General features: G+C 57.9%; 1 protein-coding gene across 1 annotated transcript; it reads left to right on the top strand.

Moving 5' to 3' along the window:
* The first annotated feature begins 23660 nt into the window (after positions 1-23660).
* VWA5B1 (von Willebrand factor A domain containing 5B1) lies at positions 23661-86461 on the top strand. The gene is made up of 22 exons (XM_089299228.1): positions 23661-23789; positions 41335-41499; positions 43487-43639; positions 44756-45026; positions 48045-48190; positions 49015-49146; positions 49708-49832; positions 53866-54042; positions 58461-58571; positions 60718-60920; positions 61170-61284; positions 62512-62697; positions 65399-65585; positions 66942-67111; positions 70541-70742; positions 71169-71480; positions 72632-72769; positions 75290-75421; positions 76789-76863; positions 77359-77428; positions 77826-77943; positions 79293-86461. Exons 2-22 carry the CDS (start codon positions 41361-41363, stop codon positions 79764-79766), a joined length of 3636 nt encoding a protein of 1211 aa, XP_089155354.1. The 5' UTR covers positions 23661-23789; positions 41335-41360; the 3' UTR covers positions 79767-86461.
* Positions 86462-140021: the final 53560 nt, after the last annotated feature.

Here is a 140021-nt window from a genome sequence, read left to right as displayed (position 1 = left end):
ACCCCAGCAGAGAGAGCCCTGGAGTCCTCACCTGTTAAGGACCCTGAAGATGCCGGAGAATCTTTAACCCAAAACAAGCGTCCTCAGGGTTGCATCCCAGCTGTGCACTCCTGACAGTGGTGGCCAAGCGGCCTGAGCCGAGTGGGGACAGATCTGGCCACTCCGTTGGGTCATGGAAACTCTCTAAGCCCCAGGCAGGTGCAGGGTTGTGGCACCGGAGATGCCATTTAGCCATGTGGATAACCAAATCGAGGGCGGCTGTTACAGCTCATGACGAGCCCAGAGAAGGGATGTCCATGGCTGTCACAGCAGTTCAGGAAGGTCCCTGGGGGCTCCGGCTCTGGCTCCGGCTCCTTCCAAGTGTCGGTTCCCTCCCGCCCGGCGTGAGTCTTCCATCATCGTGGCGATGCTTGCTCTGCCTCCAACGTGTGCAGTCCAAGGCCGGAGGTGGGACGATGAGGTGGGAGTAGGAGATAGTGCAGGGCCAATGGGAAGAGCTTCCTGGTTCTGGTCCTTTGTCAGGAAAGCGAGGACTCCGCGGAGCCACACCCTGCAGGACTCTGCTGACGTCTCATTGGTCTGATCTGGATCCCGCGGCATCTGAGTTTCGAGGAAGCCTGCGGGTGTGGACTCTAAACTGAAGCCTGTTGCCGATCGATCGGGGCTCTGTCCGAAAGGAAGGCAGGGAGGGTGGATAAGCGGCAGGATAATGGCGACGTCTGTTCTGGGCTGGGCAGGCAGAGTGTAGGGCCCCCTCCTACTGTGGGGCAGACGGCTGGGAGAGGAGCGAGACAGAAAAAAGACCTCCCTCAGTGCAACGAGCGCGGTGGCCCCGGCGTCTAGGGTCAAACCGTGGGTCAAAGCTGCTCAGGGGAAGGTCGCACTGTACTGAGCACACGGAGGTTTTCTCCCCCAGACGTCGGTCCCTAAACCACGCAGTGATGCAGCACACCAGCCGTGCCCTGAGCGGCTCATGTGACGTCGTACGAGCTGCTTACGCCATCTGGAGATGCGTTCGCAGACACAGGAGGCCGGCATTGGGCACAGCGGTTAGGCTGCCGTGGGGGATGCCTGGGCCTGCGCTCTCACTCCGTTTTCGATTCCAGCTTCCTGCTAGCGCACACCCTGGGAGGCAGCTGCCGCCCGCTCGAGTACTCGGGTCCCTGCCATCCGTGTGGGAGACCCGGACTGAGTTCCAGGCTCCTGGCTTTGGGCTGGCCCAGCTCCGGCTCGCTCACTCGCGCGCTCTCTGGCTCTGCCTTTCAAATAAATAAATAAATATTAAAAAAAAAAAAAACTTGAAGGGACTCTGCATCAGGGCCTGGACTCCGCCGCTTCTCCCCACCTGGCCAGGTCTCCGCTCTCAGCCACAACAGCCCAGAGGACCCAGGAGCAGGCGGGCCCTGGCGTCCAAGGCGCTCCAAGGGCCAGGAAGGGAGCTGATGCCCAGAGACAACCAATTCCCTGGGGTGTTACAGCCACACTGCCCGGCACCAGCAGGCATCCGTGGGGAGCTACAGGAAAGAATCTTAGACCTTACCTAGTTCTGACTTCTCCTTTCAGCGTGGGAGACTCTGAGGCCCAGAGAGGTGAAGCCATTCACCCAAGGTCACACAGCCTTGTGCCAAGCCAGGCCTTGAATCTAGTTTATTTTCTCTTTAATTTTTTTTTTTTTATTTTTAGACTTCAATCTACTCCCCCTGTGCAGGCTCTTTGGAGAGGACGAATCTCCATCGACATCCATCAGTCGCCTTGGCTTTGGCAGGGACGCCTCAACCTTTTTCCTAAGCAGACGCCGTGCCTGCAGCCGAAAGTGCAATCATGATAATTAATAATAATATTTTGCACTTGGAATTTTCCTCTGGCAGCAGCCGCTCTGAGAGCGTCCACTCATTCAGCCACGAGCATCAGCCAATCGATCAGACCACAAGCGCTCTGTGCTTCTCCCGCCAGCTCCCCGCCCCCACTCAGGCCTGGGAGGGACCCAGCAGCCTGGGAAATGGGCCCAGCACTCAAAGAGCTCGGGGAGGCAGAAACGAAGGTTGGCGAGAGGCCGTCACCGGGCGAGGCCCCGGGTCTTGCTGCGTCACTTTCCTCCGTGTGCGTGTGAGGGGCAGGTGCCAGCGCAGGAGCGTCCATCTGGTCGACCGTCTGTTTCCTTCTCTGGACCCAGGCCTGAAGTTCACTGGCCAAGGGCAGCGGCCTTCATTCAAGAAGAACGCCAGGTCGCACCCACTGCCTGGGCAAGGCTTCAATGAGCTGTCCTGCAGGAAGTGGTAGAACACAGATATGCGGGCGCCAAAAAATGCCAGCCAGTGTTGCTGTGGTTAACCCGGCCGCCTCGGTGCCCGGGCCAGCGAGTGCCCCTCGGAAGCAGACAGCTTAGCAGGAAGACAATGCCAAACAGAGGCTGCTTAGGAGGGGCGGGCGGGGTCGAGAGAAGCCACCAGGATGGCGGCAAGAGCAGAAAGCAGCCATTGTTAAGGAACAAGCCCTTAAAGCCAAGGCGAGGGGGCTCTAAGCAGGGCCTCCAAAGGGGCTGCAGCCCAGAAAGCAGCAGCTGCTGGGAGACCCCTGCCGGCGGGGTTGGGGGAGGGGCAGTGAGCAGGGTCTCAAGCACCTGTGTCTCTCTTCCTGCCTCGCAGTCTCCACTTGGTACCTGCAGTAGGAAACTTGAGGCCACTGGTGGCCACCTGATGGCCTCTGGAGACACAGAGCAAGCCAGTGATGGCCGAGGGAGGGAGGGGGCACGCAGAGATTGGCACACAGCCGATAATTCTAGGCGGCGGCCGCAGGAGAACGCTCTCCTGCCATCGGCCCGGGAGGGTGCAGCTGCGTTCTCAGATGTTCTCCGCAATCAGATCTTTCTGGAACACTCTAATTTTTCTGAGGAGTGTAGAATTCTGGCAATGACCTTGAGCCCAAAGCTTTAAGGCTGTGGAAAGGGAGAGCCTCGTGCTATGGTTCAGATGTGGCTGGACTGTGTCCCCGAGGGTTCCTGTGTTGGAAACTTGGTTCCCGTTGTGGCCAAGCTTGGGGGGGGGGGGCGGTGAGAGCCGTTGAGGGTACTGCCCTCAGAAGAGGTGAGGTCATCCTCTGGGGCTGTTACAGAGAGAGCGATGCTGGCCCGCTCTCTCCTTGGCTTCCTGTCTCACCACGTGACTGCTCTCACTCTGGGGTGCTTCTGCCATCGTGAGGCCACCTGCCGTGAAGTCCTCACCAGGGGACAAACTAAGAGCCAGCACTGTGCTCTTCAGCCTTGACCCTTGGGGGATGAGCCAGCAGGTGGGAGCGCGCGCTCTCTCTTTCTCTCTGCGCGTCTCAAAAATAAAAGTTCATGGGAAAATGGAATTAAAAGAGAAGTTTCATTTGGGTGCAAACATTTTAAGTTTTTTTCATAACATGGATTTTTTTCATGGACTTTTGGAGGACCCACATCCGTCTTGAAAAGAAGCCACAGGGACCCAGTCGTGGAACGCGCCAGCCTCACTTGAGCAGCCCGGGCATCCTCCCTCCCCCACAACGAGCCCCGCTCGCGGGAGCCGCAGCCCAGCCCAGCTGTGCTTCCCACGGCTCAGCACACACACAGCTTCTCTCCGGGGTCACACACCTGTGTCCAGCTCCCTCGGCCGTCCACACGCAGGGGCCAGGTGCGTTTTTCTTTTTGATTTGTAAATTATTTATTTATTTTTATTTTATTTTTTTTTTTTGACAGGCAGAGTGGACAGTGAGAGAGACAGAGAGAAAGGTCTTCCTTTTGCCGTTGGTTCACCCTCCAATGGCCACCGCGGCCAGCGCACCCCACCTATCCGAAGGCAGGAGCCAGGAGCCAGGTGCTTATCCTGGTCTCCCATGGGGTGCAGGGCCCAAGGACTTGGGCCATCCTCCACTGCACTCCCGGGCCACAGCAGAGAGCTGGCCTGGAAGAGGGGCAACCGGGACAGAATCCGGCGCCCCGACCGGTACTAGAACCCGGTGTGCCGGCGCCGCAAGGCAGAGGATTAGCCTAGTGAGCCGCGGCGCCGGCCTTGATTTGTAAATTATTTATTTTCATTTTGTTTGTAAGGCTGAGGCAGAGAGAGAGAAAGAGAAGAGAGAGAAAGAGATCTTCTATTAGTTGATTCATTCACCAAGTACCCACAATCGCCAAGGCCGGGCTAGGCCAAAACCAGAAGCCCAGAACTCAATCCAGGTCCCCAACGTGGGCGGCAGGGACCCACGTGCTTGAGCCAACACCTGCTGCCCCCCAGGGTGTGTGTTAGAGGGAGCTGGCTCAGAAGTGGAGCCGGACTCAAACCCTGGCACCGCGATAAAGGACACAGGCCTCCACGTGGTGACAACCCGTGCTGGATGCCTGCCCCAGCCGTGTGCATTTCAGCCTCACTGGGCCTCCTCTGAAAACAGGATAAAACCTGCTCTGACATGACGAGGGGTGTTGTGAGAACCAAATGAGATAATGCATTTAAAGCACTCAGTATGCCTGGCACTTAGCAGGTGCTTAATAAACTGACTTCACTACAGTCTGTGCACTGCTGGCTCCTTGGGATCAGGGGTCATGACTTTTCAATGCTGGGCCTTGGTATCAAGAATGGTGCCGGGCACGTACCTGGTCCTAATCACCATAATATAAGATCAGACACCCATCGCCACTGTCCCAATAGAGGTTCTGCGAGCCCCCAAAGAGCCCGAGACTCAGCACATTCCTTGACTTGCTCAGGGCCACCGAGTTATTAGAGCAAGGACTGAAGCCCAGGTGGATGTGACCCCAAGGCCACCTTTTCTGCCACAGTAGCTCTCGAATTGTAGCCAGCCAGCGTCAGGACTTCCTTAAGCCGGCGCTGTGGCTCAATAGGCTAATCCTCCGCCTAGCGGCGCCGGCACACCGGGTTCTAGTCCCGGTCAGGGTGCCGGATTCTGTCCCGGTTGCCCCTCTTCCAGGCCAGCTCTCTGCTGTGGCCAGGGAGTGCAGTAGAGGATGGCCCAGGGCCCTGCACCCCATGGGAGACCAGGAGAAGCACCTGGCTCCTGGCTTCGGATCAGCGCGATGTGCTGGCCACAGCGCGCCAGCCACAGCGGCCATTGGAGGGTGAACCAACGGCAAAGGAAGACCTTTCTCTCTGTCTCTCTCTCACTGTCCACTCTGCCTGTCAAAAAAAAAAAAACTTCCTTAAAGGGCTCCATCAAGCCTCCCCAAGTATGTGGCTCAGCCCAGCTGGGGTGTGGCCCTAGGGTTTGATTCCTCACAAGTTTCCAGGTGACGTGGTTGCTGCTAGCATGGGGATCCCCACTGGAGCGCCCCCGGTCTACACTCGCGGCCTCCCAGTCGGCGCCATCTTCTCCAGTGACCTCCCCCCACCTCTGTCTCCCAGCTCCAACCCAGCCCAAACCTGCAGCCCCATCTCATTCCCTACGCGGGATCCTGGAGGGCAGCTGAACTTCCCCACAGACCCCACAGCTCCTGGACCGCAAGGACCATGCACGCTGCGCCCGGCACCTCCTTAAACTCACTGCCCCCAACTCCCCGCACCCCTCCCCAGGGAGGTGCAGCTGGGGCTCCTCCAGGCCTGTCTGGGCTCACTCTCACATACGCACGCGTAGCTTTCCTATCCATTGCCTGAGCCAGGATGAGTTCAGACAAAGGATCACCATCCCTCCCTCCCGCATCCCCTCCCTTCCCCCACCCCAGCCCTTTCTTCCCGTTCAGCCTCCTGGAAGAAAATGTCTCCCCCTCCCAGTGAGTCCTCCAGGCGTGGTGACGCCATCGTCACTCTGCTGACCGCTCCCCACCCCCACATGCCCTCCCCGTGGAGGGACCCAGCTCATCGGTGACCCTGGGTGGGGCAGTAGCCCAGTGCCTTCCTGCCCACTCCGTCCCGGGAGTGAGCTGCCCACGGGAGCCCAGTTCCGCTCGGCTCTTCCAGGCCCTGCGGTGGCCAGCGCTGGCGGGCGAGCCTGCCTATTCTGAGTGTGCAGCGCGTGGCACCTGCTTCCCTGCAGTCACAGCCTCGCGGTGCAGTGGCGGCTTCGACTTCAGCAGCGGTGACGTCGGGGCTCCACCTGCCTTCCTCGGACTCCTGTTTCACACGTGCAGGGTAAGGAAGGAGGACAGGGATCTCCTAGCTCCCCGGGACACACAGCCCTTGCACTGTGCCTCCTCCCCAAACACCCGGCGCATCCACGACCGCTGACTCAGGAGGGAAGCTTCCGGCTGCCAATCACAGATGGGGGCCAACTCAAAGCAGCTTGAACTCTGGGGTGCTGGGCCAATCCGTGGGCAGATTCTGAAGGCAGGGCTCCCTGCCTGCCTCCGGGTCTGGGGCTCTTCCTGTCCTCAAATCGTGGCCCGCGGGGTCAGCGAGGGGGGTCACCTGCCCATCATTAGGGACTGGGAAGTGGCAGAAGAGATGGGGGCAGCCAGGCCATTGGTTCTGAAGTCTGCCGTGCCTCTTCCTTGATGGAAACTCGCTGGCCCTCAGGCTCACCCTCTGTGACATGGGGACAGCAAGATCTTCCTTCAAAGAGCGTGCTGGGGGAAACCGAGTCAGACTCTGTCCAGTCCCCGCCACATAGCCAGGCTCAGTACCCGGTGGCCCAACTCCCTCTTCCCCTTCCTGGGACCTCAGTTAAGGACAGAAACGTAAATCACTGGCTGTGGGTTCCGCCTTCAGTGCTGCGCATGCGCTGCCGACTCTAACTGGGGCTCTACCTTCATCTACGAGAGGTAGAGGGGGGAGGGGGAGGGGAAGAGGAGAAGCAGAGGGAGTGGGGGGAGAGGGTGAGGGAGGAGATGGGGCGGGAGAGGGAGAGAGGGAGAGGTAGAGGGAGATTTTCCACCTGCTCTCTCATAAACGACCACAATGGCCAGGGTGGGTCAAGCCGAAGCCAGGAACCAGGGGCTCCGCCCAGGCCCTCATGTCGCTGTGTTAGGCCGTCTCAGAGCTGTTGGAGCCGAGGAATCCAGAGTTCAGGGACGTCACCGGCTCTTTGATATCCACATTCTAGAGGGAGAAGCCCTGATCCAGCACAAGCAAGGTCCCTGAGCCTCAGCTCGCTGACCCGCGCAGCGGGGGTGGTGATGGACTTGCCCCTTAGGGTTGCTGGGGACATCATTGAGAGTGAGCAGAGAGGGCGTGGTACAGTGCCCACAGCAGAACACCCAGGAAGAATGCTGCAGTCATTAGGAATGCGAGCTCAGACTCAGAGAGCCAAGGTCAAGATTGAGGGAAGTGTTCGCATAGAGCGCCCAGAAGACCCTTGCAGGTGACAGCTGCTGCGGGTGACCCTCAGGGCCCGCCCCGCTTTCCCACCCTGCCTCGGGCCAGGGCCCCGCTGAAGGGCTCATTACTGGCCACAGGCCCAGTGCAGAGGGAGCCCTGGGCCTCATGGGCAGTGGTTTTGTTCACCGACCCACACCAAGGCCCTCCTCCCCGACAGCGGCTCTTTGCTCTGTTCAACTCCCAGCCAAGAGCCCTGGACTCTCAAAAGCTGTCGCCTCCTGCAGGATCCGCAGCAGGGGAGAGAGGTCTGTCGCTGAGGGTGCAGTGCGGTTGGGGAACACAACTTTGGAAGGTGAGACACGAGGTGCCTGCCTGGAAGGGGAGGAGCCAGCTCTCAGGGCCGCCTGGACATCCTGGGAACGCTCCCGGGCCCTCCACGCGTCCTGTCCCCTTCCCTCCCACGCCCACCCAGGAAAAGTCTTTGTCTGCATCTCACTTGGTAGATGAGGCACAGGGGTACTTCGGGACTGAAGAGTTTAAGTCAGGTCAGCGGGCTGGGGCGTGACAGAGTGGGGACCTCTCTGACCCTAAACCCACTGCCCTGAGACAGACGGGAGCGGGGGGGCCAGGGGAAGACCCCTACCACCACGGCTGCCCAGTTTTGTTCTGAGCAAGAAAAAGACTAACACAGAGAAGAGGAGAAACCCCACAGGTGAGGCCCCCAGAGGGGCCCTCCGGAGCCTTCTAGAAGGAGGGTGGGTCTGAGCTGGGAGGAGTTTTGCAGAGAGTCCCACCCAGCCTTGCTGTGGCCGCTCCCACCCCAGGATGGATGAGCCGAGGCTGGGCCTCCGAGCAGGGCCTGGTGTTTGCATTGTAGGGAGACGCGCAGCTACGGCAGGTGCGGCCATGGGTGGGCCCCTCGTCTTCTCCACTCCCCTGGTGCTGCCAGCCCACACCTTTGGGGCAATTACGCAAGGAACACAATGTCTAAAATCTCTGACTGCCCCATTATACAGATGAGAAAACTGAGGCTCAGAGGCAGGGACTTAGCCAAGGCCTCAGAGCCAGGATCAAACCCAGTCTCAGGGGCAGTGGTTATGGCGCTGCTTGGGCTGCCTGCATCCCATATCAGAGGGTCTGGGTTCAAGTCCACTCTCAGTCCCAGCTTCCTGCTAATGTACACCCTGGGAGGCAGCAGTGACAGGAGAAGTCACTGGGCCCCTGCCACTGGCGTGGGAGACCAGGATAGAGTTCTTGGCTCCAGCCTTAGATGTGCAGGCATTTGAGAAGTGACCCAGCAGATGGGAGTCTCTCTCTCTCTCTCTCTCTCTCTCTCTTTTACTCTCTCTGCCTCTGCTTTTCTTTTTTTTTTAAAGATTTATTTTTTATTTATTTGAAAGACAGAGTTACAGAGAGAGGTAGAGCCAGAAACAGAGAGAGAGAACAGTCTTGCATCTGCTGGTTCACTCCCCAGATGAGCAAAATGGCCAGAGCTGAGCAGATCAAAAGCCAGGAGCCAGGAGCCTCTTCCAGGTCTCCCATATGGGTGCAAGGGCCTAAGAATTTGGGCCATCTTCCACTGTTTTCTCAGCCCCCAGCAGAGAGCTGGATGGGTAGTGGAGCAGCCGGGACTCGAACCAGCACCATATGGGATGCTGGCACTGCAGGCTGCAGCTTTAACCCACTGCACCACAGTGCCAGCCCCTGATTTTCAAACAAACAAATAAATAAATCCCAGCCCTGCCTGATCCCAATGCCCATGGCTCCTGCCATTGCCCTACTTGAGAAAGCCCAGAGGCAGCGCCCACTCACTCATCCCCAAGACTTGGGGACACAGGCCCCTCCCATCCCACAAGCCCTTCTACTAACGGGGCTCTGCCATGCCTCCCCCCAAGAGATGGAGCCTCCTTCTCCCTGTGCCTGGAGCCCGGGCAGCCCTAGGACTCGCTCTGACTCCCGAAAGGCAGCAGACAAGGTGCCGCCTGGCTTCCCCACCTAAGGCTGCCGCGGTGTGGAAAGACTGGTGTCCTGATCAGACAGGACAAGGTGGCAGGACCATGTACAAATGAGGAAAGCCCAAGCAGGGGCTAAGGGAGAAGGTGGCCGTCAGCCCAGCCGGAGAGGAGGCTCCGCCAGCCCTGCCGGCACCCTGGTCTCAGAGAATAGTGTCTGTCCTTCAAGCTGCCTGACTTTAACTCAAGGACCAACCCGGACCCCTTTCCTCGCCCCACACTCTACACCCGGTGCACCTGGCCCCGCCGTGGAGACCACCTGCGTACCGGCAGCCGCCAGAGAGAGCAGCCCCTCGCTGACCTCCAGCCTCAGCCTCATGCCGTCACCTTAACTCCAGCTCCATCGCTGGCTCAGCCCCGGAGGCAGCCATGGCTACCATCCTGCTGGGAACAGCCAGCGGGCACCCAGGGCCCTGCCACAGCCGGGTTTGTGGGTCGGGGCCGGGTCGGCTCTCCAGGCTACGGGGCAGGTCCTGCTCTCCTCTGCAGGTCTCCCCGCCCTCCCCAGATGTGCAGCTGCGCAGGGCCCATGCTCACAGATGTGCAAGACCATCAGCCAGGTCGGGCAGGTGCTTCCCAGCCTCTGCTCCTCTCTCATTCCAGAACATTCTGTCAGTAAGCACTTCACAGGATTAAATCTGCAGAGGGAAAGAACAGAGAGCCAATAACACGCCTGCCACTCGGGGCTGCAGTGGTGGCCTCTGTCATGGGCATCCCGCTCCAAACCCCTGGAAGAGCCAGCTTTCAAAATACAAGGCTCATCAACCTCTCTCCAGGTTAAACCTCTTTAGAGGGGTGGCATTTGGCCGGTGGTTGGGACTCTTATTGTAATACTCACATCCCATATCAGAGCCCCTGGGTGCAATGCCCGGTGTCAGCTCCTGACCCCAACTTCCTGCTAACCAGACCCTGGGAAGCAGTGGTGATGGCTCAAGTGATCGGGCCCCTGCCACCCACGTGGGAGACACAGATGGAGCTCCTGGCTCCCAGCTTCAGCCCGAACCAGCCCCTGCTACTGCGGCCATCTGGGGAGTGAGCCAGCAGGTGGGAGCTCTCTGCCTGCCCGTCTCTCGCTATCACTCTGCCTTTCAAAATAAGTAAGTAAATCCTAAAAGAGAGATATGGACAGGCACACGCGGAGGGAAGCCCGTGCAAAGGCCCAGGGAGAGGCAGCCGCCTGCAGACAGGCCACAGAAGCCACTGTCCCTGTCCCTGCTTTCTCCCAGGGCTTCCGTCCTCCCGAACTGGCAGCATATACTCCTGCTTCTCCAGCGACCAGGCTGTGCCACTGTTGTAACAGCAGCAGCGGATGAAGGCACTTCCGGTAATTTCCTCTGTAGCCCGACTCACAGTGGGAATCACACGTGTCGAGTGCGATTCCTGCTGCGGGAATCACACGTGTCGAGTGCGATTCCTGCTGCGTGCCTGTCTCTTCGCTGGACGGTTAACTCCATGCAGCCATCGGGGACCACATCTACTTTACCCAGCGCAGTGCTGGGCACACAGATATTACTCTGAATGATGTGCAGATGAGCGCCATCACGGTGACAAAGCAAGGACGGGCACGGTGCCGGCGACCCCACGCCGCCCCTCGCTGCCCTCATTCCCAGGAACCCAGCTGGAGCCGAGCTGTGCAGCTGTGTGCGATTTGCTCCCGAGTGACATCATAGCCGTTACCATGGCAACGCCCAGCGATGCCTGTCCACCAGACAACATCTCCTCCGTCAGGAAAGGGCAAACGGACACCCGGGAAGGAAGGGAACCTTTTGCCTTCAGCTCCCAGGAGCCAGGGCCTGGGGGGGGGGGGGGGGGGCTGCTGCTGGTGTACCAGCGATGCCCTGTGGGGGCAGCCAACACGGCTCCCATTGAAGAGCTGTTTACCTCTGAGCCAGGCCGGCAAAGGAACCGGCACGTCCGGCTGGCTTACCTGCAGACTCGGCCCTTCAACCCCCAAAACACCTGAGCGGTCAACAAAGCTCTCGCTTCCCGCCTGGCCACCTCGGTCTCTCCCGCCTCCTGATTTCTGTTCTCCCTAACATTTATTTGTTTATTTATTTTTAAGATTTTATTTATTTATTTGAGAGGTAGAGTTACAGACAGTGAGAGGGAGAGACAGAGAGAGAGGTCTTCCTTCCGTTGGTTCACTCCCCAGATGGCCGCAACGGCCAGAGCTGCACCCATCCAAAGCCAGGAGCCAGGAGCTTCTTCCAGGTCTCCCACATGAGTGCAGGGGACCAAGGACTTGGGCCATCTCCCACTGCTTTCCCAGGCCATAGCAGAGAGCTGGATTGAAAGTGGAGGAGCCGGGTCTCGAACTGGTGCCCACATGGGATGCTGGCACTGCAGGCTTTACCCCCTACACCACAGTGCTGGCCATTCATTCGTTCATTAATTTATGGAACCGAGAAAGGAAAAGCAGGAAGAGAGCGCCCATCCGTTGGCTGTTTCCATCCATTGGTTTACTCCTCACATTGCCACAATGGCCAGGGTTGGGCAGAGGCCAAGGTTAGGAGCCAAGAACTCAATCCAGGTCTCCCATGTGGGGGCAGGAGCCCAATCACTCAGATCATCACCACTGCCTCCCAGGCTGTGCATCAGCAAGAAGCTGGCGTCAGGCGCCAAAGCCAGGAATTGAGCTCCCGCGCTCCAGTGTGGGAGGCAGGCATCTTCACCACGAGGCCAAACACCCGCCCCCCTCCCCCCCACACACACACATCTGCGGGAACAAAGGCACGGGAAGCTTAGCAGGTGCGCAGGCTTCCAAGGGTGCTGACGCTGGCCGTGAAGCAGTGCGATACAAAACAGAAACAAGACGGGCGCGTGTCACATGGAGCCAGGCTCCACCCCTGCTCTGCCACTGCCTGGCTGTGTGACCTCCCTCCGAGAGCCTCAGTGTTTCTTCTGTAAAATAGGGACATTGCTGCCTCCACTCCAGGACCATCGTGAGCGGTGCATGTGAAGAAACGGGTCCCCAGAAGGCGCAGAATAAATGCCAGCTGTTCCAGCAGCTTCCGTAGGAAGGCAGGGCCTCCTGGCAGCCTCCCCACCGCAGAAGCATCAGCAGGAAGAGCGAGATGTTGCGAGACGCCGCCGAGCTGATGCTGAGGGAGGGACCGGGACAATCTGCTTCTAGAAAAATCTCAGCGAGCCGCCTGGCCCAGGGGAACCCAAGCATGACGACGTTGCCCCGACTGCAAGATGTTTCCTAATTGCAGGTGCTCATGAGCGCCCAGCAGCCGCTGAGCTCATTCCTCTTCGCATCAGTTTGCAACATCTGCACCAGCTCTTACCGGCAGTGAAAATAAAACGGAAGGACTTTCTGGGCATGCTCTGGCCATGAATCTTTGACAAGTCACTCGGCCCTTCCAGAAAGCAGGGTTTTCTAACTGCTTTCTGCACTGGCACTGGGAGCTCTGGGAGACAGGGAGCAGTACTGGCCTGTGGACTCCTTGGGGGCCCTGCCTCTTTGTTCTGTGTTGCCCCTGCACATAGTAGGACATGGGACAAGGTAGGCACTAGTGTTTGCTTGTTGGATGGATGGGTGTGTGGGTGGATGGATGGATGGATGAACAGACTGACGACAGATGGACGGACGGATGGATGGATGAGTAGGTGGATGGGTGGATGGATGGATGGATGGATGAGTAGGTGGATGGATGGATGGACGGATGGATGGATGAGTAGGTGGATGGGAGGATGGACGGATGGATGGATGAGTAGGTGGATGGGTGGATGGATGGATGAGTAGGTGGATGGATGAATGGACGGATGGGTGGATGAGTAGGTGGATGGGTGGATGGATGGATGGATGAGTAGGTGGACGGATGAATGGACGGATGGATGGATGAGTAGGTGGATGGGTGGAAGGAAGAAGGAAGGAGAGCAAACTGAAAGGACAGTCACCTTCTTCCTGCTGGAGAATCCAGGAGCACGTGCAGACCCTGGGCTGGGGCTCCAGCTGCAGGTAAAGCTGTACAGACCACAAAAGCGGTTGAGTGCCAATGACATTGAGATGCGGGGCTCATAATATACATGTTCAAGGTAGAATTCACAGAGGCAGGAACTGCGGGCTCCGGGAACCCAGTCCAAGTGTCTGGACTTCTGTGACTCTCCGCAGTGAGGGCATAATTACAGCACCTCCCAGGGAAGGTTCTTGTAGGCTTTCTGTTGAGATATAGCCAACCAGGTAGTTCCCATGGAGTCTGACATGCACTGTGCCCAGTAAACATGACACGAGTTTCTCACCCACACGTCCAGGACTGACATTGCTGTCCGTGGCAGAGACCTCTAGAAAGAGCAGGTGCAGAGGGAGTGGGAGCTTTGCCTGTGTTTGGTTGCTTCCTTTCCTGATTCTCCCCCCACCTACAGGAAACTCCAGGAGGCCAAGTGATAGCCCCGCCCCCCCCCATCCTAGCCTGGTTCAGGAAGAAGCTGGGGCTGCAGCATAAGGAACATGGATTTGGGTGTCCCTGCCACCAATGTGGGAGACTCGGATGGGGTTCCTGGCTCCTGGCTTCAGCCTGGCCCAGCCCCAGGTGTTGTGGGCATTTTGGGGAGTGAACCAGCAGATGGAAGATCTCTCTCTCTCTCTCTCTCTCTCTCTCTGCTTTTGTCTCTCTATAACTCTGCCTTTCAAATAAATAAATATATCTTTTTTTAAAAAGTGCAAACGACAACTGGTACTGCGCTGAAAAGAATGTATGCACTTTTAGGAACCTGGTCTGGGTGGATGCTCCAATCTCCTCTCCCTCACCTCGAGAGGCAGCGTGGAAATCATTCAGGATCCAGGGAGCGAGCGTCCAGCCCAGGGGCCACAGAAATCCTTTGGTCTGGCCTGGCCAAGGCAACCGCAGGCAGGACTTGAAGTTCAGTAGATCTGCAGAAGGCTGGTTTTGAGGCCAGTAATCTTGTGTGGCCCGCGGAAGACGCTATAAACATCCAAATGTCCCCTGGCTGGAAACAGAAGCAGCCTGGTCCCCCAGGACGGGCAGTCAGAGGGGACCGTCTTCCGAGAAGGCTCCGGCTAGACGAGGCTGAGTGTTCCAGGCAGAGGGCGGCGACTGGGAACAACAGGCACCCCGTGTTCCGGAAACGGGAGGGGAGCAGGACTGGGGCGGGGGTAACTACAGGGAGCTCCCTGCAGTGGGGAAGGCCCAGAATGGCGTACAGGCCACGGACAATGTGATCCGAGCTGCAGGTTCGAACGGAGCCACTGCCAGCCGCGTGCAAGGTAAACAACGTCTGGGAACTGCAGAGCCATGGGGCCATTTAGGGGCCACTTAGAGCTGCGTGTGAAAGAGCGGAGGGCGTCGCAGGCGAAGCTGTGGCGATGGGGGAGCCAACGATACTGATTAAAACAAAGCAAAAATAATTTACTGAGCACTTTCCCCACCACCTCCATCCTCCCCGTGCCCACTCCGAGCTCTCCCCTCCAATCTTCCCTCCACAGTCCCGTGAGCATTTCAAAATGGATGGGATCACATCTCACCTGTTTAAATACTTCCTGATGGCTTCCGGTTCTCCTGGAGACAAAAGCCAGAGTCCTCTGTACAGTGGAAGGCCCTGTGCGTGATGCTCTTCCTCTCACTGCTCCAGCGACACCAACAGCCCACGCACTCTCCACCACAGGACCTTTGCACCTGCTGTTCTTGCCCCCCGCCCCAGCTCTGGTTAATACTCAACTATTTCCTGACCTCTTTGAGGAGTTCAAGGTGCCCCTGCAACTTTCTGGGTGGCACTTGTCAGAGCTGAGGTTTTCTTTTCATTAGTGGCTCCCTCTTCCCCTGAAATGTGAGCTCCGTGAGGGTCAGCCCCACGTGGTTTTTAGTCTCCCCCTGTACCCTCAGGGCTCGTCAGGACGGACGGAGTGAGCAAATGCGTGAGCACGCACCGCACACCAAGCACGTGGGACACACCGCAGGAGGGGACTCCTTCGGAGCGGAAGTGGCCTGGGACCCAGCTTCCTCCTGAACCCCGTCTGTGTCTCTCGCTGGCTCCCCTCCCGTGTTCACAGCACCAGAGCGGCTCAGGGTCCGGCTCCCCCTTGGCAATGTTGCCACCAACCAAGCGAGATCTGATGCTTATCCGGACCACGCCGGCTGGGCCCAGTCTCAGAGAGGCCAGGGTGGACGCCATGGCAACGGCCTCACGCCTCAGAGGCCCCAGACGGCTCTTCATGTTCCAAAACAGCCTCCTCCGTTCTCTGGGGCCTGGAGCCAGGCCCAAATGCACAGCCACCAAAGTCTAAGAGAGAGAAAAGCGACCTGCAGACTCACTGGGAATGCGTCATTGCTACCAATGGCCTCTGCGAGCCCAGGGGAGCCGCAGGTCAGTGAGCCCAACCCACGGCCTGTCCACAAGTCCAGGCCACTGTCACCACGGGATCCTCAGGCTCCTTGGTGGGGAGGAGCAGTCACGCAAGCTCATAGGCAGCATGGTGACATGGGCGTGGTCAGGGGCCCTGGGTTCGAATCTTAGCCACTGTGTCCCTGCTCCTCTCTGCACCGATGCCCCTGTTTATGAAGTGGGGAGCATGACCAGGCCTATTTGCAGGGCTGCTCTGAGCACTACTCTGATAATGAGAAACATTCCCTGGGGCACAGGGAGCGAATCTCCGTCGGCATCACTGTGGCCGTGCAGCCCTGGCGGGGCAGAGCTGGGTTGTGTGCTGCCCCCACGTTCCGTGACTGTAACAAAACGCCAGAGGCCGCCCAGCTTTATAAAGAGAGGACTTCCTGTGGCTTGTGGCTCTGAAGGGTCGGGGTCCCTGGTGAGTGGCCTCACTGGGTTGGCTGCTGGGGAGGGCGTGGACGGCCGTGGTGGGAGCGCCTGTCAGAGTGAGCAGTCCCGTCCCAAGGCAGAAAGCACAGAGAGAGGGGGCAGGCAGGTGCACACTCGGGCTTTATCACAGCACAAGAGGCTGCAGGAGCACCCCCTCCCCAGGGGTCCCCCGTGACCTAAGGACCTCCAGCGAGGACCACCCCTAAAGTTCCATTGCCTCCTACTCCCAGCTCTGCCACCCCGGGGACTTTGGGGGACACTTGACACCCAAGCCAGTTTGTTCCTCCCTGTGGATATTTAAGCTGGACTGGCAGCCCCTGGGACATCTGGATGGGGTGTTATATTTCCTTTTTTAAAAAAATAGATTTATTTACTTTTTTTGAAAGATAGAGTTACATGGGGACCAGCGCTGTGGTACAGTGGGTAAAAGCCCCAGCCTGCAGTGCCGGTGTCCCATGTGGCCGCCGGTTCGGGGCCCTGCTGCTCCACTTCCAGTCCAGCTCTCTGCTATGGCCTGGGAGGGCAGTGGAGGATAGCCCGGATCCTTGGGCCCCTGCACCCATGTGGGAGACCCAGAAGAAGCTCCTGGCTCCTGGCTCCTGATTTCGGATCGGCACAGCTCCAGCCGTTGCAGCCATCTGGGGAGTGAACCGGCGGATGGAAGACCTCTCTCTCTGTCTCTACCTCTCTCTGTAACTCTGTCTTTCAAATAAATAAAAAAATAAATTTATAAAAAAAAGAAAAAAGAAAGGTAGAGTTACAGAAAGAGAGAGACAGAGAGAGAGAGAGAGAGATCTTCCAACCACTGGCTCACTCCCCCAATGGCACAAACAGCCAAGCCTGGGCAGGGCTGAAGCCAAGAGCCTGAAACTCCATCTGGATCTCCCACATGGGCAGCAGGAGACCATCTTTTACTGCTGTCCCAGGCCATTAGCAGGGAGCTGGATCTGAAATGGAGCAGCCGGGACAGGAACCAGCCCTCCTGTATCATACGCGCTAACAATGTCGCCAGCAGCAGCTTAACCCACTGTGCCACAACACCGGCCCCTTCGTTCTCTGAGGGTTGGAAAACGAGGCTCTCCTGGCCTGGAACAGGAGGGCTCACTGGACGGGCACCACGTCTCTGAAGTCTTGGCGCAGCAAAGGGGAGATTCCTAAATGGACTGCGAGGGGTGGGCCGGGCACCATGCAGAGCCCTCAACCTGCCCGCCCCCATGCACCTGCGCACGCACCCTGCAGCAGTGGTCAGCGGCCCTGCTTGGCGGAGGAGGAGGGCGAGGTGCAGGGAGCCCAGTGGCTGGCCCAGGTCCATGCGCTCACAAGTTCCTGCAAGGTCACAAGCACTGCTGAGAAGGTGCTGGCCACAGAGACCACCACAGACCAGTTTTCCCGGCCCCAGCCCCTTCCCACCCCAAACAGAAGGGCTCCTTGGTAAGGAGGAGGTTGCCCAATGGCGTTCCCGGGGGAACAGGCCTGGCGGGACCCTGGGCTCCTCTTCCAGATGTGTGGTTCCCTCCGATTCCAGAGAAGGCGTGAGGAACGGGAGCTGGCACGGGCTGGCTGGGCGGGGGGTGGGGGCGTCCGGGGTGTGTGGCGGCCGAGTCAGTGCACGGACTGACGCCTAAGCCCCATCCCCTCCTTCTTCTGCCTGGAAAGAAGGTTCACGCCAGCCAGAAACTTCCAGAAACCAGAGGACTCTGCTCTTTGGCCATGGGACACGGGACACACGCCATTTAATGTCTGCATAAGGAAAGGACAAAGGAGGACTCTGTCTTCCGGGGTGAAGTCCACCTGTTCTGCTTCTCTCGGTGGCATGCTGCGCCAGAACCCCAGCGGCAGGGTGCGAGACAGGCAGGCCTGCACGTGACCTCACTCCACGGAAACACAGCTAAACGGACCACCGGGAACCAAGAGCCAGCATCGGGGAGAGCAGCCATAGGCAGGTGTCACCCCTGGCAGGCGTCGCTGGCCTGGATATGCACAACCCACGGGCTCAGGGAGGCCACCAGCTGGGCAGGACCCTAGATGCCCAACAAGTCCCTTCTTTTAGATGCTTCTGGAAGGCCAGGACCAGGGGGCCTAGGTACATGAGGCACCCTCGGCTGCCTCTCAGGATGCATCAACAGGAAGCTGGATGGGAAAGGGAGTAGCCAGGACTCAAACCAGCACTCCCATATAGGGCACAGGTGTCCCATGCGGTGGCTTAACCCACCGCCCCGCAACGCCTGCCTCTTAGTTTGCTTTCAAAACATCCCTCTGCCTGCTGAGTGGCGCGTGCCCGGGGGGGCCACTCGTGAAGCGACACTGCGAAGAGGCGGCGGCTGGACAGAGAGACGGAGTGGGTTTGAGAGGGGCTTGGAGGAGAATGAGCTGTGCTCGCTGGGGTCGGACCCATCCTGGAAACCTGAAGCTGGCGAGCCCAGCGCTCCAACGCCTTTCTCAGCCGCGCCCAGGACTGGCCAGCGGCTCTGTGCTCAGGAGCAGGCCCTGCACAAGTTTCTCCCGCTCTGGCCCGGGGCTTGGGGCTTCCCCAGCAGAGCCTGGGCCTGCCCCCACCTGCCCGGGAGGGGAACTGCACCACCTGAACCAACAGGTGTGGGAGGCGCGCACTGCAGACCGCGAAAGCAGGCGCTGCTGGCTCTGCTTAGACGCCACCAAGGCCCAGAGGGGTCAGAAGACTTGCCCCCCGCCTCTTGGCTGCCGTGGAGCAGGTTCTGCTGCCTAAACGTGGTTTTATTGCCCTCGGATCCTGTGTAGTAATTCCAAGAGGGCTGACCTAAGAGATGTCCTTAGAGAGTTTGTTGCAATACACTAAGCATTCGGTTATTTAATAAACCCATCAAGTTTTTATTATCCATTTATGGGCATCAGTTGCAAAGCACCCAGGCCAGCTCTGGAGTTGTGAAGAGGAAATGAGATAAAACTGGGGCCAGCGTGGCAGCGCAGCGGGTTGAGCTGCCACGTTTTGAAACCCACTCCTGGATCGGAGCACCGGTTCGAGTCCCGGCTGCTCTGCTTCTGATCCAGCTCTCTGCTGGTGCACCCAGGGAAGGCAGCATAAGATGCCTCAAGTGTGGGGGCCCCTGCATTCATGTGGGAGACCAGGATGGAGTCCTTGGCTCCTGCCTTTGCTTGGCCTAGACGTGGCTGCTGCAGCCAGTTGGGGAGTTAACCAGTGGATGGAAGATATCTCTCTCTCTCTCTCTCTGTCTCTCAAAGTAAACAAATAAATAAACAAACAACGAAGCCCCTGACCTTGAAAAGCTCAAGTTTGGTGATGGGCGGGGAGCGGGTAGAGGAGAGGAAGCAAGATCTCTCTACAAGGCAACAGTTACGGAGACACACACCACATACTAGAGGGAAACCCCACAAATCTAACAGTTAGATTTAGACCAGTAAATCGAACTTTTCTGATCTTTAGTGTCCTCATCTGTAAAATGGGTATAATAACAATTCCAGGTAGGAATCTTTTCTTTCTCATAAAGCCCTTTTCCGTCAATGGTCTCATCTCAGGTCATTTACCCAGCTGTTGAACATATATGAATGCTTACCAAATGCCAGCCCTGCGCCAGGCGCCAAGCCAGGCATGGCAGATGCAGTGGCCAAAGGGAGGAGGTGTTGGCCTTCGCTGAGCTTGCACCGCAGTGGGGGAGGAAGACCTTCAGCAAGGTGTCTCCTAACAAAACGCTGCCTTGCGGTAGCGGTGAGCGCTACACAGAGTCAGGTGCACACGCGGCGTGGGGGCCTGCCGAGAGATCTGACCAGAAAGTCTCCCTGGGGAACTGGTGCTCACCCTGACACCTGAAGAAGTGGAGGTGTTAACCGAAGAGAGGAGGAGAGAATGTTCTGGAGAAAGAGAACCGCCTGGACAAAGCCCTGGATCAGGAGACAGCCCAGAGACCGTGAGGGCCTGGTCAGAACGGGATGAGTCTCCCCCGTCCACCCCGGGGCCCCGTGGGCCCAATGTGGGCGTGTCCCGATCCCAACAGCCAATCAGGCAAGCTCCTTGTAAGCCCCTGATCACTGCACACATGCCGGTGTTCCTTGAGTGATGCCCTGCGGCTCTGCCAAGGTGACGGTGACGGGGCGGGAGCCAGCTCCACCTTTCGGAGCAAGAGTGACCAAGTCCCGGGGACAGGGTGTAGCTTGTGGGAGGGGTGAGGCCCGTGGACGTCTGTGCCACTTCCCACCCCAGCTGGGCAATAGGAGGGGAGGATAAAGGGAGGGAGGGCGTTCGTGAGGATTTTTTGCCCTCGTTCCCATCTGCACCCCACAGCCACGCTCACCTGGGCCCAAGCCCTTTGGGAAGGCAGTGGAGTGGGGGCCTCTTGGGGGCAGTGTCTGTGCAGCCTGGCAGCCCCGCGGTGGTGGGGGGATCTGCAGGCTGCTGCGCCCCCATCCGGAGCCCCCGACGGCTCTGCCAGCCCGGCCCTGGCGCCCCAGCCCGCGTCCCTGGCACCTGGCTTTCCCTTCTGGCTCACTGTGGTTCACACCTCGCTCGGCTTGTTTTCTCTGTGTGGGCAGAAACAGTGGCACCAGGGCCTCCCATCCTGCAGGGGGGGGGGGGAGGAAGTGACTGCTCCATGCTAATCCTCAGAGACCCCCACTCCCCTCTGCCCCCACCGCCTCCCCCCTCCCCCCTCCCACACCATCCACCTTGATTTTGCCACCTGCAGACTAACAGAGAAGGGGATTTAATTTCTCTGGGGGGCAACCCTAGGAAGGAGGAAACAGGAATGGCCTAGACCTTGGCTGGCCTGACGTGGGCGACCAGGGAGAAGTCACTCCACTTTCTGAGTCTTAGTCTCACAGCTATGAAACAGCATCATTGATCCGGGAAATAGTCCATGGGTGTTTTTAAAGATTTATTTTATTTATTTGAAAAGCAGAGTGACAGAGAGAGCGAGGGACAAAGAAAGAGATCTTCCATCCGCTGGTTCATGCCCCCAAATGACTGCAACAGCCAAGGCTGGGCCACACAGAAGCCAGGAGCCAGAACTCCATCTGAGTCTCCCACGTAGGTGGCAGGAGCCCAAGCACCTGGGCCATCATCCACTGCTTTCCCAGTAGCATTAGCAGGAAGCTGGATGGGAAGTGGAGCAGCCAGCACTGGAATCGGTGCCACGGCAACTTAATCCACTGTGCCACAATGGTGGCCTCCTAATGTTGAGTTCACAAGCACTCATATGGTGCTTACTAAGTGCATGGCTCTCTTAAAGACTTATTTCACGTCCATAAAAATGCTTGAGATGAGCACAGATGACAGCCTGAGGCACAGTGAGGTTGAGTCATTTCCCCAGGGGCGCACAGCTAGGGAACAGCGGTGGAGGTTTCAACCCTGCAGTTGGCATCGCAACTTGCTCGCTGTGCTCCCAGGACTGCTGGAAGCCCAGTGCTCTGGCCTGCCGGGGTCGTGCCCGTCCCACTTCCTGCTGTGTTTCCCCTGAATGGTTGTTAGGAGTTGGATTGCATCACCCCGAAGACGTGTTTGAATCCGAATCCCTGGTGCCTGTGAATATCACCTCAGTGGAACCAGGGTCTTTGCAGAGATCGGCTAAGACCAGGGTGCCACTGAGACCTGGGCTGCCACTGTTCTCCCAGGAAGTCTCGGTGCTGAATCCGCAAACCCCAGCCTTGGGACGGCAGGAGAGGGGCTGACCAGGGGGCGTGGAGCCTCAGTGGAGGTTCTCGCTGGGAGCAGAGGTTGTAAACTCCCTGGGGCCTGAGAATAGGGTTCTGGGAGCCTCGGGGTGCGGGGGGCTGCGTTCCTAATTCCCAATTCCCAGCCCTCTACCTGCAGGGCCCCAAGACCCCCTGAGCTGAAAAGCAACCCTTAGCCCCTCTGGGTGGGAAGCGGCCAGGAGCATGGGAGCAAGGGCACCGGGCTGGGGAGTCGGAGGGCGTTGGGTCTGAATCTGCTCCGCCCTTGGCTGTCACTTGGGGAGTGGCCTCTCAGCCTGGGGGCAGGCCGCTTCCACCTGCCATGAGCACGGGGCTGAGACATGCACACGTACAGGGGAGGGACTTAGGGAACCGTTCGGGGAACCCTCCAGCAGAACAAGAGCGGGCTGTAAACCAGGGGCCAGTCCCTGGAGATCTGTTTCTTGCTCCTCCTTACTGTCTCCAAGCTCTGGCTGGTTGAGGGCAGGGTCAACACTGAACTGAAGTGACCTTGGCCTTGTGCCTGCATTAGCCCTCACCATCCCCAGACTGCCTCCTTCTCCTCTGTCGATGACCGTGGCTTTGTTTCTCTTTGAGGCTGGTCCCACACCCAGCAGGTAAAGGAGCTGAACACGAGATTATTCACCCCCATGGTTCCCCTTCCTCACCAACCCCCACACAAACCCCCACCATTCCCCCCACTTCTTGGCTGGGGCTCCCCTTGCGGCTGGCTTCAGGCACCCCATTTAAGGAAGGTGGGGGATTTAACACTCCTCGGGTAAGGGGCGACTCCCTGACATTCAAATCCTTGGTTTGTGCATCTCCCCAGTAGGAAGTCCTCGGACCCTGCCCGACAGCTCTGCTCCCAGAACCCACCACGTCTGTCTCCCACCCTTACTGCAACCCCTGACTCTGCCTTCTGTAGGGAGAAAGCCTGGAAAACAGGCAGATCACCCATCCTGGGTGTAGACTGGAGGGAGGTATAAGAGGCAGATCACCCGTCCTGGGTGTAGACTGGAGGGAGGTATAGGAGACAGAGTTGAGACTTAGACAGACCTGGGTTTTTTGCTCTTGGACTTGCTATGTGGCCTGAGGCACGTCACATCACCCCTCTGAACTCATGTGTGAACTAGACATAGCGTCCAGTGAGCAGGCACTTCCAGGTCTGTGTGCAGCGCCGGGCACACAGTGACAGCTCTGACGCCGAGAGCTGAGGAAGTCCCCAGCGCTGGAATCTGGCGGGTGTGAGTTTGATGCCTGCCCTGTTGCTCCCTGCCCACGTGCGTTGGGCCTGGCATTCCACCTGTATGAAGCTCAATTTCTCTCTAACACTGGGGAGAAGCCCCTCTGCTTACAGTGCTCTTTCAGGGAAAGGATTAAATGAGCCGTGGAGGTGTGTGGTCTCTCTAGGCGTCTGTCTTCAGCTCCAGGCTTCCGGTGTAGGTAGCACAGTCCCACTCGGCTTCCTGACTGTGATAAGCCCCTTCCTGCTCAGATTCCAGGAGCTGTGCCTAAAACCTAGAAATGTGTCTTGGCCATGGCCAGGGGCAGCAGGTGATGGCTTGGGACCCTAAGCCTGGACAGGCACAGGAGCCAAAGGCCTTGGCCAGTACCCTGCCCATGACCACAGGGGGACACAGATTGACAGTGCATAACACTTGGCTCACGAATGGTCTCACTGGGGCACGGGGGGACCTGGAGGGGTCAGCTCCCAGGGACAGGACCCCCAGGCCCGGCACAGGGCTGGAGCTCCTGGAGACAGCCCATTCCTCAGGGAGGAGCTGCCCGCAGGTCCAGCCCTTTCCATCAGCCCAGGCTGGAATTCAGAGGCTGCTAAGTGGCCTCCTGCCTTCTCCGGTGCTCAGGGGAAGGGGAGGGGGGCGGGGAAGGGCGAGAGGTGGGGAAGGCAGCTGTCATGGTTACGCTCTGACAAAACAAATGGCTCTGCTTCCTGCAGGCCACCTAAACAGCCATTGCAATGTGGGCATTGGTCAAGCCGGCTGCCAGGGCAGCGGTGCTGGGCGAGGGCCCTGGAGCTCCGCTCAGAGCGCTGGGAGGCGGCCAGCGGGCTGCGGAGAGAGGGCATGCTTGCCCAGACACCTGTGGCTTCCGGGGCTCGGTAAGGGCTGGGCAAGCTTGGGGAGGGGGAGGGGCTGGCAGCTGGGCCTGGGGAGGGGAGGATGGGGGTGCACATGTGTCTGTAGGGAGTGTGTGTGCCCCTGTGCAGAAGTGTGTGTCACAGCGGGTACAGACACTCTCTCGGGAGGGGCTCAGGGTGCCCTGGCATTAAACGTGAAAGCCAGACCACATGTTGCTCCTCCAGTCGTTCTCTCTCTCTCCCTCCCTCTCTCTCCCGCCTCCCTCTGCTTCCCTGCCTGTTCCCTCCCTTGTCTCTCGGCGGGTCTATTTGTCTGTCTGTCTTCTGTGTGTGGCTCTCTGTACATCTCCTTCTGCCTGCGTCTCTCCACCTCTGCCTCCCTCCTTCTCCCAGCCTCCCATGCTGGCCACCTGGGTGCACCGTCTCCCAGCCCCCGCCACCGTCCCCCAGCTTCCTGGGGCGGCAGGAGCACGCTGCAGGCTGTGCCCACCTCTGGCTGCTGGGCTGCCCTCCAGGTGCTGCCGCTGCCGCTGGCCAGCTGCGTGTGACGGTCCCCAAAGTGCGGGCTGAGCGCACGCCCTTCCCTGATCCCCACCCCCACCCCTGGGCTCCTGCAAGGTAAGGGGGTCCTCAGGGAGGGGGGGAGGGGGCTGGGGGAGAGGGACTCTGCAGCAGCAGTGGGAGCTGCTGACACGTCAGCCCCCGCTGGAAGTCCCGTCATAACATCTCCTGCGGCAGCCCCAACACTTCCACTCTGACGCTCACCGCTCGCGGCAGCCGGAGGCTGGGGGAGGACCTCCCCCTCTCCCCCTTCCCCTCCCCGCTCTAAAGAGCTACAGGCACCTGCCTGCCTCTTCCTGCCCCTGTGCGCTTCTCTCTCTCTCTCTCTCCCCTCCCTCCCTCCCTTCTTTCCTTTCTCCATCCCTCCCCAAGATTTCTGCTCTTGCTCCTCCAGTTCTCGGGTTCGCAGTCTGAACCCACCAGGCTGCTGGGGCCAGGCAGAGGCTGGAGGAGCCCTGGATGAGGTCCAGTCCCCCTGCTCCAGGCAGAGGGCGCGAGACCGCCTGGATGCTGGGGTGGGCGGGGGCTCAGGCTCCTGTGCCATGTGCGTGTGTGTGTTGTGATGAGCTGGGAAGGACACAGTGGCCTGCGTATGGGAAGGGGGCTTTCAAGTTGTGGGTGCTTCTGAGTGATCCCCTGGGCGAGGGGATGCGGGAGCGTAGGGATGTGCACCTGCATGCTGAGGAGTGGGGGTTGAACCTGAGCAGAGAGAATCTCCCTGGCCTCGCCGTGTGGCTGCAGTGTCCTCGTCACCCAGCCGTGGGAGCAGGTGTCTCCAGGGACGGTGCTGGGCCACCTCCAAGGCAGCCTCGGCCCTGGTGAGCATCCAGGGCCCTGGACAGGCCCGGTGGGTGGCCTGCAGTCCCCATGTTTTATTGGCACCAGAAAACACGGGTCAAGGCTCCTGGCATGGGGGTGCTGGACTCTGAGTAGCTCACCCAGCTCTGGTTTTAAGAGTTGGGGGGCTTGGGTGACCATCAGCTTCGTATCTGGGCAGGGTGATGCTCCCAGAAGGACTCCAACCACTGTCACTGGACTGCTGGTGACGGAGCCCTGGTGGGTGGGAGGACAGCAGGAGATGGGGACCCACCGAGATGATGACACAGGAACCCTGTGCAGAGGGGCTGGGACACCCACCGGGAAACTCCCCACCCCCACAACCAACCTGGCCACGCTGGCCCCAGGGAAGGCTCTCTGCCCTCCTCTTCCTCCTCACTGCGCTCCCAGCCAGTGCCTTTGCTGCTGGCCTCTCTCAGCTCCCCAGGAGGCCAGCTCTGCAGTGGGCAGAGACGCCTTCAGGCAGAAAGGGGCGGGAAAGAGGCTTCCAGCGGCCCAGTGCCCTGGCCTTGGGCTCCTGCTCAGGTTCAAGTTGTCGCCTCTGCTGAGGGTTGGGTCTCTCTCAGCACCTGTTGAGAGGCCATCTCCAGTGGCCAACAGCCCAGCCAAGCAGACTTCCGTTTCTCCTGGTCCCACAGGCAACACCCCCCACCCCCCGTGCCAGCCAGACAGGAAGAGGGACTTGAGCAATGCTGGGCAGAGGGTCCCCATAAACAAGAAGTCAATGGACATCCCGGGGGGACGGGGAGCAGCCCAGAGGGGTCCGTGGCCTCCCTGGGCTCCACGTTCCAAGGGCACACGAGCCCTTCCACCACTCACGAGTCTCCCCAGGAAGATCTTCCTGCTGGCGCTCTCCTGGGCCCTTCCTCCAGTGGCACAGCACACACGTGACAGCCCCTGGGTTCCTGGATTCCTTAAGGACGGGATGGGTGCGGGTCACGGGTGTTTAGTGTGCAGCGGGGAAGGCTTTCTGAAAGAGGTGGTGTTGGAGTGGAGACTCAGAGGAAGCAATGGTTGGATGCTGCTTTTTGCAGACCCTGAACAGGTTTCGGGCACGCCGGGGCGGGGGGGAGGGGGGGTGGTGAATCCCGGGCAGTGTTGGGAGGGGCCGGAGGGTGGGGTCAGCTGTTGCCAAGCCTGTGCCTGGAATGGATGGACAAGCTAGGCTGGAGACACGGAAAGGTTGGAAAACCGTGGGTCTCGGGGAGCCACTTTACGCGGGGTGCTGTGCTGGGTGCTGGGTCTCTGTCCTCAAGGAGCTGGCGGCCTCCAGTGGGAATCCGGAGTGACCAAGCAGCCAAGCTCTGGTGGCCTGCTCCGTGAGGGGTGCTGGTCTGAGAGCTCCCAGCGAGACACTTACCTCGCTCCATCCTGACCTGAGAGTGAGCCTGCAAAAGCAACAGTCAGAGCAGGCCGACAGAGGGGTGGGGGGGCCAGCACCTGCTGTCTTCTCTGCCTGGTCGTGCCCTCAGCAGGTCCCAGCCCCCGGGGTTTGATTGAACCCCCGCTGTACAGATGAGGAGCTGTACAGATGGGAATTCAGAGAGCCGAATTTGAGACCGCATAGCAAATGGCTGAGCCGTTCCGTCAGCAACGCAGCTAAGTGGGGATGGATTCACCCAGCACAGCCTGAGTCTGCGCTGCCCGCTGGGCGCTGCACCGCAGCTGGAAGAGACAGACCGCTCCCTGGAGGGCGATCGTCAGAGTGGCACGCAGCTGAGGGTGAATGAATCCCCAGGGTCTCAGAGGGACAACCAGGAGAGGCTTCATGGAGGAGGTGCACGTTGAAATGGCCCAGCAAGCTCAGTGGGTTTGGGAGCAGAGGTGGATTGAGAGAAACGCCAGCAGGGCTGGAGCTGGGACTCACAGGGAACACGCGGGCTTGTCTGGAGCCCAGCGTAGGCCGGAAGGGCGACACGGGGCAGAGTGCGGAAGCGGAAAGGGGGCGGGGGCAGTCGAGCTTCGTTAGGGCTGCTGGGGGTCCTGAAGCAGCCCCCGGGCAGCACGAACCTCAGGGAGGCAAACATGAGCCTGAGAAGTTGCGGTTTCGCCTCTCGAATCCTCACTGGGGCACCGAAGGGTCTGCAGGGATCCTGGGCCCCAGTGTGAAAGTCGTGGCAGTGAGTGCTCCGAAAGTGGGGGTCTCAGAGCAGAGGCGGTTCTTCTGCCCTCCTCTGCTGGCCGGGCTGCTGGGCCCAGGGCAAGGCGGCCCTCGCACGTTCCTCACTCTGGAGGCAGCCGGAGCAGGTGATCCCAGCACAGCCTGGCACAGGGCCTGGGTGGGAGCCGCTGGAGGGCAGGGCTGGGTCTCCCTGGCTTTAGCACGGGGCAGCCCCCACGCAGGAGCCTGCCTCTTCATCCCTGAGCCCCCCCTCCGCCCGCCACACACACAGGAGGCACAGCTCTTATAAAGGTCACCGTAATGGAAGAACATTAAAGGGACTGATGACTCAGAGAAGTGCGTGCTTGCACCTCTGGCCTTGCTCAAGGTCGGTGTCAATCCCGCCCGTCCCCGGGCGTCCCCATTGGCAGCTCCGTGGCAGTTGAGGAGCTCGGGCAGCTGACCCTGCCAAAGCACAGGGTCGCACAGAGCCGAGGAAACCTGGGGAAAATTGTGGGACTGAATGAGGCCAATCAAAGGGGGTGTAGGAGGGTCTTCTTTTTATTTTATTTTATTTTATTATTTTATTTTATTTGACAGGCAGAGTGGACAGTGAGAGAGAGAGACAGAGAGAAAGGTCTTCCTTTACCATTGGTTTACCCTCCAATGGCTGCTGCGGCCGGCGCACCGCACTGATCCAAAGCCGGGAGCCAGGTGCTTCTCCTGGTCTCCCATGCGGGTGCAGGGCCCAAGCACTTGGGCCATCAGGAGGGTCTTCTAATCCCAAAGTCACCAACGAACGAGTTAGGCCGGTGAATGATAGATGGAGAACTGGTGAGTTCAGGACAGGAGGCACTGACTCCTTACGCTGTGCCAGCGGAAAAAAAGTGCAACGATAAAATGTCCGCGCGTTGCCAATCCGTCACTTCATTCAGAAGCACGAGGTGCCCGGGCCTAATCAAGCCTCCCAGCATTCCTTGTTCGTTGAAAAATTCAGCACGTGGTGGCAGGTCTCATCTCATCTGGGCTCCACGTGAGACCCTGATTTCATATTTTTAGTTTCATTTTTACAAAGAATATCCCAGCTGAGAAACTTTCTTGCCTGTGAAAGCCTGGTCCTTGTTTTAAGTGGATCCACTTGGAGGGTCCTTTTGTGGGTCCAAAATGGGGAATTCCCACAGGCTGTGTTTAATGTCGGCAAGGTTTAGGGATGAATGAATGAGTGTAAGACTAGGGAGCCCCTTCCAGAATCACGCACTCTTTAAAAATATATGTGTATGTATTTGAGAGGCAGGGTTACAGCAAGAGAGAGAGAGAGAGAGGAGGGAGGGAGATCTTCCATCTGCTGGCCACTCCCCAAAATGGACACAATGGCTGGAACCAGGTGCCAGGAGCTTCTTCCAGGTCTCCCACATGGGTACCATCCCACTTGGGCCATCCTCTGCTGCTTTCCCAGACTCATTAGGAAGCTGAATGGGAAGTGGAGCAGCCGGGACTCGAACCGGCGTCCATAGGGGATGTCATCTCTGCAGGCGGCGGTTTATCAAGCTGCGCCATGGCACCGCCCTCATCATGCACTTTAACCTCTCAGGTCTCCAGCTTCTGCACGGCTTGCCTCACCTCAGGTCACTCCACTTAGCCGACATTTTTAATGTGCACCTGCTGATTGCCAGGTGCTCCTCCAGGCATGGGGGATACAGCTATCAACCGAATACACAGAATCCTCTGCCTGTGTGGAGCTTGTTCTCTGGGGGACGCTGGCCCACCTCCCCTCCCCCACCTCTTATCCCTTCCCAGTGTTGTGGCTTCTGTCCCTGGAACCACCATCTTGGCTCAGAGACCAAACCGTCAGAACCAATGCTAGGTTAGGTTGCACCTCAGCAAAAAGTGATCGCGTGTTCATTCCTGCACGTGACGCTGCCACTGCTCAGGGCACCTGCCTTTGTGATACTGTGGCAGGGAATGCCACGTGCCCAGGCACGCCCTGGCCCAGACAGGACACACTTTTCTTCCACACGTCACGACTGACTCGGGACATCTGTCTGGGCCTCCAATGGGGCGGGACCCGAAGTCCACCACGTGCCCGGGGAAGAACTGCCAACAGCACAAACACTGCGCGTGCAGATCTCCGAGGAGAGGGCGCCAGAGCCATCAGCAGAATCCCAGCAGGGAGCAGGGCAGGCGGAGGCTGTCCAGGGATCTCAGTCCAGGCTCCGGCCGCGAGCACTCAGCCCTGACCAGCCGAGAGAGACACCCCGAGGCCAGCAGAGTGGCTCTGACCTCCCCGAGCCTCAGCCTCGCAAGCTGCGACTTCGTACTAACAAAGCTCAGCTCTGGGAGCTCCAGTCTCCCCATGTTTTCTCTCCTCTGTGTCTCAGTCTCCTGACCTTTGAAATGGGGATAATAATCTTTTTTTTTTAATTTTTTTATTGTTTGACAGGCAGAGTGGACAGTGAGAGAGAGAGACAGAGAGAAAGGTCTTCCTTTGCCGTTGGTTCACCCTCCAATGGCCGCCGCGGCCGGCGCGCTGTGGCCGGCGCACCGCGCTGATCCGATGGCAGGAGCCAGGAGCCAGGAGCCAGGTGCTTTTCCTGGTCTCCCATGGGGTTCAGGGCCCAAGCACTTGGGCCATCCTCCACTGCACTCCCTGGCCACAGCAGAGAGCTGGCCTGGAAGAGGGGCAACCAGGACAGAATCCAGCGCCCCGACCGGGACTAGAACCCGGTGTGCTGGCGCCGCTAGGCGGAGGATTAGCCTAGTGAGCTGCGGCGCCGGCCCGGGGATAATAATCTTTATCTTGCCCCTACTCCTACAGCTCCAATTCATTCTCGGTGCGCAAGTGCTTTGATAAGCACTGGGGTAAGCACTGGAGGCGCCTGCGTACCACACTGATGACTCAGTGGGGAATTCGAAAGCGCGAGCTGGTCCCCAGGGCTACAAGCTCCCTCCCTAGCTATGATCTGAGGACTTCTCTAAAATGTCTTGCTTCTTGTGATTCCTCACAAGCCAGAACACCACATGCGCAGTGGGTGGAGTCCCAGCAGGTCTGGCCTCCACCAGCTCCACCCCTTCATCTCGCCTCCCCCTACACAGAACGAAGTCACCCGCTCCCTGTGCAAGCCAGCCAGGCCCTGAGCGCGGGGCTTCACACATCCAACGCCTTCACCTGTGGGGAGCAATCCGGACTAGACTAAGTTGCTCGAATTAGGACTTATTCTATGCATCTGCTCTCCCACAATATGGCGCTGGGAGAGAAGTAAACAGCTTCCGCACAGCTGCCTCCAGTTCAACCAATTAACTGTAGGACTTGCTCCTGATTGGAGAGCAGCGTACTCAGCCGAGTTGGGATTGGCGGAGGAGGACTATAAAGGAGGAGAGAGACGGCATGCACCAGGAACATCTATGGGGAACATCTAAGGGAACCCGTGCAGCCCCCAGAGAGCCGGCCGGCGGTGTGCCGCTCCCCTGCGGAAGTGGGGAATGCGGCCAGGGGGAACTGCCCTTCCACGGAGGTGGAAGGGATAGTAGCCAACCCGGGAAGAACCAGCAGCAAACCCGGGGAGGGCCGAGCAGACGAAAGAACAGCGCAGGGTCCTGTGTCGTTCCTCCACGAAGAGGGGGAGCGACATAATGGTGCCGTGACTCGGATAGGAAACCTAGCTCGGATAGGAAACCTAGGACGGATAGAAAACTTAGGAGGGAAGAAACGTGACTCGGATAGGAAACCTAGGACGGATAAAAAACTTAGGAGGGAAGAAACGGGAAGAACTGGGAAAATACCGGAGAGAGAGACTAGCAAACAGCCTAGGGAAAAGCCGGACGAAAAAGGAGCCGGAAGAAGCTATTGAAAGCCTAGGCATAGATTCGGATACGGACTACGGGGGGAAGCTGGGAGAAATCTCTAAGGTCGAAAGCGAAAGTGAAAGCTAGAACAAACAGACTCGGACGCGGACTGTGGGGAGAGGCCAGGAGAAATGAGGGAGGAATATTGTTGGAAGAAAACTTGGGGAAACATACCGGGTAGAGAAAAATGTTAGGGAAATTGAAGCCGCGGGGGGCAGGCCGAGGCGGAAACGAAAGCCACTTTGAGGTTCTCAAGTTAGCCCGGGAATAGGGGGCGAAAAGTTGAAACTAGAAGCTGAGACGCAAGCCAGATTGGGATCCGTCTGATTAGCCCGGGGAGCAAAGGACGGGAAGCCAAACCGTGGGGCGGAGACGTACGCTGGGTTGAATTCGCCAGGCTAGCCCGGGGAACTTAGATTGAATCCTAGTGGCGGAGACGCAAGCTACGCTGTGTTACTCGCGGAAGCCGCCGCGTGCAGAGAGAGCACGGGGCGTGAATAGATAGGGAACGCTGGCGTAGGCCGTGGTTCAGACGCGAAAGGGTTAAGCGTGGAGACCGCGGAGCGCGCAAAGCCAAGCCGCGCAAAGCCGGGAAGCTGCGCAGATGAGAGAGGCGCGCGGGCTGAAGCGGCGCAGAGCCGGGAACCCGCCGGCGGGGCGAGGTGCCGGAAAGCTGCGGGGATAAGAGAAACAGAAGTTTAGAAGTAAAAGAGAAATAGGAATGTTGGCAGACAGAAGTAAAATGGGAGAAATGGAAATGCCCGGAGATAGAGAAATAGAGAAAAATAAGGCCTCCCCTCAACATGCCAATTAGGAGGCTTGGATTCGGTCTGCCTGATTTAAGGCGGTAAGCGCCAGCAAAGCTCGACCAGAGTATGAGCTGCAGGTCACCGAAGATAGGCACAAACCAACACTAATAAGTCTCCCCCACAATACGGCAATGAGAAGGCTTGGATTCGGTTTGCCTGATAGGTTTTGTAAACACCTGCAGGCAGTTCTAGCAGAGCAGAGCATGCGCTGCAGGGCAGCGAACACAGGCACGCATCAGCGCCTAAAAACCTCCACACAATGGCGAAGAGAGGACCCGGATTCGGTTTTCCTGATTGATAGGACTTGTAAGAGCCTGTGGCAACTCTAGCAAGTACAGCAGAGTGTGTGCTGCGGGACACCGAAGACAGGCGCGTATCAACGCCAAAAAATAAAAAGAAAGGGGGATCTGTGGGGAGCAATCCGGACTAGACTAAGTTGCTCGAATTAGGACTTATTCTATGCATCTGCTCTCCCACAATATGGCGCTGGGAGAGAAGTAAACAGCTTCCGCACAGCTGCCTCCAGTTCAACCAATTAACTGTAGGACTTGCTCCTGATTGGAGAGCAGCGTACTCAGCCGAGTTGGGATTGGCGGAGGAGGACTATAAAGGAGGAGAGAGACGGCATGCACCAGGAACATCTATGGGGAACATCTAAGGGAACCCGTGCAGCCCCCAGAGAGCCGGCCGGCGGTGTGCCGCTCCCCTGCGGAAGTGGGGAATGCGGCCAGGGGGAACTGCCCTTCCACGGAGGTGGAAGGGATAGTAGCCAACCCGGGAAGAACCAGCAGCAAACCCGGGGAGGGCCGAGCAGACGAAAGAACAGCGCAGGGTCCTGTGTCGTTCCTCCACGAAGAGGGGGAGCGACATTCACCTTGCATTTCAGCATCGTGGTAATCCGTGGGCGAGGCTCTACTCCTGTGCCCTTTCTACAGTTCAGAAAATCGAGGCTCGGCCAGGCGAGGGAACTCGTCCTTGTCAGAGCCCGACTTCCAGGCTGGGGCTGCAGGTTCACGGAGCGAGGGCTGGGCAGCTGCCGGCTCCCACTCGTCTCTGCTCGCTTTGATCTCTGCTGCAGACAATCCCATGTTGCACCTGCGAGTCCCAAGGATGAGGCTTTCCTGCCGCTTCTGTGCAGGTGGGCTTTGCTGGGGGAACCACAGCGGGACCCCCGCAGGAGAAAGCCAAGTTCAGGTCCCAGAGCTTTCTAGCTGCGACCTTGGGCAGGGTTTTTAGCCTCTCGATGCTCGCTGAGCTCGTCTGTTTTTGTTTTGTTTCTAAAACACACTGGCAGGGTCCTGAGGAGTCTGTGTGACGATTCACATAAACTGCCCGGCCTGGTGCCTCCTCGGTGGCAGGGCCCGTCCTGAGAGTTCGAACCTGAGAATCCTCCAGTCCTACCTCCTGGGACCTGGCTGGCAGCTGGGGGCTCAGCAACCCCGCACGCAGCTTCCCCCAAGCCCTCCCCGTTGCTGTCAGCCGTCAGCGGGCTGCACACAGCTGGCACCCTCCCCAGCAAGGTCCCGGCAGCCTGCACCCAGGAGCCCCGTGAGACCCGTTCTGAGGCCACTCTGGGCATGCACTCTCCATTCACCTCTCTGTTCGGATGACTTCCCATTGTACAGAGGGTAAAACTTGTTGCTCCCCGTCTTCGTGGGGGAACGACACTAAACCCTGCCTAGGCTTCATATCCGAGTCACGGCACCATTATGTCGCTCCCCCTCTTCGTGGAGGAACGACACAGGACCCTGCGCTGTTCTCTCGTCTGCTCGGCCCTCCCCGGGTTTGCTGCTGGTTCTTCCCGGGTTGGCTACTGTCCCTTCCACCTCCGTGGAAGGGCAGTTCCCCCTGGCCGCATTCCCCACTTCCGCAGGGGAGCGGCACACCGCCGGCCGGCTTTCTCGGGGGCTGCACGGGTTCCCTTAGATGTTCCCCATAGATGTTCCTAGTGCATGCCGTCTCTCTCCTCCTTTATAGTCCTCCTCCGCCAATCCTAACTCGGCTGCCCACACGCCGAGTACGCTGCTCTCCTCCAATCAGGAGCAAGTCCTACAGTTTATTAGTTGAACTGGAGGCAGCTGTGCGGAAGCTGTTTACTTCTCTCCCAGCGCCATATTGTGGGAGAGCAGATGCATAGAATAAGTCTTAATTCCAGTAACTCAGTCCAGTCCGGATTGCTCCCCACAAAACTGAGTCTCAGAGATGCTCCCGGAAACAAAGCGTTGGATAAGGAAAAGGAGAAGCAGGCTCCAAGGAAAGAAATTCACTGCCTCGACTGTCATCTCACCGTGGAGAGATGTAGGAGGAGGGGCAGGGGCCGAGTTCCCTGGGAGCCTCAGGGCAAGAGGGCAGCTCCAGGCGGCCCCAGCTGCAGGCTGGAGCCCCGATCACTTGAGCTCTCCTCTGACATCGCCTGGGCCCCTCAGCAGCCGGGCAGGAGGACAGGCCGGAGACATGGGCAAAGCTTGAAGCTGCAGAGAGAACACACTCAGTGCCTTCCCAGGGGGCCGCAGGCATGCTCAGGCAGGGGGCAGGGGGCGGTTTCGCCTCCAGTGCACCCCCGGAAGGGTGAGTATAACGGAACCTGCATAAGGAGAGGCCACTTTCCCCAGCTACCTGTGGGCTCGTTTCTGGGGGACCCTCTGTGGGCACAAGCTCAGATGCTAGAAAGTCACTGGGCCCCAGGGAACAGGATCTGTGCACCTGCCGCCAGCCCCAGTGACAAGCGTTTAAATCACCCCGCCTCGGTCTCATACAGCGAGAATCTTTTCCTCCCAGACGGGCGCTTCTACACTTGGCTGCACCTCCTCCTGTCTCCGGCAGGCCTGGACCCGGCCTCTCCGCAGGAAGTCTCGGGCACCTCGGCCTCCGCTCCCGGGGCTGCCTGTCCCAGACATCCGCCTGGCTGGACTCCAGGGCTCCCAGGCAGTGTGAGGACACCGAGCCCTGCCGAGCTGGGCGACTTCCGGCCCAGCCGCTCCCCAAACCCTCCCCCTCCAAGGACACTGCAGCCGTCCCTGGGGGAGTCCCAGGGGCTTTGGCGGCCTGGAGTTCTGTGCTGTCACATTCCTGAAATGAACGCACAGTTGAGGCCTAGCCTGCCCCGATCCATTTCAGCCCATTTGTTTGTTCATTCATTCATTCAACAGAGTCCTCACCACTCATCCACTCAGCTCACTGCTGAGCACGGCCTAGTCGCGGGCTGAGAAAGAGAGTTCTTGCCTTCCGTTCTCAGTGCCAACAGCTCCTGGTTGGGACAGGTGGAAACAGGACACCAGGCCTGAGGGCAGGGCCTCGCCCGCCTTGTTCACTGCTATACCCCAGGTCTGTCTCAGTGTACAGATTCTCCATTTACATTGAACGGACACACGACACGTGGATAATGAGACAGGAAATACGAGAGGTGGTGACCATGCCTGTGAGGGACCCCCCAAGGAGACTTCCTGGAGGTGGTGGCAGCTGAGCTGGGTCTTGATTTCCTTTGGGGGTATAGAGAGGGCGGGGAGGGGCATTCCCAGCACAGCCGGCAGCACCAGGAGAAATAGGGCAGAGGGGAGACACCAGGCCTGTCAGGAGGTCTTGACGGACTGCAGCATGGGGAAGTGGGGTGGGGTGGGCTCAGAAGCAAGGATTTGTTACCCAGTGTGGCCAGAGCAGGAAAGTTGAGAGTAAAGAGACCAGAATGTGGGAACCCCAGAGTTCTGGAAGCTTGGAACAATCGTACGGGATCCTGGGAACGCAACTCTGACCCACGTTGGCGTCAGTGTGGGCGGCTGTGTGCAGGTGAGGCTTCCCGGAGGGGCTGGAGATGAGGAGGAGGAGAAGGACCCCAGCCCAAGGTCAGTGAACAGGCTGGCGAGCCCAGACTCCGGGGGCTGACAGTCTGCACCCAGCCAGGGCCTGGGGGGCATCCGTCTTGGTGGAGCCTGATCTAGGCAGGGGGCCTGGCCCGGGCGTGGGTGAGAGGCCTCTGGACTGACTCCCCAGGCAGAGGGACACAGCTGCCATGTGGTTTCGGGGGCCACTGTGAACTGGGGGTGCTCCAGGCCAATAGAGTCCAGCACAGCACTGAGGTCAGAACCACAGTCAGAGGTGTTATTGAGTGGCCACAGGACGTCTCCGCTCTGCGGGCATGGAGGGAGCCAGGGCACAGGAGGTTAACCAGCTAGCTCAAGGCCATGCCACCTCTAAGAGGCAGAGCCTGGCAGAGCAGCTGGGTCACTTCCATCCGGGTCCTTGGCCCTTGGTTATCCCAGCAAAAGGCTCCAGGGTGGGAAAGCACCGACCTGGCCAGGGTGTGGGGGAGGGAAGTGAGTATGCAGGACGTGGCAGGAGGGGACACTGGCCCGAGACGGGCGTCCAGTGAGGAGAGCCCTGAATGCCAGGCAAGGCCTTGGACTTGCCCGTTTACCAAAGCCGTGGGAAGTCATTAACCCCAGGGGAATGGAGGCTCATGGCCAGAGGGGACCAGAAGGGAGGCAGCTGGCTGGCTCACAGGCTGGTTAGGGATCAGGGCAGCTGTAAGGGGAGAGTGACAAAGCAGTGAGCAGACGTGGGGACTTCCAGTGAACACTGGGGCAGAAGCGGCCAGGCCGGGGAAGAGCGAATGCAGGAGGCTGCACAGCCTCACCGCTGCGAAACACGCAGGCTCTGCACCCCCAGCCCCGCCCCCGCCCGGTGCTGGAATCCAGCCATGTGGCCTTGACCAAGTGACCTCTCCTCTGAGCCCTGGTGCTCTCCTTCACAGAACAGACCAGGAAGAGAATCTGTCTGAGAGATGGTGCCAAACAGCACCAGCAAAGCCCCCCAGCAGGGTGAGATCATTGAGCCTGTGCTCCGTGCCCGGCCTGCGGGGGGCGGGGGGGGGGGCACGGCACAGAGGAGAAGCCACACGCCCACTGTGCCAGAGAATCCGGAAGGCAGGAAGGGAAACACAAGCAAGGGAAGGAGGCAGGGGTGCGTGGGAGGGTAGGTTTTTTTTTGCATTATTTTATTATTTTTTAAATACGTTTTATTTTTTTGGAAGGCAGAATTACAGAGAGAGAGAGAGGAAAAGACAGAGAGAAAGAGGTCTTCCATCTGCTGGTTCTCTCTCCAAATGGCCACAATGGCTGGAGCTGTGCCAATCCAAAGCCAGGAGCCAGGAGCCAGGAGCTTCTTCCAAGTCTCCCACATGGGTGCAGGGGCCCAAGGACTTGGACCATCTTCTACTGCTTTTGGCAGGCACATTAGCAGGGAGCTGGATTGGAAGTGGAGCAGCCGGGGCTTGAACCAGAGCCCATATGGGATGCCGGCACTGCAACGGGGGGCTTAGCCTTTCCTGGTGCAACGCTGGCCCCGAGAGGATGCAATTTTAAGAGCGTTGTTTTGGGGGTGGGCAGTCACGGATGGGGCTGAAGTTCAAGGCCTGAGAGCAGATGTGGAGCCTGAGCCTGGGGAGGAAGCTGTGGTCACCAGCACACCAGGGTCAAGGAATAAACGAGGGGGGAGTCGAGGCAGTGGCCCCACGGATGCACAAGTCACCCAGGACAGTGGCAGCACTTGGGGGACAGAGGACGCCATGAGCCAGGTGCGGAGTGTTTGCCAAGGGGTGGGTATCAGCAGGGCATGGCGATGGCGAAGCCTCTGAGGGCAGGCGGGGTCCCAGGCACCTGCGCCCCAAGAAGCAGGGCTGTGGAGGGCGGGCCTGCCACCTCTGACTCAGGGGTGACCACAGGAAGGGCCCCTCCTGGAGGGGGTGCAGGGGCTACAGAAGGCACCTGGGGAGGTGTACAGAGGCGAGGATGGCCAGAGTGAGCCCAGGGCCTGGAGCCCGAGAGCCCGAGAGTCACCCCTGTGCCGTGAGGGTCTCCTGCAACACTGGCGGGACCTCTGTGCAGGTGGGAAAGAGCAGACCGGGGACCGTGACTGACACACGCGGGCCTCACGCACTTGACCTCCACAGCCTCTGCGAGGAGCTGCCCTGTGGCTGGAGGACCTCTCTCCCTCCTTTGCACTGATGCCAAACCTGCAGTCGGTCAACACACAGTTCCAGGCACTTGGGGTCTATCAGTGAGAAAAACAGGGCTCAGGCCCCATCCTTGTGGGCGGATCCTGGCAGATGACGGGCGGGAGACACAGGAAGTTTCTTCTGTTTTACGTGTAGGTGTTACTGGCTATGGAGAAAGTCATTCATTCATTAACTAAAGGAGGAAGGGGTCGCCAGGAGGCCCCGTGAGCAAAGACAGGGGTGAGAGAGCAGGGCACGGGACTCCCGGGGGAGGAGCATTCTCAGGAGTGAGAACCACCAGTGCGAGAGAGTTGAGGCAGGACAAGGCCTGGAGTGGAGTCATCCAGGCATTGGCAGGGGGAGGCGTGGGAGGCCTGGAGCCAGATTCTTGTCCCCAGAGGGTCACTCCAGCTGTTCCATGGGAAAGACACTGCAGAGTGGGAGTGGCAACCGAGGAGGTGACAAGAAAGGGTCCGATTCTGGAGCTGCAGCTTTGCGATCTGCCTCTCCAGTGACATCTGCCTTGTCCCCACCGTGTCCCCGGTGCCTGGTGTCCTTGGGATGTGCTGACATTCCTCCATTCACTCATTTCGCTCCATAAATATTTATTGAGCCAGGCATCAATACAAATAATGTCCTGCCCAGAAGGACAGCAGTCACTGGGGTTTGTCGCTTCTAGGCCATCGAGAACTGGACTTGCTATCTGACGGCCACTCCAGGCACTTCCTCCCGTCACACAGAGCTCTTAGCGTCCGGGTCAGCCCAAGGTCTCACCCCAGAGCCACAGCCCAGTGCCCAAGTCCTTCCGCTCTCTCTGTGTGCCTCTTTGTGAATGGGACAGGGGACGCAGCTTGTAACTCAGGACACCGCTTCTTAAAAACCCCCTCTCCTGCCCAGCCCAGGCCTCCCCGTGGACTCCCGGCCCCTGGGTCCCACTCCTCGGCCTCAGGTGCCTTCCGTTCCCGAGGTGCGGCATCTCTGGGGTGGGGGGTAGGGACAGGCGTGCAGCAGACCGGGGAAGGAAGGGGAGAAGGAAACCCACAGTCTCGACCTGGACACATGGTCCGGCCCCTCACACGGGCCAAACCCTGGCTCTCGCACGCTGACCTGGAAGAGGCCCTGGTGGCTTCCTCCCTGTCCCTGAGCATTGCCTGTGTCCCCAGACCCCCAGGTTAGGGTGGAGCCGGAAGGAAGGACTGGGCGTGGCTTGCTGCTGTAGGAGTCTGTGGTGGGGACGGTCCTGTGCCCCTCCCAGGAGGACAGCACAGGAGCCACCGTTATCCCCATGTGTCCTCCCCACCCCCAGACTCATACCCACAGCCCAGCCCACCCCTTCTGGGGCCTCGGCACCCTCATGGGCAGAGAACTGTCCTTTCCCTATGAGATTTTGGGGAGACTAAAGGAGCCGCTCCGTGGGTCTGGCCCCGTTTCCTTGTTCGGTCAACGCCATCGGTGGCTCCTGTTACCTCCCCCATCCCAGACTCCCTCCGCTGCCAGATTCTTTGCTCCCTGAGGCTGGGTGGGGCTTATTCTCACAGCGCAGTGCCTGGTCAGGTCTGGGGTACAGCAGGTGCTTCTCGGCACTGGCAGAACTGATGGAAATGTGCACCGAGTAGGTCGCACGGCACCTAAAGGTAACTCTGCAACCACCTCTAACTCTGGCTATCAGCCCTCGCCAGCCCAAGCCCCACCCCTGGGCAGGGCCATGGGGGATCACTGGCTGGGACCGGATGCCCCTGGCAAAACTCCACTCCTCCATGGATGCAAGCTAGGTCCCAGCCCACCACCGTAGCGGGGCTGGCTCCCTAACTGTGTTCTCCAATCAGCTTTCCGGATGGGAATGAGCTGGGATGAGGAGCAAGAGAGCAGGATGGAGGGTCGGAAAAGGAACTCTGCCGTCTCGTTCTGAGCCCACCGAGAGGAGTCAGGCTTCCACTGGCCAAAGAGCCTGAGAACTCCCCAGAGAAGGCGGCTGGGAAGCCGGCCACCTCCTCTTAGCTCTTATCTCAGCTGTCACTCCACCTGATGGGAGATAAACCCGGCCGAGAGCTGTCTGGGCCGGAGCCACCCGGGAGAACATAATTAAAAGGATGCGGCAGTCCTGGCAGGTGCAGGGAGCCCGGAGGATGTCAGGGGACAGGAAGAGGACCCGAGGGGATGAGTCCTCTTTTTTGGAAGGATGGAGTCATGGGCATTCATTGATCAGCCTTGCAAATAAACGGCCCCAGGCTACCAGCAGGTGGAGGCTCCCGCCTGGCGGGGAGAAGCCCATCGAAGACTTGGGTCCCACAGCCCTCATGGGCTTTCCACCCCGACTCCGTCCCTGAAAGGTGCTGGCGTGGGTCTCAGGACCCTGAGAGCATCGTTAACCAGCGCCTGACGAATCACGCATGCGTGGTTCTGGGAAGGGCCGGGGAGGCCTTCGGGCTGGAGGGAGTGAAGCCACCCATTCCTTCATTCAGCACAGGGGCACAATGGGACACGGAGGTAGCCACGGCCCACAGCCACCCGCGTAGGGCATCCCGCCTCGGGATGACAGACAATAGCAGAATGGCCTCTCACAACCCAGCGCACTAGCACAGGTGGACAGCAGTGCGCAGCATAGGTGAACTTGGCCCTGTAGATGGCGCGGGGGGGGGGGGGGCGCACAGGGGTCTGACGCATGCGCAGGACGTCACTACCGGAACAAGGGGGTTGGGGGGCGGGGTGGAGCCACCCAGGGAGAGTGGCAAGTCCCAAGGACGAGAGAGCCGGACACTGCTGAAGAATGGGACCATGGCAGTGATAGTTGTGGAGGCTGGTCTCTGTCCAGGAAGCAACCGGAAGCTGTCGGTGGGTGGAAGGGGCTGGTGGGAGCGGGTGAGGACTGTAGGATCTGTGCATTGTTGCGCTGGTGCAGCCCACGGTGTAGGGAATGGACTCTGCGGGGATTCAAATTAGCAGCCACGGCTCAGGCGGGCATGGCGGCAGAGCAGGGAAGACCTGCACAATCCAAGGGCATCTTTTACCCCAAAAGAAATCTTTAGCAATGGACTGGGTGTGGAGTATGGAGGAAGAGGTGCCAGGAGTGACCCCAGGTTCCTGGCCTGCATGCCGGGAGCGGTGGTGGGGGTGGGAGGAGAATTCCTGGTTGGATGGGAGGCTGCTTGGGCTCTAGCCCCAACCTGTTGAGAGAATCTCAGCAGATCACCTATCCTCCGGCCTCAGTTTCTCTATCTGGGAAATGGGAAGAAAGAGACTGGCCATTTCTCCTGTCCCGTGATTGGGGGTTTTCATGAGGTCATTCACTGGGAAGCCCTTGGGAAAAATGAAGAGAATGATGCTGTGATTCCTCGGGGAATCCCCTGTCGGGTCCAAAATGGGGAGACTGGGCTGGGGAGAGGTGAGGGGGCTCTCCCTACCCCCCACCTTTCCTGTCTCCTGCAGGCTCTGAAGGCTGAGTAGCCGGCGGGATGCCCGGCCTGCTGAACCTCATCACGGGAGCGGCCCTGCCCCTCACGGCATCCGACGTCACCTCCTTCGTCAGTGGCTACGCCCTGGGCCTGACCGCCTCCCTCACCTATGGCAACCTGGAGTCTCAGCCCTTCCAAGGTAAGAACCCCGAGGGGGGGCTCCCTGGGCACCCCCCAGAGTCCCTGTCCTGCCATTTGTTACCTGATTGACATGGCAAGTCAACAACCTCTCAGAGCCTCATCTGTAAATAAGGTTCCACTTCTGCCCAGCAGGCCTCACGGCTAACCACAGGAAGGCTCTGGATGGGAGCTGGAGAGGTTTGGGCTCAGCCCCAGCCAAGTGTCTGATCTGTCCGGCCATCCCACGAGGTACATGTCCCACACTTTGTCCAGGGAGCCTGCGACTCGGGAGAGAATGGGCGTGGCCAGTCCACGAGGAGTGGCTCTTGCTCCTGTGGTCTTGAGGAAGCCACTGTCCCTCTCAGGGTCAGGATGCTCTCTCTGCCAGTCTGGGCTCCGGGGGTGGTGGGGGCAGATGAGGTAATGCAGGGGGGAGGGCGGTGTGGACGGTGAGCAGCTGTGACCGTGAGTCATCAGTGCAGGAAGCAGGCATGTGGATGGATGGACAGGCGGATGGGTGCCTCCAGGAGTTTTTGTGTCAGGCACCCCTCCTTCCACGGGGAGGTGGCCGAGAGGGTGCCGGTGAGGCTGGTTCTGGCCAGGGACCCCTGCTCGTCTGCAGAGATGGGGCCTCCTAACCATCAAATGCCTGTTCTTTGGTTACCAACCTACATCCCCGCCTGGGGATCTGGAAGCTGGGTCCAGGGCTGCTCCGGGGGCCGACCCGGCCAGAAAGCACCTGCCCAGAAACTCATCTCTGAAATCACCCAGGCAGGGCCGACGGCCCCACTGCTCCGAGCAAAGCTAGAGAGGGCAACTGAAAACGGGGCCCGCCGGGGCCCCCGGAGGCCAAGTTACTGCGCAGCCTGGAGACAGCCCTCTCTCGGGCTTTCCACGCAGAAGGAGCAAACTGCCCATTTCGCTGAGGCTCACCCAGGAAGTCAGGGTTTGGGGAGGGCTCACCGTGCCCAGTGTTGTTCTGTTCCTGCCTGGGAGAGCAGATCAGGTAAGATCTCGATACTCCCCATGTGGTTCCTGAGCCATCAGCATCACCCAGAAGCTACTAAGAGATGACGCAGACCCTTGGACCGTGCCCCAGGCACTGACTCCAAATTGGTTTTCTTGAAACAATAAAAAAGAGCTGTGTTTTATTTATTTGAAAGAGAGAGAGACAGAGAGAGAGAGAGATCTTCCATCTGCTGGTTCACTCCCCAAATGGTCACAACAGCCAGGGCTGGGCCAAGCCAAAGTCAGGGGACTAGAACATCATCAGGGTCTCCCACGTGGGTAGCAGGGATCAAAATACTTGGGCCATCTTCCTTGGTCCCAGGCGCATCAGCAGGGAGCCGGGTCAGAAGCAGAGCAGCCGGGACTCGAACCAGTGCTCCATTCTGGGATGCAAGTGTCCCCAGTGGGACGTAACCCACTGCACCACAACTCCGGCCCGCAAGAGATGCACTTGTTCTCCAAGCTGGAGTATGGCTATAGAGAGAGCAGATGTAAAAGCACTGGGCCCTCCCTGGGGGCGCACGGCTTCACACGTGGCGGCCGCTTCTCCCGTTCTCCCAGGGCCTTGGAGTTGGCACTTTCATTCCCATCTGGCAGACAAAGCCTGTGAGGCTCCGAGAAGTGAAACTTCTCCTCCAAGGCCGCCTGGACAGAACAGGAGGCGGGGCTCGGACTTGAACTCTAGTCTACTTCCTCCGCAGCCCCAGCCCTCCGTGCTGCAGGGGGCACACTGGTGCCCATGGGTGGGATGTGCCACACAGGAGCGTTCTGTTAGGCCTGTAAAATAGATCCAGTCTGTCTCTCAGCAAGTCAGCAGGTCCAGCCACTCCAGCCCTGCGCACCTGCCAAGTAAGAGCTGATTGGACAGTCCCAAACGCGCCTACCTGGCCCAGAGGGAGAGCGCTCCACCCTCTCAGAGGCTTTGGGGCCCTCTGTCCAGAAGTGGGGTGTTCAGGGTGGGGCAGGGCACCCCACAACACCAGGCCCTGTTCCCACAGGCCTCTTCGTGTACCCACTGGATGAGCACACGACAGTGATAGGCTTTGAGGCAGCCATTGCCAACCGGGTGGTTACGGTGCAGATCAAGGACAAAGCTAAGCTGGAGAGTGGCCAGCTTGAAACCTCCAGGGTCCGACCAGCCACTGTCACAGGTAAGGAGACCCGAAGGGCCAGGGCAGCACCTGAGCCCGGCTGGGGGCTGCCGGGGCTGTAGCCCGGAGCAGACTGCAAGGGCAGCAAGGCATAGGGGAGAGAGTGCTGGCCTCGAGTCAGGACCCCCTGAGCTGGACTGCTGTGTGGCACTGGGCCAATAAGTAACCTCTCTGAACCTCAGCGTTGTAGTCTGTAAAATGGAGGTAACTCTTCCTGATTTCACCTGGAGAGTGCAGTGGGTCGCAAAGGCAGGGAGGCAACCGCAGGGCGCCTAAGACGGCCTTCGGGGAAGAAGAGCAGCCCAGAGCCGGGCCACCTCTCAGCCTTGTTACTCACAAGGGAGTCTCCTTAAGGAGCTCATCTCGTCTGGAAACAGAATAAGGAATTCTGCCCACCCCGTGCCCAAGCTGGCCAACACGCCCAGAGAGAGCAGTTACGGCACCGTAAGCGCTCAAAGCGCAGGGTCTGCCACCCTGGAAGTCGAGGCTGAGAGAGGGGGAGGGACCGGCTCGAGGCCACACAGCATGCTCATGGCAGAGCCAGGGCCTGGACCCATCAGCGAGGTCGGTTCACCTAATCTCAGCGTGGCCAAGAATCTGATTTCAGTAGCACTCACCTGGGGAGGGAGGGAGCAGGCGGGGGCACGCCCAAGAAGTGCTCCTAGGAGAGGGCGCCAGAGGCTCTGTTGTGTGGGGGGAAGGGGCTGGCAGAGGGCTTGGTGGGGGTTGAGACTGGCAGGATGAGGAGGGCGTGGGCCTGTCCCATGGAAGGATAGGGCATGAGAAAGGTGTGGCTCCCAGAAGTGGGGGTGCTTCCGTTTAGGTCCAGGAGTGCGGGTGGGGTGTGGGGGATGGGAAGGTGACCCTCTATTGGGAATTCCTGCCTGGCTGCCAGCTAGGTGCAGTGGGGAGCACACAGGCCCGGAGTCAGACCTGCGTGGGCTCAGAACCCGGTCCACAAGTTAGATATTCGCTGAGTGACTCGAGCAGGTCGCGCGCCCACGTTGAGCCTCGGCTTTCCCTCCAGAAAAACGGGGCTGCTCATCCCGGCCCCCAGCAAGTTAGAGGGGACCGGAGGTAAAAGTGCACGTCCCCTGACCTTAGCCTGGCACTTAGGGAACATTCTGCAAGAGGGGGTGTCCATCGCCCCTCATTCCTGCACACCGGGAAAGGTGGCCTTGGACGAGGATTTGGAGCGCATGCTGTTTGTGGTCAACCTGGGGACCATCGCCCCCATGGAGAACGTCGTCATCTTCATCAGCACCTCCTCGGAGCTCCCGACGCTGCCCAGCGGGGCCGTCAGGGTCCTCCTGCCCGCGGTCTGTGCCCCCACCGTGCCCCATTTCTGCACCAAGAGCGCCAGCCTCTCCACCCAGCAAGCCCAGGGGTAAGAAGGTCCTGCCCAGGCCAGCGCCCGGGCCGGGGTCTCAGGCGGGCAGGGTCAGCGGGGTGGGGACAGCAGGGCGCGGGGTGGAGGAGGCAGGGGGAGAGGCTGAGGCGGTGCCCTCTGTACCACTTCTCGGCAATATGCCCTTCTCCTGCCCAGTGCTTGGCCACTTAAGAGTCTCCCTGAAGTGCCCCTTGGTTGGTACTGGCCTCTGTGTCTACAGTTTGGATGGCTTGGGATCAGTGTTTCCATGGCTTGCTTATTAATTTGCTCAAGAGAGATTTGCTTTTTAAAAAATATCTGTTTCATTTATTTGAAATGCAGAGTGACAGAGTAGGGGAGAGAGAGCTTCCATCGCTGGTTCAGACCCCAGATGACTCCCGTGGCAGGGCTGGGCCAGGCTGAAGCCAGGAGCCAGGAGCTCCATCTGGGTTTCCCACATGGGTGGCAGGGGCCCAAGTGCTTGGGCCATCATCTTCTGCCGTTTTCCCAGGCATATTAACAGGGAGCTGGATCGCAAGGGGAGCAGCCGGGATTCCAGCCGGTGCTCCTATGGGATGCAGGCATGGCTGGTGGTGGCTTAACTTGCCGCACCGCAATGCTGGCCCCAGGAGATGTTTTCTGAGCACCTACTATGTGCTGCAAACTGGGCTGGGCATTAGGGATAGAGAGAAAACGAAGTTAATGTTGTTCCTGCCCCTTGGGAACTTGGTAAAAGATGATATTATCCAACTGATAACACAGCTAAAACGTACCTCGTTGTTCACATGCTGGAATGCGTAATTAGTGACGGGAAAAGCACAACAAGGCAGAAGCTCATGGAGCTGAGAGTGTAGGGGATCAGGCCAGGAGGAGGACGTAGGCACAGACAGGAGCAGTCCTGCAGGTGAGCAGAGCTGGGCAGAGGTCCTGAGGTAGCAAGGACAGGCCCCCGGGAGGAACGGAAGTGCAGATGACACGCCATGAGCCTGCCCTTGACCTTGGCAAAGCTTGTGGGTTTCTCCCAAAACCATCAAGGAGTCCAGTGCCAGGACAGCGGCTTCTCTGGACGCCCGGGTCAGGTGGAAGGAAAAGGAGACGATCACAGCCTGAGGCGCCTCCAGCTGAGGCCATTTTCTGTGAAAACAAGTGCCCTCGGGACAGGGGGGAGCAGACGGGGATGACTATTGTAGCTGGCACTGCCGAGGCTTGGGCGACAGCTGGGGCCGGCCCTGAATGACAGAGAGCCGTGGGAGTCCTCGGGAGGAAGGGCCGAGAGAAGAGCAGGGAAGCCAGCACGGCGGTGGGGGCGCGCGATGGCTACGGTGACTCTTGCAGGTGGCAGAGGCGAGGAGAGAGGTCAGAGGCACGGGGCGGAGTCAGCTCGAGTAGGGCTCGGAGGACAGGGTGAAGACACGTGACCAGCCTCAGACCAGGGTACTGCGGCTGGGGTGCTGTCATGAGCTCTGCTGCTGGCACGGCCCTTGTGCGTTTGAGAGGCCGGGACGCTCAGGACCTCGGCAGATCCAGGGACAAGTGGCTCCGGAGGCCCTGAGTGCGTCCTGGAGAGCTCATGGCCGCCCACCCCGCCCCACAGTTCTCAGTGACGGACACACAAAGCCTGCCCTGGCTCCTGTGTCCCTCACAGAGGGTGCTGCAAAGCCAAATGAAAACCCAGGGACGTGGAGAGGGAGTGAAGCCGCGGGCGACAGGGCACTGTTGTTTACCCCCAATGGGCGTGGGAGCTGGGGCAGCCACCCTAGCCACACTCCACACATGCCGCCACCCGGGAGACCCCAGAGAAGGTCGTTTGCCATCACAGAGGCTGCCTGCAGTGGTGCGACCTGCAGACGCAGGGGCAAACAAGAGGCTTGTCACAGAAGTGCCAGCAGGTGCACCACATCGGCATTAAGGACTTGGGTCTGCAGCTGCCCGCCCAAACTTAACACGACGCCCTGGGGTGGGGTGGGGAGTGGGGGTAGGGAGAAATTGAATGAGATTCAAAATGTAACGCAATCTCATCCCTTTAAAACACACCCAAGTGCCAGCGTGAATTGCACAAGAAGGTGAAATTACATGTGTGTTGTATTTCCAAGACCTTAGAATGTGGGCCTGTGAGGGGGTGAGGACAGAGCAGATTCAGAGAGGGGGTGGAGGGTGCAGAGAAAGGGGGCCTGGAGGCTTGAGCATTCATCAGCCGGCAGATAATTTCTTTTAAGATTTATTTATTTATCTGAAAAGCAGAGTTACAGAGAGAGAGGGAGCGACAAAGAGAAGAGATCTTCCATCTGCTAGTCTGCTCCCTAAATGGCTGCAACAGCTAGAGCTGGACCAGGCCAAAGCCAGGAGCCAGGAGCTTCTCCTGGGTCTCCCATGTGGGTACAGGTGCCCAAGCACGTGGGGCATCCTATACAGCTTTCCCAGGCACATTAGCAGGGAGCTGGATCAGAAATGGATCAGCCAGGACTCGAACTGGCAGCCAGATGGGATGCCAGCACCACAGGTGGCGGCTTTACCAGCTGAGCATCCTCAAGACAGCCGTGCAGGCGTGGTCCCCACTGAGCAGGGACATTTGAAGAGAGGGGATGTGTGGGAGGGCTCCCAGCTCACAGATAGAGACGTGCCGTGCCGTGACACAGGGCAAGCCATTTCCACAGAGAGCTAGGCACACCTGGGCCGAGAAGCGAGGTCCCCCGGGGCCTGGTTGAGGAGCCTGAGCCGGCCGCAGGCCTTGCTGAGGCTCGGTCGCTCCATGCCAGTGGGGGCCCTGATCCCTTCCTCCCGACGCTGCGGAGAGAACGGTGAGTGGGCGCTCTGGTGCGCAGGGCCTGGGGCCTGGCCCATCGCAGGTGCTTCTCAGAGACAGCTGTGCCTTTGAGTCTAGGCTCTTCCTGGGTTCAAGTTGAGGAGGAGAACAAGGGTCTGGGAGGAAGGCCTCAGACACGGCCCCCACCCTGGTCCTCTCATGCCCCCCGCCCCCCGCCCCTGCCTCTGCCCCGGCTGCCTCTCCTCCTCCTCTTCTCGGCTCTCTCTCTCCAGCAAAGACAAGCATTGCTTCGGCTCCCGGGCCCTGGACTCCTGGAACAAGCTGTGCCTGGCAACCCTGCTGGACACCGACGTGTCCAACCCCATGGAGTACGACTTTAACTTCCAGCTGGAGATCCGTGGGCCTTGTCTGCTGGCCGGTGAGAGGGGGCTACCCACGGTGGGCGGAGCATGGGGGCTCCGAAAGAAGCCCCAGGGAGAGCAGGGCTTTCGACCCAAAGCTCCCGAGATGGAGAGAAAGGGGAGGGCTGGGGAGCCCCCTTGCCCAGAGCGAAGTGAAATGTTCCCACTCTCCCAGCAAGCGGCCAGAAGGTGAGCCCCTCCTCCTACAGCCAGTGGCTTCCAGAGGGACCCGGGCGCCAGGGAACAGGGGTTCTTGGTCACCTTCAGGAGGCTGCAGCTACAAATCTGCTTCCTGCTTCGCGTTTGGGGATCTTTCCAAACAAAGGCAGCCTAGGCTCCACCCAGAGGTTCTGGGATGTGTCCTGAGAAGGACATTTAAAAGCAGACTCCGCCCCCCATGGCGGTTTCTCTGATGGTTCCTCCCCAGCCCGCTCGGGCCTTTGCAAGGGTTCTGTGATGTCGCCTGTCTCTTGTGTGCGTTCTCCTAATGCCATGTTGCCTTCCAACGTGAGACGCACATGTGACGCACCCACACACACACAAAAAAAGGTGGCCCCAGATGGAGCTGAGCTCTCCGTGTCTGTGTGGGGCCAGGCCGGGCACTCTGTGGGCCCTGGGAGGCAGCGGCACCTCCGACTTTACCAGAGCTGAAGTCAGGACCAGAAGGGCCATCAGACACGGTCCTCCTAAGCCCACATTTTACAGCGGGGGAAGCAGAGGCCACGTGCCCGTGCTCACACGGCAGGTTAGGGACCTCTGATGGGGTCTCTGGCCTGGGCTGAGCTCCTGTGCCCTCTGAGCCTATCCTCTCCTCCCTTCCTTTCCTTGCTGGGCCACTCAGGAGTGGAGAGTCCTACACACGAGATCCGGGCCGACGCCGCCCCCTCTGCCCGCTCGGCCAAGAGCATCATCATCACCTTGGCTAACAAACACACCTTCGACAGGCCCGTGGAGATCCTCATCCACCCTAGCGGTACGGTGCCCGTCGCGGGCCCTGGGCTGCCTGTGGGAGGGTGGGGGCCGACCCTGTGGGCTGCAGCGTGTGGCCTCGCCCACAAGGCCACAGGGGAGGAGACCCACCACTTGGTTCCTGGGAAACTGGACTCTCACGGGCAGACCAGAGGCCCCAGGTCTCATCCTCCGTCTGGGGCGTTTTGTCCCAGACCAGCTAAGCAGAGGGTCTTTGAAGGCCAAGTTCAGGAAGTCTCTGGCAGCCCCTGTAACCTCAGAGAGCAACTCTTTGTCTAAGAATCCAGGAGACATCAGCACCCGAAAAGATCAGAGTGCTTAGCTCAGTCCCACGCCCATTTTGCAGACAAAACAACTGAGGCCCAGAACAGGCAGTGGAATCACTGGTGGCCACGGGGCTCTCCTGCCTCCCAGCTAAAGAGTCTGCCCCGCCCCTCCATGGCTGCAGGCAGAGACTCCAGCCCCTCCTTCCAGCTGGGCGTGAAGTTCTCGCCCCCTAAAGCGAGGCCCCTGGCATCTCCCTGCGCCCCTGAACAAGTGCCAGGTGTCGATCTCATGTCTGCAGAGCCCCACATGCCCCATGTCCTGATGGAGAAAGGGGACATGACCCTGGGAGAGTTTGACCAGCACCTGAAGGGGAGGACAGACTTCATCAAAGGGACAAAGAAAGACAGCAGCGCCGAGCGGAAGGTGAGTGATGGTGGCAGGGCGGGGCTGGCACCGGAAACACGCTCTGCCCGGAGCCAGTGGGGAGGCTGAGGGACGTGGCCCATCCCAGGTCACCCGGAAAGTGGTGGCAGAGCCTGGGCAGGAGGCGCTGCCTTCCGAGGCTAGGGCACTGCAGGGCAGTTGGGAAGGGGACTCCCAGGTGTAGCAAGCACCCGCCTCCTGCCAGCTCACCTGCGGCTGACACCTCCGCTGTGGCTGAGCAGGGCAGCAGGTGCAGCAGTGGCAGAAGTAGGCACTACGTCCACAAGAGGCTGCTGAGAGCCTGCAGCTGCGGGTGCCCTCCCAGCTCCGCGCCCCCTTTCCCTCCGGGCCTCCCTTCCCCTCTGCAGGAGGGGCCCCCTGCTCCTCCTCTCGTGGGTCCTCGCTAGCTCTTACATAGAGGATATGGGCAGAGCTGGCCAGGCCTGAGAAAAAGGCTCCTAGCTCACAGAGCTAAAGGATGAGGGGTGGGCATGGGGATGGGAGCGAGCCTGGTGGCCGCTCCAGCATGGTCCCGAGGGCCTGGACAGGTTTCTGAGAGATGGTGTGCTGCTTTCTCTCGGCCCCCTTCTTCGATGAGAAAACTGAGGGTCAGCACCCAAAGATAGCGAAGGGAGGGGAGGGCCACTGTCCTGAGAGTTCTCCTTGGCACAGCCAGGCTGAGCAACTAGAACCCACTTTTCCATTGAGCTGAAATCCCCAGCCCTTGTCGTCAGGAGCTGGCGAGTGGGCAGTGGCAAGGAAAGTATGGTTAGAGACCCCCTGGAAGCACCGGCCCTCCCGGGTGCCCCCTCACCCAGATGAGTGACTTGGGAAAAGAAGCTGGATCCGGGCTCCCGGGACAGGGACTGGCAATGCCGGGGATGGCACCAAGCTCTCAGAACCGCAGCGCGTGCACAGCCGAGGGCAGCGGGTCTCCCCGGCCCCCGGGCTGGCTGCCCCGCCTGCTGAGCCTCAAATCCATTAGCTCGGGGACCGGATTGATTATGCAAATAGATGGCATCCTCCTGAGCTCCGGGCTGACCGCAGCTGCTCGGCACGATAAGTTCATTGTAACTGGGTAATGGCAGCTCGAGGAGACGTGCCAGCATCCCCAGCCAGGCCACCCACCCGTCCCTCTCAGGGGCAGAAACTGGATTCCTGGAGGTGGCTGCTCTCCCTGGCAGGTGCAGCGGTCACCGCCGGCTGGACCGTGGCCCATGGCAAAGGGGTTCAGTGTGGGAGGTGGGAGGGAAGGGCAGATCCCTTGGCAAGGAGAGCGGGTGGGGCGTGCTCTCAGAAGGCGTGATCTAGGGGGCTGCCATTCGGCCAAGTGGTGAAGGTGCCACTTTTGGGGTGCCAGCATCCCCTGTGGTGATGCCTGCGTTTGAGTGCTGGATGAGACGGAACAGGATGCACACCCCACCCCATTCTGTCTCTTTGCTTCTCAAATAAAAAAAATACATACATTTTTAAGACACAAAAAAGCATGATTTAGCAAAAAGAGGACAAATAACACAGCGCGAGATACTATCTACAAGAGACAGCGCTACAGAGAGGGACAAAGACAGAGACTGAAAATAAGAAATGTGCACACACGGGTCAGTGGCAAACAAGGCCCACACTCTGGGCATCTGGCGTAGCGGTGAGCACGCCGCTCGGGACACCCGCTCCCATATCGCGTACCCGGGTTTGAGTCCTGCTCCACTTCCCATTCCCCTTCCTGCTAATGCGCACCCCGGGAGGTAGCAGGTGGTGGCTCAAGCAGTTGGGCCCCTGCCGCCCACAGGGGAGTGTCACACTGAGTTCCTGGCCCCTGGCTTCTGCCCAACCACAGCTCTTACAGGAATTCGGGGAGTGATCAAGTAGATGCAAGAGCTCTCCTCCCCCTTCACATAAATTAAATAAATAATTAATTAATTTAATTAAAGACCCACACGGATTCAGCCTCTCCTCTTCCTGCTGGGCGTGCACAAGTGCTCAGTGCATGTCAGGCTCACGCTCCTTGGCCTCATGGAGCCTTCACTCTAGAGCAGGGAGACAGACCAGACAGCTGAGCAAGGCCAGTGTGGAGACAGAGGGGCACCGTGAAGGCAGAAAACAGGGTGACGCTGGGTGCTGGGTGCCCTCAGCCAGGCATTTAGGGAGACCCTGCCCCAGCAGGAGACCTGAGGGTGGTTAAGCGAGCACCGGGAGACAGCGGAGAGAAGCAGGAGACTGGCGACCCATGTGGGGAACAGATGAAGGCCAGCAAGGCTGGAATGTGGGGAGCAGAGCGGGTAGAGATGGGGGTCGCCGGACGGGGCTCAGGCCACCCAGGGCTCCAGCAGGCCCTGGTACCGAGAGGCCTGTGGGGAAACCATGGCTGAAGCAACAGAAGGACACAAATGATCACCCAGACCACAGGGAGGTGGCAGGGGAAGAAGAGGCTGTGTCTGGCAGGGGATCCTGTCCTGAACTTGGGAGGTGGCAGTGGCAGCAGAGAGGGGAGGACAAGGTGAGGATGTGTTTTCGCTGTAGGACAGGCACCTGTAAGAGAGAAGAGCAGGTACAATGGTTTGATCAACCAGGTGGGAGGTGGTGCCACCTGTTGGGTTGGGGAAGGGACTCAAACCAATAGAAACTGAGAAACAGCCACAAAGAGCCCATATGCACCCAGAGACAGAAAGAGAAAGAGAGAGAGAGAGAGAGAGAGCAAGAGCGAGAGAGCAAGAGAGAGAGCGCGCGCCCCAAGGGAGCGTGGAGGACATGAGATTCTGTGTGGAACCAGAACAGGACCACCCTTGTGTGTGTTGGTGATATAGTGGTGACATAGCTGCCTTCCAAGAAGGACTGTTCTGGGGCAGAACTGACCTTAGGTAGCCACAAGGTCACACAAAGACAAAGAACACAGATGCCTTCCTGCTTACGGATCCAGCTCTGAGCCCAGCTCCACGTTAAGTCACAGAGATGCAAAAGAGATGAAGGTGTGACCTGCCGTCAGGTAGCAGGAAGAGGTAGGAGCCCAAAGGCGCCCTCTTGCGAGAAGTGCCTGGGCCCACGGGACACACAAGAGCAGCAGCTGCGATGGCCATGGGGGCCACTTAGGGAGACCCCCGCCTCCCCCCACCCAGCCCTCCACCTTGACACTTAACGGCATACAACCCGGTGAGGCGTGGACTCGTGTCCTCACTTCATGGGTGAGGAAGCCAAGTGATTGAGTCCACCCAGGAGACTGCGGAAGGCTTTCCAATTGGGTAAAACTGAAAGGAAGAGTAGAGATGTGTCTGTGGAAGGGAATCAGTGAACCAGCAAGATCAAGTTCACAGCCAAGAGAAGCCAGAGCTGCTTCCACCCTGTGCGAAAGTACAAGAGGCTGGCACTCAATGGAAGTGGGCTTCTCCCTGGTGTGCACCCTCACAGCTGCCCTCACACATGGCTGCATGTGCTCCGGTTTATTTATGTATTTGTTAAAGGTTTGTTTATTGATTTGAAAGTCAGAGAGAGAGAGAGAGAGGTCTTCTATCTGCTGATTCACTTCCCAGATGGCCACAATGGCTGGGGCCAGGTCAGGCCAAAGCCAGGTGTCTGGAACTCCATCCAAGTCTCCTATGTGGTTGACAGAGACCCGAGCACTTGGGCCATCTTCCGCTGCTTTCCCAGGCTCATTAGCAGCAGGCTGGATTGGAAGCAGAGCAGCCAGAACTCAAACTGGGGCTCTAATATGGGACGCTGGTGTTGCAGGTGGTGACTTAACCCACTGCACCACAGTGCCAGCCCCAATTTGCCCCCATTTTAATGTGAAAACAGACTTAGAAGAGGGGCTTGCCCAGGGCACACACAGCTGGTGACAGAGCTGGGATTCACAGCCAAGTCTTTCTGCCTGCAAAGTCTGAGCTGGCCATTGAAACCTGGGAAAGTCCAGCTCCCAGACGAGCCAAGGACATTCAGCCAGGACATCTGTCTACAGAGTGGGAGTGGGGCTGCTGACTTGGTAAGGGATGGGGACCAGAGCACCCCTGGACTGCCAAAGTCAGAGGTTACCTTTCTCCTCCAGACAGAAATCATCCGGAAACGCCTGCACAAAGACATTCCCCACCATTCTGTCATCATGCTCAACTTCTGTCCTGACCTCCAGTCCGTCCAGCCAAACCTGAGAAAGAGCCACGGGGAGTTCATCTTCCTGGTCGACCGGAGTGGCAGCATGAGTGGCACCAACATCCACCGTGTCAAGGTGGGCATCTACTCCCAGGGCCTCGCCCCCTGACCCGGGGCTGTGCTGCTCCTGCCGGGCTTCCTCAGCACTTTTTGTTCCAAGAAACAATCTTTAAAAAAATCTTTTTAAATCAAGACACCTACACTGAATTTACTCCCAAAATGAAATGCTGAAGTGGTGTGAGTAGAGGCAGAAGAGGCAGAATGGTCATCCATTGACAAAGGGTAGAGTCGTTGACTCTTGTCCCTCTCACTCTACAAACATCAGCCGTGTGCGTGCTCTGGCTAAGACACCTCACCAGGTACTGGGTGGAGAGGGGCACAGTGAGGAGAGGAGGGAAGCCAGCATTGGGGGGAGGGGGGGCTATGGTTGTCAGCTACTGTGCTGGGCACTTAAAGCACAGCTTGATATCTAATCCAGACTGTATCCCTCTGAAATTAGCCCTACTATCACCTTTTCCAAATGGGAGAGCTCAACCTAGGGGTCCTAGCCACCTACCCAAGGTCACACAGCTAGTGTGGTCCAAGATTAAACCCACATCTGCCTGACAGTTCTCACCACCCCACACCAGAGAGCCACTGAGTGTGGCCCCTGCCACCAAGTATGTGTAAAGTCCAATGAGAAAGAGTGGGCTCCTCTTTTCCCAAATGCCTACTCTGTGCCAAGCCCTGTGCTTGGTCCTCTGGGAAGACAGCCAGATGCAAACACAACTGCTGCCCTCCAGGAGCTCCTGGGCAAGGGAGCCAGCCTGGTCTCCCTGCAAAGGAGAGCTCCACAGGAGGGTGGGAGAGAGGGATGGCTTCCTGCCCCACAACCCACCAGAAGCGGTTCATCCCCCTCCAGAGACTGTCTTGCTTATGGTGCTACCCAATGCTCCCTTCTGGTTTTCACTGTGCAGATAGAATTGTGAACTCAGTAAGGGTAGAATTGTGAACTCAATAAGGGTAGAATTGTGAACTCAATAAGGGAGAGGGCTAGGTCTTTCTCATCCATCTCTCCCCGTGGAGCCTAGCTCTGTGTTCATGCAAACAAAGCCCTGGTCTGTTTGTTGAACTGAGTAAAAGATCATACTTCAGGAGAACAAAGGGTTAAGAGAGAAGGGAGTGGGGCTCTGCTATCTCCTGAAATTCCATCCTGCACCCTGGTTTGTCCCTGGAGCAAGCTCTTGTTTCCAGGGCAACAGGCTCAGCAAGGAGAGGGGCATTACCAGGTGGAACTACCATGCCAGCCATCTCTGCAGTCTCTCCAGGACTGGGTTTTGCCTTAAAGTATGACCAGAGGACTCGTATATGAGACCCAAGTTCTGGTTTGAGTCCTCTTCACTCTGGGATGGGTGTGGGCTGGATGGTGCCTTCTCCCTACCCTAGTCCAGCGTCAAAGGCGAGAAGCGGAGTGTGGAGCTGTCCAGGGTTCTGTAATGCTGCAGCATGCACCAGGCCTGTACGGCCATCATCTGTCTTCTGCTGCACAGCCAGGAACAGTTCCCAGACAGCTCCCCAGTTACGCTAGAGCATCATGGAACCACGAACCTGTGAGGGAACATTCCATGCCTTTCCTCTCCATTATCCAGGTGAAGAAACTGAGTCTCCAGGAGGCTAAATGCTTTTCCCAAGTCCGCAGGGCTGGTGAGAGTCTCAACCTTCTGTCTTGCCTCGGTGCTCATTTTCCTTACATTGCTTATGGGGAGTCATACATACTCTTCCACTTTAGAAGCCTCCTCTCAGATTATGTCGTTTCTGCTGCGAGACAAAGAGCAATGCCTGTGGTCCAGGGCCGGTTCTGCCACTGATTTGCTGTGTGGCTTTGGACCAATGGAATCTCCACTCTGGGCTTCATTTGTCTTGTCTCTAAAACCAAGAGGAAGGGTTAATTCAGGGAGGGCAAATGCGTGTCACAGTCCCTCTGCTTCCCTCTCCTAAGCCCAGCCATCACTAATTGATCATGACCGTTCTTTTTGTTTTGTTTTTTGGTTTTTTTCCCAGCTGAGCCTGGACTCAGCTTCAATATCTTTCTAATCCTGATTTTCAGGCAGTAACAACCATTTAAATGGAGTCAGTTTGTGAGTGTAAATCCACTTCCTGAACTAAAGACCTTTACCTTCTAGAATTCTCTAACAGTTTTATCTAGCTCTCCTGTCAGTCCCCTTTCCCTGGAGTCTCTCTTGTTCTCCAGTTCAGCTCACTGACCTCAAGGTCACCCCATCACAAGTGGCTTTGCATTGGTGTACCCCATGCCACTAAGCATGATCCTTTTAGAGAAAGCCACAAAGATGACCGGGGCCACACACACTTCCTCTCCAAGGTCAGTAAGCCCACTGGGGGAGGGGCGGGTGCTTGGGCCATTCATTGTGGCCCATTGGACTGAAATTTTAGGAAACACTGTGCTTAGGGAGAAGGAAGAGAATAGAAATCCAAACAGCATGTGCCAGAGGGGCAAGTTCAGCCAATTTAATTTTCTGCAGCTGGTCTCATTCTTCAGCTGCCACTCACTGCCAAAAACCATGCCCTTAAAATTCTAATAGGTGTGAGCAGAGATGATCTGTGTGGACTAGCACGGTCTCCTGCTAGCAGAAATATGCATTAGTGACTAATGGAAAAATAAGCAGGTATTGACTTCCTTTGTAAAGACACAGAATGTATTGACACAAGCAACAGAGAGAGAGGGAGAGGATGCCAGTGCTAATGTTTAATGCTGATGTTTGCAGAGGAAGGTGGGGGAAGGGCTGTGGATCTGTGCCCGTCGGAGGCTGTAAGTAGGATGTGAGAGTGGCCAGAATCTGCTGTGAGCGTTTCGTCCTAGAACCTGGAGCACAATGGTTTGTTTCCCCAAAGCCATGCTGAGATCCCTCCCACCAATAAACTACTTGGGAGTTGGGGGGAAGCCTTCGTTCCTGAGCTCTGTACCAGGGCAGGACAGACAGGAACACAGATCTGGGCTATGTACTTTTTTAAAAAGTATTTATTTATTTGAAAGGTAGTGTTACAGAGACAGAGAAAGAGAGAGAGGGAGAGACAGAGAGAGAGAGCACACACTTCCATGTGCTGATTCACTCCCCCAATGGTTCTAACAACCAGGGTGGGGCCAGGAGCTTCTTCTGGGTCTCCTACATGGCTGCAGGGGCCCAAGCACTTGGGCCATCCTCTGCAGCTTTCCCAGGCCATTAGCAAGGAGCTGGATTGAAAATGGAGCAGCCGGGAATTAAACTGGCACCCATATGGGATGCCGGTGTCGCAGGTGGTAGCTTTACCCACTACATCTCAGTGCTGGCCCCGGAAGCTGTGCTTTGAAAGTCTTGGTCCTATTCTTAAGTTCTGTGATCCAGCACAGTTCCTTAACCCTCTTGAGCCTCAGTTTCCTTAGCTGTAAAATAGGGGTACTGCTATGATATGAACTTCATTGGGTTGGCAAGAGTTGCCACATAACGAATGTTTACTGTGTGTCAGGGTGCAGCGCAGAGGGATGACATAATCAGCCAAGGTCAAGTTAGTAATGGTAAAGGTGTTATTTAAACCCAGATGTGTTTAACTGAAAAGGGACTCTCCTTAACCACCGTGCTATATATAGCACATGTTATAAAGATGAAATGCAACAATTACTAGCAAGTGCTTGGCACAATGTGCAGCACACAGTAGACGCTAACATTTGTCATTGTATCATCACCATCACCACCACCCTCCTCATCATCACTTCTGCCAACACCTCCACCTCCCTCTTGGTCATTTTATCTTTCAATATGCCTTTCTCTGGGACTCCTGGGGGTGCATAGCTTTCTCAGCAAAGACGCCAGTGTCCACAGGCTGTGGAGGTAAATGACATGTGTTTGACTCCTGGCTCCATTACTGCTGTCTCACTGGGAAGGAAGTCACTCCACCTCTCTGTGCCTCCGTCCTCTCTTCTATAAAATGAGGACACCGTCGGGGTTATTGTGGAGATTAGTGAAGCAGTGCGTGGAAAAGTACACCCTGTACGCTCAGCAAACGTGAGCTGAGAAACCGTCCCTAGGGGTGGGGCGAATGTCGGCTGAGTCCCAGGCCAAGGTCCTGGATGAGGGCCAGAAGCTGTTCCGTCCTCAGCACGACCTGCCCCGGCCACTTCCCTCCCTTCGACATCAATTTTGCTTTGGCAGAAGGGAGCAGGTGCCCCCTGCTCTCTACCTCTGAGGGTCAGTGAGAGGTGAAATGGAGCTGGCAGCCGGAATCGAATGGCTTCGAGAAGCGGGCCCCGCTGCATGGATGAGAAGCTCTCTGATGATGGCTTTGCTCCGGCCTCTGGGCAGCATCAGCACGTTTCCTGATGTGCGGGAGGAGGAGACACTGGGTGCAGACAGAGGGCACAAGGCCCCTCTGGAGGCTGCTCCTGCGCTGGGGGTGAGGTGCGTGGTGGCAGAGAGGCAGCAACTCCCAGCTGAATCCCCAAACCCCCGTCTTGTCTGCCAGGATGCCATGCTGGTGGCACTGAAGAGCCTCATGCCAACCTGCCTCTTCAATGTCATTGGCTTTGGATCCACATTTAAGACTCTCTTCCCTTCTAGCCAGAACTACAACGAGGTAAGGAGGGGTCAAGCCTGGGGCCGGGAGGGTGGTGGGTGGTGGGGAGCAGAGGAGGGAGGAGGGGACCCTGGGACCTCTCTCAGCCACTGCCACACCCCGAGGAGCCCCGATCACAGCCAGGACGGCCAATGGGAGGGATGCTCTCTCTGCTGAGGCTTTTTCCTGACATCTCAAACTCATTATAATGAAACAGTGCATCGGGCCAAGTTGTGTGTGTGCAGAGAAGGGGCCCGGGGAGAGAGAGAGAGAGAGAGAGAGAGAGAGAGAGGACATGCCCTAGGCCTGCCATGCGTTAAGGTCTCTGTCTCATGAGGACAAAGGACTTAGGAAGGTTGAGCTGAAGAAGTGAGTGGGGTGGGGAGAGGAGTGAGCAGGTGGCCGGGTGGGCATGAAGTGGGCTAAGGATCAACCTGCTGTCTGAAACAAGCGGGCTGCGGCCTCGGCAGCACGTGCGAAACCAGAGCGTCCTACCCAGATCTAAGAAGGAAGTGACGGTGGGGGGGGGGGAGGGAGGGAGGAAGAGAGAACATAGGGACACCTTTTCAACTAAAAACCACTCTATGAGTGTTTAAAATACATGTGTACTATCCCACGGTTTTTAAGTCTAGACAATCAAAAAGAATGTTTGGAATCTCTCGTGATTGCATCAGTCAGGCCATAAAGAAGAAAAGCCCTGGTGAGAGCAGGGTGCCCGCCCACCCTTGCGGCCCTGGTTCTGTGCGTGGGCCTGTGTAGGTAGGACTAACCTGCGCTCCCTTCCACAACCTGCTTTCCTAACACCACAATCTATTATGAACCTATTTGCATGCTAGTGACTATTCATCTGTGACCTAATGTTAATAGTCACCTAGTACGTCACTAGAGGTCAGGCTGATTTCACAAAACTCCACAGTTGGCATTTAAATTGTTGCCACTTTTTCTATTTAGTCATTTTTGTATCATAGATTTTGCTGACATCCTTAATTATTCCCTTCAGATGGATTCCTAGTCTTGCTGGCTCAGGATTTTAAGATTCTCTTGTTTTTTGGTTTTTGGTTTTTGGTTTTTTTGTTGTTGTTGTTGTTGTTGTTGTTATTATTAAAAAGGCAGAGTTACAGAGGTAGAGGCAGAGAGAGAGAAAGAGAGGTCTTCCATCTTCTGGTTCACTTCCCACATGGCCACAACAGCCTGAGCTGGGCCGATCCGAAGCCAGGAGCCAGGAGTTTCTTCTGGGTCTCCCACGTGGGTGCAGGGACCCAAGGACTTGGGCCATCTTCTACTACTTTCCCAGGCCATAGCAGAGAGCTGGATCAGGAGTGGAGCAGTCAGGACTCGAACCAGTGCCCATATGGGATGCCGGCACTGCAGTCGGTGGCTTTACCTGCAACACCACAGCACTGGCCCTAGATTCTTTTTTTCGTTGTAAGGCTTACTTATTTGAAAGGTAGTGACAGAGAGAGAGACAGATCTTCCCTCCACTGGTTCATTCCCCAAATGGCTGCAACAGCTCGGGCTGGGCCAAGTAGAAACCATGAGCCTAGAGCTCCATCTGGGTCTCCCACATGGGTGCAGGGGCCCAAGCACTTCTGCTGCCTTCCCAGGTGCATTAGCAGGGAGCTGGATCGGAAGTGGAGCAGTGCCATCCATCTGCTGCCAGGCATCTTCAGAGAGCTGAGTCCCACAGAGCTGGTTCCTGGGACACGGGAACCTGAGTCCCAGACTGGGGAAGTGCCTTCCTCCAAGTGTCACAGGGAGTCGGTGCCAAGTCAGGCTCAGGGCTCAAGTCTCACAGTTCCTGGCCTGGGGGTCTTCCCAACACATGACCCGCCTCCCGCTAGCAAACAGGGCCACCTCATTGGTGCTGAAGAATCAAGTGCTGCGTTTTGCAGGGCTGCTTATACTTGTTAAGAGGACTCCAGAAAGGAAAGGAGTCCATCAATGGCCCACAAACGGTGGCCTCTCGGGCATCATTGGCACAGGGTCCCACCGGGCAGAACTGCACCAAACAAGATGCCGCCTGTTCTTCCCGTGGGCAGGGCAGGGATGCAGGCAGGAGCGTGGGTCAGCTCCAGTGAGGCTGGGCTAAGATCCGGGGTGGCTCAGGGTCTCCATGCCACAGGTGACCCTGGGGACCGCATGCCCCCGCTGTGATCTTTTCCTGCAGGAAAGCCTGGCCCTGGCCTGTGATAACATCCAGAAAATGCGCGCTGACATGGGTGGCACCAACATCCTTTCCCCTCTCAAGTGGGTGGTGCGGCAGCCAGTGCACCCAGGCCACCCGCGGCTCCTCTTCTTGATCACCGACGGCGTCGTCAACAACACCGGGAAGGTTCTGGAGCTGATGCGTAACCACGCCTTCTCGACCAGGTCAGCCCAGGCTGGAGGCCGGGGGCCCGCTGCCTGCTCACCCACACCTTTGCACCCCAGGCCCAAAGAGCCCCCAGGAAGAGGCTCCCTGTCCCTGGGAGTGCAGGGCAAGAGCGCCCATGGATGGCCCATTGGCCTTCTCCCTCACGCTGCCCAAAGCTGAGGCCAGCTCCGAGCTGGTCTGCCAGACCAGGCTGTGTCCCCTTCCCCACCAGGAGACGAAAGCAGCCCTCTCTCCCCTCCCCCCAGGTGCTACAGCTTTGGCATTGGACCCAACGTCTGCCACAGGCTGGTGAAGGGGCTGGCGTGTGTGTCCAAGGGCAGTGCTGAGTTCCTGGTGGAGGGGGAGCGGCTGCAACCCAAGGTAGGCGGGAGGGCCCCCTGCTCTCTTCCTGTGCTGGGAACTACGGAGGCCCAGACGGGTCAAGTGGCTGCTCAGCGGTGGAGCTGGGACTTCACTCTGAATCTGAGCTCTCCACTACGCCTCACCGCACCCCGGTAACAGTCCCTGGGGCGGAGGCCACAGAGCAGGCAAACCTTTGGCACAGTCCCAGGACACCAGACACGCGTCTCCAGCCACCGATTACCGGCTCCATCCACCGGCCGGGCAGGGCCGAGGCTTCTCAGGGAGCTCCACCGTTAGGGAAATGGGGTCATTTCTAGCCCATTCCTGGTGATGGCAAGTAGCGGCTCAGAAGACTGTAAAGATCTCAGAGGAGCTTACAGTTTGCTCTCTGTTCTCCACCTGTTTAGCACAAATAATCCAACCTTAGCACAACCCAGGGTCCCCAGGAAGAGCAGCAGAGCTGAGGTTAAGAGTGGGGAGGTCCCCAGGGGGCAGCGGTTGGAACAGTCGAAAGAGGAGGCAGCAGAGGGGAGGCCCTGCAGGCCAGGACGCAGAGTAGGGGGCCCTGCAGTGAAGACCGCCCGTTAGGAAGTCTGCACTGGGCTGAAACAGCCGGGCACTAGCGCCCCTTCTGAGCTCAGTCAGTGGCTGGGGGGCTTCCAGGAAGGGGTGCGGTCTGGGCTCCAAAGCTAAGGCATTGCAACAGGAAGCCACCACCAAGCTGCCTTCCTTGCAGCAAACGCGCCTGGTCCTGCTAAGCGGGAGGTGTGAGAGCGCGCGTCTGGAGCTGCCAGCTGTCCGAGCGATTTCCTGTAGTCTGCAGTCCCTCTGCGGAAATGGTCTAGGTGGTGCCAAACCGCAGCCGTCACTTGTTGAACGCCTACCGCGTGTTAGATGTTTCAGTATCCAATAGCACGGGTAATCCTCCAACGGTGCTTCCTGCTTTAACAGAAGGGGAAACAGAGGCTCAGAGCAACCAGTTAACTTTCTCAAGAAAACCACCCGTCCACGTGTGGACAGAGCCTGGGGGCCCTGGGGAAGGGTGGAGAAGGTGACAGCAAAGATTGGCTCCAGCTCTGACGGTCTAGGAGTCTAGAAGCACAGAGGGGCTCCCACTGCCAGGCGAGCCGCCCACAGCTGCTGTGCCTGCACTCCCCCGCCCCCCAAGTCCCTACCACGTGGTCTCCACACCTCCCAGCGTTGCTCACACTCCCCGCCCCTCCATGTTCTGATCCCGCCCAACAGATGATCAAATCCTTGAAGAAGGCCATGGCCCCCGTCTTGAGTGATGTGACTGTGGAGTGGGTCTTCCCCGAGACCACCGAGGTCCTGATCTCACCGGTCAGCACCAGCTCCCTCTTCCCTGGAGAGCGGCTCGTGGGCTACGGCATCGTGTGCGATGCTTCCTTGTACATCTCCAGTCCCAGATCTGTAAGTGTCCCGGAAACCCCGGGGGCCATTGGGGTTCAGGACCTTTTGCCTACAAACCTGAGCTGCAACCATACTTCATGGCATCCAAAAACTAATCGGAATTGGGTTTGCGGTTGTGGGCGTAGCTGCTACTTAAGTGGATGCCCCGTCTCCAAGTGTGGTCCTCAACAGAGCCACTCAGGACCTTGTTGAGCATGTGGAACCCTAGCTGCAGCCCAGGTCCACTGGACAAGGATCCCTGAAGGTCAGGGCAAGGGGTCAGCGTTGCAGGATCTCCCTTAGTTGATACTACACACCTTCAGTTCAGGAACACTGCTCTTGGGCTTCTTTCCCTAAACGCTCCTGTCAGCTACCATCTCCTTAGCTAAGCTTGTGTTCTTATGTATTTACATGGGTAATTGTCTTATATTTGGTGGCAGAAGTGGGATAAAGGCCATGAACTTTGCAAAGGGAGGTAGGACTCGTGCTAACATGTGGGCGGTGGCCTGAGAAGAGCTCCTTCCTCATCTGTGGGTCTCTTCAATTCAGTCTCCTTCAGTGGATCTCTCAGCTTGTTTTCTTTTTTTTTATTATTTTTTTGACAGGCAGAGTGGACAGTGAGAGAGAGAGACAGAGAGAAAGGTCTTCCTTTGCCGTTGGTTCACCCTCCAATGGCCGCCGCGGCCGGCACGCTGCGGCCGGCGCACCGCGCTGATCCGATGGCAGGAGCCAGGAGCCAGGTGCTTTTCCTGGTCTCCCATGGGGTTCAGGGCCCAAGCACTTGGGCCATCCTCCACTGCACTCCCTGGCCACAGCAGAGGGCTGGCCTGGAAGAGGGGCAACCGGGACAGAATCCGGCGCCCCGACCGGGACTAGAACCCGGTGTGCCGGCGCCACAAGGCGGAGGATTAGCCTAGTGAGCCGCGGCACCGGCCTTGTTTTCTTTTTAAAGAAGCGATCACACACCCAGTCTCCACAAGGATTAGGCAGGTATGAAATGATGGATCTTGGTGTACAAATGCAAACGATGCCATGCTGGCTAGCAACGATCACTGAACTTACAGTTGGAGAGGCAGTAAGGAGTGGTGAGGAGTGTGGCCAATTGGATAGCATACACCCTGTCTAAATTGGGCAGCCCTACTCACCTCTAACAGACTGTCGCCATGAGGGAAATTTGGGCCCAATGTTAAATATGTTTCCAATTTTCAAGAGAAATTAAAATTTGATGTGAAATGTCCAGAGTTTTGAATGTTACAGAATGTCTTAAGAACCGTGTTCGAGTAATGGTTCACGTGTTACAGACAACAGGGAGTTCAAGTGCAGAAAGAAAGTGCTAAACAAAATGCTGGCCAAGCTTTGCACAGCCCAGCCCCTCCTTGGAGATCTGGAAGGCACCACCAGGTCACCAGCAGACACCAGAGGAGCCCACAGTCATCATTCTGCCCTAAGGCTGGCTCGGGTGCCCCTGCTGGTGGCAGGGGTGTTGGGTGAAGAGGGCCTTGGGATGGTGGTGATATAAGCGGGTGCCCCTGCTGGTGGCAGGGGTGTTGGGTGAAGAGGGCCTTGCGATGGCGGTGATGTAAGCGGGACTCCTGAGAGCAATCGAGAAACAGCGAAAACAGAAATACGAAAGAAACCTTTCAGCCTAGAAACCCCACTGCTAGGAATCCAGCCCATAGAGATAAAAGCATGGACCCGTGACCAAGAACTCGTTGTAACGCTTGTTAGGTAGCAGACATAAATGGCCACAAAGCCTTCGACGATGGGGGCGGGAGTAGAATGCTGTGCAATTGAATGCTAGAAAAAGCGGTTACATACACGAGTTCCAAAATGTTTTATGTATACAATGTGAGATATTGATAAATGATAGCAGTTTGGTCCAGTTTTTATAAAACAAAATAATGCCTCAAAGTCAATGTGTGTTCACACACACACACACGCACACACACACACACACACGCTTGTATCATGGCAAACGCAATGAAAGCGATAGTTGACCCACTGTGTTCATTTTGAGGGCCTATTTGGAGACAGGAATGGCATCTTTAACATTTTTGAAGAATAAAGTCAATGATGAAGAACGTAGGCCACAAAAAAATAAAAAATAGGCCATGGGGGCTGGCGCAGTGGCTCACTAGGCTAATCCTCCGCCTGCAGCCCCGGCATCCCAGGTTCTAGTCCCGGTCGGGGCCAGGTTCTGTCCCGGTTGCTCCTCTTCCAGGCCAGCTCTCTGCTGTGGCCCGGGAAGGCAGTGGAGGATGGCCCAAGTGCTTGGGCCCCTGCACCCGCATGGGAGACCAGGAAGAAGCACCTGGCTCCTGGCTTCAGATAGGTGCAGCACTGGCCATGGTGGCCATTTGGGGGGTGAACCAATGGAAGGAAGACCTTTCTCTCTGTCTCTGTCTCTCACTCTCACTGTCTATAACTCTACCTGTTAAATAAATTTAAAAAAAAAGAAAGAAAGAAATCAAGGGCATGTGTGCCAGTCATTTTGAAAAAACAAAAAAAGAGCATAGGCCACATGAGTGAGACGGAGGATGATTCCAGCCACCACATCTTGAGCGGAAGTTTGCCCAACTTCCCGAAGCCAACCAACCCTTTCTACTCTGCTGGCTCTGCAGAGGTGGAACCCTCAGCACCCCTGCTCACACTCCTCGCGCCCTGTGGAAGTCCCTCCTGGCGTCTCGCCTCCATGCCAGCCCTCTCCTCTCTCCCTCTCTAGGACAGCAAGAGGCAGCGGTGCAGCCCCCTGCAGTCTCGGGAGTCCAGCAGCTCCGTGTTCTACCACTCTCAGGATGAGGGCCCCGGCCCGCACAGCGGGGACTGTGCTAAGAGCTCGGGGGCGCCCTTCAGCCCGGGGCAGGCTAGAGACGCCCGGCTGTTCAGCGGAGACTCCTCCACCAACTCAGGTGGGTTTGCTGTCGTTTAGTGAGCGCTCACAGAATACTAAGCACCTTGTTTCTTAAGTAATCTCAAGGCAGGTATTTGGCCTAGGGGCCGAGGTTCCCTCTGGGATGCCTGCATCCCATACAGGATACTGTGGCCCCACGCCCGATCCCAGCTTCCTGCTGGTGCGCACCCTGGAGGCAGGGGTCATGGCTCAGGCAGATGGGCCCTGCCGCCCACAAGGGAGACCTGGATGGAGTTCCTGGCTCCTGGCTTCCACATGGTGAAGCCCCAGCCGTTGTGGGCATTTGGGGAATAAACCAGTTGATGGGAGCATTCTCTCTCTCTCTCTCATCCTCTCAGAAGAAAAAAAATAGAATTTCTAGAAATCTCAGTGAGTGGCTAGCAGCTCCAGAGCTGGGTACCCATTTTCCCGGTGCCATTACTAAGGGTACTACTGTCCCCATTTTACAGGTGAGCAAGCAGACTTGGGGAATTTAAGCCACTTGGCTAAGCTCATGGGACTTGAGAGAGGACAGATAAAGAGTCCAGACCCACCTGATCCCAAAGCCCCTACACAGGGTTTGTGCCCGCTCGCAGCCCCATTGCCACTGGCCTGCCGAGGCGCTGAGCACAGCGTGGGAAACAGTGTAACCCACAGGAGGCACCTGCCTCTCAGCAGCTGTCCATCCAGCGAGAGATCCCGTTGGCCTTGATTCTGATAGAAAGCAGGGTGAGGGCGCCCCAGGAAAGCTGAAGGACTGTGCAGACTCCAGGGAGAGGCAAACACCCCTGCTGGGGGGAAGCGACCCAGACGCCACAAGGGAATCGCTGCTTAGAGGCTGTCAGAGGGGGGCGGGCACTGGACGTAGCCGGTAAAGCCGCGTCTGTGCCGCTGGCATCCCGTCTTGCTGCTGGTGTGGGAAGAGCAGCGGAAGATGCCAAGTGCACGGGCCCCTGCCACCCACGAGGGAGATTCTAGGTGAAGCTCCTGGCTTCGGCCTGGCCCAGCCCCAGACGTTGCAGCCATCTGGGGAGTGAAGCAGTGGATGAAGACCCCTCTCGTTCTGTCTCTCTCTCTATGTAACTCTGACTTTCAAATTAAGAAAGAAAAAAAAAAAAGATGAGAAACAAGGCCCCTAGGCAGCGGGTGGGGGTGTGGCGCTTAGGAAGTACAAGGCATTGGCTGCTCGCCTCGTCAGTCTGGAACGCACAGGACCCTACAAAGGGGCAGAGGGCGAGTCGCTGGGAGGACAGATTAGGCTGAGACCAGGCAAGCTTTGGGGGCCAGGCGAGTAGCAGAGAGCAAGATGGCCACACAGGCCCCCCTCTTTCCCCTGTCCTGCACCCTGATGGCTGCCCGTCACTGCCCCTGCCAGGCCCAGACTCCTCCCAGCGACGGAGGGCCTACAGCACCAATCAGATCACCAAGCATAAGGCCTGCCCCAGAGCCACCACGGCCAGCGAGCCCACCATGCCAGCCAGGAGATACCCACTGCGGGAAGCCAAGCTGCGGGACCTCACCAGCCAGGGGCAGCCTGGTGTGCAGGTACCCAGGTGGGGCAGGCTGGGGAGGAGCGGAGGGATGGCGTGGGTGGGGGAGATTTGGGTCGTGTGCTGCAGCCACAAGGATAGGGCCTGTTGGCAGTGCAGTGACCGGCCGTCCTGACTGTGATGCCCGCCCGCCGATGGCATGACCTGTCACTGCATGGCCAACTGGCAAGGGCCTCTGCACCTCTCTTGTCTGATTTTATAGGGCCCCTGGGAGATGAGGGAGCCAGACACCCCTACTCTGTATAAATTAGGGACCAGAGAGGTAAAGCAGCTTATCCGGAGTCACACAGCCCCTTGGGGTCTGCACCCCAGGACCCACTGACTCCAAGGCCCTTGCCTGTCTCGCTCCATCATGTTGTGCCTCCCACAAATGCCAGGGCTGGTATATTCACCCAAGGCAGAGAACCTGAGAGCTGGAACCACAGCAGGCAGGGTCAGGCCCATCCTGCTCGTCCCAGGCTCTCTGGCCTCAGCACAGCCTCCGAGTTCATCTCGTTTGTCGGGGCTGTCCTGAGTGCTGTAGGGTGTCTGGCATTGTCCCTGGCCCCTGCCCACTCAAGACCTGCAGCAGCGCCACCCGCCACCATGACACCCACCCACCCCTGGGGGGCGTTACCGGCTTGAGCCATGTCCTAAACCAAGAGGGCTTCATGCATTTCCCTCACGTAGGTTTGTTACAGGGAGTCCACTGCGCCACCGGGCAGCCACCTGCTCTCCCCGAGAAGCCCCTTCCCACCCCCAGCCACCACCCATTCCCCCACCTCCAGCCCCCGCCCTTCACATCCGCGGGGCAGGAAGCTGCTCCGAGCTCCCCTGGGGTGGAGGAGGGCCTCAGGGTGAGGCCGAGTGTGAGCCTGCGAGCTCCCCACACCCCACCTGCCTCGGCTCCCCACACGCCACCTGCCCCAGCTCCCCACGTCCCACCTGCCCTGGCTCCCTGTGCCCCACCTGCCCCGGCTACACCACGGGGCACCAGCGAGTCAGCTGGCAGCTTTCCCTTCCGACCCTGGCGTTCCCGCGGAGCCAGCAGGAAGCAGGGGCCTCTGCTGGGCACGGTGGGGATGAGAATGCCTGGCACGGTGCCCGGGCCACAGCACGGGTCCCTTCGTGGCCGCTCCACTTGGTGAGCGCTCTGGGCAGTCGGCGGCTTCTCTCCTGAGTGCCTCTTCTCGGATTCTCTCTCTCTCTCTCTCTCTCTCTCTCTCTCACACACACACACACACACACACACACACTCCCTACAGCCTCTGGCTGGGAGAAGGGCTGGGTCTTAGGCTTATCTGTTGCCAGCAAAACTTTAGCAGTTTCTCTGGCTCCCCATCAGTGTGGTGGTACCGGTGAACGGGGACGCTGGTCTCTGAGGGGGTCCCTGGGACCCAGCAACCTTGGTGGGTCCCCCTGAGGCTATTCTGAGAGTGACCAGACCCCCTGTCGCCCCCACCTTGTACCACTCCGGCTCCTCTGGCCCATGAAGGTAGCGTCCATTGAGTGGGGAGGCATGGTGCCCCCCGCAGGAAACACAAGGGGGCTCCAAACACAATCGTGGGAAACGCACCTCCCCTGTGGACTTGAAACCCACTCGTGCTTAATTGGGATCGGAAGTGGAGCAGCCGGGACCCGAACCGGCATCCATATGGAATGCCAGCGTCACAGGCAGTGGTTTAATCCTCTGTGCCACAACACCGGCCCCAAACTTACTTTTCAGTGTCTTTTTAATTCACTTGTTGATAGGTAAATTACTTTCTGGTGAGTTCTGTAAGCTAGGACACGTGTAAAATCATGCAGTCTTCGCAAGTGAGATAAGAACAGTTGCAAGTTACCTTTGAAAAACGAATTTTCTCCCAATGTCTTCCCCTGTCGGCGTGAAAGGCATGCCCCCCTTCTGTGCAGTGTGTCGCGGTTCCGCGGCGCGAGTATTTGGTACATGAGGAGACTTCAGAAAGTTCACGGAAATGTTGCTCTTTTCATTCCACTTTCCACAAACTTTTGGGTTTTTTTTTTTTTAGGAATTGCTAATTTATTTTGAAAAACACAGTGAGAGGAGGAGAGAGAGAGAGAGAGCAAGAGAGCTTTGCCATTCACTGGTTCACTCCCCAAATGGCTACGATGACCAAGGCTGGGATAGGCGAAAACCAGGAGCCAGGAACTCCATCTGGGTCTCCCACGTGGAGCACTTGGGCCATCTTCCTCTGTTTTCTCAGGAACATTGACAGGGAGCTGAATCGGAAGTGGAGCAGCCGGGACTTGAACTGGCGCCCATGTGGGATGCCAGCGCTGTAAACTGCAGTGTAGCCAGCTGAGCCACAGCACCAGTCCCTCAGAGAACAGTTTGCTGTCCCCGGCACAGCACTGCACAGACATCGTCAGCCTTGTGTGTTTCCCCAGGGCTGGTTTCTAAAAGTAGAAGGCTGGCTTACAGGGGCTTGTGCGCCTTCGTGTTTGCCAGAGAGGGCATTGTGTCATTTCTCTCCCACCAAGCATGCGGCTGTTCCCACTCCCGCCAAGAGTCCGTGAGACACCCTGCTGACCATACTGGCTGTCACGAAGTGTTTAGATAGCTGCCAATCAGCAAGGTAGGGGGAAATTGTAACTGGTTTTAATTCCCATCGCCCTCATTTGCCATGAAACTGAGGATTTTTATGGGGTTATTGCATACTCTTGCTGTAAAGTCCCCATAAATGCCTTTAACCTACTCCCCTGCTAAGTTCATTGTTGGCTCTCAGCGATCGGTGAGCGTATTCTCTTGACAACGACCTCTGTCGGCTGTGTTGCAAATGTATTTCCTAGTTTATCCCTTGCCTGTTGATGTTTGTACTGGCACCAGAGCAGATAGATTCAATCAATAAAACAGAACAGGAAGTCCACACAGAAACCCAAATGTGCATGGAAGCTTTGTCAGGCTGGAGGCGGGAAACTGCTTCATCAGAGTGACTCAGTGTGTTCAATAAACGCTTGACATTTGTCCCATTGGGAAAATCAAGGCAGGGCTGGCTCCGATCTCCTTACACTAAAGCAATTTCATGTGAATCAAAGATCTAAATCCACAAACAAAAAATGAAATCACAGAAAACTATAATATTTTTTGAATGGTGAAGACCTTTGAGGCATGACAGATGGGGAGCCATACTGGAAAAGGTTGATAATTTTAACCACATGCAAAAAAAAAAAAAAAAAAAAAAAGCTTTAAATTTACGGCAAATAAATAAATCTGTGGTTTGAGAACTGTCCATGGTGTGTGGTTTCTGAGGCTTGGAGCTCAACCACGGCTTGGGATTATTCTTGCTGGGGTTTCTCTCGGGGAATGGAGACCAGGCCATGGGTTGCTGGGCACTAGAGGTGGAGGGGCAGTGACCTCAGGGGCTGGGGGGTGGAGGGAAGGAGCGTCCATCACCAGGGCCTCTGCCTCCCCCTCTCGCACTTCCAGCCCTCGCTGAACAGCGGCCAGGACCGGAGCCAGGTCCCCAAGCTGCACGGCCCAGGGGCCCGCAGGCCCTCTCTGATGCCCCAAAGTTGCCAGCCCTTCCTGCCCTCCAGCCAGGAAGCCCAGGCCTGGAGCCCGGTCAGAGGGCTGGATCCAGACTCCAGCCAGAAGCCCGCCTCGGACTCCCGCAGGCCTGGGGAGCTGGGTGAGCACCTGCTGGGCCCAAGGCCAGACTGGGGACACAGAAGGATCCTTGCTGTGGCCCGACCTCAGAAGACAAGTGCAAGGGTCGGGGGGTGGGGGGGCTCAGGCTGTGCCTGTGCCCTGCAGGGTCTCCCTGAGGATCCCCCCTTCCCCTCTCACCTGCCCTGCACTGCACAGCCTGTGAAGCTGCGGCTCCACTCTCCTCCGACTGCCCCACCCCACCCTCTCTGGCCCCACAAGGTACAGGCTTCCTGGGAGGTGGACCTGGCTGCAGCTGTCCTAGGAAAGGAGGCGCCTGTGCCCTTGGAAGGGGCAGGGCTCCCTGCTCTGGGGTGGATGCGCACCCGCAGGAGGGACATCCGCACCCCTCCCCCAGGCGGCCACCTGTGCCCCAGCTCAGCGCTCCCTCTTGTCTCTCGGCCCGCAGAGCCGTCCCATCACCCCTCCTCCTCCGAGACGGAGACGTCCTCCAACTGGGAGCCCCAGGCCGAGTCCGAGGAGCCGGCCCGGCCCGGCAGGCCCGCCACCCCGCGCCCGGTGCTGGGCAAGGCCCTGGTTAAGGGCCTGCGCGACAGCCAGCGCCTGCAGTGGGAGGTGAGCTTCGAACTGGAGGCCCCCGGCCCGGCGCGAGGCGCGGGGCGCGACGCCGACCTGTGGAGCGAGACCTTCCACCACCTGGCGGCCCGCGCCATCATCCGCGACTTTGAGCAGCTGGCGGAGCGCGAGGGCGAGATCGAGGGTGAGCAGCCGCGACAGCCCCGGCCCGGCCCGGGACCCGCCCCCACCCACCCACCTGGGCCTGCTGACCCCGCCCCTCCCCCACCTGGGCCTGCAGACCCCGCCCCTCCTCGCTGCCCCGCCCACTCCCCATTTTGCTGGGTGCGGGAGTTCCTTCCTCCCCCACCCAGCCGTCAGTTCCTCCCCTGCTCCATTCCCTCCATCTCCCCATCACCCCGCCACGGCCCAAAGCTGCAGCTGCACCGCCCCTCGCCGCGCACAGCACAGCCCAGCCCAGCCCAGCCCAGCCCAGCCCAGAACTCAGTACCCTGCCTCCTCCCACCCAACCTGGCGCTCTATCCTCTCTGCTCCCGTTAATGTATTTATTTGAAAGGCACAGAAAGAGGGAGGCAGCTGGTTCACTCCCCAAATGGCATCTTGGGTGGGATCGGCGATCCCCACCCCCCGGGGTTAGGGCCCCTGGGAGGTCCTGAGGCCCAGCACGCATCAGGCCCCTGCCACACTGACATGTAAAATGCAGACAATCTCGGGGTGACTTTTTTTTTTAATGTTTATTTATTTATTTGAAAGAGTTACAGAGAGAGAGGAGAGGCAGAGAGAGAAAGTCTTCCATCTGATAGTTCACTCCCCAGATGGCCGCAATGGCCAGAGCTGTGCCGATCTGAAGCCAGGAGCCAGGAGCTTCTTCCGGGTCTCCCACGTGGGTGCAGAGGCTCAAGGACTTGGGCCATCTTCCACTGCTTTCCCAGGCCATAGCAGAGAGCTGGATCGAAAGAGGAGCAGCCGGGACTAGAACCGGCGCCCATATGGGATGCCAGCACTTCAGGCCAGGGCGTTAACCTGCTGTGCCACAGCGCCAGCCCCAAGGGTGACTGTTTTTTTAAACACTACCGTTATTTAAGGGACATAGCTGCTTGGTATCCTGTGACGATGTTGTATTTTTTAACTGATGTGGCTATCTCCTGTATTTTGTGAAATGCCCATGTGAGATGCCCGGTGGGGGGGGGGGCTGTTCTTCCATGTGTTTACTTAGCAAGTTGGCAGCCAAGGCTGGGGACCCCAAATGAGGTCCGGCTTTCGCCTCCAGAGCTCCTGTGTCCCGTAGGACCTCCTGAGCCCCAGCAGTGACCCCCGCTTCTCCCCCACCTCCAGGCTCCACCCGCCGCTACCAGGTGAATGCCGTGCACACCAGCAAGGCCTGCAACGTCATCAGCAAATACACAGCCTTCGTGCCCGTGGACGTGAGCCGGAGCCGGTACCTGCCCACGGTGGTGGACTACCCCAACTCCGGTAAGGCGTGCTGGCGGCTGCGGCACTCCTGCGGGCCTCGAACCTTCGTGACCTAGAGGGAGGAGGAGGACTGTGATATAAAAAAAAATTACAGACCTGCAGGGTGGGGTACAAGAAGCAGAAAGGCCCTCCGCAGGTGGCTGCCTCCCCCGAGGTGGGCACACGGGGGGACCCCACCCCCCTGCTCTGTGGGACACTGTGGAGCCGTGGCTCCCCCTTTGCCCACCAAATGAAAGTGACTACCACGTTTTCCCCAACTGGAACAGTGGCATGTGCTCATGGTAGAAGATTCCAAAACATAGCGATAGACAACAATAAATAGAATAAAATCAAATATGCAATAAATAACAGTGTCTGGACCAGTAGTCGTCCAGGAATGAGTACCGGTTACCTCCTGGGTGTGACCGTCTCTCCAGAGTTCTCTCTATGGATAGCCACGTGTAGAGAAATCAAATTTGACGTGCAGTGAGTCCTACCAGTGTGCGCCGTGTTTCACAAAACAAGAGTCTCTCCACTAAGGGGATCTGTGCCATCGTGTTCACTGCATTACAGTGGCTCACAGGACAGTGGTCCAGAGCGGTTGTATGTTTTCTAAATGATCTGACCTGGAAACAGCTCCGCTGAGTCCGTGCCGCTCTTACTCCCATTGTACAGACGGGAACTGGAGGCAGAAGTGAGTTCAGTAGCTTACCTGAGGCTCCGCCACGGTGATGGATGGAGCCAGGGGCCTAGGGCAACTCTGTTTTCTCTCCCACTCTCCCCACTGCCTCCTAAGATTTAGCACAACCTAAGTAATCTAATGAGATCCTCCATCCGCCCCCCATTTGGCTATTATAAAGTACACTGCAAAGACCGTCTGTGTGTGCCTGTGTCCTGTGGGTTAAGGACTGTGGTACCAAGGGTGTGCCCAGGTTGAAATCTGAACTTGGCGTGGACATGACCAAGTTGCTCTCCACCCCTCAAGGCCACTCCAACACTGAGCGCTGTTTCTCTTTCTAGACTCTGCAGGTCTGACAGGCGGGAATGAACCTCTCTTGGCGCACTTCCTCAGTTGGCTTTCGCGAGCCTGGTTCCTCCTGTTAATGAGCTGTCTGTACTTTTTGTCTTCTAAAAAGTATAGCTTCAGGGCCTTTGCGGTTTCTTTTCCGGTTGTTTGGTTCTTGCTAGCAGAGCTCCAGAAAGAACAGTGTTTGGGAACAAGATGTGCCTTTCCTCCTTCCTCCGGCTCTCTTATCGGTGGTCCCAAGGTGCCAAGCCGCCCAGCCTGCCCCTTCCTTGCTGTCATTCCGAGCTGCCAGCCAGGCCGGGCTGGGGGCGCCGCTGACCGCCCTCCTCCTCCTTGCTGCCCTGTCTCTCCCCTCCATCTCTGACCACCCTGCCAGCCTCTGTAGCCACAGCCTGGGAAGTCAAGAACACAGTCCGTGGCTTAGCCCCAGGGTGTTCGAGAACTGGAACCCGAGGCACCGTCCTGTGAACAGCCATCCGGCACAGAAATAGGACCAGCAAAGCGGGAGATGCATTTAGGAGCCTCCGGGTTAGATAAAGCAGGATTTCTCAGTGTGGTAACACACAGCGAGTGGCCCCAGGCATGGACTACGGGTTGCAGCTTCTCCAAAACTTGATCCCAATAGAACCCTCACATTTTAAGGAAGATCTTACAGGAACTCTAGTGCTCTTGACAGTGAGGTTCCCTAAAGCAGACTTGAGGATGAAGGAGCTTCAGCTCTCATCCGTCCACCCTCTGCCGGTCGTGGCCTTGTCCTCAGAGGCCTCCCCTGTGGGAGAGGACCTGGGACATGGGCTCTTTATTATTAATAATAATAATAATCTATTTTCTCTATTGTAAGGCAGAGAGAGAAAGGGAAAGGTAGAGGCAGACACACAGAGGTCTTCCATTCACTGGTTCACTCCCCAGATGCCCACAGCCAGGGCCAGGGCCAGGCCAGGCGGAAGCCAGGAGCCCAGAACTCAATCCAGGTCTCCCCCCGGGGTGGCAGGGACCCAGCGGCCTGAGCTGTCGCCTGCTGCCTCCTAGGGAGTGCATTAGCAGGAAGCTGGAGTCAGAAGCAAAGCTGGGACTTGAACCCAGGCACGCCCATATGGGACGGGGGTGTCCCGAGCAGCTTCCCAACCACTCCTGCACCAAACCTGACGCCTGCTGGATACGGGTTTCTGAGACGGGAGAGAGAAAGAGAAGGGAGCGCGTCTGAGAAACCCGAATGACAAAACCCTGCTGCTTCCCGACAGTGTCAGCCTGGCAAGGTGGGGATTGCCCCATTTCTCAGATAAGGAAACCGAGGTCCCGAATGGCCAACATCACATCCAGCTAGTAAGAGACGGGGCTGGGCTTCAAACCCAGATCCCTCTGAGTCCACAGCTCAGGGTCTGAGCTGCCTAATTCCTTTGTGCCTCTGGGTAATGAAAAGCTTGAAGCCAGAAGCCATCCTGCCAGCTTTGGAAGGAGGCCAAGACCTGGCCCAGCGGTCCCCGGCTGAGCCCCTCTCCCCGTCCCCCACAAAGGTGCCGGCCTGCGGATGCTCAGCTCGCGGCTCCTGACTCGACAGTGGAAGGGCGCCTCCACAGGCTTGGGATGGTCGCAGACGGCGCCCAGGGAGGACTCGGCAGCAGGAGACGGCAAATTCCAGGCCCCAGGTAAGAGCCGCTTCCTTCCGGTGCGTTCAGAAGCGTGGGCCCCTGAAGCTGCTGCGCCCTCATAGCCAGCTCCCCAAAGGCCTGGCCGTGCGTCTGTGCTCCGGGCGCACGGGCAGGGCCTGAGCAAGGCTGGGCTGCTCAGGCCCTCCGAGGCCCAAGGTGAGTGGAGGGTTCAGCAGGCCCAGGGAATAGCCCGCTCTGCCCCCCCGGCTCTGCCACAGCTCCCCTGCAAGGTCTGCTGGCCGGGTAGCCGGTCCCCCAGGTGTGCTGACAAACAAGGGGCAGAGTGAGGTGCGCGGAGGCTGGCCCCTCGGCCTGCGACCCACCACCTGTTTCTATCAGGTTTCCCAGTCGCCTCCCCGCAGTCCTCACCTGATGCCACGGTGCCACAGCTCTGCTCCTGGGAGAATCATGATTTGACCTTGGCACGATGGACAGGATGGGTTAACCCCCTGTGTCCCACAGGGGTCGGTGTCTTTCTGTCTCTCTAGACAGCCTGACTACCGCACTAGTCCCAGCCCTTTTTTTTTTTTTTTTTTTTTTTTTTTTTTTTTTTTTTTTGACAGGAAGAGTGGATAATGAGAGAGAGAGACAGAGAGAAAGGTCTTCCTTTTTGCTGTTGGTTCACCCTCCAATGGCCGCCGCGGCAGGCGCATCGTGCTGATCCGAAGCCAGGAGCCAGGTGCTTCTCCTGGTCTCTCATGGGGTGCAGGGCCCAAGCACTTGGGCCATCCTCCACTGCACTCCTGGCCACAGCAGAGAGCTGGACTGGAAGAGGGGCAACCGGGACAGAATCCGGCACCCCGACCGGGACTAGAACCCAGTGTGCCGGCGCTGCAAGGCGGAGGATTAGCCTAGTGAGCCGCGGCGCCAGCCCCCAGCCCTTTTCTGTAGGGCCCTGTTGGGTGCTGTGAGGGTCTCCTGCCTTGTGCTTGCACGGGAAGGACCCCAGGGGTCGCACCTGGCCACCAGCCCAGACACCCAGACCCTGAGGTCCAGAGACCCTCTGTCAAGTCAGGGCCATGTTCTGATGCCCCCTGAAGAGCTGGTGTGAACCCCTCTTCAGTGGGGCCCTGCCCTGGAGACACCCTCTTTTCCTCCCACCCCTGGTCGGAGCTCAGGGCCTTGGTGAGCACTCAGCCAGGCACTGAACACTGTCCGTGCTTCATCTCATTTAGTCCTGACATCAGCACTGTGCGACGGGCACCGCTATCCCCAGTGAGCAATGGAAACTTACAAGGAAAGAGGCCCCACAGCTGGTCCGTGGGGGGGGGCGTGGAAGATGGAGCCCCGCCAAGCCACCCAGGAGGGGGCTGCGAGGGAGGAGGGAGGGCCGGGTCAGACCTCACTGGCTTCCTCCTCCATAGGCAGGGAGGAGAACCCCGCAGCGCCCTTCAGAGAGCTCCTGGCCCCCGGCCGCGAGAAGCATGCCGCTGCCGAAGGTGAGCAGGCGGCTGGCACCTTTCCCCTTCCGGATTCAGAATATGATGGGGGGGGCAGGCTTTTGTGGGTCCCTCGACACAGCCTGTGCCAGGGAGTAGGGCTGTCCCCAGCTTAAAGAGGAAGGGGCAAAGTGCCTGGCCAAGGGAGCTGGGCCTGGGCCACGCCTCCAGATTCCCAGGGAGGGGCCAGTGCGTGCCCTCCCCCCTCCCCCAGCCTAGAGTCCCCCAGCACGTGGGGGTTGACATGCAGCTGTCAGAGTCCCCACAAGTAACCTTCCAAAGGTGCTGGCATGCACCTGCCTGGGAAACTTGTAGTCAGTGTCTTACATGCTCCGCCCCTCCCCCCACCAACCCAAACCCAGATGGCCCAGCAGCCTAGTGGTTAGCTCACGTTCCTAGAGACACGGGCACATCGGCAAGCCTGTTTCCCCTGCCGGGCAGAGACGTTGGGCAAGTCCTCCTCGGGCCTCAGCTCTGCCTCCTGTGGCTCCGCAGGTCCCGCGCACAGCCTGGCCCCTGACACCCTCTCTGCCATGAAGGCCTCCGACACGATTTTTGGATCCAGGTGAGTTGGTTTCCAGCGAGTGGGGGCCTGGCTGTCACCATCATCCTGCGGTTGTCCCCTCCTACTGGGGCCACCACCACCTTCCAGGCCTCATTTCACACCTCCGTGGTCTCCTTCTAGAAGCAGATGCCCCTGGAAGGGTGCACACGACTCTGACCCAATACCAAAGGGGGTCACAGAAAGACCCCCAGCCTGCCCGGGCCTGGCTGCTGTCGCTTACACAGTCCCCTGGGGCCAGATGCTCCCCCACCCCTGCCCAGCCTCCCTTCCCCCAGCTGTCAAATGAGCAGGTTGGAGGAAGCCGTGGGTTGGATCTCTCCTGGCCCTGACTTTCAGAAGCATCTGGGTGGGCGCTGGGGGCAGGGGTGACCAGAGATGCCCGACTCCACCCACACAGGCTGAACCTCAACAAGTCCAGGCTGCTGACCCGGGCGGCCAAGGGCTTCCTGAGCAAGCCGCTGACCAAGGCTCCAGAGTCGGCCTCAGGGAGCCAGAGCTTCGACTACATCCCCCTGGTGAGTGCCCCTCCCGGCCCACTGGCAGCAGGGCCGCCCTGTGAGCCCCCACCACACACACACACACACACACACACACACAGCCCGACACCGACAGGGAGGAAGGCCTCGATGCCCTGAGTTCTGGAACTTACAGAGCTTCCACCCCGGTAGCCGGCAGGGCAGAGGGGGCCTGGTATGGCTAGAAGTCATTGCCAACACCACAGACGTCCTGTGCAACCTGCTGCATTTGCCTAAAAAATTCCCCAGGAATTTCGTTTTCTACGCCCCACCATCCTCTGTGTGTGCCCGTGTGTGCATGTGTGTGTGTGCACGCACGCTTCTCAGTGTATAAGAATCAGCCTAGCAGTGTCCTTCACAAGGGATACCCACGGTGGGGAGCAGAGGCGAGCGACCCAGGACCTGTGGACAGAGAAGCAGGGGAGATGGGCCCGGCCACCTCGGGACTTGTGGATCAGAGGGCACTCAGAGAAAGGACACCTTTGCGCGGCCTTGCACGCCCACGTGCATAGTCATGTGGGCTTCCAAGTGCACACACTGCAGAGCTCGATACGGGCATTCACTCTGTGCTAGAGGCGCGACGTGACCCAGACAAACGTGGTCCAGGCGCTCGTCGTGCTAAGCGTCTGGAAGAACCAGTGCACGGGGCCAGGCAGTTCCACCCGTGGGGAGCGCTGGGGTGGGCTAAGTCTGGTTTGGTGGGGAGAGTGCAGGGGTGCGGGAGCACCCTAGCCAGGTCGGAGGTGGGATGGGGCTGCAGGGGGACTTCCTGAGGGACGGAGTGGGTGGGGGGTGCTGGCCAGGGGCCTGGAGAGATGGAGCGAGTGGACTGGGCAGCTGGAGTGAGGAGATTGAGAGGTGAAAGGCAAGGGCAGACCAGGGCTGCATTTGTGCTAAGGGAATCTGGAAGCCAATGAACAGACCCCAAAAAGTGCGTGATCTCCACCTCACACAGCGCACACAGAGGGTCCAGGGTGCAGGGCGGAGAGACTGGGTGAGAGGGGAGAAGAGGCGGGGACACCATGAGGAGGCACGGGGTGGACAGCAGAGCTGTCTCTCACTGACTCGGGAGCCAATCGGTGCGGATAGGGGAAGCGGACCGGACAGCCCTGTGGCCAGGCGGGGCCCCTGCCCAGCACGAGAGGAGGTTTGGGGGTGATGATGTGGAGTGGAGCTTGGGGAGCGACGGCTGAAGCAGCTGTGGGACAGAGGAGGGGGGTGCAGCCCGGGCCCAGCAGGCGGGGTGAGCGGAGGTGAGTGCGCGGGCGGTGTGGACGCAGACTCTGGCCCAGCCAGGGGCTCCAGGAGCCGCCCGGTGTGAGGCCCACTGAGGGCTCCTCCGCACACAGGTGACTCTGCAGCTGGCCTCCGGAGCCTTCCTGCTCAACCAAGCCTTCTGCGAGGCCATCCAGATCCCCATGGAGAAGCTCAAGTGGGCCTCGCCCTTCACCTGCCACCGCGTGTCGTTCACGGCCCGCCAGCCCGCCGCCCCGCCGCAGCACCCCACCTGCAGCGGCGTCCCCCTGGAGCCCCTGGCGGAGGGCAGGCCGGCCTTGGAGTCCAGGGAGGTGGCTGAGCATACAGGGAAGCTGTGGGCCACCGTGGTGGGGCTGGCCTGGCTGGAGCACAGCTCCGCCTCCTTTTTCATCGAGTGGGAGCTGGTGGCGGCCAAAGCCGACTCGTGGCTGGAGCAGCAGGAGGTGCCCGAGGGCCGCTCGCGGGGCACCCTCAGGGCCGCCGCCCGCCAGCTCTTCGTGCTCCTGCGGCACTGGGACGAGAACCTGGAGTTCAATCTGCTCTGCTACAACCCCAGCTATGTGTAGTGGGGGAGGGGCCTTGGGGCAGGCGACACAAGGGCTGGGTCCCGCTTCGGACTGGCCCCAGGGAGATTTACGACGCTGTAGCCAGTGTAGGGAGTGCCAGGGAGAGCCCTGGACTGGCATTGGGAGGTCGGGGGTCAGTGCCAACTTTGCTACCACCCAGCCCTGCAACTCTAGGCCAGTCCCTGCCCCCTGTCTGGGCCTCAGTGTCCCCGTCTATAAAACAAGAAAGGAGGTGAGTGTGTTGGACTAGATCTCTCTGCTCAGACCTTCGGCCCCTCCTGGGGCCTCCGGCTACCGCAGGTTGGTGAGAGGAAATACAGAGAAGTCCCCGCTTTCTCTGGAGGAAGACCGTGGGTGCACAGAGCAGGATCAGGGATGCCCCTTCCAACCACAGGGTGCACGGGCGAACCCAGCCCCTCCAAGACACCAGAGGGCAGGCCGGCTCCTGGCACGGGAGGCCACCTCTGCCTGCACTACTGTAGCTGGGCTCTTAGCTCCGTGGGCCGGCCTTGGCACCCGCAAGCCCCACTTCCAGGCTGATTAGAGAACCATCCATCCAGACACTTTGCTAAAGACGCCCCCGGAGGCCTTTCTGGCTACCCAGCAAGCTCCCCTAGCACATCTTAGTGTCGGCTTGCACATCCACTGTGGCTTCCTGTCTAAGAAGAAGTGGGGGTGGGCAGGACCCAGGGAGAGACCCTGAGAGGCTAAGTATTCGAGGCCAAGTCCGAGAAAAATAGGCAGGCTTGCAGCAGTCCATGGAGAGACCAGCGGCGCCTGAAATGACCCACGCGTTGTCAGGAATCAGTGAGGCCAACTCTATTCACCCAGACTGGGGGCCTAGAGAGGCACCTCCGTGGGCGCTGCATCCTGGGATAGTGGGGGCCTCCCCAGCCACACCACGACGTCAGGGAGAGAGGCTGCCTGTGTGACAGAGAGCCGCGCGTGGCTGCAGTGTTTCTACAGGTGGCAGCTTGGGCACAGAGCACGGTTTGCTTGGTGAGAAGCAGCAGCCTCCCTCTCTCTGGCCCACCCTGTGACACCCATATGGGGGCTGATGTGCCCTCAGCCTCAGTTTCCCTCCCAGCTGGGGCCACACTGGCCAACCAGGAGGTGGGTCTGGACCTCATCAAGGAACCCCACCAGGGTGGCACCCCAGGCTGAAGCTGTGCCCCCTTTCTCCTGGGCCTCTTCTCATCAAATGTCCCTCCCAGGAATGCCCCGTGGCCCTGGCACAGAGCCCCATTCCACTTCCCTCTTCAGGGAGACCCTGCGGGTCTCTGCTCATCAAACCAGCCCACACAGGGCCCTGGTGGGCTCGGGCACAAGTGCCAGCCTCTGGAAGACCCACGGAAGGTCCAGTGTCCAGCAGGGGCTGGAGGAAGGGAGGAGCCCAGAGGATGTCCGCTGGGGGTGAAGGGAGAGGCACCTGCTCCCCACGTGCCCCACCACGCTCTGCGCTCCTGCTGTGCTGCAGAACCTCCCAGGTGGGCTCTGCACCAGCGGCCGCCGTGGAAGACTTAGGATGAAGTCCCACGGCGCCTCGGCTCAGCTCACTGGCTCCACTCCAGACCTGTTCCCAGCGAGGAGCGCAGCCAGGCGGGGCCTGACCCCTGTGGCCGTCACAAGCCCAGCCAGCCTGGGGTGTGGCTCAAAGCCAGTGCCCCTCAGGGGATGAGGACCAGGGCTTTAGGTTTCTTGCTTGAAGCGTCAAGGAGGTGTGACGAGAGCTGTCATCTCCCTGCACACCCCTCCCCCAACAAAACCCCCTTCTGTAGCTCCGCAGCCTGCAGCCCCAGCTTCAAGATGAGGCTGGGGGGGAGCTGGGGGCGGGGGGCATCCACTTCCTGGTCCACCACCCACGGCAAGCTCAGCAGCCTGAGCCCTGGTACGAGTTTGAGAAGCGGCTTCCCCCACCGGCTGCCCAGGAGCTGGGCTCGCTTCTGCTCTGACAGCCCCAGACTCTCTGCTCCAGAGATGATGCCCTCTTAGTGAACATGAATTTGCTCCAGTTTTGTGCGTGACCTTGAACAAGTCATGGAAGCCCCCTGGCTTCCCCTCTAACATGAGCAGGTTGGATGGGGCTGTGTGGCCCTACCCCCACCCCACAAGCCTGATGCTGGGTCTCCAGGCTTTGGTGTGGACAATAACCAGGGCTCGAGGCAGCCCAGCCCCTGTTCAGTGGGGAACCACAGGTGCCCGCAAGGAATAACGGGAAACCCCAGCAACACCCCTCAGCTCCTGCCCCTGTAGTGGTCACTGGAGCTCTGCTCATGTTTTTCTTAAAGATTCATTTTATTTATTTGAAAGACAGAGTGACAGAGAAGGGAAGAAAGAGAGAAGGAGAGAGAAAGAGAGAGAGAGAGAGGTCTTTGGTTCACTCCCCCATGGCCACAATGGCTGGGGCTGGCCCAGACTGAACCCAAGAGCCTGGAACTCCATCCGGGTTTCCCATATGGGTGGGTGGCAGGGGTCTAAGTACTTGGGCCACCCTCTGTTGCTTTCCCCGGCGCATTAGTAGGGAGCTGAATAGAAAGTGGAGCAATCGTTCTCGGCCTTTTGGCTGAGATGCTGAGATCAAGTGTGGAAGTGGAGCCGCCGGGACTCGAACTGCTGCTCTAGTATGGGATGCTGGCATTGCAAACAGCAGCTCGCCCTGCTGGGCCACAACACTGGCCACAAGCTGTGCTCACATTTTGATGCACAAGTAAACTGCTGACCTCTGCAGCCCCTGAGCTCCCCGCCCGGGACACCAGAAGGTGCGGAGGAACGAATTCTCTGTGGTCTCAAACAGCCCCAAGGACTCTACAGGGCGCTCAGACAGAAGACGCCTTCGAAAGACCCTCGGGGGTACCGCGATGACTCACAGCCCCGGGATGCTGCGCCCAGGAGCGCCAGGCAGAGGGTCCCAGGCTCAGGCTCTGCAGCCAAGAACCTTAGGTGACTTATGCGTGTGCTGAAGCTGAAGTCACCTCCGTGAGGTTCTCAAGTTGGTGAAACCTGCCGCCGGCTCTCTATGGTGGAAGAATCGGGTTTAATGCGTTAGGCAGCCCCTGCGTCTAGGTCAAGCAAAGGGGCATGGTCTGTCCTGCCTCCACGCTGCCTGCAGCTGGACAAACACTGAGCCAAGTGGGGCCGCCCCGGTGCTGGTCCCCACCCCACCGCCAGCCACCGTGCTGTGTGACTTTGGGAAAGTCGCTTGCTTTCTCGGAGGCCCTGTTTGTTCATCTTTTGTAGTTTGAAGGGGTCACTTCCAACCTTGTCCTGCATGCTAGCAGTGAGTGAGCCTATTCTGTGGGAAAATACATTGGGGCCACGGCAGGAAGAGAAGCCTCTGTAGGTGCAGGTGTTAACGGGTTCACGTGTAGTCTCCCACGGGGGTGACGCAGGGCTGAATCTCCCTTAGGGTTCTCTGAGCACTGGCATTCACAGATCATTTATGGAATGCCTACTGTGTGCCAGGGAAGGTGGCGGGGGTGGGGGTACAGCAAGCTTAGCAGGTGCTGTCCCTGTCATTTTGGGGGCTTGGCAGGATGCATGTGAAGTCTGTCCCGGGAAGCGGTTTCCCACTCGGGGTGTTGCAGGTGACTGAGTCACACGCCCAGCCCCTGGGTCCTGCCCTGTCTGCACCTGCCTTCGACCTGCGCCGTCTGGGTCCCCTTTGTGCTACCAGCGTCTCCTTGAGCTGTCCAGACAGCCGACCCTGGTACTGCAGGGACAGGAGCCCCTGTTGTGAGCCTCCCTGTCTGGGGGTGGGTGGTGCCCTGAGGGTCCACCTCCTGAGGCCCATCAGCTGACAGCACCGGCTCCAGATTCTGGGAGAACTGGGCCCCATCCTTGGCAGCCTCAGCTGCCGGCCCGCACCTGTGTTCCCCCAGCCTGTCCTCTCCCTGTGGGCAAGCCGATAGCACCCACTGTCCCGCTGACCTGAGACAACACTTGCTGTGCCTGACACCTGCTGTGACCACGTCCAAGCCCAGCTCCTGGTGGGTTTACACTTGCTCTCCAGATGTTTGAAGGAGCAAAGAGTCCTCCTCCTCCCGTCTAGCTGGCTCCCCTGTCAGTCAAGTTTTCTGGAAGTTTCCTCTAATCCTGCCCTGCCCCCTGTTGTCTTCTCTCTTTAGTGGAGGACCAAGTCCCCTCCTCTCTCCAAGACTTTATTCTACTTCTCTCTTCCTTGGCAGGGCCTCCCAATAAGGGGACATGAAAATGGGGTCTTCCTCCATCTCTGTGCACCTGCCCCCACCAGTCATGGGCTGCCCTCTTTTCTGCTGTGACCGGAACCCATGCGGCACCTGGCACCTGCTGGTCAGGGGTCCCAAGGGTACCTCTCACTAGCTGTGCATTGTAACATCACCGAGCACCCCCAGACCCAGAAGCATTCTGCATCCTTAGTGCCCTGGGGAGCGAGGGGGAGGGTGCTACCCAAGAATGGGGCACCCAGAAGATCTCGTTTCAGCCCCCACCAGCCCAGCAGAGGGTAGAGAAGTCAACAACAACAACAACAAAATGCAGGTGCGTTCTCCGGCTGTGACACAGCGTGCTCCTCACCACCAGTGCCCAGATAACCAGGGCAGGGGCACAGTGGCATTTGCCAGCTGGAAGTCAGATCTGCAGAGCTCTGGCCCCAGGTCCAGGGCTTGGCAGCAGCATCTGACCAGGCCTACAGCCCCCTAGGACGGGCTCCCTGACCCTCGTGTCCACCCTTGTCCCCAGCCCCTCAACAGCACTGCCTCCCTGGGGTCCCTGACAAAGTGGGATTTCTCCTGTTCATGCTGCAGAGCCCCTTGGCTCAGGGCCAGCTGTCTTGAGCTCCCAGCTGCTTCCAAAGCAAAGCGCCTTGTCTCCATGCTGCTGACTCTGGCGACACTCGCGGCGGCTCTGGCTCAAGTGGCATGGCCGGTGCTTGTCCCCATCAGAGCCTCAAGTGCCTACAACATGCCGCCCTGTCCCTTTGGCTGCCACCTGTCACGTCCCCGGCGTGCCTGTGACACTCCCTCCTTCCTGGCATATGCATCGCCCTCTTGCTCGGCAGCCTTGATGCTGATACTGTAGAACCCCAGATGCCCGCTGTCTAACGTGCACCTGCGCTTAGTAAATCCTGTGCGGGGGCTGTGTGCGTGTGCGTGTGCGTGTGCATGCGTGTTCTCAAGGGAATGGATTCCTTGTACCTGGTAGCTACCGCATCCTCTTCCAGGCTTTGGGCTCATAGACAAGCTGTTGGATCGATGTGGACAAGATGACAAAATTATCCTTGTGTCTTCTCTTTGGTTTCAAAGCCAATAAATACTTGGCCTTCGGAGATCTGCTTACCTTGCTTGGTGTCACTTGTGTCCTGGTGTGGGTCCCCCAGCAAGGGGACCAACTGTCCCAGTTTGCCCAGATTGGAGGGAGGGTGCCCAGAAACGGGACCTTTGGTTTTAAGACTGAGACAGTCTGATCAAGCTCACCACATTTCCCCCAACAGCAGAGGCTGAGATAAGGATTCGGTGCACATGGTTAACTTGGGGTGATCCCAGTCCAGAGCATGGGAGTGGGAGAGGGACACAGTGGGCACCGACAAAGGGAATGTCGCCAAGCAGGTCACCCCCCACTACTGGCATCTCGGGGACCACAGCAGATGCCCTCCTCGGAGCGTCCAGGGAAGGCGTGAGCACGTGCACACCATTCCACACCGTCACTGGCCACTCCAGGGCATCAGTTCCTTGGTGCTCCTGGCCAGCCACAGCTGCACCAGCTGAGCAGGCTCCCGCAGCCAGAGAAAGCCGCCAGGCAAACAAATGCAGGTGCTGGCGCTGCCGGAACATGATGCAGCGTGTAACACGCACTCCCGTGCACCTGCCCTGCACCAACGCGGAGCTCGATATGCAGTGTCTTTGCAGTCAAAGCTCCCGAATGCCACCTGCTATTCTAAGACTTTGGTAATAACAAGCGATCAGGAAGCTGCATTATTGAAGGAGTCTAAATAACAAAGGGGAACGCAGATTCCTTTTGTACATTGGATTTGGTCTGAAATTAGGAAGATGAACTGGGAAATTGATTTTTTTTCTTTTAGTTAGAGAGAGAGATGGGAGTGCTAGCAGTTGGGAGACGACAGGTCCACGTGCTTGGAGACGAGCGGAGGGGCTGCAGCAAGGCGCCCACAGCACCTGCTGCAGTCTCTCGCCTGAGCCCAGCTCCACATTTTGGGTTTTTCTCAGAAGCAATGAAATGATCAAAACCTATTGGAAAATGGTCAGCAGCCACCATGGTAGAGCCCTCCCAGACGGGCCCAAAATCAAACGTGAGGCTCAGTTGGAAAGCCCTGAGCAGCTTGTTTGCTGGGAACCAATCAACCCTTGGCTGATTTCTCCGCCTCTGTAGGTGGGAATGGAGGGAGCTCCAGGGTTTGGCCTTCCGAGTCTCCTGGGTCCTCTGTCCTAAAGTAGCCAGGGCACTGCTTGATTTTCCTAGGAAACCTGAGCTTGGTTGGGCTCAATCTTCACCCTGGAAATGGGGGAAAAGTACCAAGTTGAGTCTGAGCCTAACTCTGCCAAGCTCTCTCGCTCTGCCATCAAGAGCAGACGCCCTCATTCCCACCAAGCACCACCTGCAGTCCCCCCATCATGAATCCTTCCTGGAGGCATTGAGCCACCCACACCTAAAGTCCATATACCCAGGTCCCGGGCCTTGGAGGAAGAAAGGGGCACACATCCCGTATGATGCAGTGGGACTCTGCATCACTGGGTGCTCTGGGTGGCACCTGCTGGGAGGGCCTCCTCTGCCTGCTTGTGGAATTGCCTTGAAACGGAGCCAGTAGTGCGGTTCTGTTACCATCCAGCAGAGGGCGCTGTGGATGTGCACTGCCTTCCACGCCCAGAGCCCGCTCAAACCAAAGACATTTTGGGGAAAGAGAAGCGGCGGGGATGAAGGGAGGCTTCAGAAGCTATTCCTGTCCCTGCCAGCAGCCCTTCTTCTCTGCTAAAAATGAGTGCTTCGTGATGGCTCTGAGGCCCACTGACAGCCTGTGCTGGTCACGTACTCACCCATGTGTCCAGACTCCAGGCCAGCTCACCTGGGGAACAACCTGGTCCCTCCCCTGCCTCCTGCTGCCTCCTCCCCTTGGTGCCCCCTCCATGCAAAGCCCACTTCTTTCAAGAAGCCCTCCCAGACTCCTGTCGGCAGCAACTGTTGATGGGCTGCGTTATTAACAACTTGGGTTTGTGTGTTCCGCTTCCCCATCACCTGGGAACTCCCAGTGGCACCAGGAGGTACCCTCTGCACCACCCCAAATCCCACCACCACCATCAGACTGGAGGCTTCCCATGGGCAGAGGTCTTACTCCGCCTTCAGACAGTTTTCCTAAATGGGGCTCTCTCTGTCTCCTCCATCGGACTGGTACTCTTGGAGTGTCTCCTCCATTAGACTGTGTACTCTTGTAGGCAATTTTTCCCTTCCTCCCAACTCTGCTCTTCCAGGCTCAGCTGCTGGGACCTCGGGCTCGCTCTGTCCCTGCCTGACGACTCTCCTCTCTCCACACGGTCCCCAGAAGGCAGACTCTTGTGTCACTCCCCAGGAAGGCAGCTGGGGACCAGGAAGCTGAAGACCCCGGAGAATCAGAGACAAATCTTCCTGCCTTTCCCCTGCTCATCACACACTGCTCACTGCGTCCAGTGGTCCCAAGCAGGGGAAGCAGCAGACGGGCCCTGGCCTGGGGGACCCAGGTCCCTGCTGCTCCTACCACAGGCAGTCCCACAGGAAAGGGGCCCTCAAACCTCCAAATGCCTCCCCACCTCCCCGTTTTACATATGGAGATACTGAGGCCCTGGGAGGCTTAGGGCCTGGACCAAGGTCACTGCCTTCATCCAGTGTAACGATTCCACATTGGAGCTACTCCAAGGTGACATCTGCAGAAGACCACGGTGAAATCACAAACGGTCAGGTGTCTGCAAGCGCAGGTGATGGCTGGAGACGGTGACTGCAGCAGGTGACACTCAGCCCTGTAACTCCCCAGGTCCCCTCGCACCCTGTGGCTGTGAGCCGACCCTCCTGCCTCCAGGCCCCAGAACACTGGAGTAGGAAAGAGTGGAGGGACCGCCCCTCCTCTACCCACTCTGAGGCTGCGGTCTGGAGGCCCAGCTCCGAGGCGGCAGCCTCTGGGCACCCAGGGCATTGCTCCGTCCAGCCAGCAGGCAGCACCCTCGAAGGCGCACCCACCTGATGCAATGAATGGTAACCGCGGTCAGTCAGAGGCCTGGCCCTGGGCTGGCACCTCCAGCCGGCCAGCCTCTGGGTCACTTCCAACCCAGCACCTCCTGGGGAAAACCGACACACCTACCTCTGGGAGGGAGGAATGGGGGATGCGCTTGGCCCCCTGCGGTCACAGAGCTCCCAGGAGCCCCCTGCATTGCGGGCGGGAGGGGCAGGGCACAGCTGCCCGCGTTTAATTAACTGCACTTCCCATCCCAGAGAGGCGGCCCGGGAGTCGCCACTGTCCCCTCGGTACCGGTAAACAACTGAATGAGCAAGCGTGCCCAAGGGGCCCCCCATCCCGAACAAGACCTGCCTGGGCCGCAGGCCGCTAAGGCCGGGAGAAGCTGGTCCGCCTCCGGGGGCAGTGGGCTCGACCCCATCCCCACCCCCTCCGGGTATCTCAGGCCTCTGCCTCGCCTCCGGGTTCGCTCGGCTGCTCCTCTCCCCTGCCTGCGTCTCTGCCTCCTCCCCCACCCGCGCTCAGCGCCGCCCCGCCTCCGAACCCCACGAAGCCACATCTGTCCTTAACCCAAAATCCCGCCAATTAAACCGCTCCCTCCGGCTCGGTGGCGGCTGCTGACGTCGGGAGAACCAGGCGAGGCGAGGCGGCCGCCTACGCGGGCCGGGTGCAGGGAGGCGGCGGCCCCTCCCGGGGCCCGGTGGCCATCGGTGTGTCCGCCCACGGCCACACGAGCCCCGCGGGTCCCCGCGCCGCCCTCGCTCCAGGGGCCCCGCGCGCCCGGAGACGCCGCCTGGCCTCCCCTCGCCGGCCCTCGCGCTCGGGGTCCCCCACGCCCCGGCCCCGGCCCAGGCTCTGCCTGCCGCGCTCTGTAGCCCCGCACCCGGGCACCCCGCGCTGCCCACGCCCCCGGCGCGCTCCCAGCACCGCCTGCTCCACGACCGCGCGCTCCCCGCGCCCCAGCCCAGCGCATTCCCCGCACTCTCTGCACGCTCGCTCGGCCCTCGGTTTCCGGGCTCCGCCGCCGCGAAGGCGTCGCCGTGAGAACCGGGCGGGGACCCATTAAGAGCAATTAGCGGGCGCGCGGTTGGCAGCGATACCTTAATAAATAATAGTCATCACGGCGTGTAAATAAATATTAGCGCGCCTCACGCGGGCAGGAGGCGCTCTCCCCGCTGCAGGGCAGGCCCCTCCTGGGCCGGGCTCCCTCCCCCTCCCCCTCCCCCTCCCCTCCCCCCTCCTTGTCACCTGCGCTTCCTCTCTGCACGGGAGGGCCTGGGGCTCCCAGTCCACCGTGCCTCGCTCAGCAGCGAGCACACCCAGTCTGCTGCTTCCGGGGCGGGGGCAGAGTTTGGGGGTTCCCACCGCATCCCCTTCCCAAGCCCCGTGGACTGGCCTGCGGGTCACACCTGCTTGCTAAGACCTGGGCAGCCCCACACTAGAGGCACCTGCCTCACCCCAGGTCTGCCCCAGCTGCTGAATGGCAGCCTCCCTGTGTCATGAGCAGCGACACCTTGGAGTCCCTGTGCACACCTCTCCAGCCGTCTCTACTTGGACAACGCTTCCAGGACCCACCCCTTCCTCCCGGCTCCACAGCTGCCACCATAGCCCAAGTGGCCACCGCCTCACACTGGGATTTGTTGCCACCATCCTCCTGGGACCCTTTGTCCCCCACAGTCTGTCTGTGGACAGAATGTGCACTAACAATACAAGTGGGGCCGAATGTCTCATGCCAAGGAAAGCCAGCTCTTGAAATGGCCTGCCGGGCCCCTCTCGACTCCCCCCTGCCTCCCTAGGGCTCTGACCCTGTGGCCCTCCACCCTTCCCTCTGCTCCAGCCATCCTGGCCTCCGCCCCCAAACCTGACGAGCTGCTCCCTCCTCTGGGCTCTGGCCGGGATCTGCCCTCTTTCTGGAACATTCCCCAGTGACACCAGAGCACAGCCCTTCACTTCCTCCAAGGCCTTGTTCAAACGCGGCCAGCCCCAAGAGGCTCACACAGCCATTCTGTTCCAACCACCAACTTCTCTCCCAAAGAAAACCTCCCCTCCACACTGCATCCTCTTCTTCCAGCGCTGGTTTGTTCCCTTTTTCTCTCCCAGAGAAGCTCCGTTAAGAGCATGGGTTTTTCCTGCATCCCCCCCATCCCGCCTTGTGTCCCCAGTACCAGGAAGAGGGCCAGGAACAGAAAAGAGACTCAGTAGATTCATGAAGGGAGGAGAAAGGGAGGGAAGGGGGACAGAGAGAGAGCCCCAGGAGGAGGGACCCACCTGGGCAAAGGCAGGTGGATGGAGTGGGCTGGCCTCAGAGTGCGGAGGGCTCGGCAGCACGCTGATGAGTTGGAGTTTGGGACGGCCCTGGGCTGGCTCCTGTGAGCCACTCCTTGACCAGCCCTGCACCCAGGCCAATGGAGCGCCAGATTGGAGGTCTCAGATGCAGCGACACCCCCCCCCCCACTCCGGGACTGGGAGCACCAGCTCCACCTCGGGCTCCAGCTGGGTGTTGGACCCGGTGCTGCGGGCGGTACTGCCTGGGTAGGCCCTGGTAACAGCCACAGTAATTACTGGTTGTGTGCGATTAGGGGATAATTATGCTTAATAAGTCCAAAAGTAATTACCACGCAGGCTGCTTGCTGCTTTGGAAAACAGAGGCCCCCAGTGAGCAGGAGCCAGGAGCGGAGAAGGGGGAGAGTGGGCACCACAGACGTGGGGCGCTGCCCTACTTCTGAGTCCACCAGGGGCTTGCTTCCCTCCAGTGATGAGGAGCTCACTGCGGCGCTGGCAGCTCGGCGCAGCCCCGGGAGTCTGCGTGCACCCCCAGCTATCCCAAGCCACAGGGCGCCCTCCTCACTTCCTCACTCAGCATCCTAGTGTGTGAACACGCACAGAACTCATGGTGGCTCTAGAAGCAGCAGCGTGTGTCACCGTAGACATCACCCTGGATGGACTCATTGCACACAGCACCCAGCTAGTGCTTCTCCTCGCCTCCCCTGTGTGGGGAGAAACAGGCTCTGCAGGGCTGGGCTCACAGCGGCAGTGGGAAGCCGAGCGCAAACTCCCATTGCACTTGCTCGATGTCAAACCCACATCCCCACCTCCTCCACCCGATGCTGTACCAGTGCCTCCTGGGGTCCCTGCGAGCCCATCCAGTTCATCTTCCCAGAAGCTAGCCCATGTGCCCCAGGAGGAGCGGAAGTCTGCAGGACTCAAGAAAATGATTTTGAAGTGAGAATGCTCCCCTGAGGGTCCCCTCCGTCACCTGGGTGGAGATTCATTTGGGTGATTGCTGTAAGTTATGACGGCTTATGGGACAACCGTTTATGCCAGTTTTCTTACACAGTATCTACATCAATCCTGTCTGGGCATTACCTGTAGGGTCCGTATTTTTACACAGTAGGTCACTAAGACCCAGTCAGTGGAAACCACTCAGCTGAGGCCACATGGCTAGCTGAAGGCAGAACCAGGATTTAAACCCAGCTCTGGCTCCAAAGCCCATGCCTGTAACCACTACTCTCTACATCCTCACAGCCTCAAAGTAACTGCTGGGACATCAGATAAGAAGAGGAGATGGGCCGGCGCCACTCAATAGGCTAATCCTCTGCCTGCGGTGCCAGCACACCGGGTTCTAGTCCCGGTGGGGGCGCCGGATTCTGTCCCGGTTGCCCCTCTTCCAGGCCAGCTCTCTGCTGTGGCCAGGGAGTGCAGTGGAGGATGGCCCAAGTGCTTGGGCCCTGCACCCCATGGGAGACAAAGAGAAGCACCCGGCTCCTGGCTTCGGATCAGCGCCGTGTGCCGGCCACAGTGTGCCGGCCACGGCGGCCATTTGAGGGTGAACCACGGCAAAGGAAGACCTTTCTCTCTGTCTCTCTCTCTCACTGTCCACTCTGCCAGTCAAAAAAAAAAAAGAAGAGGAGATGGGCTGCAAAGATAAATCCCCCTCTATCCCCCAACACTAGAGCATGGGGGTAGGGGTCACCCTGGGCTGAGGAACCCATCCCACTGGCATCTTTCTCGGTAGAATGCCCAATGCAACTGTTTCCCCACTGAGGGGGATTTTTCTCAGGGTCTCGGAGGACAACAGAAAGATCTGGAAGAATAAATACTGCAATAGAAGCTTCTTGGGTACCCCCAGAGTGGTGCGATGTGAGGACAGGAAACATGTGAACATAGTTAAGACCATTGCGGCTCCCCCAGCCACCAGGCCTGCAGGCCGAGGGAAGGATCTCTGTAGAGCCTGTAGGCTTCAGAGGACCACAGATGTGGAGTCAGGAGGGATGTCCACCCTCAAGTCCCCAGAGCAGAAAAGAATTCTACTGCCATGAAAGTAATAGAACTGCCGACAGCCCGTAAAATCTGCTCCATTGACGTGAAACATACATCATGATTTTTTCTATGAGAATACCAAATTATAAATTTTTTTTTGCAGAAAACTGTGCCACTGAAAAACAATGATCCATGAGAGAGGAGGGCCAGGCATGGGATCCACAGATGTTTCCTGAGGCAGTGAGGTCCCAAACCACCCCCTTGGGAGACATTCATGGGCCACCCTGGGGAATTGTGATGCAACAGGTTAGGTGAGAGGCCTTGGGGTCACGGTGTCCAGAGGATGACCCCGGCCCCCCACTCTGGGAGATTCTGCAGCAGAGCCGGGGTTGTGGAGCACTGTCCTGGCGCCAGGCAGCGTTTCAGCACCAGGGACAGGGCCCATGGGTTGTCTTTACACAGGACTTGGGGCACACTGCCTGTGCAGGGAGATTTAAAAAAAAAAAAAAAACTCAACTCTGATGGCCCAAGTGCTTGGGAGACTGGTAGGAAGCACCTGGCTCCTGGCTTCGGATTGGCACAATGCGCCGGCTGTAGCAGCCATTTGGGGGGTGAACCAACGGAAGGAAGACCTTTCTCTCTGTCTCCCTCATTGTCTAACTCTGCCTGTCAAATAAAAAAAAAACAACCCTCAACTCTTTTACTTTCTTTTGGTAGATGGGAAAGAGTGGGGGTTTTCTCAGCTCTTGCTTCTCCCTGGTTTGGAAGAAATTACATACTCTGGGTGACCACTGAGCCTCCAAGTCTTGAAGGGTATGAAAAGTAACGTGGGGCAGAGCTCTGTTGTCTCAAAGATGAGGGGCCCTCCACACACACACACACACACACACACACACACCTCCTGTATTTACTTGACAATGAAGGAGAGGACGGGGGGAAGCAGAAGAATCTTGGCCCGGAACTCAACCGTCTCAAGTTCCCCTGGCTGTATGGCCTTCAGCAAAGCACTTCTCTTCTCTGGTCTTGGCCATGCCATTTCTTGGGTTCTGTGGCCAGTGAGGGTAACGCTGGTGTTTGAGCCCCTCTATATTACGATAACCTAGATAATGGCTTCTCCTTCCACCTCATTCCCCAAGTCAGTGTTTCTCAAGCTGTAAGCCTCCTACTGCCCCCAAAATGGGTGGCTCCTTGGAGACAGGTTTGTTTTGTGCCTACAAAAAAGGGAGCATTCTAACACATAGAAGTCCAAGGATTACTAAGATAACAAAGCCAAACAGGTTTCTCTGCTGTAGGACTTCCCAGCCTCTAATGTGCTGTTGTGTGCCCATATCTCCAAGGGGGGGGAGTACTCGGCACTCCTCAGGCAGCACCAATAGGAACAGCTCACATGATAGCCCTGCTCTCGGATCTTTCACGGTAAGACATTTATCCAATGACAACCTCCAAAACAGGACGATTATCATCATTTTACAGAAAGGGAAACTGAGGCACAGAGAGACCACATGCTTGTCCCAGGTCACATGGCTGGTGTGATGCAGAGCCAGGATTTGACCCAGGCAGGTGGCTTTGCCCATAGGACTGAATGGCCTCTCCCATCTTGAGGGCCTGGAGTTCATAAAACCGGGGCAGGAAGCCTCCTCCTAACTGCCTGTCTGTTTAGCTTTGGAAATGTTTAGCGATGACTTTTTTTCTTTTACATATAGCTTGATTTGTGCTGATGTTTAGATTCTCTGAGCAAACCATGGCAGGGCCTGATGAAGGCTGAGAGGCCGGGGGGAGCCCAGTGTGGTTTGATTGATTGATTGATTTTTAATTAAGATCAGCTTTGCTGCACATAGGCCGGGAGCTGCTGGGAGGCGGGAGAGAGAGCGGCTGCAGGCAGGAGGAGAGGAGAGGAGAGAAGGTAAATAAGAGCAGAAGAGATGGTCGAAGGAGGGTGAATGAGGCAGGAAGAAAGGAAGACAGCATGGAGGACATGGGGGGAGGACTTGGGGTGGGAGGAGAAGACTGGGATGGACGGAGCGAGAAGAAGGAAAGAACCAAGGAGGGGCAGAGCTGCAGTTCACCCCCTCAGCGCCCGGACTCCGGGCTTCTCCCTCCCCACCCCGATCCTCTGCTCCCCCAGCATACAGCGGCTGCCGGAGGGAGCACCCCCTTCCTCCCCAGCACTGAGGAGAGGCCCGTTCTGCTGAGCAGTGCTCCAAGGGAGTCTGGGACGGGCTTGGGGACTGGGCCTGCCTGTGAGCCCAAGACTGTGTCTTGGACAAGCGCCCCAGCCCCTGGACTCCGTTCTGGCCTGGCCTCCTCTCCAGACCCGTGCCTGTACTGTGTTCCCCAGAGTAGATCAGCACCTGCCACCTGCCACCTGCCAGCGGAGCCTGAACTCTCTGTCCCTCCCTGGAACTTCAGAGGGCCTGACACAGTCTCTGTCCTGCATTTCTCCTTTCTTGGGGCTCAGTCTGCTCCAGGACCCAGCTGTGCCTCTCATGCTCCAGTCTGTAAGAGGAAAAAAAAAAAAACAGTGAAGCATGGATCCTGGTTCTCTTTGCAGGGGGAGCACCAGCACTAAGCTGGAGAGCTTCGCTAGTGATGGCCAGTGCTCTCTGTGCCCTGGGCCTGGCCCTGGGGCCTCCTGGGGCATCAGGGTGATGTCATCCCTCTGGCCTGAGGACTCCAGCTCTGTCCAGGTCAGCCCCCACCCCAGCCTCAGCCTTCTCACAGCCCAAGCCCTCACTCCCAGCACTTCTGGGATGAAATTTGGGACCATTGTTGCTATGGCAACGTGGCACCAGTGATTGTTATTCATCATGCTCGAGGGATAGAATTATATGACCTGGAATCAAGACTTGGGAAGCAGCTAATATTGTGGAAAGAACAGCAGAGCCGGGAGCCAGTGGCTGCGCTCAGCCAAGGGATTCTCAACGGAGTCCTGCAAGTCACCTGCCGTTGCTGAGGCTCAGCTGCCCACCTGTCTGGGGGTACCTGTGTGTGAGTGTGGACAGGGTTAGGTGAAATGACCCTCTGAATCGTGGTTCCCTCCCAGAGCACAGGGCAAGGCCGCCCTGCCCACCCCTTGCTGCTCCTGGGAGAGGAAGAAGCAGCAGGGCATCACCAAAGCTCTGCTGCAGGTCTAACTCCCCGGCCTGCCATCAGGAGCATGCGTGTTAGTCCAAAGGCGGGCAGGCTGCCTGCTGAGCCACCGTGCTGGGGTGGACCTCGGGAACCCCCGGTTCTCTCCCCAAACACCCACTCCCACAGCACCTGCCTTGACCTCGCCACGCCCCTTCCAGAAACTGATGCTCAGGGGAGCAGCCGAAGGCCAGAGAAAGCCTGAGCGCAGAGACGTGCATCCGCTGTCGCTGGCAGCAGCAAAACCCGGGCGCTTGTTCACACAGCCAGGAAATGAGGGCCACACCCCAGCGAGGATGCACGGCTCCAGATCCCTTAAAGTGGGACTTGCTGAGAGGTTTCACTCACACGGGAACATGTCTACACTCTCATGATAAATAGGAAAAGCAAGACAAGTGGGGTGTGCCCTGTGATGTTTGTCAAAGATAGATGATAGAGATAGATAGATAGATAGATAGATAGATAGATAGATAGATAGATAGATTTGAAAGACAGAGTGACAGAGGAGGAGGAGAGAGAGAGACAGAGAGAGAGAGAGAGAGATTCTCCATCTGCTGGTTCACTCCCCAAATGCCCACAACAGCCAGGGCTGGCCAGGCTGAAGCCAGGAGCTAGGAACTCCATCTGGGTCTCCCACGTGGATGACAAGGGCCCAAGTACTCCCAGGCACATTAGCAGGGAGCTGGATCAGAAGCAGATGAGGGGTCTGGTGCTATGGTGTAGCGGGTTAAAGCCCTGGCTACAGGGCTGGCATCCCATGTGGGCACTGGTTCAAATCCTGGCTGCTCCACTTATGATCCAACTCCCTGTTAATGAGCCCGGTAAAGCATCAGAGGATGGCCCCTTGGGCCCCTGCATCCTGTGGGAGACCCAGAAGAAGCTCCTGGCTCCTGGCTTTGGATTGGCTCAGCCTTTGAAGCCATTTGGGGAGTGAACAAGCAGACGGAACATCTCTCTCCTTCTGTCTCTACGTCTCTCTGTAACTCTGTCTTTTAAATAAATAAAATAAATCTTTTTCAAAAAAAGAAGCAGATGAGATGCTGGCATCACAAGCAGCATCTTGGCCCCCTGTACCACAATGCCACATGGACCACCCTCCGTGGTTCTTTTTAAAGGACGTAGGAAAAAAATAGAATGAATTCTATTTTCTTTGCTGGATGCTTCTTACTTTCCATTTCTACAGCTAGCTGTACTATTATATTCTACAGGAGCCAGAAGCTTTACCCACGTCTCCCACATGGGTGGCAGGGGCAATTTTCCGCTGCTTTCCCAGGCCATTAGCAGAGAGCTAGATCCAAAGTGGAGGAGTTGGGACGAACCCGGCACCCATATGGGATTGTCGGCATTGCTATACCACAAAGGCAAACCCAATAAACCTCTTCTAAAAGGTGAGCCTTGACCAGGAAGCCACAGGGTCTGACTTTCTTTGGTTCAAATATTTTTTTAAAGATTTCTTGATTGATTGATTTGGCCAGCACCATGGCTCACTTGGCTAATCCTCTGCCTGCGGTGCCGGCACCCTGCATTCTAGTCCCGGTTGCTCCTCTTCCAGTCCAGCTCTCTGCTGTGGCCTGGGAGGGCAGTGGAGGATGGCCCAAGTGCTTGGGTCCCTGCACCCACAGAGGAGACCTGGAGGAAGTACCTAGCTCCTGGCTTCAGATCGGCGCAGCGCTAGCCATAGCGGCCATTAGGGGAGTGAACCAAAGGAAGGAAGGCCTTTCTCTCTGTCTCTCTCTCTCTGTCTCACTGTCTATAACTCTACCTGTCAAATAAAAAAATTATTTATTTATTTGAAAATCAGAGTTACAGAGAAGGTGAGGCAGAGGCGGGGAGGGGGGCTTCTATCTGCTGGTTCACTCCCCAAATGGTCGGGGCTGGGAGCCACGAGTTTTATCCGGGTCTCCCACGTGGGTGCAGGAGCCCAAGCACTTGGTCCATCTTCTACTGCTTTCGCAGACGCATTAGCAGCAATGCTGGATCAGAAGTGGAACAGCCGGAACTCGAACCGGTGCCTGTATGGGATGCCAGCACTGTAGGCAGCGGTTTACCCACTACACCACAGTGCCAGCTCCTGGTTCCAATCTTGACACTGACTCTCTAGCCTTGAACTTGAAGATTTCCTGGACTTCTCCAAGCTGTGGCTTCCTTCTGCACTTAAGGATGGTGATGATGCCTGTGGCCGAAGGCTAGCGTGAGGATGGAAAGAGACGAGGTCCCTGGAGGACGCAGCACGGGGCCTGGCACATAGGGGGTACAGAGTAAACAGCAGCGACTGCGGGGTTCCGTGGCCATCACTTCCCAAGGGGACAGGCCTCAGAGTGCTGTCTCTCGTGCTCGCCCACCAAGTCTGCAGTCGGCCCCTCTCCTGCCAGCCCAAGCCCAAAGCCAGACCCAGCCTCCCTGGCTCAGGCTCAGGGAACTGGGCACAAAGCTGCTCCTGAGTGCCCAGCTGAGGGGGGTCTGGACCAACCCCCGCCCCCATCCTCCTGCAGAGGTCAGAGCTTCTGTCTCCACCGCCAAGCCAGTGGCTCCAACAGAACTCCCGTGGGCCCAGGGACGGTGTCCTCTTCGCAGCCTGTGCCCCGGGGGCTGAGCCTCTGCGCCCGGCGCCTGGGGGGAGGAGCGCCTGCGGATGAATCAGCCCACAGTGCTGGTGACAGACACTCTGCCTCTGATCATTCCTGCAGTGCTGGCACCGAGAGAGACGGAGCAGAGCAGGCAAGGGAACAATGAAGACTTTGTGGGAGCCGGAGGCAACTGGAGACCTGTGCAGCGTGACAGGCAGCGAGCGCGGCGGGGAGAGGGCACAGGCTGGCGTCGGCTGTGCCGGGTGGAGAGCGGCCCCAGGGGACACGAGCTTAGGGCTCCCCCCCTTCCTGTTCCTTTGCCTCTGTGTGCACCCTCCCTCCCTTTCTTCCCTTTTCCCTCATTTTTTCTTTCCCCCCACCTCGTCCCTTCATTCTTTCCTTTCTGCATGAATTCATCCCTATTCGTAGTCATCAAGTGATATTCCTTTAGCTCTGCTCTGTGCTGACCCTGGCTGAGCAAACCCAGCCACGCCCACCCACCCTGACCACCACAAGCCTTGGCCCTCTAGCACCGGGGCAAGTTCAGCGAAGGAGCAGGTATCCGGGAAGGCTTCCCCGAGGAGGTGCCTACTGCTTAGAAGGAGGAGGCCTCTGCCCAGCGGGCAAGACAGGGAAGGCACCAACGTGGGGAATGGGGGACAGCACGGCAACGCTGAGTGTCGCCAGCCAGGGGCGGGACCTAGCCGGTGCCACCACTTCCAGGGCTGTAACAGGCAGGTGACACCTCGTCCTCCTCCTCATAGCTGGGGTCGCCTCCGTGCTCAGCCCGGGGTGTGAGAAAGGCCTGAGGCTGGGTAGGCAGAGTCCTAGGCCCGGATCCCGGCCAGGCGACCTTGCCTCTCAGAACCTGAGGTTCCGTCCCCCGGTGCTAGGCTGCTGGTGGTCACTTCTCCCTCAACACACAACACAAGTCGGTATTCCTGGCGCCAACACGAAATGACACGCATGAAGCACCCACTGCTCTGGCAGCGTCTACGCATTCGCTGAGTGTCTGTGCTGGGTGCTGATGTGAGGCAGGGCTGGGATACTCCAGTGACCGGGAGGGACAAGGTCCCTGCTCTGGTGGCGCACGTGTGCTGGAGCGGAGGGGACCAAGTATGAACCTGAGAGATGTAGCAGCAGTGACTGGGAAACACTGCTCACAGGCTAACCGTGGAAGGCTTCCTGAAGGTGGCGAATGGCAAGAAGGAGCCAACCCGGGACGGGGAGCACTCTGCAGAAGGAACGCATGTGCAAAGGCCCTGAGTCGGGAAAAGCCTTGGCACATGAGGCTGGTGAGGCTGAAGGAAAGGGAGGGGGAGGGGAAGGTGGGGGCTGAGGTTGGAGCAGTAGCCACTGTGGTCGGCTCAGGGTGGGGTCCTGGAAGGCGCCCCTCAAAGGCCTGTGATGCCCCATGCAGATCTGTATCAGGAGCTGGAGGTGACCTCACTTTCTAGCTGGGACACTGAGGCTGGCCTAGCTGAGGCCATCACAGCCAGAGTTGTGCATGAGACAGAGCAGGGCCCGGGCTCTGCTGGACCTGGCGGGGCCACCTAACACAGCCTCCCCAGCCTCCCCCAGCCTCCCCCAGCCTCCCCCAGTCACCTCCAGCCTCCCCCAGCCTCCTCCAGCCTCCCCCAGCCTCCTCCTTCCACCTCCAACCTCCCCCAGCCTCCCCCAGCCTCCCCAGCCTCCCCCAGCCTCCCCCAGCCTCCCCAGCCTCCCCCAGCCTCCCCCAGCCTCCCCCAGCCTCCTCCTTCCACCTCCAGCCTCCCCCAGCCTCCCCCAGTCACCTCCAGCCTCCCCCAGCCTCCTCCTTCCACCTCCAGCCTCCCCCAGCCTCCCCCAGCCTCCCCCAGCCTCCTCCAGCCTCCCCCAGCCTCCTCCAGCCTCCTCCAGCCTCCCCCAGCCTCCTCCTTCCACCTCCAGCCTCCCCCAGCCTCCCCCAGCCTCCCCCAGCCTCCTCCAGCCTCCCCCAGCCTCCTCCAGCCTCCTCCAGCCTCCCCCAGCCTCCCCCAGCCTCTCCCAGTCTCCTCCAGCCTCCCCCAGCCTCCCCCAGCCTCTCCCAGTCTCCTCCTTCCACCTCCAGCCTCCCCCAGCCTCCCCCAGCCTCCCCCAGTCACCTCCAGCCTCCCCCAGCCTCCTCCAGCCTCCCCAGCCTCACCCAGCCTCCCCAGCCTCACCCAGCCTCCTCCAGCCTCCCCCAGCCTCCCCCAGCCTCCTCCAGCCTCCCCCAGCCTCCCCCAGCCTCCCCCAGCCTCCTCCAGCCTCACCTGCTCCGAAGCTGTAAAAGGAAGGCAGCAGGAAGGGGCCCCTCCTTCCCTCCTTCCCTACCTGGTACGTGAACGAACGGGCAGGTGAGGAGACCAGGACACTGGGGCCTGTGAGGCTGCAGGGGAGGGGCAGAGCGTGGGGAGGGACACAGTGTGGGGAGGGGCAGAGTGTGGGGAGGGGCACATTGGGGGGGTGGGGCATGGAGAGCTTCCTGCGCCTGCCTGGCCCCCCGGGACCCCGTTCACGTTCCCCGGCAAACTCAGCCCTCTGCAAGCAGGGCTGGGAAAACTCAGGCCTTACTGTCAGGCGCTCAGACTTGGGGGACCAGCCCCCAAAGTCACCCCAGGCCCACTTGGGGCCCTCTCGCTGCCTCCCCGCCTCTGCTCTCGTCCTCCTCGCCTCCCACTCCCCGTCTCCCTCGCCTCCTCTGCTCTATCTCCTCTCTTGCGGTTTACTCAGGGGATGTGGTGGTTGTTGTTGCTGTAATAAAATACCTGAAACAGGCTAACTTTACAGGGAAGAGAGAGAGCGCGAGAGCAGGAGAGAGAGATGCATTTAGCTCAGTTTTGGAGGCTGAAAGTCCAAAGAGCTTAGCGAAGACCTTTATGAGCTCCCCTCCCCTCACCCCACATCCCCTCCTGGTGGCAATGGTGGGACCACATGTGCGGCCTCCAAACAGGAAGTTAGATGGAGCCTAGGCGCCCACAATCTCCACAACCCCTCTGAGGCCACACCCACAATGATCTAAGGACCTCCTCTAAACCCTACCTTTTATTTTTTTTTTAAGATTTATTTACTTGAAGGTCAGAGTTATAGAGAGAGAGGGAGAGACTAGGAGAGACAGACAGGAAACCTGACCTGAGCCCCCAAACTCCTCCTCGGCCCATCCCCCGGCCCTGCCTGTCTGCCCCTCACCTCCTCCCCCAGTGCACCTCCTTGGCCTCAGCTGCTTCTCAAATGCTCAGTCCTCTTCCTGCCTCCAAGCATCCTCCACCATCAGCTTCATTCCATCTGCCTGGAACTCACCCCTCTTCTGCTGCCCAGCCTGTCTTGACCTTGGCCTTGTTCATCACTCCGAAAGCCTAGGCTCCAGTCCCTACTCTGCTTCTGAGTCCAGCTTCCTGCTAATGTACTTCCTGGGAGGCAACAGGTGTGATGGCTCAACTACTGGATCCCTGCCACCCCCGTGAGAGACCTGCGTTGACTTCTCTCCCCTGCCCCCACCTCTCCCCAAATAAATCTTTAAAAAATGGAATCACACTCACTTCATCTGCCAGGAACATTAGGAAAGCGATGGCAAGAGGCTAGGTTCTGAAGCCAGGGGGCCTGGCTTCAAACCCTCACCCCCACCTCCACTTTCTAACTCTAAATTGTGGGACATTTTTCTTAATCTTTCTGTGTCTCAGTTTCCCAAGTAAAAATATCTCTTCTCTCATGGGTAAGGAGGACGAGTTCATGTGTCCAAGTGATGCAGCTAGAACAATGTTGCCATGGGGATGATACCATATGAAACCCCTGATCCAGCCGAGGTACCAGCGACACTGACAGCCAGCACTCTGGCTGCAGCCCAGCCCACCCGTCGGTGACACCTGTTCCATGTTCCCTGCTTCTCCTGAATAAAGCTTACAACTGTGGCTGCCTCTCCCTCCACGTGACTACAGGAGCCACGTCTGTCTTCTGTCTTCCCCTCAAAGGCAGAAACTTGGTCCACATGGTCCCCACCACTGGACCACCTTCCAGCACAAGGCCTAGAACTTGGCATTGCGAAAGAGCAAGTGAAAGAATCCAGTGTAAAGCCTCGTAGAACCCAGTTGTCTTGTCTCCTCCTTGAAGCCAACCCCAGCGTGAGTCACTTTCAAAGAAGCATACGTCTCGTACCCAGAAACCATCAAAAGGCTTCGCTGCAGCCCCTTGGGGAGATGCCAGGAGGTGGGAGTTACACTCCTCACTCAGAGCCGGCAGCTGCCAGGGCTCCAGGCTCCCGGGAGGAGGCTGCTCCCCCAGTGTCTGGATGAGGGCTACGGAGACCAAGCCACACACTCTGGGACTTCCCCGGCCAACCCTGGGGGATGTGAACTCCTGAAAGACGGGCGGACCGTCTGCCCTGAGTCCCCCTGGAAGGGACGGGGCAGCCCAGAGGGCAGAGCCCTACATCCCTCTACCACGACCACCTGCTGCGCAGCCTGGCAGAGGAGGAGAGAGGGCCCTGACCCGAGCACTTCCCCTTCCATTCTGGAGCTGCTGCGAGTCCATAGCATCGTCACACAGTGGCTGAGCTGTCGGGGAGCGGCAAAACCTGACTCTGCCTTCGCCGGGTTCCTGGCCTTCTCTTCGCCTGGTTTTCCCCAGCTCTGGAGGGGCTGCTGCACCTTCTTCTGGCTGGAACCCAAGACGGCAGGCTGGGCCCCAAACACAAAGACAATGGGCCCGCGGCTTGCGCAGGTGCAAGTGGAGTGACGGCTGAGCAGCTCTTTGAGTTGGCCACACTCCTGGTCCAAGTCATAAAGACCGAAGGCTTGGAAGGCTCCAAAGAGCCTAGAACAGGTGTCACCAAAGCGTTTGTACTTTAGGGGGACCCCTAGGTGTGGGTTTAACTGCACATCATCTTTCTTTCCCTGGCCAGCATCACCTAAGACACACCCAAAGGCAGCCTTGCTTTACTTTATGTGTCTGATCTGCCTCCGGGAGCTGTCAAGCATCCCCACATTGGGAAGCACTCATTCTCCAATCTCTGTTAACGGAGGCACCAGATCCTCCGAGCAAAAGGAACTGCGGACTTCTGAAACACAACGCAACTGCTTGAGTTTAAAATCCGCGTAACCATTTGCTGGAAGTGTGATGTTGGGTGAGTTTCTTGGCCAATCTGATCCTCGGTTTTCTCAGCTTTCGAACAAGAATAGAAACTAGACCTGCCTCCAAGGTCATTTTGAGGGTCAAACACAATTATGTACACAAGGTGTTTAGTCCTACATCTATCGTACATAAAGCTCCCAATACATGTTACGAACAGCAATACATGCTAATTCAGGTAGAGTAGTAGACACTACCTGACCGTATTATAACTGCAGTGGCGGTGACGGCGGCTGTGTGGATGGCAGCACTGATCATGTGGCCAAATTGTTGGTGATGCTGCTGGTGGTTATGGCAGAGATGGCTGAGATCATGGTGATGACAGTGGTGACGGCAACAATGGCTGTGGTGGTTATGGTGATGACGGTGCTGATGGTAATGGTGGTGGTTACAGTGACAATGTTGTTGATTGTGGTGGTTTTGTTGACAGTGCTGATGGTGGCATGTTGCGGTTGATTTCTTCTGAGAGGATTCGTTCTGAGAGGAGGAGCGTGGTGGGGGCAAGAGGCACAGAGTCACCACACAGACCCGGGAGTCAGATGAAAGCAGGCCTGAGGCGAGCAGCCTGCAGACTCGTTTATTTCAATTGCTACAGCTGCTTATATAGCCAAGGCCAGCCAATCCGGTCAAGGGGCGGTCTATGCCCTAACCAATCACAGCCTGTTGTCAGTCAGGCTCTTGTTGCCAGGCAGTTTCTGAAACCATCTAATCACGGCCTGCTGTCAGTCAGGCTCTGTTGTCATGTGGTTTCCCCTGTTGTCATGTGGTTTCCAAAGCCATCCAATCACGGCCTGTTGCCAGGCAGTTTCTGTTGTTAGCGGCCATCTTGGCATGACTTTTTCACCTCAGCAGCCATCTTGGAATGACCTTCTCACCTCAGCGGCCATCTTGGCATGACCTTCTCACCTTCTCATTCCACCACAGTGGCAGTGTTGGTGGTGGTTGGGGTGGTTATGGTGATGACGATGCTGATGGTAACATTGGTGGCAGTGGTGGTGACAGTGCTGGTGTGACAGTGGCTCTGGCAGTGGCTATGGTGGTTATGGTGATGACGGTACTGATGGTAACATTGGTGGCAACAGTGCTGGTGTGACAGTGGCTCTGGCAGGGGCTATGGTGGTGACACTGATGGTCGTGTCAGTGATGCAGGCAGCGATGAGGTCCTGCTGATGGCAGTCCTGGCAAGGTCAGCCCTGGACACTCCAGAATCCCCTCCCACACTGGCTCTGTGGGTCCAGCCGGGACTTGGCCAAGCAGGCACCTGGAGCCCTGACAAGTCCTCTTGGCCTCAGCACTGCTACTGCGGTGGAAGCAGAAATCAGCTGCCCACACGAGTCAGAGGCTGAGCTGTTTCCAATGCCGCGTTCTGCCAACAGAGGTGAACGGGATCATTTCAGAAGGAGTATCTGTGCACTTGAACTGCAGAAAGCGGCGCTCGGCAGGGAAGCCGAGTCACGTGGGCCACGAGAGCTCTGTGTCCGAGGGAATAGCGGCTGCTCGTGTGGATCACAGGCTGGGTTCTGTCTGTCGGGGGAGAGGCTGTGCAGGAAAACAAAGCACAAACCTATATTCAGCACCTACTACGGGCCAGTCCGGCTCTGAGAATGGCACAGCTGAGCCTGAACCCCAGCTGCTGCCTTTGAAAGCGACGCGCAGGGAAGAGAAGACAAAAGACCGAGAATAAAGACACAGGCATCTGCCCGTTCAGTCCACAAACACGGAACAGCCAGGACGTTATCAGGCCCGCGGTAGGAACCGGCGATGCTGAAATCAAAGCCAGCTCTGTCCTCAAGGAACTCCCAGGCTGGCGGCGAAGACAGACGAGGAAGTAAACACTTGCAGAACAGCAGGCAGCGGGCCACGCGGTGACATCACCACCCAGGGCTCCCCGTGCGCCTGGAGCTGGCTACGGGCGCTCCTCGCGTCATCCCATTCATCTCGTGAAGTCAGTCTTCCCACGAGCCTGGGAAGTCAGAGCCCCTGTGGGCCGCCCCACAGAGGAGCAGCCGGCACCCTGCGAGCTTAGGCCACTTGTTCTGGCTCCTGGGCCTCTAAGTGGAGCAGTCAGGATTGCAACCAGGCTTTGGGGGTCCATGGCACCCTGGAGTGTTCACGGAGGGGACCCCCGAGCTTGGTTAAGAAGGACAAGGAGTATACCCGAAGCTGGGTGGCACACAGCTGGCTCTGCTGGGGCAGAACAAGGCATCGTAAGGTAGACGCAGCAGGAACAATGGTAGCCCAGGGGACAGGGCGAGAGCAAGGCCGCCTGCGTGGAAAGCTCTGGAGGTGAGGCAGGAGTTGAAGCTGCTACGGTGGGTCGGGAGCCAGGTGCAGCCCCTGGGCTGATCAGAGCTGTGGGGGAACCAAAACAGCCGCCCCCTGAGCGCTGGGCACCTGCTGGGTGGACAGTGCTGAAGGGAGGAGGAGTCCCCACCCTCCAGGCACCAGCCTTCAGGAAGCCACGTCCACCCTGGGCTTCCTCTTGCTCGTGGCGGAGAGAGAAGGAGCCTTCAAACCGTGCTTATCTATTGGCCCTGAGCCTCGGTTTTCTCATCCTTACAATGGCTCAATAACTTTCACAAGAATCTCACGGTGGGATATCAGTAAAGAAACTAACAAAAACTCGCCTGAAGTCTGGCATCCTGACGTTCCTAACTGGCAGGGCCTTGTCCTTCTCCTCTGCCTTCTCTTCCTATAGGGCACGGAGAACAGGCAGCCTCAGCATTCTAAGAGTTTCCAGACTTCAAATAAGCTTTCTGTTGTGCTCACACCCATCCAGAGGTCCTAGGAATTCTCAAGTGTTTGAATCCGTGCCAGGTCTTCTGTAATATCCGCATCAGTCCTGGGGCGGGGCACAGCCCCCCGGGGGAACTTGCAAGCTCCACCCACACCAGCATTCTGCCTCCCTGTGGACAGAACGAGCCCAGAGCCCTCATCTAGGACCGGCAGGGCTGGAGCTTCCGGAAGGTGCAGCTCGCTGCTGGGAGTTGGGAGGACACCACACGCCCGTCCATCTCCGCCCACATTCCAGAGCCTTCTACCTGGCCACAGTAGGAGGCCTCAAAGGCAATGCAAGGCCGGCGCCGTGGCTCAATAGGCTAATCCTCCACCTTGCGGCGCCGGCACACCGGGTTCTAGTCCCGGTTGGGGCGCCGGATTCTGTCCCGGTTGCCCCTCTTCCAGGCCAGCTCTCTGCTATGGCCAGGGAGTGCAGTGGAGGATGGCCCAGGTGCTTGGGCCCTGCACCCCATGGGAGACCAGGAAAAGCACCTGGATCCTGGCTCCTGCCATCGGATCAGCGCGGTGCGCCGGCTGCAGCGGCGGCCATTGGAGGGTGAACCAACGGCAAAGGAAGACCTTTCTCTCTGTCTCTCTCTCACTGTCCACTCTGCCTGTCAAAAATAAAAAAAAAATAAAAAAAATAAAAAAAAAAAGGCAATGCAGACTCAGCGTGACCAGAACGCAATTCCTACCCTCCTCCCCGTGCCCACCGGCTCGGTCACCAGCCCACTTCCTGTCTGGGTTGGTCAGAAACCTGGAGGGCTTGCTTCCAGCCCTCGGCCCCTGCACTCCATCTTCCACCCGCCTTGTCTGCGTTACCACCTGATGGTCCCAGGCCTTTCCCTTCCCTTCACCCCCACCTGCACGCCCCAACTCAAGCCCCTGCCTTCTCTCACCTGGAGTGTCCCTGCAGCCCCCCCTCCCCCCAGCTGGTCTCCCATTGCCAGCCCACCCAGTCATCCCTTCCATGATGGGTCAGAAAGGACCTGAGGAGTGGGCCCTGCTTCCGGTCAGTTCTCCCTTCCCAGCCCTCTCCACTCAGCTCCACTGCCTTCCTCTCCCTGTGCACACTCAACTGCTCCTTCCCACCCCAGGCCTGTTGCATGTGCTTTCCTTCTTCCCACATAACATCCCACACTCGACATTGTGGCTGAGAGATGCCCCCTCCCAGACCTCCCCTGGCCGTCTACGTTCATTCTGGGCTCCCGGCAGCACCACGAACGTCTCTGCAGGGCACTTACAGCTGCAAGTGAACGCGATTTGTGTGGCCCCCCGACTGAAGCCAGTCTCCCTGAAACTCCTCAAGGGCAGGGATCCTGGCTGGCCTTGCTCACTCCAGAGCAGAGAGCCTGGCCCATGGCAAGCACACATGAAGAGAACCCAATGAGTCAGTGAGCGAATGAATGAATGAACACTTCATTTCCTCCGGTACACACCCTCCACCTCCATCTTGCAGAAACCCAAGGCTCTCGGGAAAGGCAGCATCCCCCGAGGGCTTTCCCAGCCTTGCTGCCTCGGGGTCTGAGCTCCGGGGGAGGAGGAGATGGGAGCACCGGAGGGCAGAATTGCCTGGCCCTGGGTCCTGCGCACCTGGGCCCTAATCCAGCTACAAACACACTGGTGAGAAACACGCGTGATGCTGGGCCCAGCAATGCCACATGCAAATATATGCAAATTATGTGCAAACACAGTCCCTGGCTTGGACAAGAGAAACGGAGTCTGGTCCCCGGGGAGCCGTGGAAGCTGAGAGCAAGCTGGCAGCTGGGCGCAGTCCTGTTGGCTCCGTAACTAAAATGGGGGAGGGACACGTCGGCAGATGGGAACAACTCCCCCAAACAATCCCCCGCCCTCCCGCACCCTCACAGAACACAGCCCACCACCCTGGGGACCGGGGGGGGGGGCCCGGAATGCTGATCAGGCCCCACCTGCTGTGCTGTGAGAGGGGTCTGCTAGGGGGCCACAGGAACTCCCCCCCTCCGTCTGTAGTGGCCCTGCACCGCCTCACCCTCGGATCTGGCTCTGACTTGACCCCAAGGGGACTCAGAGATTGGGTGACCACCTTAGAGACAGACCGGGCAGCCCTCACCTCCTGCTCAGCTGACGAACTCCTCTTCCTCCCTCCTGGAGGCGAGGCACCCCAGACCCCCTGACTCTCCCCAGTTTGCATGAGGCTCTGGCCCACCCCAGGTGTCCCACGGCCCTGGGTGGGGTAGGCTCCCATCTAAGGATCTGACTCTCCCTAGGGGAGACACGACCTATAGGGGTGTTGGTGAGTGAGTGAAAGAAGAAGTGGGTGAACAGGAGTGATGGGGGAACAAGGAGAACATTAATGTAGCATCAGGGATCTCTCCTGGAAAATCCCAGAGGGTCTGAGAACGCCCAGTGAGGCCCAGTGTGGGCTGGTACACCTGGCCCCAAGGGCCCTGCCTTGGCCGCCAACCTCTGCGGCTCCTGTTCCTCCAGCCCCGCACCCCCCAGCGCCAGCCTAATGGGCTGTCAGCAGCAGCCCCTCGTCTGGAAAGTGAGCTGTTCCTTGAAGCCTCACAGCCCATGATTAGATCTATGGCAGCTTCCTAAGCGGCTCAGTGGTTCCCATGGCAACCCGGCTGGTACCCGGCTGGCAGCGGGCCACCTGGAGGAGCGGGAGGGAGGAGGGGAGACAGGTGTGAGGTGGCTGCCGAGGCAGGCTGGCGGGGTCAGGGAGGGCACAAAGGGAAAATCAGAGAGGCTGCAGGAACCAGAGTGGGGGGCACCCCGGGCAGAGGGGCAAGGGCAGGAGGGTGGGACAGTGGCGAGTCGGGGAGCGTGGGGGTTGCGGGACTGGCAGGTGTCAGCCGGGGAAAGATAAAGGAGACCCGGAGTTTGGGAGATGAGGAGAAAGTGCGAACTTGAGATGGGCAGATGGGCAGTGGTGACAGTGGTATGGGGAGTGGGAGAACGTGGATGAGATGCAGGGCAGGCCAACGGGGACAAGGGCAGAAGGCAGAGCCTGGTCAGGCTGGAGAGGAAGCAGCGAACTGGGGAAACCAAGGCAGAAACTCACCTCTAGCTCTGCCCCACGCTGACAACCGTACCTTGATCAAGTAAGGAAGAAAAGAGAGAGGAGGGACTCAGGGTGGGCGTTGAAGCAGGTCACACCTGGTGATGCCGGCATCCCATATCGGTGTGCCAGTTCAAGTCCTGGCTGCTCCACTTCTGATCCAGCTCCCTGCTAATGCTCCTGGGAAAAGCAGCAGCAGATGATAGCTCAAGTGCTTGGGCCCCTGAACCCACGTGGGAGACCCGGATGCAGCTCCTGGCTCTGGGTTTTGGCCTGGCCCAGCCTGACTGCTACAGCCACTTGGAGAGCGAACAGGTGGATGGAAGATCTCTCTCTCCTCTCTCTCTGTGTCTATCCCTCCGTCTCTCTCTGTAACTCTAACTTTCAAATAAATAAATCTTAGAAGAAGAGGAGGAGGAGGAGGAGGAGGAGGAGGAGGAAGTGGTCCCCAGCTAGCAATGTGCCCTCGCTCATGATGACAAGGAGCAATATGGAGCCTGGACCTCAGGGGGAGGCATCCCGGCCCCTCGCAGGGGACCCCTGAGATCAGCAAGGGAAGGCAACGTGAGGGGTCATCCTTGAGATGCCCCCAGGGGCACTGACCATTGCAGGCTGGGAGGTGAGGTCTGGAGGGGCCTTGTCAGGAGGAGATGGCCACGAGGAGGTGCCAGCTGGGGGCTGGGGATTCGAGCTCGCCCCAGCCCACCAGCAGCCCTGGACTCACTTGCAGTCACTCCTGTGCAAAACGCTGGCTCAGATGAGGCCCTGGGGGGCGGGGAGGGGCTTTACCAGGGGTGACAGGAGCCCAGCTCAAAGTGGCTGAAGCCAAAATGAAATAAATGTATTTGCTCAGGATGGGGCCAAGGCCGGTGATTTCAGGTGTGGATCGGCTTCCAGAATTGTCCCCAGCCCTCTCCCCTTGACTCCCTCCTTGGCTGGTTTGGTTGCTCTCCCTGCAGCCCCAGAAGCCTTGGCTCCGGTCCTGTGCCAGTAGAAAGAGACCCATTTCCTAAGGTGGTGTGGGGGGTGCTCCTTGGGTAACTCTGGGACACAAGCCACTCGCACGCAGTGACAGTGACAGTGACAGTGAGACTCCAGGGACGGCTCTAGGCCAGGACCACCAGGAGGTCGAGCTTCAGCAAGATTTTGCTACTTGTGCACAGCTCATCAGCAGACGAGCTGGAACTCCAGCCCCCACCCAGGTGGGGGCTTCTCGGTCCATGCACAGGATCCCCCGGGGGGCTAGGGGGTGCACAGAAGCCTGGGTCCCTGCCTCAGAGAGACCCTGCTCCCGGGGGTGGAGCCGGAGAACCTGCCGCTGCCCTCTGCAGACTGGACTTAGAGCATCGCTCAGCTGTCCCCGCCCCCACACACACACCCCGCCCAGCCGTAGTGACTCCGAGTGGTGGAGGCCGGGAACCAACATCTGAGCCACGGGGAGGGCGGGCATAAGGGACCAACACGGGGTCTGTGATCACAGCTCGGTGCCTCCCCTGTGCCTCAGCTTCCTTATCCATAATCTGGGGCCATTAACAACACCTTCCTCACAGGAGCTTGGCAAGGCTCAAATTAGTCAACACCTGTAAAACTCTCAGGACCGCGCCTAGAACGTCGCAGTGCCCAGTGAAAACCGGATACGAACAGGAACACGTAAATGCTGGCAAGCAAGGACACAAAAGCACCCAGCCACTCACTCACACACACACACGTGAGGATGAACTTGTATGCAGAAGACACGAGCACATGGTCCTGTGTGAAGCTCACACACACACACACACAAGTGGCCACACCCTCTCCGGACTTTGCACACACAGCCAGTTGGCCCCTGGATCTTCTCCAGTCTGCTGCTGCCGTCTGCGTCCCTGGACAAGCTCCCCTTGCTGGAAGTCAGAGCAGCCGAGTAGATCCGGGCCACGACGGCAGCACAGCTAATGCCAGAGGCGTTTTTTAAATTAAATGTTTATTTTCGTTTGGTTTGGAAGACAGAGACAAAGATGGACAGACAGAGATCTTCCATCTGCTGGTTCGCTTTCCACTTGGCACTGGACCACACTGAACCACGGAGAATGAAACTCAATTCAGGCCTCTCACGGGAGTGGCAGGAACTCAACGACTTGAGCCGTCACCTGCTGGCCGCCAGGGTGCGCAGGAGGAGACAGCTGCAGTCGGAAGCAGCACCAGAACTCAAACCCAGGCACTGGCGTGTGGGACGCAGGCATCCCAAGTAGGGTCTCAACTGCCGCGCCAAACGCTCGCCAAGAGCCCGAGGTTTAAACCCGTCAGAGCTGGGTTGGGGACCCTCTCCTCCACTGCTAGCTGCGTGACCTTGGACAAGCTGCCGAATCTCTCCGAGCCTATTTCCACCTTCATCAAGTGGGGATGACAAAGCACTCTCAGGCCACAGTGAGTGTCAAGGGCACAAAGCACTCGGCTCACCTGCGCCTGTGCACAAGTGCTTGATGAAGGGCGGGCCTTTGCCCTCAGAGTTAAGACACCACCTCCCTCATCAGAGCCTGAGACCCGGTTCCAGCTCCCGACTCCAGCTTCCTGCTAATGCAAACCAGACCCTAGGACATGGCATTGATGGCTCAAGAAACTGGGTTCCTGTCTCCCACGGAGAAAACCTGGCTTGGGCTCCTGACTCCTGGTTTTGGCCTGGCCTAGCTCCGTGCATGGCAGGCGTTTTCCTCTCAAACAAACAAATGAAAACTTATTTTAAAAAAATGAAATGTTCACCTTTCTGCCAGAACTACCATCTTCTGGTAATTCACCACGATGACAAACACCAAAGGAAAGAGGGCGTTCTCTGGCCTTTTAGAAAACAGGCACACACGTGTGCACATACAAGAAAGATGACATTACAGACATCAAGGGAGTGGGCGCTGTTCAAACAGGAATGCGCCATACGTGTCACCATGGCAACACTGGAAGAGTCCACAGTGGTACCCAGCATGCTGTGGGCATGATTGTCAACGAGCAAGATCAGGGCAAGGTTCTTGCCAAGAGGACGAATGTGTGCACTGGACACGCTAGGCACGCTCTGAGCCGAGCTAGCTGCCGGAATCGTGTGGCAGAAAATGATCGGAAAAGGCAGGAAGCCAGGGAAGAAGTAGCAGGGTTCAACTGCAGCACCTGCTCCGCCCAGAGCAGCCCGCGTTGTCAGAACCCATGGAGAGGAGCCTGAGCTGCTGAACCCCATGCCCTACAAATTCATGGTATAATAAGTGTGATAAAAATAAAAGACCTCGGGACCAGCATTGTGGCATAAGGGGTTAAGCCCACCTGTAACGCCGGCATACCATATGGACATTGGTTCAAGTCCTGGCTGCTCCACTTCTGATGCACCTGGGAAAGCAGCAGAAGATGGCCCGACTGTTTGGATCCTTGCGCCCACACAGGAGACCTGGATGAAGCTCCTGGCCCAGCAGTGGTCATTTCAGCCATTTGGGGAATGAGTCAACAAATGGAAGGTATCTCTCTCTATGTCTCTCCCTCTCCCTCTCTCCCCCTATGTGTGTGTGTGTCTGTGTCTGTGTGTGTAACTCTGCCTTTCAAATAAGTAAATAAATCTTATTGAAACATACAAGACCTCCGGACTGTAAAAATGAGAAGGGAAGTGTTCAGTGAGAATTCACTGTGATGCTGGTTTTATTAAGATGGGCATCCCTGTTTTCTGGAGTGGCCTCTGGGTGCAGGGGGGAATCAAGTGCATGTGGACAAATAGCCAGGACTGGCTCAGGCCTCAGGGCCACCACAACCAAGTTTCCCCACCGACACCTAAGCAGTGGAAGCAACAACGCCGCTGAGCGACTGCCACCCTCCCAGAGTCGCCGCGGTCCCAGCAGGCCCCGGAGCTCCTGACAGCTGCCCCACGCACTCCGCGCCTTCCCCCGCAGCTACGAGTGGTGGGTGGTGTTTATAAATTACAGCAACATGTAATTTCTATTTAGCGATTTCTGTAAACTTATAGGATCCATATCGAGTGTGGGCAGACATGATTTGCATTGCTGAATGGTCTGCTCAGTGGGCGACAGGCGACAAGGAGCCTGGCTTGGTAAGTCTGCCTGAAGCCACCAATAACAGCTCTTGAGGACAGCAGGGGCGTGGGGCCGAGATGGCACTGGGGACCCCTGGTTCTCCAAAGCCCCCGGCACTGGGCCTCAGCTCCTGCAGGCCCCTCCTGCCACCCCGGGCCACTGAATCAAGTGCTTAAGGGCTTTGCAGGCAGTCAGACACAGAGTCAAGTCCTGAGTCTTCCCGCGTGGCCTTGGGTGAGTCCCACCAGGCCCTGGGACCTCGCTCCTGTCCGTGAAGCAGCGCAAAGGCAAGCACCTGCCTCGCAGGTAAGGGAGGATGTGGGAGAGCCAGGGCACAGAGGCACCCCTGGGAATCCGCAGGGGGCAGGTTCCCGCACTCCCCAGGACACCAGAATCCATCGGCGTTCCAGTCCCTTTGTACAGAATGGTATTTGCATAAAACCTACACACTTCCTCCTGCAGGCCCTCAATCACCTTCCGATTACGTGTAACACCTAATACAGTCTCGTGCTACGTACAGAGCTGCTGTACCGTACTGTTTAGGGAATAAAGACAAGGAGAACGTCTGTTCAGTACAGTTGCACATTTTTCAAGTATTTTCAACCCACTCTTGATTGACTCTGCAACGTGGAACCCAGGGATTGAGGGCGGACACTGTATGCACGGGTGTGCACCCAGTGTGCAACAAACAGCTCTCAACAATCTCCACCGGTCCTAGCTCCTCGGTGAGTCCTTGTCCTGTTCCCCCTTTATTCCCAGATGCACCACCAGCTCTGGGCCTCAAGACCCCAACGCCCATTGGCACTGCAAGCCCCACTTGGCACGGCCCCTCGGGACACGACCACAGCAGCACACGCACCAGGAGCTGCACGACGCACCACTGTGCTCTTCACACGTTACGCACTGACCTGCGACCCCCGTGAGCGAGGATCTGTCTTCCTGGACTCAAGGTCCCAGAACAATGCCTGGTACGAGACAGACACTCCATGCACACTTGTTGGTGAATGAGAACGTTTGTTTATTCACTCACTCGCATTGCTGAACACCAACTACGTGTCAGACACTGTGAGCGTAGAGGGGAACCAAGCCCGGCCTAAGGGGGAGGGGAGGTGCAGAGGCCAAGGGAGGTGACAGGCGGAGGCTCCTGCGTGAGACCTGGCTCCTCAGCCCCAGGCTTGGCTTTGTAAAGCCACTTGTGGTCTTCACTCAAAGGCAGAAGCACTTGAAAGTCACCTCTCCTACATTACTTATTCATGAAGAAAAAAAGCTGTTACCCAGTCCGGAATCCAACAATGATGTGAGAAGGTCTGACCGGGTATTCCTTTCCTTCAAGAACTTTTGAGGACAACCCAGATTGTTCCATCTGCCGCCCCGCACTTTAGAGTCGTAGAAACCGGGTTTCTTAAGTACATAATCCAGGTGTTTTTCTCATGAGAGCAGCTGTATCCCATCTGCTCCCCAACTCCCTCTAAAACCAGCATGAAGACGCCGACATCCCTTCCTGAAATGCCTCAGCCCCAGTCCTCCAGGATCTTCCAACTGCCTGCTTAAGTCTAGTTAGCTTCCAGCATTCACTTGGGCAATTCTTGCAAATTAAACTTCTCTCCTCAGCAGCTGTCAGAAAAGATAGCTTTCAGTCTGATGTCCTGAGGCTAGCATTTGCTGCCCAGGTACAATCTGGCCCCAATCCTGCAAGGATGAATGAGTGAGTGGGAGGATGAATGAATGGAGAGATGGATGGGAAGACAGATGAGCAGATAAGTAGGTGGATGGGTGGGAGGACAGAAGATGGAGATTGGTCGATGGACAAATGGAGTGTGGGGGTGGGAGGATGGATGTACCCATCGAAGAATGTGCAGATGCACAGGTGGACAGATAGGTAAATGAGCTGCTGACTCTCTCCGCCTTTCCCCTCCCAGTGGGCCCGTGCCTCTGGGCAAGAAAACTTGCCAATATGGCCCCAATGTAGTTGGATGGATGGATGGATGATTGGATGGATGGGTGGGTGGATGATTGGATGGATGGGTGGGTGGATAGGTGGGTGGATGGGTGGGGAGATGGGTGGATGGATGGATGGATGGATGGGTGGGTGGGTGGATGGATGGTGGATGGTTGGGTGGGTGTAGAGGTGGATGGGTGAGTAGATGGATGAGTGAATACATGGATGGGCTGATGGGTCAGTGGGTAGGTGGGCCAGTGACTAAATGTTCAATGGGAGGATGGATAAACTGTTGCCTCTTGTAGCTCTTTTTCCCTTTCGGTATATCTAACCCTCTGGGCATGAAAGTCCACGTACCACCACCTTGAGAGTTCTCCATAGGCTATTTATCTGGAGCCCCCAGAGAATAAGCCCCCAACTTTTCCTTATTCATGGGGAACCTCCAGTTAGTAACATCCAGTAAAATAAATTATATAACACAGGTAAACACTCAATCATCCATCCATGCTTTGAATAAGTATTCATTGAGCATCTACTACTATGCACCAGGCTCTCTGTTAGGTATAGGGTGATAAACCAACCACTTGTTAGCTTCAGGAACCTGATCAGGATCAGCAAGAGAAATAAAACTCTCGGCAATGCCATCAGGAGCAGATTTTTTTAAAGTCCCAAGAAAAGCTTGCTGTTGTTATCTGGAGGGCTGAGAAAGAGCAAGAATCAGATCCATAGAAAAATTTTGATGACAATGATCCAATCCAGCCAAACAGCAAGGGGATAAGTGCCACCCTGTCCCTAATGCCATGAGCAAAGGTTAACTGACATGCCTGGAGCTCCACTCTCGCCAGACTGGAAGAAGGCACCTTTCCACCCCACTCCCACCCCTACCAAGGGGCATCAAAGAAGATGCAGTGGAGAGCCAGACTTTCACACCTGCCAGGCGGTAACAGCCTCCTCTGCCACCCCTTACCATGGTGACTACGGTGTCACTGGGATCATGGACTTCACCCCTACCCAGTGGTAATAGGACACCCTACTCTGCCTGCTGGGGTGGTGACAGCAGAGACTGACGGAAGCCACCACTTTCCCTCCCTTCTCCACCTCCAGGGTGAGAGGAGGCTGTGTGGGAGCAAGCATGACTGCCTCTCTGCTCCCAGCCAGGGTGACAGCGACAGAGATCTAGCAGAGAACCCAAAATCGCCCCTCAGCCCTATGGTAGCTGTCACCTGTCTCGCCCGGGGTGATGAAGGAGGGTGAGTGGAAAAGCTGAACTTCGTTGCACCTGGCTATAACAGGATGGCGCAGTATCAGAACCTCGTAACATAACACCCGAAACATCCAGAGTCGTGCATCGCACCAGGAATCAGGAAAAGCTCAACTTAAATGAAAAAGCCATCAACAGGACGGCGCCGTGGCACACAAGGCTAATCATCCACCTTGCAGCGCCGGCACACTGGGTTCTAGTCCCGGTCGGGGCACCGGATTCTGTCCTGGTTACCCCTCTTCCAGGCCAGCTCTCTGCTGTGGCCCGGGAGTGCAGTGGAGGATGGCCCAGGTGCTTGGGCCCTGCACCCCATGGGAGACCAGGAGAAGCACCTGGCTCCTGCCATCGGATCAGCGCAGTGCGCCGGCCGCAGCGTGCCAGCCGCAGCAGCCATTGGAGGGTGAACCAACAGCAAAAGGAAGACCTTTCTCTCTGTCTCTCTCTCTCACTGTCCACTCTGCCTGTCAAAAAAAAATTAAAATTAAAATAAAAAAAGCCATCAACAAACGTCAATCCTGAGAAGACAAAGATGTTGGAATTATCTGACAAACTTTAAGGTTGCCATCATAAAAATCCTTCAAGAAGCAACCTTAGCACATACTTCAAACAAATGAAAAAGAAATAGAAAGTCTCAGAAAATAAACAGAAAACTTTTTTAAAATTAAAAATTTTTTAATTAAAAATATAATAAGAAACATTTTTTAGAAATAGCATAGAAAGACTCAATAGTCATGGAGGTTGTGGAGGAAATAGACAACAGAAATGCCCCATCTGAACACGAGTGAAGGTAAACCTTTTTAAAAAAGATGAGTCTGTGGGGCCGGCGCCGGGCGCAGTAGGTTTATCATCTATCTGTGGTGCCAGCATCCCATATGGGCGCCAGTTCTAGTCCCGGCTGCTCCTCTTCCAATCCAGCTCTCTGCTGTGGCCAGGGAGTGCAGTGGAGGATGGCCCAAGTGCTTGGGCCCCTGCACCCCATGTGGGAGACCAGGAGGAGGCTCCTGGCTCCTGGCTTCAGATCAGCGCATCTCCAGCTGTTGTGGCCATCTGGGGAGTGAACCAACAGAAGGAAGAACTTTCTCTCTGCCTCTCGCTCTCTCTGTAACTCTACCTCTCAAATAAATAAAAATATTTTAATAAATAAATAAAGAAATAAATAAAAAGATGAGCCTCAAGGACTTATGAGATCGTAACAAAAGATCTAGCATCCATGGACTCAAATCCCAGAAGGGAAGAGGGTGGGGCTGAAGAAGTCTCCACAGACAGGCTAGCATTGTGGAGCCGCAGGCTAAGCCACAGGCTTCGACGCCAGCATCCCATATGAGTGCCAGTTCTAGTCCTGGCTGCTCCACTTCTGATCCAGCTCCCTACTAATGCACCTGGGAAGGCAGCATAAGATGGCCAAGTGCTTGGGCCCCTGCCACCCACATGGGAGACCCAGATGGAGTTCCAAGCTCCGGGCTCTGGCCTGGCCTAGCCCTGGCTGTTGGGGCCATTTGGGGAGTAAACCAGCAGATGGAAGATTGTGTGTGTGTGTGTGTGTGTGTGTGTCTCCCTCTCTTTCTGTAATTCTGCCTGTCAAATAAATAAGTCTCTAAAAACAAAAAAGTCTCCAAATAGATAACGACTGAAAATGTTCTCCAGTTTGACCAAAGGCATAAGCCTTCACGTTCAAGGTGAGTACCACCCCGTAGGATAAATGTGAAGAAATCTGCTTTAAGAACATTACGAATGTCAGCAAACTGAAGACAATGGGGACAATACTGAGGGCACAGAGAGAAGATGACACCTCCCCTGGGGAAAGCCCGACTGGATGACAGTCCTTTAGCAGAAATCGTGGAACCCGCAAGAAAGCCGCACGACATTTTTCAAGTACTGAAAAGAGAGAACTGTCCACCCCGGATTCGTATCTGGTGAAATTTCCCTTCAGAACTCACGAGAAAGTCCAGACATTATTAGACAAATGAAAAACAAGAGACGTTGTCACAGACCTGGCCTAACATGATGACTAAAAGAAGTTCTTGAAATATGAAACAAAATTGAAGAAAAAAGCCTAAAATCGTGCATGTGATTCTCAATTTACACAGAGAAAATATTTTAGACAATTATATCTTAAATAAGGAGGAAAAGGAACTTTAAAGAAAGCAAAGATTCCAGGCTGGCGCTGTGATGTAGCGGGTAAAGCTGCCACCACCTGCAGTGCTGGCATCCCATATGGACGCTGGTTCGAGTCCCGGCTGCTCCACTTCTGACCTGGCTCTCTGCTATGGCCTGGGAAAGCAGTAGAAGATGGCCCAGGTCCTTGGGTCCCTGCACCCGTGTGGGAGACCTGGAAGAAGCTCCTGGCTCCTGGCTGCAGATCGGCTCAGCTCCGACCATTGTGGCCATCAGAACCAGCAGATGGAAGATCTCTCTTTCACTCTCTCTCTGCCTCTACCTCTCTATAACTCTGCCTTGCAAATAAATAGATAAATAATTTTTAAAAAGGATTCTGTATTTCACTCAAATTGGTAAAATGTCAGTATCAGCAGAAAGTGAGAAGTTATGCATGTGTGCGTAAAAAACACTTAGAAGTCCATACAAAGAGCTACACTCAAACACACTATAGATAAAATAAATTTTAGAAAATGCTCAAACAACCCATGAGAAAACAAAAAAGAAAATAGAAATGAAAACAGGAACAAACAGGAAGCAAAAAGTAAATCAGTAGACTTAAGGCCTAACGTCTCAGCTACACTCAGTCTTCATGGTCTAAGTATATCAGTTAGAACAGATTGGCAGTGTGGATTAAGAAAAAAAATCACCCAACTACCTATTATCTAAAAAAAGCTCACTTTAAATATGAAGAGTTTTAAAAATTCCTGGAAAATGCATATTGTGAGAAACAATCTATGCACGGATTTCAAAAACTTTTGCAACCAAATAAACATCTTTTAATCCATTGACCACAAACCTTTAGAAGTAGCTTGCATAATGATGTCAACAAGATAAACAATATGGAATATGTAAACAATAACCTCCGTTAATATCAGATAATGCAGCATCGCAGTTTGATTTGCAATAGCTCAAAACTGGAAACTACCAAGACGCCTTTCAACGGGCAGACGGCTAAACAGATCCCGCAGCAGGCCAGGGAGCACGACTCGGCAGCGAACAGGAATTCACTCTTGGCGTCTGCATCGACCTGGAAGGCTCTCCAGGGAACTGTGTTGAGTGGACAAAAGCCCAACCCTGAAGCTCACACACGGAGTTGCTTCCCTTATGTGGTAAAATCACACCGCCGCAGAACAGACGTGCGCCTGGGTGGTGGGGCAGGGGCGGGCCGTGACCACGCAGCAGGGTCTGGCTCCGTTCCTGACGGTCAGCACTCAAGCCCAGCAGTCTGCCTCCCCTTTCTCCCTGACGTCTGGGCAACGTAACAAAACCTGGCGCTCCCTTAAAGCACCAGGGGCTCCCACCAACAGCGGGTCTCTCATTTTTTTTCAGCCTTCGTAATACCTTCGTGGTGCATCCATCTGGAAAAATCGACACGGCAGTTCCTTCCCAAGCAACATTTGCCCCGCGTGGGAGCTTTTTTTTGTTCTCTATTGAGAACCTCACTGTGGGAGAATAAACCTTTAATGCCCTCCTGGCGTGTGTGTGCACCCATGTGCTTGTATGTGGGTGCATGTATGTACATGCATGTGTGTGCATGTGTATGTGTGTGTGTGATCAATATCTGTAAGAACATGGCAGTATCTGCCCAACGTTGCGCTTGGCAGCCTCGTACGGAAAGTGAAGTGCAGTCAGCGAGAGAAGATGAACTCTGTGGTGATGGCGGGTGGGGGGGTGTCCCTAGAGGGGCTGGGTGGATCCCCGGGAGGCAGAGCTAGGGACGATGCTCCTCCCCTGCCCATGTTTTAAATCAGAGGACGTCACAGGGTGATGCTTGCTCGTGGCTACATTCCACGAATATGCTTTGAAAGCTCTCCCACACCAGCTCTGTCCTCTGTCCTATGGAAGATGCATCCCTGCCCCTCCCCAGCACTCCCAGAACAAAAGCCAGAGAGGAGGGAAGGGTCCCAGCCCCTCTTAGGGATGAAGACCGGACTGAGGCTTCTCCAGGCCAGGAGCCACGTTTGGGTTATCTCCAGGTCCTCACGCCCAGCACGATGGCGGCGCACAGCAGGTGCTCAACAGATTTGAAGAATGAATGAACTCACCTCTCTCCTTTGAGCCTCACCACATGTCCCCTTTAAAAAGCCAACATCGAATTCCTGTTCTGGCTCCAGGAGGAAGAGAGACAAAGAAGGGCCTGGAAGGGTGAGGGCAGTGGGGAAGGAGTCCCTTGGGACCGGATCCTCAGGCAGGAGGCCCTGGGCAGGCCCTGCTGAGTCCAGGGTGGTGACGGCGAGGGCCCGAGGCCCTGCCCCCGGGCCTCCCGAGTCCTGGCGATGTCCCACCTGGCGCCCCAGATTTTGAGTAGAACTCCCAGGGGAATGCTGCTGTTTCTCCGCCGGGCCCAGCAGACCCAGGGAGGAGCCGAGAGCTCACACTGACACTTTGCGGGGCCAGCGGCAGGCTGCAGGGCGGAAGGCCGCCTACGGGCCTGCAGACGCTGGAGCCCTAAGCACCTCTGTATTCCTAAAACTACTGGGCAGGGTCCAAACGGGGCCCCACAGCCTGCCAGCATGGTTTGATCTTAGCAAGTTAGCTCACTTCGCTGGCCTCAACTGATCACTCTGTAAAATGGGGATCATGAATTCAATCCATATGGCGGCTGCGAAGGTTCTCCTTCACGTGGGAAACGATCTTTGTTTGTACCTGGAGGTGAGAATGAACTCTGTGGAAGGAACGGACTTGGCCCAGTTCCTGGCACACGACTGCCGCTTCACAGGGGCAGACCGCCAATAAACGGCCAGGGATCTGAGGAAGTCCAGGGATGATGACGAAGACGATGATGGGGATGACACGAGGACAGGATGAAGGTGACCACGGGACGGAGGTGACGGTGCTGCCCTGCTGAGGGTGGAGGTGACGACGGGCGATGACGGGGATGACACGAGGACAGCAGAAACTTCTCTGCCCACCTTACTGCAGGCCAGGCTCTGTTCTAGAAGTTTCTATGCACTATCTTACTGAACTCTCTTACTGGCCATATCATTAGCACAGTTCACAAGTGAGGAGCCAGACTCAGGACCCAAGATGACAGAGCTCCATCCCGGGGCTATTCCACTGTGGAGCACTAACTGCCGGCTTTAGTGAGGGGGGGAACAGATGGAGGCATCCGTGACCCCGAGGTTGGGCCTCTACACAGAGACTTTTTCTGATCCACTCAAGTACGTGGGTCCCTGACACGCCTACGGGAGACCCAGACTGAGTTCCTGGCTCCTGGCTTTGATCCGGCCCAGCCCTGCCTGTTGCAGGCATTTGGGGAGTAAACCAGTAGATGGAAAATCAATCTCAGCCGGCGCCGCGGCTCACTAGGCTAATCCTCCGCCTTGCGGCGCCGGCACACCGGGTTCTAGTCCCGGTCGGGGCGCCGGATTCTGTCCCGGTTGCCCCTCTTCCAGGCCAGCTCTCTGCTGTGGCCAGGGAGTACAGTGGAGGATGGCCCAAGTGCTTGGGCCCTGCACCCCATGGGGGACCAGGAGAAGCACCTGGATCCTGGCTCCTGCCATCGGATCAGCGCGGTGCGCCGGCTGCAGTGGCGGCCATTGGAGGATGAACCAACGGCAAAGGAAGACCTTTCTCTCTCTGTCTCTCTCTCTCACTGTCCACTCTGCCTGTCAAAAATTAAAAAAATAAAATAATAAAATAAAAAAGAAAATCAATCTCTTCTCCTCTCTCTCTCTCTCTCTCTCTCCCTCCTTCCCTCATCTCTCTATCTCTCCCTCTCTCTCTCCCCCACCCCCGCCTTTCAAATAAATAAGAACAAGTCATAAAAAATTACAGAAAATGGCAGGAGAGCCTGCCTGAGCTCGGGCCTGTGGGAGGAAAGAAGCTCATCAGAGAATGGGATGGAGGAGTCGAGAGGAGGGGAGGGGCTGGATAACAAAAGCCCACAGACCCGAGTCGTGCAGTTTGGACGTCCCCTGAGGGAAGCAGGAGCCATGGATGAGGGTCACAGTGTCAAAAGAGTGGCACTGGTGGGCTCTGGCAGGGGCCTGGGCCTCCTTCGCCCAGGAGGAGGCCAGAGAGGGAGCCGATGGTGCCCAGGCCGGGCCTCTCTCCCACCCTCCACTCCAGTGACCTTTCTCTTCTTTTTTTTTTTTAAGATTTATTTATTTATTTTATTTTATTTATTTACTTGAAAGTCAGAGTTACCCAGAGAAAGAGAGGCAGAGAAAGAGAGGTCTTCCATCAACTGGTTCACTCCCCAATTGGCCACAATGGCCAGAGCTGCACCGATCCAAAGCCAGGAGCCAGGAGCTTCTTCCAGGTCTCCCACGTGGGTACAGGGGCCCAAGGACTTGAGCCATCTTCTACTGTTTTCCCAGGCCATAGCAGAGAGCCAGATTGGAAGAGGAGCAGCCAGAACTAGAACCGGCACCCATATGGGATGCTGGCACTGCAGGCGGCGGCCTTACCCACTACACCACAGCGCTGGCCCCAGCCCTTTCTCTTCTACGTGGTTTTCATCTGAGCAACCTGAGGTCCCTGGGTGAGGCATCAGATATGAGTTAAGCACCCGGGTTCTGAAGACAGACCCAGGTTCTGCCACTGACCCTCCGAGTGACTTGGGACCTGCCATTTAGCCCTCTGAGCCTCAGCTTCCTCATCTGGAAAGTGGATCATCACTGGGGCTGGCTCTGTGGCATAGCAGGTAAAGGAGGCATCCCACATGAGCGTAGGTTCGTGTCCCAGGTGCTCCACTTCTGATCCAGCTCCCAGCTAATAGCCTGGGGAAACAGCAGAAGATGGTCTAAGCGCTTGGGCCCCTGCTTACCCATGTGGGAGACCTGTGAGAAGCTCCTGGCCACAGCAGACTCATAGAATGACAATCCCTTTAAGTAACACTCTGACCTCAGAATCAGCCCTTAAGGCATCCTGGTCTGGCTGAAAAGCCCATGAGAGTGTTTCAGGCATGGAAAGCCAAGAGAGTATGTCAAAAAATGTTCTACATGAAGGATCTTTGAGTGAGACCCCAGGAGAAAGAAGTGGTCATCAAAGAAGGATGTACTTTTTTCTGAAGGGAGGAGAGAACTTCAACTTTGCTTATGGCCTTGTCCATATACTGACGGAGTTTGTGTACTCAAAACGCTTCCACAGCCTAGGCAGCTCATGACAAGAGCCTCAGGTGGTCACTGACATCATACATAAGAGTGTTAATTATTAAATTAACAACAGGTGTCACTGTGCACCAACTCTCCATGTAGAACCTCTGTCCTCAGTGAGTTGTATTATGAGAGTTAACTGTAAAACTAGTTCTCGAACAATTTTATGTGTGTGTGCAAATTGTTAATCTCTTTACATAGTACAGAGTTGGTCTTCTGTGTACAAAGTTAATTGAAAATGAATCTTAATAGAGAATGGGACTGGGAAGGGGAGAGGGAGGAGGAGGGGGTGGGAGGGCGGGTGTGGTGGGAAGAATCACTATGTTCCTGAAGTTGTACTTATGATTTTTGTATTCCTTAAAAAATAAATTAATGAATGAATTAAAAAAAAAGAAGCTCCTGGCTTCAGCTTGGTCCAGCCCTCGTCATTGCAGCCATGTGAGGAATGAACCAGTGGATGGAAGATCTCTCTCTCTGTCTCTCCCTGTCTCTGTATATCTCTGATTTTCAAATAAATCTTTTTTAAAAAAGAATCATCATAAATTTGAATAGAAAGGCATAGGAAAGGCCTTTTCCAGTGCCTGGCATAAAATTAGGCCGTGGTGAGGGCTAATGATCACTCCTGTTTGCAGAGGGAACAAAGCACGACCTCAGCGCTGAGAGCGCCCGAGCCCGGGTGGAGGCTGCGTCTCCCCAGGCCCTGTCCTCCCCTTTCTCCTACGGATGACCTTGCAGCTCCTGGCTTCCTGCTCTGTGCAACATAGGAGGGACCCCCCTCAACTTCCCCCATCCCCAGGGCCAGGGGCCCCAGCAGGGCAGTCTCAGAAGGGCGGGAGCAAGGGCAGCCCCTGCAGGTTTGGTGAACTCCCTGTCACTCCCTGTGGCATCCGCAAACCCTCGCTGGCTCTGCCATCTTGCAGGTGCAGGTGGGGCCTCCTCCGGCTCCTCCCCCCAGGGCCTTCCTGTGGGAAAATCACACTCACATGAGCCAAGCCCCCACCAACAGGACCTCCCTGGGGCCCAGGACGGAAAGCCCGGAGTTGTCCTTGTGTGGGTATCAGGAGCTCTGACTCCTACAGTAAGCTGCGTATTGTCCTCGGGGCCTCCGGGCGAGGGGTGGGCTCTGTGCTTCCTAAGGCCCTCCCACCTGCCTCCTGGGGCCCCTGCTGCCTCACTGCATGTCCCTCTCCCAGTTTTCTCCTTCCGAGCCCCAGCCTCCAGCCTGCCCACTGCTCCCCTGAGCTCTGCTTGCACTGCCTGGGGATGCCACACCCACAGCCCCACCCAGTTCCCGGCCTCTCCCCAGCTGGCATTGGCAGGCACCTCCTGATGCCAGTGACACCCAGGTCTTCCCCCCACCAGGACTCAGCCATGCCCTAAGGAAAAGCCCTCGATCCTGTGGGAACCCACAGCAGGGGTTAGCCAGAGCCAGGGTTTAAAAATACAAGGGCCCAGGCAGCCTCAATGCCGACCGCCCGCGCAGCCCACTTCCCAGATGCCAGCGTAGCCACTGTGGGTGGCACAAAGGGAACACATAGAGCTGGGGGATGGTGAATCCAGAAAGGGCCGGGGGTGGCCAGTGAGGGGGCTGGACATTCCACAGAGCCCAGGCCACAGAACAGAGCTGTTGGCGCCATCTGCCCATGCCCACTGCTCTGTCTCCAGGGAACACAGGCAGATTCCGGGCAGGTGCACGGTGCCCGTGGGCGCCGGAGTCTAACGGGCCTGGAGTCAGATCCCGGCTCAGCCCTTGCTGATCGGTCACTTGCCCTCTCTGAGCCTCAGCCTCAACCTGTTATGACGTCAGGAGCAGCTGATGAGCTGGTGCCTGCCCAGGGCTGGGCATGGGGCCTGCCCCACGGGAAGTGCTCGGGCGCTGGTGGTCCTCTTTGTGGTCACTGTTATTGCCATGGGGTATGGCTGGTCTCTGCCACAACCCGATCGGGGAGCAAGGGGGAACGCAGAGCACAGGAGGCTCCGCTCCCCTCCCGTGCCCAGCTCCAGAGCCCCCAGTGCAGCCAACAGGCCACAGAGAAGGAGTCAGAGCCGGGGGAGGGGGTGGACACTGACCCCTAGCACTGAGAGGCCCCCTAAAGATCACCCGGGCCACCCTGCCTCAGTTTTCCAGAAAGGGAAACTGAGGCTCAGAGAAGGAGGGGAACGTTTCTGGGTCCTGAGAGAGCGAGGACCCAAGCCAGGCTCCCCGACTCGTGGCCAGTGCCCCTGCTCTACCTGGCTGCAGCCGCACTTCTGAGCGCCAGGGTGGGCGCTGGGCGAGGTGGGTGCAGGAGCCTGGCCCTGCCCGCCGGGAGCGGCTGCGTTCCCGCGTTCCCACCAGGCCCTGCTACCTTCTTATGTAACCAGCTCTGGTTACATAACCAACTGCTGCTGCCTGCCTTCCGGAGGGAGCTCTGGGAGCAGATGGGAGCGGAGGGAGACCACCAGCTGCCTCCACAAGCAACAGCGCTGGGCCGTGCACTTGGTCCCAGCTCCAGCTCGTGGTGCTCCTGCTGCAGCCTGCAGCCCCCAGCCCCCCAGAACCTGGAGAAAAGGAGAGGCTCAGGGAGAAGGGGAGCCCCGTGCCAAGACACGGCACAGGGCGAGGTCAGCATCTGGGGTGCAGGTCCTCCGTCGCAGCACCAGGGCAGGGCCCCAGCCCCCAGACTCCAGAGTCCCAGGCACCTTGATCAGCCCCGAAGAGTTCCCTGGAGGGAGACGGGCAGCAGGCACATTGAGGCGCCAGGAGCTCAGGAGGCTCAGGGCCGAACCTGAGTTGGAGTCCCCTGGTCACCAGCCAGTTACTGTAGACTCCTCCATTCAGGTCCCTGTGCCTCATTTTCCTTATATGGAGAATGGGACGAAAAGGAGCAAACTCACAGCTGGCTGCTGTGAACATTAAATAAAACGCCGACCGGCAGGTGCCTAGCCCGAATAAGCGCCCCGTAGGCAGCAACCCCCTTTGGCAGAGGTGACTGTAGGGCTGCCCGCCACCAGCACACAAAGCTCTCGGCAGGGCAGCACACCCACTGTGTGCCGAGTGCAACCGTCCCAGCAGCCCTCACAGCAGAACGGGTGCTGGCGTTGCACCCTCTTCGAAGATGAAAGGCCCAGGGTAACAGGGGCTAAGTGACTGAGACACACCCACAGGAAGTGGGTCTAGCCAGGATCTGAACCCCGGCGTTGGCTTCAGAGTCAGAGACGCTGCCCACCCCCGCTAAGCAATCCGGGCCAGCAGACTGAGACGGCAGCCAGCAGGAGTTCAGCTGGACACACAAGGCAGGATGCTGGCATCACGGATGTCCCGTGGCGTGTCACCACCCTCTGCCAGCCCTCCCTGTGGCTGCTACTGAGCTGTGTGACCTTGGCCGAGCCCGTCAACCTCTCTGGGATCTCACATCCCCAACTGAAACAGGGAGCCAACTCTCTGGGCTCACGATGAGCGGGGTTATTGGGAGGACACGTTGGACGGAAACCGCTTCTGAGCGGAGAAAGTGTCGCACAGCTGTGCACACTCATCACTTCCCCAGCCTCAAGGCGCTCGACTCAGCAGGAAGTGGCTAATGGACACCAGGGGCCTCTCTGCTCCTCTGGCTGTTCAAACAAATGCCAGCGCTGCCCTGCTCTGGGCTACCCTTTGGACGCACAGGAGAAGGGTCCAGCCTTCTCCGTAGCTCAGGGGTGGACCAGGCTGGACACTGAAGACCCCCCCTTCCCGCCTTCGTTCAAAAGGAGAGATGCCTTCTGGGATCCTCGGGCTTCGTCCTCACAGCTACCTGCAGGAAGCTGGGATTCGTCTGCCCTGTGTTTACAGATGAGACGGCCACAGCTCAGAGAGGTGAAGTCACCTGCCTGGAGTCACACAGCTCTCAACCCTGCAGAGCCAGGATTCACACTAGGTCCCCGTGCTCTTAAGGGCCACACAAACACTTCCATGAGAAACGGGCCTCTCAGAGGAAGAGACTGGTGCTCAAGATGAAGGCGATGGTCGGAGAGGCCCAAGGAGGTGGAGCGACTGCCAGCATAGGGCAGCCGCCTAGTGCGATCACCTTGCTCCTTCCTGGCCACATTTGGGATGTCCTGACCAGGACACATAGGTGACAGCTGTGACATTCAGCTCGCAGGGGCAGCCAGGCTGGTGGGCACCGTGATCATTGATGGAAAAGCAAAGTCACAAGACGGAGAGTGCCAGAGTTAGGTCAAGTCATGTCCCCTCACTGGACCCCAGCCTGCCCAGGTGAACAATACTGGCTTGGCTGGGGAGGCCAGCTAACGCCCTTCCACCTATGGGAGGTTGTGGCCTGAGGGGAGATCCCTAAACCTGGCCGATCATCAGAATCCCCTGGGAACGTGTTAAAACCCCCCAATGCCGGGCTGCACAGTCATAGGGTGCAGCTGCAGGGAGCGGGGCTGGACACTTGCATTCTCTTCATCCCCACGACCACCTCACATACCCCTGCCCCGAGCTCCTGCCATCAGCCAGCCAAGTGCAGGATGCCCCACGGAGGACCAGATGCACTGCCGTCCCCTGCTCAGTCTAAGATCCTCGGGGGCCTGTGGGGTCCGGGGCAGGTCAGCGATGATGCACAGGGTCCCAGGTACAGCCAACAGCTCTGAACCACGACCTGTGAGATTCCTGTATGCGAGGTGGAGCTGAGACCTGGAGACGCCCCCACCTTCCTGGGCCCATTCATCATTGAGCAGGTGCACCACCTACTGTGTGCTGCCACCTACTGTGTGCTGGGCACCGTGCACAGTGTGCAGAGGATGCAACTGTGCCTAAGACGATGCCTTTGTACTTTGTAAAGATTTACTTCTTTGTTTATTTGAAAGGTAGAGTGACAGAGAAAAGAGGGATCTTCCATCCGCTGGTTCGATCCCCACAGGGCTGCAATGGCCAGAGCTGGGCCAGGCCAAAGCCAGGAGCCAGCAGCTCCATCTGGGGCTCCCACTGGCAGGGGCCTAAGCATCTTCCGCTGCTTTCCCAGGCGCAGCAGCAGCAGGTGGATGAGAGGTGGAGCAGCCAGAACTGGAACCAGAGCTCCCCTATGGGATGCTGGCATCACAGCAGCAGCTTAACACGCTGCCCCCGACGCTGGTCCCGGTGCCCTTGTTTTTGATGGTTCCTGCGCCGGAGAGGAAGCTGTCCGGGGCTTCTAAAAGCTCATGGGGTGGGCATGTGACCTGGTGGGGAAGCTGCCAGTGGGGCAGCTTCCCAAGTCCCACCAAAGTGCCTGGGTTTGAGTCCTGGCTCCACCCCTGACTCCAGCTTCCTGCTAACGCGCACCCTGGAGGCAGCAGGCAACAGCTCACGTAGTGGGCTCCCTGCCAGCCTCGTGGGAGACGCGCATGGGGTTCCCAGCTCCCATGCTCAGCCTGGCCCAGTCCTGGCCCTTGTGGGAGTGACCTACAGCTCTCCCCCAGCTCCCACAGGAATAAATCGAAATGCTTAAAGTTTCTTGGAAAATGTGAATTATGAAAAACTATGCGCAGCTTTCAAATTCTCTGTACCAAAATGAGCTTATCTTTTAATTGCATTTTCCATGAACTTTTTGCAATCGACTCCTAACCGTGACAGCCGGGATTGGCACAGCCCTGAGCTTCCCAGCAGATCCCACCTTGGACTGACCCTTTAAATTGGACCCTAACCGTGAGCTGGGAGCTTAGCCCCATTTCACAGAGGAGCACTGAGGCTCCGAGAGCCATCTCCACACCCGTCTCCCCCTCCAGCAGGCGACACAAGGATACCTCCTTGCGTGTCTGCTGCTGCCAGAACTTCCGCTGTTGCCACGGCAACCCCCCCAAGGGATGCCTGCCCTACTTTGCATCTCGGGCATAGGGCGGCAGCCTAGCCCTCCGACTGAGGCCTGAGATGGGGGGGGGGGTAGGGGGGGACAGGAGAAAGAACAGCTTCCTGGTTCACACAGTCTACCGACACTGAGCAGGACCCCCAGGGTGGCTGGTGGCTGGTTGCTGTGCCAGAAAGTCATGGTCCCTGCCCTCACAGAGCTCCAAGGGCTGAACAACGCAGGAGCCGGGCTCTGGGAGAAGTTCAAACCACTTTCCAGGTGCCAACTTGTAGACTCCTTCCATCAGTTTCATTCCCATTTCACAGATGGGGAAACTGAGGCTCGGGGACGTTAAGGAACTCGTCTGAGGTTACATCGCTGAGAAGTAGCAAAGCCAGCGATTGGACCCAAGGAGCTCCCAAGCCACGCTGCAGGTGCTCAGTGAAGGGGCCCCTGACTCCACCAGGGTGGCCCAGGACATTTCCTGGGGAGGGGCCCTGTCGTCTCCCGGAGCTGAGGACAGGGGTGGGAGCCGGTGGAGCCGAGGGGAGGCGCTCGCAGCTGCCTGAGTACTCAGAGCTGGGGAGGTGACCTGGTTCTCCCTGCCCACTGGGGCACGCGGGGAAGAAAATGCAGCACAAAGCGGCCAGTGCAGGAGGAGCAGTGCGCACACTCAGCCACCTGCCCGTCTGCGCACCTGTAGGCAACACTGCCAGACACCTGCTCACCTGTGAGCCGGGCTGGCTTACCCCTCGGAGGACCCGCACAGTGAGCGCAGGCTGGGGAGTTCAAACCCCAGCTCTCCGACTTCCTAGCTGTGGGAGCTTGAGCAGGCTCTGTAGCCCACCCCCCCCGGGCCTCAGTCGCCACATCGCAGAAACGGGAATGTGCACCGAGCGCCTTCGTGAGGGCGCGCCGCGTCAGCACCTCCCGAGCTCGCTGTGCTGGCACACGGGGTGCGTGACCATCCTGTGACACAGGTCTAATCTTGACACGGAGAAGCGCAGATGAACAAATCCGTGGACACGACAGCACTCGCGTCCCTGTGCCCTGTGTGTGTCGCTGCCACCCTCCTGCAGCAGGTGTGAGGGGAGCCCCTGCAGCCAGGGGAAGTGGGTCTCTCCAGAGCCCCCAGAGACCCTCCCCCACCCCGGGAGAACACGTGACGTGCACCTGCACCTCCGGGTGGGACGTGTGTGCGCTGAGGTTCCCACTTTTCTGTAAATGTATTTACTCTTATGTTGAGAACGGAGGAGGAAGGATCGGGCTCAGTCCCTCATCCCTACCCCCTCCGGCTCCCCCCACCCATCTCCCATCCACCCCCTCCCACCCCCTGCCCAGCACCACCGGGATAAACAGAAATCTCAGCTCTGGAAAACAAAGATCAATCAGGAGGGGGCAGGGCTTGGGGGGGGGGCGGGAAGCAGTGCTTGAGGCTTAAAGCTCCTGCCACAGGCCCTCTGGGAGTGTTAAAGCCACAATTCAGGAAAAAGAAACATCATTAGCATTAAAGCCAGGCGCCCACAGAGGGGGAGTCCAATCCAGCCGGCCAAGGGCTTTCCTGTTTTCCCAGAAAGGAGGCTGTCCCCGAGGAGGCCACGGCCCCTTGGAAAACACTCAGGGCCTGTCTGGGCCCCAGCTGCCCCCAGCCAATGCAGGAACGGAGTCTTCTGGGGGAGGGGAGGGGAACCCAGCTCCCCCAACCCCATCACCACTTCGGCTCTCTCTTGTCCAGCAGAGACTAGAAGGAGGCGGCTGCGGGGAGACTGGCCTGCAGCAAGTCCTGCCCCACCCCAGCGGGGAGGAATTGGGGTGAGGGGAGCCTGGCTGTGCCTTCCGCTGCCCACAGTCCCAGCCCTGGAAGTCACCCCGACGTGATGCTGCGGGCTCAGGACTTTTGAGCTTGGCATTCCGCTGGTGGCTCCGAGGCTGAGGCCGGCCCCTCGCCCACCCACCTGCCTGCTGCCATCACCGCACTGCCCACATGTCACAGTGGGAGACCAGAATGGGCCGCCCTGAAATGTGAAAGCCTGCTGAGCCGCGGGCCAGTGGGAGCACACGCAGGGAGACGCCTGCCCTCCTCTCCTGCCGTGCCCTCCTGGAGACGACCCCGGGGCGGAGGGGTGGGGGTAGGGAAGGCGCGCTCCGCAGAAGCGCGTGCGGGAATCCCTGCTTATTTGTCTGCCCTCCCCCAGGCCGCTGCCTTGGCGACCTGAGTCATTCTCCTTGGGCTTGTCACTCCTCTCGGGAGTTTACTGTGCTGTGTTGAAGATGCTACAGGAGCTGGAATTCCAAGCCACCTCTGGGAACCACTCACTCCTGGGACTCTGGGAATCTGTCCCTGGTAACAGGGCTCCACCTAGGAGAAGAAAATCGCCCGGATCTTTTCCCAACGGCGATGCTGGTCCCAGACGCCAAGGAGAGGACTGGGGCAGAGCTAAACAGGCAGACGGAGGGGCTCCTTTGTGCGGTTCCTAGTCCAAGGGCCCTAGGAGAAAGGGGACTCGGGTGGCCTGGGTGCTGGGGGCTTTCCCCTTGGGCCCAAAAGGAGGAAGAGGGTGTGGACAAGCTGAGGGGCGTGGCGACTTTCTAGGCTGGGAGAACACCAGAAGTACAGGGGCAGAAACCAGAGAAGCTGGGGGTGGGGGATGGGCGCAAGCTGGTCTGATGGGAGAATGTCTGCTTGGCAGACGGGGAGAGGAATGAGGTGGGTAGACCAGATGCTTGGAGTGTGAATGTGGGGTGAGAGGGAGCAGCTGAGACAGTCATGTGTTTCCTGTTGTGTTCAGGCCTGAGATGATACAGGTAGGTTCTTTATATCTGGATGGATGAATGGAAGGAAGAAGAAGGGATGGGTGGGTGGGGGGATGGGTGGATGACCCGGGTGGCAGGGGGAAGTGTGAGGGCCCTGGGCTGGGCACTGGGAGTGCAGCATTCACATCCATGCCCCCCACTAACCACCTATCAAAGGGACACCTCTGGGCCTCAGTTTCCCCCCCTATAAATCCCAGATGATTCTCAAGGGTTCGTCACACAAGATAGTCTGATTTTGTGGACAGGAAGTGGCTGCAGGGGGCACGCCTGTTGGTGGGGGAGAGGCCAGGCCTGGGGGGGGTGAGAAGCCCAGGCCCCCACCTGGCTGTGATGCACTCCCCCTCCCTGGAGGGCTGGGTCATCGGATGCCGCCCAGCTTGTCCCAGGCATCTTAGAGCCTCGTCGTCAGTGAGGCCCGCGAGGGGGAGGGGCCCAGCCTCACACCTCCCTTCCCCCACTTGGGATGTGAAAGCAGCTCGGGGAAATCGCTTTTTCTCGCCTCCTGGAATTACCTTTCACTTCCCTGGCAGACAAATGGGGCAAAACAGAAGCTGCAGTTGCATTTAAATGGAGTGAGGCAGGCAGCAGCTTAGAAGATTTGCATACGCATGTTGGCCGCGTTTGAATATTCATTTGCTCAGGGGAGAATTGGGCAGCCAGCTCTACGGGCCCACGGGGAGGTTATTTGAGGTTGGGGGGAAGGGAGGCACAGAACCAGGGCTGGCAGGAAGCCCTGTTCATCAGCCTTTCTGGAGCGAACTGCAAATTCTCCACCAGCTGAAATGTCACAGGCTCAGAGGAAATTCTGGGAGTTGATACACCTCATGGTTACTGTTGCCATAGCAACCGTCTCCCTGTCACCATGTGCACCAGCAGCTCACAGCTGACAAGGCAAGCCCAAGGAGGTGACGGATTGGGAGCCAGACCAGGCAGGACTCCAGCCAGCGCCCCTGGAGTTCTGAATTCGTCCCGGATACCAGGCTGCACCCTGGCCTCCACAAGCATCTTTGAGAATACGGAAAGCGAGCCCAGAGAACCCGAGCGAGCCTGGGGTTCCACAGTCCGTCCTTGAGCTCCTGAATACGTTCCCCCACAGCCCAGTGCACACCGAGACATCCCCCAGATCGCCCTCCGCCAGGGTGCACCCCAGACACTAGGACAAGCTCCTGGCAGCAAGAACACGCCCCTCAGCCTACCTCACTCTGCTGCCTGGGACCACTTTTCTGTCTGAACCGCAGCACTGGGGCAGGCTCAGGGCTGTCAGACAAGAGGGCAGGAGAAGGCGGCCAGCGGGGCTGAGCAATTGAAGACCTTGTCCTGTGCCTGGGGAAACGCCACGGTCACACGCCAGCCCTCGGAGCAAGCGGCTCCCTTGGGCCAAGAGGCCCAGCTGTGCCTTCCCTGCAGTGAGTCCCCCCCACTGTCACCCAAGGCCCCTGGGCCACCAGCAGCACATTCACCCTGGGGCCCTCAGGCAGGGGGCAATTAGAGGGCCAGCCCGGAACCCCTTTGCCCAGGCACCTGCCTCGCTGGGGAGCCCCAGCCCTACTAACAAGGTCACCCAGAACAACCCCTGGCCAAGGGCACCATCCCCTAGGCCAGCTAGGAAGCCTCAGCCTTAGGGCGGACCCATCCTCCCCACCACACACGGCCATGTCTGCTCCATTCTTAGCCCTTTCTCTCCCAAATCCCAACCCTCGTGCCACCCACCCCTCACCTTCCTGCAGCCTCCTCCGGGGCCTCCCTGCCTCCATTCCTGCCTTGTCCTCTTTTATCATCCAAATGCCAGGCCCTGGTGACTTCACTGCCCTGCCCTGAGCGCGGAGCCCACGCCCACGTGTTGCAAATCAGGCACAATCAGCCCGCCCTTACCGTTGAAGCCGCCCTGCCATCCAGCCCGCCTGATACCTGCCTGGAAGAACCCTAAGTCCCTCCCTCTCCAAACCTTTGCTGCTCCCCTCTGCTTCCTTCTCCCAGGCTCTGAGCACCATGCCCAAATCTCCGGGCCGACTGAGAGGCCACCGTTACTCCTGAGCCCACCACTCACCTGCCCAGCTCAGCCAGCCCACTGTTTTCAGAGTTAACCTACATCTGGTCAGAGCAGCAAGTAGCCAATGGCTTTCACGCTTGGCCGTGGGGTAACCGGATTGGGGGGCGGGGGGAGGGGCTCATCGGCTGCAGAGGAGAAGGGAATCTGTAAGGGGGTGGTCCAGCCAGGGTGGGTAGGGAGCCCTCCACACCTGCTCCAGCCCAGAGCAACCTCACCTGGGTCTGTTTCAGTCGGTGTTCATTTATTCACCCACCCACTCGTCAATATTTATCGAGTACTTTCACTGTGTTGGCTGCTGTGACTGGAACAGAGAATGAGACAAAGCCTCTATTCTCAGGGGATTCAAAGCCGATGGGGAAAATAGGCAGGAAGCATTTCTACAATTAAAGACACAAGAAAAGACCACGGAGTGGGAAGAGCTGAGGATACAGCACAAGCGGGTAGGATACAGGACACCCCGGGGATAGCAGGTAAAGGATGTCACTAGATGGGCTGGCCAGGGAAGGGACATCTGGGGTGAGCCCTGAATGACGAGCTGAGAGCCAGCTGAAAGGGCAGGTGTTGCGTGCAGTGATACAGATGCCACTGGGAACGCCTGCATCCCGTACTGGATGGATGGCGTCTGGATCTGAGACGTGGCCCTGTGCCTAACTCCAGCTTCCTGCTAATGCAGACCCTGGGAGGCAGCAGGTGATGGCTCCGGCGGGTGGGTCCCTGCCACCCACGGGGACACCTGGATTGGTCTCAGCCTAGCCCTGCCCCATGGCCATGGCAGGCGCTTGGACAATGAATCAGAGGATAGAGCTCTCTCTAAATAAATAAAATATATTTTTAAGCTAAAAAAGAGCCAGCTATGCACAGATCATCCTAGGAGAAGGAAGTCATGCAACAGGAAAAGCCAGTGCAAATCCCTGAAGCAGAAACAAGGACACCACCTTCAAAAAGCACAGAACGGGGGCTGGCCCTGTGGTGTTGTGGGTAAAGCCTCCGTCTGTGCTGCCGTCATTCCTTATGGGCACTAGTTCGAGCCCCAGCTACTCCACTTCTGACCCAGCTCCCTGCTACTGCACCTGGAAAGCAGTGGAAAATGACCCAAGTGCTTGGGCCCCTGCACCCACATAGGGGACTTGGAAGAAGCTCCTGGCCCTTGGCTTCGGATCAGCACAGCTCCAACCATTGCAGCCACTTAGGAAGTGAACCAGCGGATGGGAGAGCTCTCCCTCTCTCCTCTCTCTGTATCTCTGCCTTTCAAATAAATAAATAATTCTTAAAAAAGAAAAAGGCACAGACAGGGCAAAAGAGTAGTGACAGGCCTGTCCAAGGTGAGATTTCAGGGGCCAGTTTCACTTAGAGAACTTGTATTTTTCTGCAAAAAGATGGATGGGTGAATGGATGCACGGGTGGACGCACAGACAATGGATAACTCCTGAATGGGCACATGGACGGACACACGGACAATGGATAACTCATGAATGGGTGCACGGATGGACACATGGACAATGGATAATTCAATGACCTTGTCTAATCCCACTACACCACAGAAGAAAAACTAAGGTCTGACACAGACAGGGATTGCCCAAGATCCAGCCCAGAGTGGGTAGCTGAGCCAGGACCAGTGCCCCAGGCCTGGCGTGCCATTTGTCACTCCACGTGGGTGGTCACCCAGGGCAGGCCTCCCCTTGCCTGGCCACCCCTGCTCCTTACCCAGCCCCGCCCTGAGCCACTCACGGTGAGAGATGTGACTGAGGCAGTGTCTCCCGGGCCGACTGGGCAGAGAGGAGTGGGCAGACAAACCAGAGGCGTCACTGGATTTGTGAACCACTTGTCCCGAGGCCAAGGCCTCCTGTACCAGGCAGCATCAGAGGGGACAGAAAAGCAGACGAGGACATTAAAAGGTATTTCATTTCCAGAGGCAGGGCTGACGGGCGCAAGCCAAGGATGCGTCTCTCCTGGGCTCTGTCCCCACTGTCCCCTGCCCCCTACCTCCCCACGTCTGCCTGTGGTGTGGCCCCGCTGGCCACGGCCTCCTGGGTGGCATCCTCAGGCACCTGTCCCAGGAATGCAGGGCCTGGGCGGGGCCCCAGGACAGGTGTGTGGGAGGTCAGCCGGCCCTTCACTGCCTGCTCCGCAGACAGAGCTGAGCCAGGGGAGTTGTCTGTGGCCACCTTCTCTTGGAGAAACTAAAGGGAGAGGCAGATGGACAGACGGACACATGGGTGGACAGGAGACTCATCGCCCCAGCCTAATCCCACCTGCTCACAGGAGAAACGCTAAGATCTGACGTAGCCAGGGATTGCCCAGGGGCTGATGGCAGAGCCAGGACCCAGGGGACTCACGAGAAGGGGGACGGGCGGTGGGGAACAGTAGCCAGGCTGGCTTCAAGTCCCAGCTCTCCACCAACCACACTTGGCCTCCGTGTGCCTCTGTGTCCCCTGTGTGTACAAGTGTGTGTGTGTATGCATTTGTATATATGTATGTGTGTATTGTGGATGCGGTTGTTTATGTGTGTATATCATGTGTTTGTGTGAGTGTGTATGTGTGTATATTTGTGTATGTGTGTATATATGCATGCATGTGTGTATTGTATATGTGTGTATGTGTACGTATACATGTATGTGTGTATGCATGTGTGTGTGTGTATAGGGAGTAATTTTATTAAGTGGATGTTTCCAAGGCCAAGGTTTTCCCCTGGTCTATGCCACCTTGGAGAAACAATCTATGGGGACTGACAAGCCCCAGAAGGACATGAGGCCGTCCATGGATTTCTCTAGAGAGCGCATCACTCACTGCTGGTCCTTTTCAGGGTTTTGTCCAGCAAACACTGACCGACCACTTGGTGTGCGCAAGGCACGCATGAAATGGAATCTGTCCCCCAGCGCGGGCAGAGCAGACCCGGCGCCGCTCCTGCAGGGGCTCCCGGGTCAGGGCCGAGCGACTGCCCGGTTCTGCAGACCTGTGAACCCTCCAGCGAGCCGGCCCGGGGCTTGGACCAGCGGCTCACGTCAGGCCACAGGAGGTCTCTGAAGACGGCCATGGGGGTCTGACCTGGGTCCTTCTCTGCAGGGGTACCACGACTGGGCCGTCCCAGATGCAAGTGCGCTCAGGGCAGCCGTGCACTCTGGGCCAGGCACTGGGGACACCGCAGTGAGCAAGACGGACCCCAGTCTCTGTCCTCGTGGGGCTTAGGCTCTCACTGAGGAAGAAATCAACCAGGAAAGAAGGACAACGAAGAGGGGGCCCCGCGACAGTGAGTGATGGCACTGAAATTTCAAATCGAATGACCACGAGGGGAAAGCATTTCAGCAAAGACCTGGAGGAGGGGAGACCAGCCAGGCCAACCACCTGGTGACACAGAGCGTCCCGAGCAACGCGGCATGTGCAAAGGCCCCGAGCGGGGCGTGCCCTGGCCTGTTGAGGGAGCAGCACAGGGGCTAACGACCAAGAGGAGCAGAATAGGAGATGCGGTCACAGGGAGTGAGGGAGAGGGCGCTGCAGAATCGCGGATCCCAGTGACAGCACTCGGACCAAGGCAGACAGAGCCTGGTGGCTCAAACAGGGCCCCAGAGCCAGGCTGCTGGGGTGGAGACTCGGCGGCTACGTAACCTTGAACAAGCTACTCAGGACTCCGTCTTCTCATCTGTAAAATGGGCCTCAGTGGGCTAGGCTGCTCCTTGCGATCCTGGCACCTCATATCGCAGTCCCAAGTGCTCCACACGGCTCCAGCTTCTGCTACTGCACATGGGAAGGTGGCAGAAGACAGCTCAGGGGCTCGGGCCCCTGCCACCCATGCGGGAGACGCAGATGGCATTCCTGGTTCCTGGAATGGCCATTTGGGGGTTGAACCAGGGGATAGAAGATCCCTCTCTCTCTCTCTTCCTCTCTCTCTCTGCCTTTCAAGCAAATGGATATATTTCTTAAAGACAGTTGTGGAGTGTCTTCCTCCTAACGTGCCTGTGAGGGTTGAACGAGCCAGCCCTGTGAAAGGGTTTGGTGTACACTCTGCACACGTGTGTGAGTTCTACAGCTTTATCGTGGAGAGACCTGGCAAACACCAGCCGAAGAAAACAGTCAGGGTGGACAGTACATTGATGCCACGTGGTAGCATGTGTTTCCAACATTAGGAAAAGGCACTCCACCTCTGCGGTGTATACCCAAAAACCCACAACATGGGACTGGCATTGTGGCATAGCAGGTAGGCAAAACCGCCACCTCCAACACCTGCATCCCATATGGACACCAGTTCAAGTCCTGGATGCACCACTTCCAATCCCCCTAACGTGCCTGAGAAAGCAGCAGAAGATGTCTCAGGTCCTTGAGCTCCTGCACGCATGCGGGAGACCTGGATGGGGTTCCAGTTACTGTCTTCTGGGCCTAGCCCTAGCTGTCACGGCCATTTGGGGAGAGAACCAGCAGAGGAAAGATCTGTGTGTGTGTGTGCATATGCTTATGTGTGTATTGCAATGGACCAATGTCGGGTTCTATTTTTTAAGATTTACTTATTGATTTGAAAGAGTGACAGAGGGAGGAAAAAGGGGGAGACAGAGGTCTTCCATCCACGGGTTCACCCCCAAAATGGCCGCAACAGCCAGGGCTTGGCTAAGCCAAAGCCAGAGCCAGGAGCTTCCTCCAGGTCTCCCACATGGGTACAGGGGCCCAAGCATTTGGTTCTTCCAGCAAGGAGCTGGAACAGGAAGAGGAGCGGCAGGGCCTAGAACCAGCGTCCGTATGGAATGCCGGCATCGCAGCTGTCGTTTAACCTGCTGTGCCACAGTGCCGGCCCCAGTGTCGATGTCTTAGTTTTGACGCAGGTGCCACAGCTGTGTGAGATGTTAACAACGGGGCAGGGAGGGGGGTGGGGCGCATTAGCTTATACTCATTCACTCCCCAAGGGCCAGAACGGCATCTTCCTGTCATTCATTCAACAAACACACGGGTTAACAGGCCAACCCACTCAATCCACAGGACCCCAGCAGAGAAAGCATGAACCAAACAAGGAAGCAAGGAGTGCAAAAGGAGGCGTTTGCCGACAGTCGGGGCCCCTCTCCCCAAGCCGAGCGGACTTCTCCCACCCGGGAAGGCCTCAGACAGAGGCAGCAGAGCCCTTGGCTGTGGAGGCCACGTTCTAGAATCCAGAAAGGAGGCCCACACGCCCTGGCATCCCAGTCCCCACCCGAACATCTGAAGCTCCTGTCAGCCTCCAGGTCTGATGAGTGGCCCGGGCCACCCTCCCTTCCTGTCCCTACAAAGACTGCAGCTGACAGATGTGAGCTGTACAAAGCATTTCCTGCTCATACCAGCATCTACCATCATAGATCATCACTGTTAGTCACTCAACAAACCCTGAATACAGCAGAGGGAGACGACACGTAGCTCAGCACCCAGCGAGGGCTTGGACCTCAGCTGTGTGACCATGGCTGGACTTCCCAACATCTGTCTCCTCCAACAAAAACATCCACAAGGAAAGGAAAAAACCCTGGCGCTCTCAGAAAGATAGAAGGATGAGAAGAGCCAAGTGAAGACGGGAGGGAGGAGAGCAAGGAGAGTTAAACCTTCCCTCACAGGAAGAGAACTTAGTGTAAGGTCCAGCGGCTCGAGTTCCACTGCCGGTGTGCAGGGTGCAGCTGCTCAGGCCTGCTCAGCCATGACACTGCTGCAAGTTATTTACAGACAGCCACGTGAAGTCTCCAGAAATGGTTGTAAGATCATACAGCCCATGAGGACATGTTCATTCAGGAGAATGTTCCAGAACTCAGGAGAACAGCAAGAGTCTGGTGTTTCAGCCACGATGCAGTCACCCCCCGCCTCATGTCCCAGCGTCATGCACCTTGCATTCCAGAGGGCGCAGCTGAGACCACAGGGGTCCCTCTCTCTCCAGCTCCCAGCTGGAGATGCACAGGATCTTCCCAGGAAGGGCACCTACCATCCTGCCCCAGCCGATGGTTGCAGAGGCCAAGTTCTAGGTGAGTGCAGCAGAGAGATGGGGCTCCCTTCTGTCCAGCCCCCACCAATGAGATGAGACT

This window comes from Oryctolagus cuniculus, chromosome 7, assembly GCF_051225735.1.
Source record: "Oryctolagus cuniculus isolate XC-2025 breed Fujian yellow rabbit chromosome 7, ASM5122573v1, whole genome shotgun sequence".
NCBI classification, from domain to species: domain Eukaryota; kingdom Metazoa; phylum Chordata; class Mammalia; order Lagomorpha; family Leporidae; genus Oryctolagus; species Oryctolagus cuniculus.
This window is presented reverse-complemented; position numbering and strand designations above follow the sequence as displayed.

What these genes read in the sequence shown, in the direction of transcription:
- VWA5B1 (XM_089299228.1), top strand. Translation starts at nt 41,361, where the DNA reads ATGCCCGGCCTGCTGAACCTCATCACGGGAGCGGCCCTGCCCCTCACG. An exon ending in AACCACGCCTTCTCGACCAG is followed by an intron (nt 60,921 to 61,169) that starts GTCAGCCCAGGC and finishes CCCTCCCCCCAG; the next exon opens with GTGCTACAGCTTTGGCATTG. An exon ending in ACATCTCCAGTCCCAGATCT is followed by an intron (nt 62,698 to 65,398) that starts GTAAGTGTCCCG and finishes CTCCCTCTCTAG; the next exon opens with GACAGCAAGAGGCAGCGGTG.